Source organism: Xiphophorus maculatus, chromosome 5 (assembly GCF_002775205.1).
Source record: "Xiphophorus maculatus strain JP 163 A chromosome 5, X_maculatus-5.0-male, whole genome shotgun sequence".
In the NCBI taxonomy this organism is placed as follows: domain Eukaryota; kingdom Metazoa; phylum Chordata; class Actinopteri; order Cyprinodontiformes; family Poeciliidae; genus Xiphophorus; species Xiphophorus maculatus.
In genome coordinates this window covers 3,293,472-3,437,650 of record NC_036447.1, presented here as the reverse complement: position 1 = coordinate 3,437,650, position 144,179 = coordinate 3,293,472, and the positions used below count along the sequence as shown (strand labels likewise).

Genomic DNA, 144,179 nt, shown 5'->3' with positions numbered 1-144,179 from the left:
TTCCAGAAACGTCTCAAAGTTTGAAAGGCAATTATCAGGTCAATTTCAGCCTGTAAAGGGTTAATATAGAAAAAGGAGACGTGCAAAAACAGAGTTGCAAATTATTGAACTGACGGGAACTAATCCAACACAACTGGATTTACTTGAATCAGAGGGAACAGCAGCAGTGTGTCATTTTTCAAGCTTCGGCTCGTGTAGCGAAATCTTTCACCACTCAGAGCACGCCGCAAGCAAGAACACAATCCAGAGGTTTCAGTTTACAACCACAGTCATGTGTCACATGCCTGCAGCTGCAGATCATCACCTGAGTGAAGGTAGGTCACAGACGGCCTGACCCAGTTGTTAGTGAGTAAACACATCCTCAGTGCAGAAGGCAGAGTTCACTGTTCAGTTTTAATCACATTGATCTTCCCTGAACTCTGAAACATGCAGCTGTTGCGTCATTTTACACCACATGGTATGAAAACCAGCTTGGCAAGAAGCATAATTATACCAAACCAAACATGGAGAAGCAACATTCAGTCTACACGCACCACAAATCTGGAACGCAATTCCAAAAAACTGCAAAGATGCTGAAACACTGAGTTCGTTTAAGTCAGGGCTAGAAACCCACCAGCTCAGCGTGACCTTTGATTCATAACAACTGGAACATTAATCAACATATTTCGTTTGTATTTGCTTGATGATTTTAGTAATCATATTTGACAATGTAATGTTTATTGCATGTTTCATAAATGGTTGATGCTTTATGTTTTTATGGTGTAAAGAACTTTGTACTGCCTTGTTGCAGATATGTGTCATATGAATAAAAACCGTCCTTGAAGGTGGAGCACGATCAGCTGCAGGTTTAAATTAACAGGTTAAATGAAGCCATTTTGTTCATATAAACTACATTTATAGACTATATCTGGCGTTAAATGTGTAGCTTCTGGTCTTTAATTTAAACTGAGAAAAGATGAAAAGGAGAACAAAACTGATTTTGTGCAGCAAACTTAAATTAACTTCCAATTTGGGTGGAAATTTCTAAAACACAAATTATATTGATTTACATAGGATATATTTAGTTATTGAGATTTCTACACATTATTTAACTTTTATCAGAATCATTTAAATCTGACAATGCAGCAAAAACAGAATAGTAGTTTTATTTACTTTTTATCTGCACTATAACATATTATATCTTATATGTAAAATATATAAGTTAATATATATATATAATATTTAGTTTACTGAAAAATAATTTCAGATGTCATGCATGCTGCTGCGTTCAGTTTTTAAATTCTGTGTTTTTCTGGACAGGGGCGATCAACGAGATGACGACTCACCCCGGTTACTACGAAGACCTGGTGGAGAAATCGATGGGGAAGTACAACCTGGCCACCGAGGAGATCGAGAGGGACCTGCACCGCTCACTGCCGGAGCACCCGGCCTTCCAGAACGAGATGGGCATCGCCGCACTGCGCAGGGTCCTGACCGCCTACGCTTTCAGGAACCCTAACATCGGATACTGTCAGGTGAAGACGTGATTCTGATTATCCCAACATGACCCGGCAACAGCAGCGAGGGGTGTCGCTATCCGATCACAAGATTGGAAATCGGGCCCGATCAAGTGGTATCAAACTGGATCAGAATCAAATATTGATAAATAAGGCGAATAAGAAAATAAGGGACATTCCGGATTGGGCTGTATGATGAGACAAAAATGATATTATCATTTTGTATCAGTCAATATCGATAATTATTGATTAGTTTTCTGTTTTAAATATCTGAACTACTGCCAAACTGGTAAATGGGACCTTTCCAGTTTCATCCGCAGTTTTCACTCCACAAAGTTATTTTTTATTTTTAAGCAGTTATGAGGAACATTGGTGAAACTCTAAACTGCTGCTGCGCAAGTTATTCGACAGGTTGTTGCTAGGTAACCAAAGAGTGAGTGAGTTGCTAGGTAACCAAAGAGTGAGTAAGTTAGTTGATTCCACCAACCTAGCTAAGGTAGATGAGAGAGGTTGAGCAGCTAAAGCTTTTCCTCTGCCTACATCTCCCAGAATGCTGTGCAGTTCAGTGATCCAGAACTGAACACTGGATCAGAATATTCTATCAGACGTATTATCTTTTGATACTGATCATGTGTCTATCGCAACATATTAAATTGATTTATCGTCCAGTTCTATCCTGGATCTGTTTCTTCACTCTTAATTTTTTAAATGTATTTTTGGAAGCATCAGGTCGGGACTCAAAACGTCTGACTTGGACGTCCCCAGCTGCTGCTGCCTTCCTGTTCTGTTTCTGAATCTTTCTTGTCTCAACAGGCCATGAACATCGTCACGTCCGTGTTGCTGCTTTACGCTAAAGAAGAAGAAGCTTTCTGGCTCCTCGTGGCTCTCTGCGAGAGGATGCTGCCTGACTACTACAACACAAGAGTAGTGGGTCAGTCTGAACACATGCAGCTAGATGTTTGATTTAGTGATTTGTGTGTGTGAAGATGTAACGGCATCGTACCCTCACGTTTAGGAGCCCTGGTTGATCAGGGAGTGTTCGAGGAGCTCGCCCGCGAGTACGTGCCACAGCTTTACGACTGCATGCAGGACCTGGGCGTCATATCCACCATCTCTCTCTCCTGGTTCCTCACCCTCTTCCTGTCTGTCATGCCGTTCGAGAGCGCCGTGGTGGTGGTCGACTGTTTCTTCTACGACGGCATCAAGGTCATCTTTCAGCTGGCGCTCTCCGTTCTGCACGCCAGCATCCACCAGCTACTGGGCTGCAAGGACGACGGAGAGGCCATGACAGTCCTGGGCAGGTATGGAGGAGGAGATTCTAGAGATGCAACTAGGGGTGCATTGATTACAGTTTTCTGGCTGAAAGCCGATTAGTGATCTTTAAAGAGCCACGGGACAGCAGAAGAGGACAGTGGTTGATTTTTAGACCTTTGCTGAGGTAGATAAGATCAGTAAATAGGATTGGCTTCCCATGCAAGTATCTGCTGATCACCAATCTCCCAAAATTAAGGAAATCGGCACCAATAAATCGGCAAGCTGATAAATCGGTGCACATATTTTTGCAAGAACAGCAGTAAAGTTAACACTTTAGCTTTCAAATTTCAGTCAGTTCATCCTTGGAGCACAAAACTTCTTTCAACAACTTACAGATTCTGGCATTTTAGCATTAAAATCTGTTTTTAATTTAATAGAAAATAACCTTTTATGTTTTCCAAATAACATTTACTGGTCTAATGAAAACAGTCTCATTCCTTCAGCCTTTGATAAAATAAAAAGGTGTAATTAGGCAGAAACATCTCACTTTGGTAGCTGCTGTACAGAAACAGCAGATGTGGTTATTGTAAATTATATTTTGGGACTGTGTTTTGGTTATTGTGGATATCTGGACACATTTCTGTACATGCAGCTTTAATTAGAAGCTGAACAGCAACATCTTAAAACTAATTTGTTTCTGTTATGTTTTGTGTTGTTATGCTGCTGACCCAATCATTGTCTGTTTTAATGCGGTCTCATTTTGTCTGTGTGCAGGTACCTGGACAGTGTGACCAATAAGGACAGCACCCTCCCTCCCATCCCTCACCTTCACTCTCTGCTCACTGATAACGGAGAACCACATCCAGAGGTGGACATCTTCAAACTGGTCCGCAGCTCCTATGAGGTAAAACATCTTGTATCTGTCTGACTGATTAGCAAGGCCGGTTTTTAACACAATAACTTGAAGATGTTGTGTTATTTTTTTCAGTGTACTGAGAGAGATCCAGCCTTCATGTCTGTGTTTTTTCCTTTTCGGTAGAAATTCGGCTCGATCCGCGCAGACGTGATTGAACAGATGCGCTTCAAACAGAGACTGAGGGTCATTCAGACCATTGAGGACACAACCAAACGCAACGTGGTGAGAAACTTTTGCAATCATTAAGAGTTTCATTTTCACGCATGGTTTATTCCATGCTGCTCGTTAAATCTAACTGCAGAAAAGTAACTGGATGAGAATGAAAGAAGCTTTGATGTCGTTTTAGAGATGAGATTCTCACTGTTTGTCCTCTTTTATTCCAGGTTCGAACTATTGTGACAGAGACGGCTTTCAGTATTGATGAGTTGGAGGAGCTTTATGTGCTCTTCAAGGTGAGTCGCAACGTTTTAATTGTAAGAAAACACAAGATATAATCTTGATCATTATAGAAAGAAGGTTGCCACAATTTGAGCTTGATTGACGCTGAACAGATTAATCAAAAAAGGTTTAATTTTTAGTCAACATCACCATACTGAACGCTATTAGGTTGTGCAGCAACACTCTTCAGTGTGAATGTTGTTATTGAGGAAAGAGAATCCTCTTTCAGAGAGTCAGAGAGAAAAGCTTTCAGCAGATAATGGGAAAGTTGACCATATCGCTGCAGAATTGCACTTGTTTTTCACACACACACACACACACACACACAGCCCCCCCCCCCCAAACACACACACACAGTAACAACTGTGGTTACAGCAGCACTAAATATGCTAATCACTCACAAAAGACGCTAAAATTTCAACTTTGCAATGATTGTAGTCTTCGTAAAATTACAAAACCATTTTAAAACAAGTGACCGGTACAGCACTAAATAAAATAACTGAAAGTTCACAGTAATAAAAACAATAAATGCTGATCTTTTATCTTATATCATAGTTGTTGAACAGAAACCAAAGACTACTAAAATCATTATTGGCAGTTTGAAGCTTTGCTATTATTTCTCACTGTCTGAAGTTAAATCAGATCAAACTTCTCTTGTTTTAGGTCAGTCAGCCAAAATTCTGTCCATTTGCCAAAACAAACAGCACTTTAGTTCCAGCTGCATTTCTTAAAGTTTGTACCCGTCTCTTCTGTTGTCTTCTTCAGGCAGAGCACCTGAGCAGCTGTTACTGGGGCAGCAGCAGTAACCCCACCGAGCACCACGACCCCAGCCTGCCGTACCTGGAGCAGTACCGCATCGACGTGGAGCTGTTCAAGGGCCTGTTCGCCCTGCTGTTCCCCTGGGCCAACGGAGCCCACTCCGACCCGCTGGCGGTGCGTTTCTTCCGTCTGCTGGACGAAAACGGAGACGCCCTCCTCAACTTCCGAGACTTCATCAACGGCCTGGGTTAGCAGGGATGGGTTACGAACACATCCGTTCTGGATGTAGCTGGTTCTGTCTCAGCTCTCAACTCGCTGTTGTGTGCTGCAGGTGTTTTGTGTCATGGGGATCTAACGGAGAAGCTGAAGCTCCTCTACAAGATGCACATCTTACCTGGTGAGTGACAGACAGGCAGCAACAAATATTTGATACTACTGAACAGTAGCTGCACTCCATTACAAATGTCAAAGTACAAAGTGTTTCTATTAAATAAGAAATGCAATTAAAATCACATAAACAAATTTAAAAAACATGCTGTGCCATCATCCTCCAACTACTTCCTGTCTTCTAATTCGTCTTTCCGCCATTAGTGACATCTGGTTGTTGTTCATGTGACTTCTGTGATTGCGGTTTTGCTAAATAAAACTATTTTGATACGGCCAAAAGAAACACCTCATCTTAAGACCAAAATTTTTTATCAAAAAACAAGAGTTTTTTTTAAATTAGTGTGTTTCTATGAAGTAAATTTATTTTCAAAATATTACATTGTGGTATTATATGGCCAGTGGAATAGAGCTACGTATCTTATTTTAATGTACTAAAATATTTGCACTAGCATCTAGACAGAAAACACAAAGTAAAGTTTAGTTGTTTGCACTGCTGTAGTGATTATGCTGTTTTTCAACAGGATAAAAAAATTTTGAGCCTCCTTGGACTTTGCATTTTAGCCTAATTCTGTAAAGAAACTGTTTTTCCCCAGAGATCACTCATGAGCAAGAAGAGCCCGACTCGGCCTTCGAAGCCACTCAGTACTTCTTCGAAGACATCACCCCAGAAACATCCATCAGTAAGTTTAAAACTCCTAACAGATCACTTCATTGTGGCGCACATATTTTATTTTTCAGGTTTAGTCAGAAAGCAGACTGGAGATTTTTATCATGCAGTTTGCGAGTACAATCAGATTTTGTGGCGATGTGATTTGCATGTGAAGGATGCAATCGAGTAAACCATGCAACCACAAATCCCACTGTCTGATTGAAGCAATGCCGATTGAACTAGATGGCATTGCAGAAGCTTTTCAGTGGATACATTTAAGTTTGTTTGTAAAGCACATTTCAGCAACAAGTGTTATAAACTATAAAAACATCAGTTACATCAGTTAATTGTTACATCTTAACAATTTTCCATAATCAAAATCATCAGTACACATAAAATATGTTGATAAATGTCTCATTTACTACTAGTCAAAGGCAACAATAACCAGATTTTTTGCCTTTATTTAAAGAAAGTCCATGCTTCTACCTTTCAAACAGACTTTCCATTTTTTTTATCCATAAGATCTTTCAAAAGTTTGAATAGTTTAGCTGCTTTTTCAACCACTTTTCTGTTTCTTCATTCAAACCCATCAAACATTTCCACAATTTTGCAAATTAATATGACAAAATTCAGTGTTAATTGTTGAAATCATGTATGAAAAACAAACACAATGCCAATATTGTGTGAACGCACTTTGTCTGTAGATTTAGATATATATAAATATGTTTCCATCAAATAAGATGCACAATTAAAATCAAGTGAATAAATTAAAAAAAAACATGTTGTGTCTTGCCACAGATTTTCTTTGGGTATTAAATCTGGACTTTGACTAGACCATTTTTAAACACGAGTATGCTTTGATTGTAGCTCAGGTTCCTTATTTACTACTGATCTTCTCAGGTCGGGACCCAAAGGGTCGAGGCGAGAAGGATGATGGCTTCGTCAGAGTTACGTTCAAGACTGAAAAAGGTGAGAGAAATCATACTACACAAGCAAAGATGCTTAATAAAAAAACTCATCAGGGAAGAAGAAGGTTCTGTGTCTGAGATGAATGTGTCCCATGTGGAATGGGCGAATGCAGGCTGAAGCTAATTATGTGTCATTATCTACAGTGAAGTTAGTCCTCTATTAACCCTGCCTGAAAGGCCGCTCGCAGAGGAAGAAGCCATGACTCAAAAAGCAACATAGAAAGCTAAAGCTTTAGAGTTTGCTAAAGCACTCAAGTAATTTCCTTCATTTGAATAAGGTTCTGTCAGGAGCAATGGACTAAAATTCTAGTAAATTATTGTGAGACGTTTGTGGAAGCCTAAATGCTTGACCCGAGTTATAAGTTCAAAAGGCAATTTTACTAAATGCTACTGCTATGTTTCTGGCACTTGGCAAGAAAATGTGTGGCTGTTTATAGAATGTCTTAACTGTAATATGGAACCCAAGCGTCTAATTTAAATGTGAAAACCTTGAAGAGATTCTTCATATTTATTTGACAGTGAAGAAACTGAACACTCCTGATTACCGTCATTACCTGAAACTGTGGAACGAGGAGACGAAGCCCAAACGAGAAAGCACAAAGGACCTTCCAAAGCTGAACCAGGTAGGATTTGATCTAGAAATGGCTTTGTGCTTAGAGATCATAATTAAGTACATTTATGTCTGTGTGTTTAGACAAATACGTTTTTTAAGTTAATTCAGCAATGTTTTTTGTATCGGACTGGTACTGACCGATACTAAACCTCACATATCGGAAGTGAAAAAGTGGATCCATGGATCTTACATGGATCTCTACACTCAGATTTACTCAGTGTAGAGTAAATCTCTAGGCACCAGCAACCCTTGTTTAGATGTGGGCATTTATCATAATGTTTATCATTTATTGTGGTAATTTCTTATAATGATATAAATTGTGATCTGTTGTTTCTGTCTTTCAGAGTCAGTTCATTGAGCTTTGTAAGACGCTCTACAGCATGTTCAGTGAGGATGTAGCTGAGCAGGAGCTTTATCACGCCACTGCAACCGTCACCAGTCTGCTGCTGGAAATGGGAGAAGTGGGGAAGCTCTTCACTTCCAGCGGCCGGAAGGACCCCAGCCAGGAGACGGATTCAGAGTCGAGTTTGTGCAGGAGAGACTTGGTGGATCTCAAATTCACCCAAGACCCTCCGGATCTGGGAGATGTTTTCATCCCGGCGGAGCTGGAGGACAAGCCGAGCCCCAGCGAGGACGACAAGCGGCAGGATGTGAGCGAGGAGCTGGCGCCCATGCAGGACATCAAGCTGGAAGACTCGTCCCCTAAGGAGACGGGGACGTCGTCCGCCATGCTCATCTCCGACGACGAAACAAAAGACGACACGTCCATGTCGTCGTACTCGGTGCTGAGCGCCGGCTCCCACGAGCTGGACGAGAAGCTGCAGTGCGAAGATATCGCCGACGACACGGTGCTGGTGCGCAGCGACGAGCGGCCCTCGGAGCGCGAACGGAGGGGGATTCCCAACGGCGGCGGCCTGCCGCACAGCACCAGCATCGACAAAGACTGGGCCATCACCTTCGAGCAGTTCCTGGCCTCCGTCCTCACCGAGCAGGCTCTGGTGCGGTACTTCGAGAAGCCGGTGGACGTGGCGGCACGCATCACCAACGCCAAGAACGTGCGGAAAGTCGGGCGCCCCCTGCTGTCCACAAGTGACTATGAGATCTCTCTCTCTGGCTGAAGGACTAAAGTGGTTCTGAAGAGTTTCTGTAACATTTTCTAGGATTATGGAGGAAATTGTACAAGTGTATATGTGAAAGAATGTGACCAAAACTGCTTCTAATGACGTATTTTACCAGAAATTTAAAACCTACTATGTAAATCAATAGATCTTGTCGTCTGAAGAGAAGACTGCACTGCAAAAATACAAACTCTTACCAAGTATTTTAGGTCCAATTCCTAGTGCAAATATATCAGTTTTGTTTTATTTCAGGTATACTAACTTACAAGTAACTTTTCAGGAAAATGCATGAGCTTGGTTTAAGTAAATAATCACTTAATATTGATGAGAAAGTTCTAGTTCTTCTGGAGGATTATTCACTTAAATCAAGATATTTTCCCCATGTTGTAAATACGGATGCACTGATAAATCAGTCTTGATTTCCTTAATCAGATCATCGATCAGCTGACACATACATGTGAAGCTGATCTTATCCACCGATCTTACTTGGCGGTTTAAAAATCAACCTCTGTCCTCTTCTGCTCTGCAGTGAGAGAGGCTTGACTTTCTGCTCGTTGGCAGTTAACAATAGTCAACCCACTGTTGCCGACTCAGCGAATGTCTTGCTATATTTAGCAACATTTCAGACAAAAAAAAATCAGCATCGGCCAAAATCAGAACCTGCAGGTCAGGCTTTTTAAAGCTTATAATTGGCTGGAAAAATGCAATCGGTGCACCCATAGTTATAAATGAAATAATCTGCCAGTGGAACTAGAACGTTTTTATCAATATTAAGGAATTATTGGCTTTAAAAAAGCTCTCGTATCTTTCTGAAAAGTTACTTGTAAGTTAGTTTCAAGAGTTCTAAGAAAATGGACCAAACGTACTTAGCAAGATTTTGACTTTTTGCAGTGTAGAGACTCGCTCACGGTTTGCTCAGATAAAATCAAGTGTGTGTAAGTAGTGGCTGTACCTTTATAAGACAATATGCATATGTGGTATTAATCTGATATCTCTGTACAACTAGGCTGTGTAGATGTTCACACATATAGTGTTTGAAACCACTTCTATACTTTGCTTCAGAGCTGTTAGATCTTCTCGTAACCTTTGAACCCGTTACTGAAAATTTAGCAGCAGGAAATATAAAAGTTTAAAGAACTTTTGCACAGTTCTGTACAGTATGGTTCCAACTAGGATATGAATATTCTACAGTGTGTATCGTCACTTATCACATCTGGTCAAACTGTTGCTTCCTTTAGTTGCAATTCTGATTGCTGCTATGTCCTTATAAGGAGCCAGAAGACAGAGCGATAGAGATCCATTGTTGTGAAAACACTCCAGTTCACTTTAATGCTGTTCGTCACTTTAGCAGATTATTTATTTTCTTCAGTTGACAAAAAATGAAACCAACCTGTACAACAAATGCATAGACAGATTCTATTCAACTCCTAAAACATTCTATTTAAGCTACAGAGAAAATATTTTCATTTCTTTCAGTATTATCACACTAAAATGAAGAGCTTCTTTGTTTACAATGTGTCAAAGCTCACTACTGCATCTGCTTGCCTTTTATTTTTTTATTACATTTTTGTCCTTCCAGACATGCGTTTTTTAATTTTTTTTTATTTTGTGCATTTTTACATATTTTTTTTTTTCTACTGTAAATATGTTGAATTTATTTGACCACATGTTGCTGCTCTGGGTTCTGGTGCGTTGTGTATCACTCGTCTAATTAAAATCAGTGTCAATAATTCAGATTGCTGCCTCCAGAGCTTTATTCACCTTCACGTAATGGTGCGTGACTGCCATCTAGTGGCAGAACTCGCATATTTCCTTTATTTGAGCCAAACATATCGGTGGTGTCCAAAGTGCGGCCTGGGGGCCATTTACGGCCCTCGGAACAATTTTGAATGGCCCTTGATCACAGCACATGCAGTTGACACACAAAGTGTTCATTCAGGTTTTTACTTTGAATATAATTTCTTTTTAGAGTAAGAGGAGACAAAAGGCAGTTTAGATTAACAAGCTTGTCAAAATGAAGCTAGACTCGCAGAGCCATATTCTGTTATTACTAAAAAGACACAAAAAATCCAGAATAAGATGAAAAATATACTATATGGTTTGCTGTATTTTTGTTTCTTTTAATCTGGCAAACCTTTTTTTTTTTTGTTTAAAATCTACAATTTACATATTTCTCATACAGAAATCCGATTGCTTTTCTCATTACATTAAAATATTGTTTATTTGTGACCCTCTGGGTTCTTTCAACTTGATATTTTTGGTCCCCAAGCCAAAAAGTTTGGACACCCCTGATGTGGATTATTTTTCATCCATCTATTTTCTTCCACTTATTAGAAATTGGGGTTGTGGATGTAACAGTCATTTTTGTTGCAACTCTTCAACTGGATGCATGAATTTATATTGCTTGCCACTCCACCTCTGACCTAATGACCCTTGAAGATACCAAACACGTCCAGCTAGAGGCCGGCTTTGTGTTCCTTCACTTTGTGGAGAGAACCCGTGGATACACACTAGTTTAATCTGGCACACACTGAGTTAACACAGCAAAGTCCACAGATTTTTTTAAGCAAAATCAATACATTTAAAAAAGAAACTAACATTTCTAAGAACAGTACTCAGTTTACAGAATAAGTTTAATGAATACTAAAGTATTCCGTTTCAAAAGTTCAAAATCATCTTTAAGCAAATAGAAGTTGTGATTCTGATGGAAACATCTGACCAAAAGAGTTATTACAGTTAAAATCTGTTAAGTTTCAGTCTTAATTCTCTCACAGCATGTGTGTATGTCAGACAGCGAGAAAAACAAGCCTCGGTTCTTTCCGCTCATCCGTCTCTAATGTCCGAGCTTATGGGGGTTGTGGTCGCAGTCGTCCAATCACAGCTCAGAATGCCACTGGTTGGTGGGAACAAGCCTTTTTTGGACTCCTGAGGGAGCAATAAATTATTAATCCATTGAACATTATGTTTGTCTGAAGGGAACAGTTGAAAGAGTCCAAGTTCGTATGACATTTCATTAAAAGGGAAATTTTATTAAGTGAAATTATTCAAAATGTTTCAGGTCCCAAACAGTTAAAAAGGCTGAAAGTTATTATAGCTTTGAATCTCCTATAAATGTTCCTTCTACAATTTTACCATTATAGTTGGGTAGGCTCAACTAAAGACCTTAGATCATAGAATATTTTAATTTACAGTACATTGCATATCATTTTTAAATGGTTCGATGTCTGCAAATAAATTAGTTTTTTCATAGCTGCTTTTAAAGGATGTTGTCTCCCATTTTACGAGTTGATTTTGGTAATAAAACACGTCGGTCAGAAATTGGCAACATAAACAACATAATAAAAATGATCAGTCTGACAAACCATTTCCTGAATAGCTGATTAAAGATGAAAAAAATCAACAGTTCTATTAAACCTGTAGATGAAGAAAGGAGTTACTGTAAATCAGAACTAAACTGCATTTGTTCTAATTTACTTTCTGATGTAGTTTGCTACTTTTCACTATTACAACCGAATTAATGGATGGATGGATGGATGGATGGATGGATGGATGGATGGATGGATGGATGGATGGATGGATGGATGGATGGATGGATGGATGGATGGATGGATGGATGGATGGACGGACGGACGGACGGACGGAACCATTTTCCTTCCACTTCACAATTAAAATCTCATTCAAAAATAAATTAAAGTTTGCGGATGAAAACATGAACACCTAAAAATGTCTAAGGAGTGTGAATACTTTTGCCAGTCACTGCATATGTACATTTATTCTTATATAACAGACTCAGCTTCTGCCATAACGCGATGTGATTTCAAGGCTCTTATCTTCTGTGGATTGAACTTCAGTCATGTATGAACGTCACTGCTCAGATCTATGACTCCTCACATTTGATTTGACAAAAACAACTGAAAAAACAGCCAGAAAGCATGAAAAAACGGACAGACATATCTTCAGACTAAGACAGTAAACAAAACCCAGCATGAATTTGTGAATACTGTAAAGTCTGCAGAAGTGACTGAGGATTGGGTTTGTGATTCTGCTGTTTGCATGTTTGTGCTGTTATTGGCTGAAAGCCCGGACAAGCCCCCAAAAACCTCATCAGATATCAGCGATGTTCCTGCTGTGTAAATAATTACCTAATATTATTGAATGTTTATGTGGGAAATCTGCTGACACATATTTGTACTCAATGCACCAGATGTGGGCATCCCAATAAACCAATAAAATAAAGATGTTAAATTATGTCTAAGGACTTTGAGATATAAATTTTTTCACTCTCAACAGAATGTGTTGTTCTTGTTTTTAGTGAAAGGTCCCGTGAGGTGAATTGAACATTGATTATCTCGCAGGGAGTGGACTTTGATTGAACCCGGGCATACAAAAGTGCACAGTGACGCCTCTCTGCGGATGCCATAAAAAACCGGACAGTAAGTATATAATTGCAGAGCGAAAGTCGCCTCTTCCCTTTCTGTGCTAGAAGGGCCCTTCAAGGATTACCATCTGGTCCTTCAAACCCTGCCTGGTAACATCTCAGGATCAAAACAAGAACCTTTAATTAGACCTAAACAATGTAAGTGTCTTTGCAGCTCTAACTGAGACGTCAGTGTTCCCTGATTTAATGTGAAATCAAAGATGTTTATGTTTATTGTTGGCAGAGGCAGGGAACATGGTGGGACTCAAGCCCTCAGACGTGCCTCCTCCTCTTGGGGTGAAGATGGCGAGTGCCGGAGCAGCAGCCTGCATAGCGGACATGGTCACATTTCCTCTGGACACAGCCAAAGTCCGACTGCAGGTACCAGCAAGTTATGATAATAATCATCAGTTATTATGGCTGAAATGATTAATCAAATTAATCATGATTAATTGATTGTTGAAATAATAATCGATTAATTGTTAAGTGGAGAATACAGGCTCTACAAACAACTACTTGTTTTTAAAAAAGAAACGATTCACTTAATAAAACTAGTATTTAAAAAATATATGAAGATATTCCTGAAAGACCATTTCGATGCGTAAATAATTTATAGTTACTTCTTCACCCAAATTTAGGTATGCACTGATTTGAAAAGTTGGATCAATATTGATAACCAATATTAGTAATGTAATTTCAGCCAATCAACAATATTCACTAATATAATCCTCTCCCCCTTTCTCCAGAAACACAAACGGCAACAAGATGGAAATTAGGGCTGAAACGATTAATCGATTCAATCATGATTAATTAATTGATTTATTAATCTACTGATGATTAGTAATCTATTAATCCTCAGCTGGAGTTTGCAGACATTAAAAATGGCCATTTGCTGAAAGAAAGAGAAAAAAATTACTCACTTAAAAAATTATATTTTAAAAATATACAATGGTATTTCTATAAAGCCTATGCTTGGATGAATTTAGCAGAAATATACAAAAAAGATAAACTGACTAATTCATAGTGACTTCATACAAATTTAGGGATGCATAAATAGTCTTAGAAGAAGCCACTATGAATGGAAATATTCATATTGACCAATGTAGACAACCAATATTATTATCACAATATCGGCCGATTGACAATATTCACTAATATTAGATTGATTAACCCTCTCTCCCTTTCAACAGGAACAGAAATGGCAACAAAAAACTAGGGCTGTAACGGTTAATCGAATCAATCATGATTAATTGATTACTGGAATAATCATCAGCTAATTTAGTAATCAATAAATGGAAAACATAGACTCTAAAAGTCTATGTACACAAAATATAAACATTTTGCAATTAATATTAAATAAAACTTCTTTGTCTGTAAAAAATATTATTTTACCAAATGAGTACACATTAGGATGTTTGCACCAGAATGGATTTATCTTCTGATTTTCTGGAAAAATCTAAATGGCACCTCTTCCTTAGATTCAAGGGGAGAAGCAAGCGGTGGGTGGCATCCGCTACAGAGGGGTGTTTGGTACCATCAGCACCATGGTCCGGACCGAGGGGCCCAGGTCCTTGTATAACGGGCTGGTGGCCGGACTGCAGAGGCAGCTGTGTTTCGCTTCCATCAGAATCGGTCTCTATGACAACGTGAAAAACTTCTACACTGGAGGCAAAGAAAGTAGGATTTCACTTGCACACTGCAAAAACACAAAATCTTTTTATATAGTTTCTAGTGGAAATCTCTAAGTACACTTAAAATAAAACAAAACTAACTTACAAGTAACTTTTTTGGCACAATTCATGGACTTGTCCTAGGTCAATAAATCCTTAATATTGATGAAGAAGTACTAGGTATGCTGGGAGATGATTTTACTAAAAACTAGACATTTTCCCATGTTATAAGTGAAATAATTTCCTATCTTCATCAAAAGTAAGAAAATATTTATGTAATACAAGTTCCTATATTGCTAAAAGGTTATTTGTAAGTGAGTTTTGTCTTAACTCAAATAAACTATGTTTAGAAACTACTCCCAAAATATTTGGTAGGATGTTTTAGGACAGGTTAGCATGTAGCATGGTTCTTCATGCTTGGTGGATGAGCAAAATCATACAGTCCGTCTATTGCGACATTCTTACTGCACCATTTACAATGAGATTCTACATGTAAAATTATAAAAAAAAAACAAAAAAACCCAACAAGCTAAGAACATCCTCCTCTTCCACGTCTCTCCAGATCCAGGCGTGCTGATGCGGATACTGGCCGGCTGCACAACAGGTGCCATGGCCGTGTCGTTTGCACAACCCACCGACGTGGTCAAGGTTCGATTCCAGGCCCAGATGAACCTGAACGGCGTGGCGCGGCGCTACAACGGCACAATGCAAGCCTACAGACAAATCTACCTCAATGAGGGCTTACGAGGCCTGTGGAAAGGTGAGAGGAGAGGTTCCCACATCAGGGGACAAAATCCACAAACAATGTTGCTGAGTAATGCTTTAAGTGTGTGTGTGTGTGTGTGTGTGTGTGTGTGTGTGTGTGTGTGTGTGTGTGTGTGTGTGTGTGTGTGTGTGTGTGTGTGTGTGTGTGTGTGTGTGTGTGTGTGTGTGTGTGTGTGTGTTCTTCAGGAACATTACCCAACATCACAAGAAATGCACTGGTGAACTGCACAGAACTGGTTACCTATGACCTGATCAAAGAGGCCATTCTCAAACACAAACTGTTGTCAGGTAAGAGTTCGTCAGTCTGGGACTCTATGGCAAGCCAACTTATTATATAATAATGAAACAGGATTATGTAAAATCGACTTTTTTTTAGCTTTACATCAAGTTCTAAAGTTACTTAAAAATACATAGTCATGAGATAGGAGTGTGTTTTCAACAACCTTCCATAATATGCTCTAACACTCCTCTGTTTGAGAGGAGTTTACCAATTGGACCAGACTCCCACACCCACTCACCTCCCCTGCAGCTGATAACCAGCCCAGTACAGAACATGTTGTAATGTCCCGTCACAGAAAGCTGTAAATACTGTAGTTAATGTGAGATTTATCACAACCATCCTCTCCGCTCCATTCAGATTATTCAGACTGCTGACACAGACCCAGAACAATCACCTCACAGTTGATGGGATCCTTTTTTATCTCCCTACAGATAATCTTCCGTGCCACTTCGTGTCTGCGTTCGGAGCAGGCTTTGTCACTACGGTGATTGCCTCCCCAGTGGATGTAGTGAAAACAAGATACATGAACTCTCCGCCAGGCCAGTACCGCAGCGCCATCAACTGCGCCTGGACCATGATGACTAAAGAGGGACCAACTGCGTTTTACAAAGGGTAAATAAAAACCGAGGGTCTTCACAATCAGCCACCTGATTACTGAATTAGAGGACTGTTGGTGAAAACACAACTAATCTGGTAAAGCCATATCCACATCATAAAACGTGGTGGTGGTTGCATCATGCTGTGGGAATACTGTTCAATACTAGAGAAAGGGAAGCTGAAAGATGGAACAATGGATGGCAGTGGTGACCGTAGAAAATGTTCATAGAGGTTGTGAGGTGGGACATGGAAAGAAAGTAGTAAAGAAACAAATAAGGAGAGAAAGTAGTAAAGAGGAAAGTAAAGAAAAAAGAAGTTAAGGAAAAAGCAAAGAAAGAAATAAAGTTGTAAAGAAGAAAAAAGTAAAGCAAGGAAAGAGAAGTAAAGAAAGAAAGTAGAAAGAAAGTTGTAGAGAAATTAAACAAAAGTAAAGATTAAGAAAGAAGTAAAAAAAAGAAAGAAGTAAGGAATGAACTAAAGAAAGCAAAGGCATTAAAGAAAAAGAATTACAAAAAAGTGAAGAAAGAAGTAAAGAAAAAATAATTTCAAAGAAAGAAGCAAAAATGGAAGTAAATATAGGCACACAGACTTTCATGTATTCATTTATTGTGTTTTACATTTGTGTCTTGTTTGAAGATGTCTGTATGTGTTTGTATGAACTGAACATGAATTATTACAATTGTGGTCATCTTCTCTGGGTGGCCACAGCACCCCCTGGCCACCACTTGGGGGCGCCACCGATGGGTGGAAATAATTACAAGCAATCCTAGAAGAAAACCTGTTAGACTCTGTGTAACACAGTCATCTGGGGCAAAGGTCACTGAACAGAAACAAAAACACACAACCAGAGCTACAGTGGGATGGTTTACATCAAGACATTCATATTAGAATGGCCTAGTCAAAGTCCAGAATAAAATGCAATTGATATTCACTGGCAACTGAAATCTGATCTTATACTCTTTCTATCCTCCTTAGTTTTGACACCAGTGGGACTGAATACAATTTTTTTAACTGATTTTTATTGTAAAAGATTGAAAACCACAAACAGTTTCCTTCCTTTTCTCAACGATGCACAATTTGTTTTGGTTTGCTACACAAAATCCCAACAAAATAGTTTAGGAGGTATGAATACTTTTACGATAGCTCTACATTGGTATCGATCATTTCCTTGTTTTCCAGGTTTATGCCTTCGTTTCTGAGACTGGGATCCTGGAACGTCGTCATGTTCGTCTCGTTCGAGCAAATCAAGAGAGCCATGATGATGTCCAGAAGAATCGAAGCACCAAACTGAGATTCCAGACTCAAAAGCCTGAACGTAAACTTTAAAACAACCTGGACGTTTTACCTCTAATACAGGGAAAACCAGCTTCTGTTGAAGCTTTATTTTCCCTGAAGACAGAGTGTTGTATTTACCGTAACTTTTTTTATACTCTGGAACCGATGCAGTCACTGCGGGAGCGAAAGCCGTTGACACAAGTTTGCACTTTATGTAACGCATGTCAGAACTTGCTCAGGTAGCCTAAACCAGCACTTATTTACATCTTAATAAAATGGTTTGTTATTAAAACGTGTAGAACATGTTTTTGTTCATCTTAAATACATTTTTATGTGTCCTACAGATTTTATGCTGCGTATATTTCACTTTAACACCAACAATTTTTAACTCAAATGTGAAATTTATTGACTTCAAGCAGAAAGTTTCTCGAAACTGCAAACTGTAGCATAAAATGTAATGAGCAATAAAAACCTCAGTCTTGGGAAATAAAAAGACTGAAAACAGGGTGCAAGCGTGACACGAGTGGGGAGATATTAAACCACGCACAATAATGGAGCACAATGATGGAGCGCCATGTTTTATGTTTAAGTCATGAGCTCAGGACACAAACATGAATAACCTGAGGGTAAATCTGTCACAACACAGAGACCTTAAACACAAGGAAACATGGTAATTACATTTTTTATGTGAAAATTTGATCACCAAGGTGCTTAAAGCCTCATGAGTCATGATCTCCACCTTAGTCTTCTGCAGCAGTTCTCATTTCTCTTTACAGTCTCTGGAATGGTCACTTTTCGGAGGTACAGGGATTCGGGTTTGTGCTGCATGTGGAAAATAGTCGTTGTTCTGGACGAAGGTTGACTGGGCACCACTAAAGAAACTGAAAAAGTTAGATTTGTAGTTTGCTTGCTGTTGGTTGTGGGTCTTCTTTGATAATCCCGCCTCCTTCAATCAGATCCAACTGGGACGTAAACAGGCAGAAATGCGTCGAATCACATTAATTGCAAGCGGCATTCAGTGTGAGAGACACGTCAGGGTCCTGCAGATGAGTCTTCACTATGTTGTGAAATTTTTCTCTGTACTGATTGAAGTGCATGATGCTCTCTGGCTCCTCGGCAACCCAGAATTTATTAAACTCATACGCAAGATAACCTGGAAAGTAAAACAGAGGCTGAAGAAAAACGTCCACACTGAGAAGGAGAAATGTGGAACAGACACAGTGGCTTGAAAAAGTCTTTCACATTTTGTAACACAACCACAAACCTCAGTATAGACATAGTGCAGCATGACGTCATGGGGCGGGCGTCAAGTGTTTGACTAGGCCCATTAGTGAGTGAATGGGCACATTCACCCATTCACACACCAAGTGGCAGGTAGCTTGAGGTTAAGGAGGAAGCTGGAATCAAACCCACAACCCTCCGTTTGCAAGACGACTTCTCCACCCACTGAGCCACAATCGCCATCCGGAAAGTATTGACAACATTAGTGCATTCTCCAATTTTTATGCCATGTATCATTTTTCTTCCTCTCAAATTTATGCTCTACTTTGTGTTGGTCAATCACATAAAATCAAAAGAAAAAACACATTGAGGTTTGTGGCTGCATTGTGACCAAATATGGAACTTAAATATGTCTGAATGGATTTATGAAGCATTATAGTTACAGTAAAACTGGTGGAAGTCCTTGAGCTCTGGAGGACCTGGGACTGAATTGTAGAAATGTGGTTTCAGAGCGCCGCTCTTCAGCAGGCTGTAGGCCATTTCTGTCAGGTTGATCCCAACTATAGCATATGAATACCTGAAACACATTTCACGTCTATTACACAAGCAGGTTTCCACAAACAAACAGAAATGATGCTGAAATAACTGCCTCTTACCCCAGTTTGGGGTGGTTTGCACGAGACAGCACCTGGCGAGACTCTGCTGTGTAGTTTTCACTGAAAAAGCTGCAAAACAAAAAACATCAGGATTAATTTCAGCTCAACTCAGGGGTTAATTCTCTGAATAAACAATTTCATCCAGTAAAACATGGAGTCCCTGTAAGAAGTGAAGAAAGAGGAAGAACAACCCTACAATTTTTATGAACTAATCTGGAACAAACGTCCAGAAAACCCTTTAAATCAAGCCTTAAACCCACATGCTTAGGGTTGCCTTTAATTAATAATAACTGGAACACTGATCAATATATTTGATTATTTTGATTATAGCATTTGACAATATGTATCGATGTTTCATAATTGGTTATTTTATTATGTTTTCATGTTGTAAAGCAATCTAAGCTGCCCTGTTGCTGAAATGTTCTATAGAAATTAGCTTGGCTATATAAAGAAGGCATGCCACACTTTTCAGATTTTTATTAGTAAAACGTTTCTTAAACCCATGCATAAAGTTCCTTTCACTTCATATTTGTTTACGTTGTGTTGCTCTACAGCAGAGTTCTGCAACCCAAACAGACATTTTTGCCCTAAATCCACCAAATTAAAGCTTTTTTAGAAAAAGAAATGTCTCAAAAGAAAGATAACTTTAATCATAATATCTAAGAAATTTGCCAGTATTTTTAAAGAAATACAATTTACATCTATAATCCCCCGATCTAGAAACCAGAAAAAAGATTTCAAGAAACTTCTAGTACTTTTATGCAAATTCGTTGCAGTTATTCTATGAGAAAACTGCTAAAAAATATGCATTTGTTATGATATCTATGTTTAAAAACATTTGTTTGATCTTTATCATTTTTAAGTTAAAAGAGCTATTGTAGAAGGTCACAGGTTGCATACTCCTGGTTTATAGGATAAAATCCCATTAAACTACAGCAAAGGCTTTGGGTATAATGGGCCAAAATGTGAGACAGGAGTGTAAATACTTTTGGGAGGCACTGCATAGAGCTACAATATGTTATATTTTTCTAAATCCTCTATTACTGAGTTAGAGAATTGTATTTGTACTTAATCTGTGTTAAAACGTGTAAGTTTCTATGAAGGGATGTGATAATTACTCACAGCAGGTTGAGGAGACCCAGCAGGCCCATTCCTCTGAAATCCGTCTTTGGATCTTCTCCTTGGAAGCCGATGTCTCCCCACTGCTTCGTTACCCTGGACTCCAGTTTCACTGTTGGCATCAACAAGTCCCAAAGCTAAAAACACAAAGTTCTACAGTCAAACATCCAAACGGCATCTGGAATGGACCACAGGAACAAAGATGTCCGCTATCATCTACAGCAGCAGCGGCTTGATTGAAAAGAAACAAAAGAAGTGATTCACTTAATAAAACTAGTATTTCAAAACTACAAAGGATTGGATAAACGTAGCAGAAACATACACAGAAGATAAATTAATTCATAGTGACTTCTTTACACAAATTAAGGGATGCACCGATTTGAAAAGTTGGACCAATACCGATATTAATATTGCTATTTCAGCAAATTAAAAAATATTCACTAATATTACATTGACTAAGCCCCTCCCACTTACCCAGCAGTACAATCGGCAACAAGATGGAAATTAGGGCTGAAACGATTAATCAAATCAATGATGATTAATCACTTATTGAAATAATCACCAAGTAATTTAGCAACTGATTAATCGCAAACTGGAGTATACAGACTTTAAAAGTGGCCCTTTGCTGAAAGAACAACATTCTCAGAGCAGTAATTGAGTCAAAACTGTACAAAGAATATAAACATGGCAATTTTAGCTTCACTTGGTTCCAATTCTGTAAAATAAATCTCATGTTATGCACCTTTTGCTTCATATTTTAGCTGCAGATGCAGCCTTTGCTACAAATGGTCAAGCGTACAGAAAAGGAATACTGTTACTGTATTTTAGGCAATACCATTTTTACTTTCTTATTTAAAGAAAGTAATTGAATCATTTCCTTTCCTGCATATTCTAATGTATTTTTAATATTGTGTAAAAAAAAAAGCTTAAGTGGTTAAGCAAAGAAAATCTGCAGAATGCGCCAATTTTTTCATCCGATTCATTATCAGAATAAATGATTATTGAAAAGCTTTTAGTTGCAGCCGTGATGGAAATAAACATTAATTATTAATACCAGCCCAGTTTTACTTATCGGACCGATACTGATGTGTTAAAAATTGACTAACATCACCTGACATGTCGTGCATCCCTGCACAAAACTATAAAACCCACACCTTTAACAGCATGGCCTCGTGTTTTGGATTATCCGAGTTGAAGACTTCCTTCCTCAAGTCTTCCACACAAACATACAATTGGTTGTATCCTGTTATCTGCAGCAGGCAGATGTGCAGGTTTGCCTTAAATCTGCAAGACGAACAGAGAAAGGAGCAATGAGTCACTCAAAACTACAACAAAACAACTAAGTCGAAGATCAGCACATGGATAAAAATGTAAAAGTAAACGTACAGCTGATCTGAATGGGGCTTGATTTCCTTCTCTTTCAGAATCTGATCCACATGTTTCTCTACATTTTCCTTGCTTGTTTCCAAAGCTTCTCTCAAAACCTGAGAAAGGAAAAGCAATCAAAAAAACAACAGAGAAGTGCATCAGACACACACAAAAAAAAGTTCAATAAACAACAATCAGCCTGAGAGATTTTTAAATTCACTTGAGAAAGAAAAAGTACCAGTATTCTCAGACTGTTGGCTTGGAAAATGGCTTTAGAAATACATTACATTTAGATCTGTTCTTTCTACACTTGGCAAGGTTTGCCAAAGATAAGGACAGATTAAAATAAGAAGATCTGCTGATTTTAAAGTTCACAAAATCCACCAGTCTGAAGATAAAAAGGTCAGACAGTCGATGCAGTCAGCTTTTATCCTCTTTTATGATGCAGCTGCATATTTTAAAAGACAATGAAATAAATTTCTGACATATTCTTTCTCTCATTGTTGTAGCTTTTAGCTAATAGAAGTAGTTTAGATAATTCTAACTAAAACAAGTGAAGTTTGTTCTGACTTAACTTCAGACAGTGAGAAAAAAAATTTAATGCGTCTTTTTATTAAGTATATCAACTTCTGGTTTTTAACTGTATTAAAAGTTGTTTTTTCACCAGTTAGATAAAATCATTTTTATTTGTAAATATCGTGAATAAATGATGACAACAAAAAAGAAGCGGTTCAACTGAATCTGAAATGTACAATATTTTAGCTTGCATATCTTACTTTATTTTTAGATGACTGAAGAGAGTATTCTGGAAGACAAGGAAACAGGGAGCAGATTAGTGAAAGGGGGATACTGCCCGGCAACAAGAGGAGTACTGGAGGAGGAGTATTTTACCTGCTTTTTTTGTCATTGTGGCTCCTGGTTTGCTTCCAGAGCAAATCCTCTGCAGCTCACAAGTCCCTGTAGACTTCCTGAGGAGCCACTTTAACCAACTTCTCAGCAACGATGTGTAAATATACTGCCAGATACGCCGAATCATTTCTGCAATATATGCAAAGAAACATGCAGGAGTTACTTGAACAAAGTTTTGCATTTTTCTAAATCCATTTTCATTTGTATCTTTAGAGAGAACAAAGAGTTAATGGGGTTTTGTTCATTTTTTGGTCAATTTCAGACATTTTAGGTTAGGAAAGGAAGCTGTCTGCCACTTATATTGCTTTTTTGCTTGGATGCAAATTTGAAGCAAATTTCTTCAAATCTAATTAGACTTTCCAGAAATGTGGGTTATGCGATTCAGATAAATATTGTCAAACAACACGAGGTCATTCAGAGTCATTTTTGTTTTATCCGAGCGCAACAAAACATTCTGTAAAGAGCTGACAGGCCCAAATACAGTTCATCATCAATGAAAACAAAGTGTAGACTAAAACCACAAAATAATAAGACAACTAAAATAAATACTGAACCACTTTGAGCATTTTTGATTATGTATCTCCATAATTTAACAAAGAACCCAGCTACAAAGGAAAATAAATTAATCCACAATTATGAAGTACAAATAACATGTTTAACAAAAGTGAAGTAAAGAGCCAGTGTCAACGTGGGAAGACATGGGTCATGAGATTCTTTGAACTTTTGAGTAAAAGATATCAGTTTCACAAAATTAATGGAAAAATTCAAATAAAAGTGAATATGAAAATAACATATTCTTTCTGCTCTAAAAATTATATAATACACTGACCATAAACATAAGGAAAGATTTAGATTTAGAATAAACACCTGATACTTTAGTAATAAAAATTCTGACTGCACACAATGTTATTCCTTTGTGCTTTCCAGCTTTTTTAAATAAAACTTTACTGGAAGTACAATGATCTATATAACAGACAAGTCATAATATTCTGACTTGTCATTTATTTAGCAAATATGATATTTTCCTGATTGATTTAATCTGATTAAATCAAAAGCTACAGATAAAAGTTTTCCCTATTTTTATATTTTCAGATAAAAATACAAACTTATAGAATTGATTGATTGATTTCTTTATTTCAACAGACTCGTGGTCCACGAATTAATAGTAAATATACTTTCTTTTGCACACCGACCACTCCGTCGATGTTAGTAGGACACAAGTTAAACTCATCTGTTTGTTTCACAGCAACAAAGTCCCTACGACATTAAAATCGTCCCCAGTCAGTGTCTGAGAAGGTCGGGTGATTCTAAGTCAGTGTAGGCATAAATATTCAGCCTAAAATCTCAGAATGACATCATCCCTGAGGCTGAAACAGACAAAACAATAGCAGAATTGTGTTAGCCTCGATGCTAACTTCAAATGACCATGATTATTCCGTTAATTTACAAATGTTCCGCGAGTTTAGTCGCCATTTCGTAACCAAAGCATGTTGGCATTACCCAGTTGTTAGCTTATAATCCATAGTTTCGTTCACAAACTAACCTAGCTAGCATTACAATTCACAAGTGACAGCTCAGAACAACAGGTTGTCCACTGATTTGTCTGTTAGCTTCCTGCATCACCAGGACTTGGTTACGTCGCAAACACACCGGGTGGCAGCACAGAGGATTACAAACCAGTTGTGCTGTTGCTTACCTTATTATTTTTGTTGGAAAATGTTACAGAACTCAAGTATTTCCTTCTACTTCGAAGCTAACCCGTGTGTTCGAGGTAAAAGGTTAGCAACGTATCTCTTGACAACGGCGCTATGATTCTGGTGCGTTCATGTTCAAATCCGACACACAGCTACTCAACTACATGTACTAACAAAACAAAACGCTTATGACATATAAGAGCAAATAGTCGTTGCACTGAGTCTCTTTAGAACTTTTCTAAAAGAATAACTAGAAAAAACGATGTAAGATATTTAAAAATCAAGTTGGAATTACATTACGGAACTGAATGAATAATGTCTTTGAACTCACCAACTCAAATCTGGCACCAGTGCTGTTGCGGCGCCATCTGGTGAACAAAAATACACACGACCTGGAGCATCGATTTCCAGTTTTCTGGGCTTTTCCCAGAAAACAAACTCAAGCAGAAAAACATTCATATATTCAGTTTGCGTTTTAGTGCGAAACAGAAAAACCGACAATGTATAAGAACATGCTGACTGCTGCTTCCTGACAGATTTTTATATGGTGAAACCCTGTAACCTTTTTAAAGGAAACGAAAGAGAACATAAAAATAAATTTGCTGTAAAAGTTCAGCCTATGGCTTTGTCAAGGATGGTTAAGCACTGAAAGACAGGGCAACGGTATCATCTATGAACTTAGAACATTAAGTTGTTAGCTGCAGTATCTCAGCTAAAAAGAACTACAGGCCAGATGCAGCATCTACAAGAATGTACAAAAAACAGAGATAAAGTTCAAAGCTGAAGTAACAGCAAATAATGCAAAACATTCTCCATTGTCCTTAAAATATGTTTAAAACCAGTCATTCCAGGTAAGCTGCACAATTTACAAATAAAAATGGTGCAAGATTCACTGAGGGAATAGTTTTATTAATGTATATGAGGTGTTTATAATGAGTATTTATTTGCAGATGAGTAATTCTGCTGCTATTAGACTAGAGGTTACACTGTTAAAAACAACAGCAAGATCCAGCACAAAACCACAGACCGTTTTCCCCTCATGCTTGAGCAGCAATCTGGTTTATCAACAATGCTGCCGATCTTCAGATTGTCACCGTTGGTGCACTTGACTTTAATTAAGTCACAGTCTCTCACCTAATCAGTCCCTCTGGGTTTTCACAGGCTGGAGCTGTATCCCATACAATTACTGCATTAGAAGAAGAGCTCCTGTCTGAGGCAGGCTATATTTGAAAGGCAAATCCCCAAAGTAAGCACTTAGTTTCTAGCAATAGTCTGAAGATTAGAGGAGGATGAGTTAGAATACAGACTATAATGCTGAAATTAAGACTGGGCTATTTTAAAACATCATGAATTTAAAAATGACAGAAATTTGATCTTTTATTTACTTAATGGCACACTCAGTAGCAGTACTGTGCAAAAGCCTCTAATTAGCCCTCATTTCTTAATGTTTTGCTTCCAAGGAGACCGTGGTAAGTTTGAGGAGGATGCAGTAATAAAAAATAAAAAATGAAATAAACATCAGTGTAGCATACTCCCCTCCCCCAAATGAAGGATTGTGGCTTTACTGATGAACAGTGAGGTTTATTGAAAGTAAACCCTGCAAAGGGTAAACCCACACACAAAAAGACAGTGTAAGCTACAAAAACAAGCTCTTACAACCGTAACGTATCAACTACAAATAATGTTCACTACTAAAAATATCAACTCTAATTCAAAACTATGCCCTAGTGTTTGTATACAACAAAACAAATTTACAATTCCAACAAATCAATATTTGAAATATTCATACATACAAATATAGACATACATTTTCTAAAAAATAATTAGCAGGGGTTGATTGTTTTGCTGTAAGTTTGTGCTCTTATAATCCTTAAAAAAAAACTGCAATAGAAGCAAAAACCTGGACAAAGAATACACAAAACGTATGTTGTACCAAGCATATATTGTAATTTTAAGACTTTATTTGTAAAATTTGTGAATTTAAAAGAATTTTAAAAAATGTTACCTGTCCTTATAAGTCATATTTTCCTCCATCTAGAACTGTGGTGGGGTTTTTATGTTTTGGCTAGATAAGACAAAGACTGAGCTTTTTGCAAACACATGTGAGAGTGTACTTTGTTTCTAATGTTAAGTATGGGGATGGATCTGTGATGCTGTGGGCTTGTTTCTCATTTAAAAGCCCAGGGAACCTTGTCACAGTGTATGACTTCATGAATTCTTTGAACTACCAGAGAATTTGAAGTCAAAATCTGATGGATCTGTTAGTAACCTGGAAATCTTTGGTAATTAAATCTTTGAGTGGGATAATGAACCAAAACGTATAACCTAAATTTCAACTTTCTTCATAGTCTCTAGATCTAAATCTTACAGGAAACCCAGAAATCTGGAGAATCTACAGAATTAGTGATCAAAGATTTCCCTCTTTTATGTTCCAAAGTTGTGAAATATTGCAGAAGAATAAGTCCTACTATCCAAAGACATAATAAGAAACTTTAGCTAGAGAGGGATCAGAGAGAGATATTTAAATGATCCAAACATCTACACTGCAATTTGCATGTGTATTTTCTCCATATCAGAGGGTCTGAAATTAATGTCTGAACTCAACCAACTGCAGCCCTGCGGAGAATGAATCAAGTAGTGAGAGGCGGAGAAGAGCAGGTCAACTGCAGCGCATTAGCAAATGTCACAGAGGATTCATAAACGGTCCCATTTTACTACTGCATAATAAGTGGGCAGTGTACAGCTCCGTTCACTGCAGGTGTGAAAGCAGCAAGTGTTTGAAAACATAAACAGATGGTTTGCATGTCTTTAAACACCTTTCATTGCTTTGCACTAAAACAATTTTCTGTATAAATGTCAGATTTCTTTTGTTGAAATTTGACAGTTGAAATTAAATTAATTAGATTGTGCAAGAAAAACACATTAATTAGTTATTTCAGCAACAAAGTAAAAAAAAAATGTTTTTTTCCTTGGGAGTGTCAAGGAGAAGGTTTTAGACCTAAGAAAAGTGCAATAGATAAAGTAAACATTAAACTAATAGATTTTACATCTTTATTTATGGAGAAAAAGCTTCAGTGACAGTAAAATGTGTCACGGATCTCTACCCATTCTGTTAGCAGAGGTCAAATATCCAAGTTTTGCCAGAAGCTACTTGATGGCTCCAAAAATCTGACAGCGGAAGATGCAACTTGCAAAGAAAGAGATCCACATATGATTGTGGGTGAATGTAACCGTTTGATCCTGTTTGAATCCAAGAAAAGCCCAAACAACTGCTAACTTCTGCACCAGTAATTGTTTACTGTAATTAAAATTTACAGTACTTATATGCTGTATAATCAAGCACCACTACCCCCATTAACAAAGTTCAAATAAATTTATAGAAGTACACAAAATTACGATTGTCATGTGTTGGACTTTGCTTAATCTGTTGAGTAGATATGCTTCTGAGTTTCTTTTTTCTTTTGGGTGGTCTGCCAGTTTCTATTTTGTGTTCTCTTTACTTCCTGTTAGCTTCATGTTTCTGAGTTTTTCCTGTCTTCTTCGGTTTTGAACTGTGTTCTGCAGGTTTGTCTGCTCAATTATGTGCAGCTCAGTCAGCTTCCCTCCATGTTCCTGCTTTGTTTTTGGGTTGTTGTTTTTTTAAGTTTCATGTACTTCATTTCATCCATTTGCAAGTTTCTGTTTGACATGAAATATTTTGTCTCCACCTCTGCCTCTCTCTTGCCTGCATTTGTGTTTATTTTGTTAATTTCTGGCAGGCAATGTGGGGCATACCACATTGGTTTGCATTGTCCAGCCAATTAGGTATTGCTAACACAAACCTGCTAAGTTCTAGAAGGGTTCATGATGTCTTTTGGCAATTAGGTGCAGAACACAAAAAAAAAATAATGATGAAGCATTTCTTTAGTGCTTTACTTATTAAATACTTTTCTTTTTACTTACTTTTGTAAATTTTAAAGACCAACTCTATATCTAATAACACAAAAGCTTTATTCTCCATCAGTACCAGTTACCTTGCTTCCAGCAACTAGCCAGTCAGTCTTTTACTTTTTTATTAATAAAAGTAGGATGAATTAGAAGTTTTAATGATTTACATTTCTGTTTAATTTAACAGATTGTTTTTCCACAACTCTTTTTTATACGTCAACCCTTTCTCAGATTATTCCAGGACTCATGCTCAGTTCACTTAACAGAGATAAAGTGAACTAGAATAAAAATGTTATATAAGAAAGCATTTTCTAACATATTAAAGCAGATTTGTTAGCGTTTTTTTGTTATATGTGAAAACCTGAACTTACAAAATATTTGTTTGTTCAAAAATTCCTAAAGAAAATCGGGATTTATTTTAAATAAGACCTAAATATCACTTTTGGACACACCAGCATGCATAAATAAAACTCCAGACTCTTTGGTTTTGGTTTACCGCTGCTGAATTATTTGCCCTCATCTCCAGAACTTTCTGGGAGCGGCCCTGCCCCCTTATAAAGTCGTTTATTTCAACGTCCACACCGGCCGCAGAAAATGAAAAACCAGCAAACAATCTAATTTTAAAAACATTTCAACTGAGTCAAAAGCACCGCTTCAGATTGAATGTTCATTCACGAACCCATCTGTGCAGGACAGAAACGGCCCTGATGAAATAACCTTCCTCTGCTCCTGGAAAATGATCGCCTTCCTCAGGAGGCAGCAGCAGCGGCAGGACCTTAAAGTAATAAATTTGCAGCGCAATAAGTGACCCTCCTCCTGTGATCGTCTGCGGCGGCCACAGATAGGACGCTGCATCCCATCTCCCATTCATCCCGTCATCATGCTGCCTGGCACGGCTCAGTCTGGCTGGGATGCTGCTGCAAAGCGGGCAGCTTCATGAACGCTCCTCAGTTTGTAACAAAGAGCTGGGAAGCGGCGTCCGTCGGTCAGCCGGCGGTGACTCATTCCGCACGGTCAGTTGGTCGACTTCGGGCTCCGATTTGGCGCTGCTCGGCCGCGGAAGATCAATACCTCTGAGATTGGAGGAAGGCGTGGCTTGGTGTCACCGACACTGGGGTGAATTTTCCATATTCATTCCCGGGATTTTGCTTCATCTCACGAACAGCGGCGCGCAAACGGCAGCCGATCGCACGGGACATCAAGGTAAAGCGACCTCGTCTTTTCTTTATGATCAGAATGTTAATTATTCGCAGATGTCTGCAAGGTCAGATCAGAGCTGCAAATCTCACAGAGACAAGGAGCTCCGGTGCATGACACAGATCTTAATTGGCCTGAATAGGTCGAGTGCATCACTTGAATGCAGACTGCTTTGAATCAATTCTCGCTGTTCATGCACTCCAGTTTTTGTTTCGTGTCATTTGCAAACTGCTCCATATTAGATTTTTTTTTAAAACCTCGAAACCAGCAAGGATCCCAGCCAGGATATGGTCTCTATAAACATTTGCGCTTTGAGGACTGACAGACGGATTCATTGTGGCAGAGCAAACACACACAGATGGGCCAAACCTGTCCATGACCCAAACCACCAACCAACTGTTTGTTTTAATTGTGCTGATAGCAGAGTGCTCATAGACAGGCTGTATGGCATATAATCATTACAACACACATATAAAACGATGGATATAGTCAAAAGCTGAGGTTAACATTATAATTAAAAAAAACTTACTGTAATACCTACTAAAGCATGCATCTTCACTCAATGCAAAGACAACACATATGATTTTCTCTGTTTCTGATGGCACTCTGTTTGCAGAATGGTGCTTTCACATGTTGAGCAGAACGATGAAAGTCCTTCATCACCACTTGGAGAATTATGAGGTACCACAGGTCAAGGCAGTCAATTTACATGAATCCCTTTACTGAACAAAAGAGGATGTAAACACAGCTTACTGCTGACTAGATGTCCTTGCAAAGCACTGTGAAAGCAAATGGGTCAGAATGAACAAATGCCCTCTAAAAAAATACATTTATTGTCATTTTGTTGTACAACCAGTAGCATGCAACAGGTCACAGATCATCTGGGATCTTTAACAGATTCACGTTGGAAAAAGAAATATTAAAACCTTAGAAACAGAACCTGGAACAGAGAGGAACTTAAAGGATCTTTGCATGATTTTCCCAGCTCCCTTCACTATCCTCTGCAGGTCGCTCTTTTATGACACATAACAGCTTCCAGGGTATCGTAAACCTTCCTCAGAGATTTCCATATTAGCATGATACATCACATTATTACTGCAGATTAGGTCTACAGCTGATTATTTTAGGAATCGATTATTCTACTAATCATTCTGATCATTAATTGATTAACTGGATAAAAATGTCACTTTCTGCAGATTTTTCAATTGACCACTTAAACTTATATTATTAATATTAGAAATACACAAAAAGGTAAAAAATAAACAAACAGTTCAATTTCTTTTTTTAAATAATAAAATGAACATTTAATTGCCTACAATGCAATAAAATGTTGTTCTTAGTGAACTCTTCATCATTTGCAGCTAATAAAGTATTTCAACATGTGAAAACCTCAGCTCTTTTTGCTCAACTTATTAATACTGCGCTGGATATTTTTTATCTTAAGTACAAAATGTATATATATATTTATACATTTTTGGTTTAATTACTGCTCTGACTGCATTATTTCAGCAAATTATTTAACCTTCACCATGGCATGGTGGTTTATCCTGCTGGAAATCATCAGAAGATAAGTACACTGTGGGCCTAAAGAGATGTAATTTGTTGTTTATACAAAGGCGCCAAAATTTACCAAGAAATTGTACATGTGTTTTTTCAGTTTAGGAACATACAAACTGAAGGCCAAAAGAAACCAAAGAAATAGAAAACCAGAGAGATTTGGGCTGAACCTAAAGCTTATATAACATTAAGAGTTAACATAAAATACACAAAGCTGTGACAAATACTATTTCAAATAAACTCCAAATTTACATTAACAAAGTATGATTTTGTCATTTTTATACATAATTTTTTGTAAAATATATATAAAATATTTGAACTGTAGCACAGTTTTACATAATCAGAATAATAGATCCAGTGTTATTCTGGAATACCTCTGAGGTATTTATCTCCCTCAGAGATAAATACTTTATCTCTGAGGGAAATTAAATATTGTCAGATCTCATTTTGTAAAAATATTTTCAGAGTTGTGTGAACAGTGATCCTGTGGGCAGTAAAGATCTCCAGTAGCAGTCAGTCTTACAGTAAATCTGAAGAGGCCTCTGCCTGAAGACTGTATCTGATGATCTACACCAGAGTAATATATCTTGTATGGTAGTATCAGTTACTAACAAGAACTGCTAATCCACTTCATTTGTTTTTGCTGCTCCTCTTTAAATCTTTAAAACCCATAAATCAAAATTTAACAAAAAGAACAAATCAGAACTAACCTAACACTACTTCTACATCTATGCTGTTAAACATATATGGTGACAACGGGTGGAACCTCACTTTCACTGTCTGAGGGGAATTTGCTAGCTAGTCTTATCCAGGAGAAGGCTAATAACCAGTATATCTGGAATGATGATGTTGAAGGCAGAACTGCTGTCAAAGAGGAGTATCCTCAATAGATCTGCCTGCATACTGGTGTGGATAACTGTATGTTTACGTAACTCACAAAAAAATGCACCCAAATGGAGAGCCTAAAGCTCCTTTGATTGTTCGTGCCACCATCTGCAGTATCAGAGCCACAGCTCTGTCGTATGCTACGAGGATGCTACTAGGAGAGAGCAGTGTTTGCCGGGCCTGTTTCCTGATCCTAGTGCTGTTCTTCCACAAGGTCAGGTCCGCAGAGATCTACACACCATCCATTAGGAGTGCAAAGACATGTCGAGGCACATATCCCACAGTGTGGGTTGGCAAGTTCAAGTCTGTCTCATTCATTTCTATGTAGTTGTTTCAGAATGTAACTTTGTTTGTTGACGTGGGTTGACATACTGTAGGAAGGTGTGTGCTTTACAGGGGTAGTATGTATTGTTTTTAGCTTTGCATCATGTTATGATGTTGTTCCCTCATCAAAAATATACATGGAGTGTTGCCTTGACTCTTCCATGCATGTTTGATAAATCCTTTCATCTCCATGGCAACCGTTCAGCTGTGCAAAACGCCTGGGTGAACCTAGCCCCGCCTTCAAGACGCAACTCCTCCTCTGAGCTGAAGTTTCCAAGCTTCTGAACTTCCACCTCAGACAGCATCCCTCTCTCTTTACTCCCCAGCTCAGATCCTACAGACTAGCCTGCAGCAACTAGCAAACACCTGGTGGAACTGTGCAACTTTTGAGCTCATTATACGAGATATACTTCTCAGTGCAACGCTGGTAAAAAATATTGTTAAAGGGTTAATAGAGAAGTGATGTTGTGATAACTTTGTGGTGGTGGCTTTAATTTGAAGGAAAAAAAAGAAAATAGCTCTTGAGTTGCCTGGAGTCTCCTCGTAAACTGCTATCTGACAACACTTGGTAACAAAAGCATCAACGAAGCTGACAGCGCTTTTAAATCAGGCAGCATTTTGAGTATTCAGCTGACAGAAAGAGAAGTTGACAGAATAACAGACAGTTCATTTGTAAACACTGAGAATTCAGATGCTAAAGTTAGCTTCTTTTCTCTTTTGTCTGGAATTTCTTTGATCGTTTGTTGTTCAAAAATCTAACTGGACAAATTACCTGGGCTGGAAAATTATACTCTGGTCAGAGATTGTTGAGATTGATGAAACATTTTTTTTTACTTGTGAAAACACAGATAGCATTTTCTGTATGCTTTTATTTCATTTGTTTTTTATTGTCTGTTTTTCTAAGATGCATGAGGAGCACCTTAGAATCAAAGTATCCTAAAATAGGTAAACATTTTAATACAGTTTTTGATTTGTGAATTATTTGCTGTATATATAAATAAAAAACACAGCTTCTTTCTTTTCCTCATAATATTGCTGAGATCTAACCTTGTGTTGTGAGCGCTGTACCTTGCATTGTCTCATTTTGTGAGCTGATTGAATCATCACACCCCTGTTATCTCTCGGAGAGAGTTCTTCAGGAATATCATACCTAATAAATACTACTTCGCATTACATAATTTGTAAATATAAAGATTTATGATTTTTGTAATTGTTAAATAATCAAAAAAGTCTAAAACCTCAGTAATAAACATTAAATCAAACTGAACTTATATATAGCAGCCTCTTTTCAACATTTATATGTCTTAGTATCTCTTGATCGAGACTAAGTTGAGATTTGGGAAAGAATTGTTGTTGAAGTGAGAATCATTTCTTGCAGGGAAATACCAACATATTTATAACATTCACTTTGAAAGTGTTGTCAGAAAGTGTTATATTGTGTCTTTGAGGATCCAGAGAATAGATAGGAAGCCAAGAGAAGAGCAGAGGCAAAGAAGTATGTGAAGATGAAGTATGACCCATACAAAGACAGTAAGACAGGGGAAAGGTGTTATTAAATCGAAGGAGGGAAATAGTGAAGTCCCAAAGGATACCACGTTTGCAGACAATGTTGCGATCTGCATTGAAAGTAAAGAGCCTGGTGAGAACAATGTACTGTATGTAGGGTGGAGGAATGTAAGTTAGCAGAAGCAAGACAGAAGGCATGCGAGAATGAGAAGCAGACAGGTGGAACAGTGAAGCAACAACGAGAGAGGTACTTTAGTAAGTACCTGAGGTCAACCGATCAAAGCAACAGGTATTGCACAAGGGAGGTGAAGAAGGGAGTGCAGGCAAGATGGAGTGGAAGGAGACGAGTGTCAGGAGTGATTTGTGACTGGATAGCTGCAAGAGAGAAGTGAAGGTTTACAAGATGCTAGTAAGACCTGCTGTGATGCATGGTGTGGAGACAGTAGCAAAAACAAATACAAAAGACAGAGCAGCTGAAGCTTAACGTAGAGTGGCGGTTTGTAACTGCAGTCTATAAATCAAAATGTATTTGATCTGAATAATCAGATTTGTTTCTAGTGATGCACCAATTATTTGTGTTCAAATAAGTAAGTCTTTTTAACACATTTGTTAAAACTGTCACTATATTGTGACAATATAATCTGTGAAAAGATAAAGTTTCTCCTCCTCCCATGAGTTACTATTGTTGTCTGAAGAAATGAGCAACTCCCAGTCAAACACAACCAATCAGAACCAGGAGGAGGGTCTAAATCAAGTATGAGCTGTTAAATGTGCTAATGGCCAGTGGCTATTATTATTATTATTATTATTATTATTATTATTATTATTATTATTATTATTATTATTATTATTATTATTATTATTATTATTCATAGCAGGCTCCATTGTGGTGAACCAGTTATAGCATAGCAGAGAGAAAGGGGGAGTGTCTGTGCAGCACATACACAAGAATGATTGACAGCTCTCCTCCTGGCTCTGATTGGTTGTTTCTGATTGGTTGTGTACTTTCTCAGATGACAGCAGGTCAATAGGGAGAAGTCAGAGTAGCTTGACTTTTTTCACAGATTAGCTATCTCTTATTATATTATCACAACAAGGTGATAGTTTTAACAAATATGTACAAAAGATATTTAAAATAAAAGTTTCCCACTGCTATTTATCTAAATCTAAATGAAGGTCTAAGAAAACCGTGGCTTTACAGTTTGAAAAGTCTAATGCATTGTACATTTCATTTATAAAGTAAAAGTCTAATTATGCATCTTTTTTGTTCGTTTGAGTTCAAAACAGGTGTAAAAACGTTTTATAGATTTCTCACATGCTTTCACTTTAACAAGCTATTTTTGCAATTTACAAAAAGTGAAAAATCAATTTCACAAAGTGTGTTATGCAGGTCTAATCCGAAAAAATCTTGGTGATGCATTGATCAGTGTACATTTTAAGTAAACTACTTTTATTCTTCTACCCTCTTCTCTTAGGGAGCTGCGTAAAGGTTCTGTCTGCTCACATTTTTGGAGTATAACAATATCTGAAGATCCAAACTGTGAATTCGGGATGGGAACTAATCCTAAAAGGACAGTAACAGTCCAGATGGTACCTCAGCTGGCTGTGGCGGACCCACTGGCCAACAAGGAGTCTAACGCCAACTGGGGTGACGAGTCGCACCTCAAACTCTCTCAGGTTTGTCCAAACACCGCCCTCACATCTTCCAACCAGCAGGATAACCCACCTATGTCAGGTGCCGCTGCCAACCCTGTCCCACACATCCATAAATCCTCATGTAAGGGCGGTGAAGCAGTTAGCAGTGTGGTGGCAGACATGCCTGCAGGCAGCAATGGGAAGCAGACACAATCTGAACCTGGGACAGCTGGTGAGCAGCACTCCGCTAACCTGTCGCTAACAGGTCAAGCTGGTAGCGAGACAAAAACTGACCACAGAGACTCGAATGCTAACATAAAAACGTCTCATGGAAAGGATACGTGCGCCGCTGGTTTACTGACTGCAACTGCAGCATCAAAGATCGACGCACGCATTGCAAAAGAGACGAGTCCTTCAGAGGCAGCGCCTGTCCAGATGGCATCTTCAACCAAACCCACAGCACAAGAGACCAGCGATAAAAATACAAATAAAAATATCTGCAGCACCAGTCAGTCACAAAAAGCAGCGCCTTCATCTCAACAGGATGTCAAGGCTCCACAAAACAAATCTACCGCATCATTACAGAAAATCCAAGAACCAGATAACTCACGAAAACCTGAACACAGGATGGAAACTGTTACCTCTACTAAACCTCCACCAGCAGGTAAAGGAGCAGAAATCCACACTACAGTTACAAATATATGTTCATCACATTCAGAGAGGGATTTCCCAGTAGTAAAGGCAACACAGGTCTCCTCCAATAAACATCACCCTGAATCTTCACAGAAGGATTCATCTGGTGTGCCCCAGGCTGCAAAAAGCAAGCCAACATGTGGGCAGGTGTCTGAGGAAATGAGCCAAACTGACACAGCTGTCTGCACAGGAGAGCAGCTCAGCATGCAGTACAAGGAGGCCTCCACTATGACCTCATTCGCTTCGCCCGCCAAGCAGTGTCATGATATGGAGGTCCAGGCTGTAGCAGAAACTACCAGTAAAGCTGTGGGTACAAGTCCAAGTCTGCTGCCCTTCGCTGGCAGTGGAGTCCCCAGGGAAGAGGCGCAGAGTCTAGCTGTTGTTTTTCCAGTTAATGAAGCTGTGGGTTCCTATCAGATCTACACAACTTCCCTCTCCACCTCAGAGAAACTCACCGTAGAGGCAGAGATGTGCCCCAATCAAGCTGCAGATTTGTGCTCAACAACCATGGCCCAGCAGCTTGACTCCAGATTAGGAGCCAAGCCCAAGGAACCTGGATCAGCTCTGAGCAGCATTCAGCCAGTTTATCAAATCAACATTGAGCACAGCAACAAGAAGGACACAGTGGCAAGTGGAGTTGAACTATCCTCCACCGCTAAAGCTCCCTCCCCAGAGACGGCCGGCGCTTCTGCTGACAGAAACAATTCTGCGTTTTCTCAAGGTCCACCAGCAACCATAACAACAGCTAACACAGCATCAAAGTTGAGAACAAATTCAGCTGAGCAGGGGATAAAGCCAGAGAAGAATGAGGAGGAGGACGATCAGTCAGAGATGCAGAAGGATAAGAGCGTCCACGACGTCGTCTGGGACGAACAGGGGATGACGTGGGAGGTCTATGGGGCGTCTGTGGACCCGGAGTCGCTTGGTTTTGCCATTCAGAGCCACCTGCAGTGCAAAATCAGGGAGCAGGAGAGGAAGCTGATTGCTCAGACTTCCTTCCGAAAATCCATCTCTGGCGTTGATTCGCCGCAGCGTGGGAAAAAGAACAAAAGGAGGCAGCAGAACATTTTCAGGTCAATGCTGCAAAATGTCAGGCGGCCCAACTGCTGCGTGCGTCCCCCTCCCTCCGCTGTCCTCGACTAGCCCTGCACCCCCCATGGTGGCCGGTGTGAGACTCCTTTCTTTTTCTGGAGGTCACGGTGTTTGACCTCCATTTGTCAGAACTGCGATGCCAAGTGAAACAGTAACGGGTCGCCGATCCTTATATGTGAGTATACTGGAATGTTGTAGCATAAAGAGTCCGAATATTTGTGACGTTTGTGAACAAACAACGTAGGATATAGAAGAATAAAATAAACACCTATTTTCTAGAAATAGAATGTAAGAAAAAGAAAGAAAACACTTTTTAAAAGGTATAGTTAAAAGCATGTATCTTAGCTTCAAATGCTTTATGTCTTAAAGTTCACTCCAATCATAAAGTATCATCAGAAAACATTTGTGCAAATATATTGAGCTGATATCTCCTTTGTTGGATTTGGTAAATGTTTTCAAGGTGTGTGGGAGATTTTGTGACATGCATTCATGTATTTTTCACCTCTGGTGGCAAAAAAGGAAAGCAATGTATACACACATAAACGTTATGTTTAATCTCTGTTGTTCCTTGGATTTCTATTAAAATAATCTAAAACTAAGATGACTTTAACAAATTTTTCTTTCTGATATAAACTTTGGTCTCCTATAGAACCAATGCTGTTGTGATTAAAATGTCTATTCTTATGGGGAAAGGATTTATTAAACTAGGAAAAACTTGGCTTAACAAAAACCTTTAAATTCAATTTGGTTTACTTTTCTTATCAAAGACATTTCTGGTTCTTATCTTTAAATGACCCAAGCATGCAAGAGTAGCAACATTTTTATTAGTTCAATCAATGGGCAGCAAACAAATTAATCCTACAATTTTTAAGAAATTGATGTAATCAGCTTTCACTAAAACTGTATAGTTGATATTTTATTTATTCTTGTATAACGTTTTTGTTATTTTGAAAAAATGTGTCTTGTAGTCAAACTTAGTTCTTAAAAAGAAAAGTCCAAACAAATTATACAATCGTGTGGAAAAAGTCAAATAAACCATCTCAATTCTCTAATTATACATATCAAAGCTTGGTTTTTAGCTGGTTATGGGTGTCTAACTACTTAAAGCACTAAACTAAAAATTAGCTGGAAATCTGTGGAAATATTCTCAACACTGCTAGGACAAAAAGTAGTTCAATGTGTTGGAAAGCTCAGTCGTTCTTCTATAAGAACATAAAAAATAAAAGCATTCAAATCTCTGCTTCTGCTTGTCATTTACATGACAGATAGTACATGTATGCCATTTCTTTCTGGAGGTATCCTCTTCCAACCTCTACTCTGTCTGGCATTCAATAAGGTGTAAGTGGCAAAGGCAGGCGTGGATGTTGGAGTATCAGTAGAACATGAAATTTGGCCAGTATTTCAGAAACCTCTGGTGCTTCTGAGTCTGATCCAAGTAAAGTTCCCTGAGAATTAAGGAGCAGCAGGAATGATAAAAGCCGTCCATAGAAGACATGAGAGAGAAGTTTCAGATTTGATGGAGCTGCAGAAATAAATGTCAACACTGATAAAAGAAAAGTATTTGTTAAGATACTGCATGCTTGCATGGACCTGTGTTATTTCCAAACAGCCTAATTTTCTTGTAGCCATTTAAAAATGCCTTGAGCAATGTGCTTTTATGAAGGTTTCATTGCTGTTGTTAACTGAATTTTATCTGTTTCGGTCCAGTAAAGACTGTAGTGGCATTGTTTTTTTCCCCAAACTTTCTAAAATTTAGCAGCTAACGTTGCTGCTAAAGGTGATCAGGGAGTCAGATGTTTAATTTTTTTTTTGAAAATGCCTTCATCAGTGCAGCTTTAAGACCAAACATGAACAGTTTAATGAAATTTCCTGATGGCTCTTATGGTAGTTTTTGCTATTTTTGTGACAAACTTTGTTTGGGTTCACATAGATAACGGCTTTCATTGTAAATGTACTATCCTGGTTGGTGTTTAACACTGATTCTGGGCGACTTCTGCTGCTGTCTTAACAAGCATGTCACTTCATGTTAACGTCTGGACGTGAAAACAGGTCCAAAAAAAGTCCTCTGTATCTGCAGTGGTGCTGTGAAATGTCACAATGTGTAAGTCTGAAGTGTCTAATCCCAGGTCCTGTTTGTCTTTGATTCTTCGGGATCAGAGGACACAGTCAAGCTCTAAAGACGCTCTTATACCTGTCTCCTCAAGTTGTAAGCATTGAACTCTTTCTCTTTTCATAATGCTCAGTGAAGACTGCGAGAAGGACAGCGAACTGTTGAGTCCTTAAATATGAATACCAGCCTCATATTTAAATCAATTCCTCCTCCTGCAGAGGTCACTTTCTACTTCACACATCAGCTTCACCCTTTCCTGTCGTGGCAGGCACCAGCCTTGAGCCTGTGTCTTTCACTCTTGCCTTAATTAGCCGTCTGTCAGTTTTTCACAACTCCATCTTATTTGGTATGAGGACAGCAGAGAGGAAAAACTGCTTCAGTGACAAGAGGACTGAAACTTTAGCTGTGTGCCTTTGAGTAGAAAAAGCAATGTTTGAGTACTGTCACACTCGATGAAGCCGACACACATAAAGAATCATCTGGAGCGTGAAAGGCCTTTGCAGCTTTTGCTATAGTCTTCTGAGGTGTATTAAAGGAAACCTATTATGCAAAATTCACATTTTGTACATTTTTGTACAAAATGAGCAAAATGTGAATTTGTGTGTCTAAAAAAATGCCCAGCTGTTTTATGGCAATAGGTTAATGTTTTTTGGTGCCTGGACAGTGAGCCGTTTCAAAAATCTCCCAATTGTTAAGTCACACTGTGCTGTTACCTAGCAACCCAGGCTGAGCTCCAGCATGTTTGGTCAGCTGGTTTCACCGCTGTACAGTGACTGCTGGAAAAGACAAGTGTTTTGTTGTTGACTTACCATCCAGAAACCACTTGCTGCATTCTTGTTGGTTGTGCAGGAGGCTCCAATTCTGCTTTTCAATTCTGCACTAAAGAGAATTGCTGCCATGTGAATGCCTCATTAAATGTTTGTTTTAAAAAGTTATTGAAGGCAAACAATAACTGCAGGAAACAGGAAGATCTGACAATGGCTGGAAAAAAATTGTGGAGAATATGAACAGAGGAGGATGGTTAGTGGAGCAATGAACAGGTGTGTCTTATTAACTAAACACGAAAAAGCTGTAAGGAATCATGAACTAAGGGAGAATGGAGACATAGGAGAGTCGTGTGTGATTCTGATCATAAGAAAACATTCAAAAATGGAGAACATAAGAAAAACAGATGATTAAATACATGCAACTGGCATTAGCTGCTCTAACAACCAGCAAGAGCAATAAATAACAATCTCTGGAGAGTTTCCTCTTTACAAGGAAACTCTCTGGCGCTGTCCAGTTAAAGACTGATGGACCATGAGAAGGAGCCACTTGTTTCAGCCCGAGGGCCTCTCCTGACTCACGCTGAGACGCAGAAACCGATGACAGCTGCGCTCTCACTGTCTGCTGTAGGAGAAGCTGGGCTGCATATTTATTGGAGTTTATTAGACGTAAATGAGAAATCACTCCCATTCTTCTTCTGCATGCTGCTTGTCTAAATTACCTGCATAGAAAATATGAACCCAATTTCTGAGCTGTTCTGTTTTGCTTTGACTCAATCCTCAATATTCATCCATGGGTTTAGGACGAAATTGACAGCAGCAGCATTACTTTAAAGCTGGAACTGAAGTCCAACAGATAAGTTGGAGTTGTTCTGGGATTTGAAATGTGCTTGCAGTGACCCAGTTAGCTTCATAAACACACAGGTTTCATCTGCGCATGTAGGAACCCTCATACAGTGCTGTCGAAAAGTATTTGCCTCCTGCTTTTTTGTCACCCTTAAAAGTGTCAGATCATCCAATATTTTAATATTCGACAAAAATAACCTTAGTTAATGTTATTGATTTCACTTATTAATGGAAATTGTCTCCTTTGTTAAACCATGACTTAGCCCTGATTTCCCAGTTTTTTTGGAAAGTTGACTTCATCCAGCGACAGGCAGGTCAGGTCACTGCCAGACCTGTACAATAGGGATGCAAATAAATAATTACAATTAAATTTCAATTAATGCCTGATAAAATTAAAATTATTTCTAATCAATAAACTAATAATTTCCACTTAGATTTCCTTTTAGTGTTGTAGTTTGGGTGCCATCCAGCAGATGGCACCACTAGTTATTCTTAAGCAGCGCCAGTTGTTACAGAAATAAAGATGGCAGGGTCATACAAGAAGATAAATTGTCTAAAATGAGTCCTGTGTGGAATGTAAAATGTACATTATGCAGTTCTCTCTTTAAATATAAACACAAGTTCCTCAGGATGGTTTATTTTGAGGGCTGTTGTGAATTAATGAACTTTAAAGAACAAAGTTTTGACATTCCTTCAAGAGCAACCACAGACTTTTGTATGAACATCTTTCTGTTCATGGGGGATTAAGTGTTTCACTTAACCACAATTTTCAGTCAGCGTCTAATACAGCTGACACATTTTTTTATATTTAATGTTTGTTTTGTTTTTTTAGTTTTTTTATCATATTATGAAAAATTTAACCCTTCATGTTATGTAAAGGTGGTTGGCCATCTTGATACAAGAGAAAACTCATCAGATGTCTCAGCCATCAAAACAAAATATTTAATTTTTTGCTTGTTTGGTCCTTACAGAAGTGGATTGGCTTTATTTTTTGGGTCATTGGCCTGCTACATAACTCACACCAAAACGTGTGACTGAGCATGAGGTGGATTTATAACCCTTTCCCAATGGCTTTGTTTTCCATCTGCTCTTAAATATCTTTAGATCAATGTATAATGTGTAATTCTTGAGATTTTTTGCCTACTTCATGTTGTCAGACAAGATCTGTTAAAAGTGATTTGTTGATTGTACAGCAGGGATGCAAGCTTTCGATTAACGAGTTAATCTAAAGTTCATTGATCTTATAGAAATCTATTGTTAAAGGTGGAGTAAGCAGAAAACGTTGGACGGATATTTTTATGAATACTTTGAAATGATCTAGTTAAAGTCCAGATTTAAACCCAACTGAAATGGGTTGACTGAATGGAATGACCTTACAAGATGCTGTTCAAGCTCAAAACCATTTAATGTGACTAAATAGAAAATAATTTGTGTCTACTCAGGTTATCTCTGCATCATATTACATCATATCTCTGCATTTATTTGAAACATCTAAGTGACACAAGAAAGCAAAAGTAGATGAAAAACTGCAGGGAATAGCACAAATACTTCTTCACGGCAGTGGAAGCTTTTGTGGTGCTGGGATTTGAAGTCTGGCTTCAGTGACCCAGTTAGCTTCTCAAACCCACAGGCTTCCTCAGTGCATGCAGAACCTCACAGGAATCCCTGCAGACTCTACAGCTCTCACAGGGAAGCCATTACGATTATCAAGATCATCACCTGAATAAAACACATCCACTCACACATAGAACATTTATGGCATTACATGGACATTTGTCATTGGGATGATTCATAATAATTACAGATCACATATAATATAGAAGCTAGTTAGGGGAAGCTGGTGAGGAAAGTGATGTCATTTCTGTTCACAATCCAGAGCTGCTCTGAGGATTTCTGGTGGAAGGAATTTATGTTAAATTGTCTTTGAATATCTTCATTTGACTCCATTGTGTTTCCCACCATCTGCATTCATTTTGCTTTCATCCCTAAGCCTTTCTTTCTCCCACCACCTCCTCTACGAACTTGAAATCCCCATTTCTCTTTGTCTCAGACACCTAATTTTCTCTCTTCAACAATTAAAGCACAACAAAGCACCCTGAGTCTGTAATTAAAGCTTCTCTCCTGCAGAATGTGTTTTTTCTTCTGAAATGATCCTCGTCCTTTCTCATCCCCATATTGTATCAACCCGATAGCTGGTATTGCGGTACGTCCTTCTGATGGCCGCACTGTTCCCACAGGATTATGTGGCCTACATTTGTTTGCGGTGCAGTCTTGGCCTGTGCGACTGTGTACACGTATCAAACACTTCCAGTTTGCTGCTGCAAACCCCTTTGTCTCCCCTCCAACGTGCTAACATAGTTTTAGTTGGCTTGCTCTGCCTCCATCCTCAGATGTAAATCCATATTGCAAATCAATATTGACTTTTAACTAAGATCCGAATATTTAACCTTTCTAACACGCCATGTGTGTGCAGTTGTGAAAAAAAGCATCCAGAACAGTTTGTGCACAGAAAAGGGTCACCTTCACAGTTTGATGACTTCATAGCTTCATTATGCTGAACAGATGAACCTGTACCATGTACCGTCCTAGGTGAAGCAAGAAGATCCAAAACAAACACGATAGAGGAGAAACAGAAAGGAAAGGGAACCAAGACAGACAGAAGCACACGAATGTAGCCTATCAACATTTAATCCCTGTAATAATGAGTTCTGGAGATATCTTTCTGTTCAAAGAATCATCTTTTTCACTGACTTCAGCTGCTTGATAAGCAGCTTTTGTCACATCAGTGCTCTTTTCAGAACTTCAACAATGTAGTCCAAATCACGGAGAAAATGCATTAATTAGAGACAGATTGCTGCTTCAGATCCTTTCTCAGCAGAAGAGAGTCCAATTATTATTATGGGAAAAAAACAGTCAAGTGTTTTTGAATGGACAATCAATTAAGTATGAAGGTCTCTGCTCTCACCCCTGCACTTTTGTCAAACTAAAGCCTGTGCGTCTCTGTGAAATCTCTGAAATGGAGGATACTCAAGGGAGTCCACATTACAATAAAGACATATTCAACTCTATTCATTCTGTGCTGCTAGACTATGCAAATGGTGGTCATGGAAATAGAAATCATGGAAGTGATACTTTTAAAAATCCAAAGGCATGTACAGCTATGCCTTTGGACACCTGTGGCAAGTCCTCTTTTTACCCACTAAAGGGTTGGAACAATGAGACTGCACACATAGTGAAGATACAAAGAAGTGAAGAACAGGGAGCTGAGAGTTATAGATCCTGCTGAGAAATGTCTTATTTTGGTCCCTTCCATTGATAATAATGATGTTACAATAATTTCTGTTTTAACCCTCTATGGCATGGCGTTGCCCTCAGGCAACAAACCACATAGCTGTACCTCACATTGCTCCTTTATTTTATTTTTTGGGGGGCATGATTTTTGACATATTTTTGTCCAAAAAATAGTTCTTTTATGAATATAGTTTTTGTTTGATTTGTATTTCATTTCTCATAATCAGTGTAGACAATCTTGGTGTTCTAGACCAATGTTACCCTGAGGCAACAAACCCAAATCTGGTTCCAGGAGGTGTCAGAGTCCGATTTTATGATTGACATGTAATTAGGGATCACCAAGCTCCCAAAGAATGCAGGAAAATATTTCTTCCCCACAAAAATAAAAAGTCATGCCATAGAGGTTTAAACTACTTGGTTTTATTTCATGCTTGTATTCAGTATTAATCTTTCTTTTGTTTGATTTCTGTCTCAAAATTACTTAGATCTTGTATGAATAGTGCTGTACTAATAAAATCTGCTTGAGAAAATTATTGTAAATATTGCACATATAATTGTAGGGATGTTAGCCCTGTTGATGTGAACGCTGTAAAAGAGAAATTGGTCAGAAAACAGTATAATTGTTTCACATTTTCCTGGTTGATAGTCAAAAGTTTCAAATTTAGCTTCAGAAACGCTTTAAATGACCATTTAATTGGACTCTTTTAGACAAATGTTCTTTGATCAACTACTGTTTTAATTGTTTCCACAACAGTAAAAAATGGATGTGCAATTTATTGTATTTTCTTCAAATAACTGAGAATTTGATGCATCGGCTGTAAACAGTAGCTCAATGTTATGTAGGTGAAAGTGTTGACTCTAATCTGTTCCGTCAGCCAGCTCTCTTGAAGGTGTTGAAATAATCCACTGATTGGACCACTTAGGCCATCAACACTTATTACACTTCACTTCTGATACTGTTTGATTTATGGCTTGATCCCAATCTGTACACTCCCCAGCTGAGAGGCTCTAATACCCCATCTGAGCAGGCTCAAGGTTCACGGCTGTGGTCAAAGTTCAGGTATGTTTCTCCTTGGATTGTTGTTAAGCCGGTGAATTTGTGAAGAAGGCTCAGTCTGGTGCATCTCCGTCACTGTGAGGAAAATGGATGTGGAGACGGGGAAACGTCAGTCCAGGGCACTGAGCAACCTGGAGAAAATGTTGATGTTTCTCTTCATAACAATGACGTGTGTTTGCATCGGCCTCATTACCCTCTACTTTACAGAAAAGTCTGATCCCCCTGCTCAATCACAAGGTGAGTATTTTATCATCTGAAAATATGCTCATTTAGATGCAAGACAGTAGAGAAGGAACAAAAAGTTGTGGTGAAGCATTCAGAACTGAAAAAGCCAAGAACATGATGATTTGACTTTGGGACAATTAGACAAATTCTGCTGATTGCAAGAAAAGCAATATTATCACAACCAGGGAGCTCAGTGTTACATTAGCAGCTGCAGTAAAACGGCTAATATACTTTACTGCTTGGGAGGCAAAAGCCAAGTAAAACATGCATTTCTATGCAAAAGTTTAAAACTAATTTGTAGGTAATACTGCAACAAAGCAATGAAAATGATAGCTTAAAACAAAAGCAGAATGCATTAATCTACACTTGAATCAAATGCAGAAAAAGGAACAAAGAGAAAACATTATATGAACATATTTGTCCAAATAAGTTCTAAAAGATTGATTCATTTCTGAATAAAAACATTATGACTCATTAATATTTAAATGTGATGTAAAGGTTTAAATGCTAGCCAAATTTTCCTGCTCTTGTGAGTTTAAGAAAGGCCTTCATGCTTTAATTTAGAGTTCTTATACTTAACTGTAATTTGAAGGGAAAAGTTAGATAAGACAAAACCAAAGTAAAGAATTGAAAGAATCAACCCACTTGAACACGTCTGCTTCTCATAGCAGAACATCACAACAGGACTAGAAAGTGCATAAGTTTTGGGTCAGAACAATAGTGGTTCTGTTTGCCCAGTTGCTCAATTCTGATTTTTTTTTTTTTTTTTTTTTTTTGTGAAATCAGATTTTTCATTTATTTTTTTTTTTTTATTCACACTTCCAAATATATGCGACTTGTATGCGATTTCCTGTGTGAACTGCAAACAAACTAAAAATGTACCGCATGCGCAATAGATGGCGCAATAAACAACGTCACATATTATAGAGCACGCTCAGTGTTTTCCCAACCGTCATAAAAAAGTAGTGCGCAGTGTTTGCAGAAGTAAACGTGGATGCAAATGGTGGAGCATATCTTACGATTTTGAAGTTGTTGTCCGACCGGAGCATCATATTAACACCTTAATCCTCGTTATCGTCCGCCATGGTGCTTGCGCATATCAGGGCGCAGAATAGTGACGTTTGTCGCGTATCAATGACGTTCAGTTCGGATGAACGCGACCAGGCCATACAGACCGGAGTCCCGTTTGAAAAGATCAGATTCGTATCGGATTTAGGACCATATATCCAAGTAGCCTGGGTCGCATTAAAACATTTGTGTTGTTCAGACTGTCATAAAAAGATCAGATAAAGGTCGTATTAAGGCAAAAAAAAAAAAAAAAAAAAAAAAAGTATTTGGGCCATTTCTGGCTGCAGTGTGAACATAGCCAAAGTGTCATTTGTTTCACCACATCAGGGGTGAAGAACATGAGAGGAAACGGAACTGTTGCGTAGACATTCTTAATCTACTTCAAAATAAGAGCATGAATATAAGCGTCTAACTTCTTAAGAGCCGATAACCAAAACTTCAATACAAATGTTGATATTTCCTCAACTGAAAGTTTAAGAAACAGCCAGGTAAGTGAATGCTTTAGCATTTATTTGGACAATGTTTTCAGGGTAAGGTAAATGTGCTAAATGAAAAATTAGCACATTAGCATATTATCACCACTGGTCACAGGTTTACCTGGTACTAGGCACTGTAATTTGTTGAATCAGTTTGTTACAAACTTTTTGGATGTAGACTAATGTCCAAATAAAACAGACAAATTAATTAGGTACTTATTTTTATGTGACAAAAGCCATGGGCAATCTTACAGCAACAAGCCACCTCCCAGTGTAGTTATTGCTAAACACAGATGTCATCCAGACTCCATGACAGAAGTAGATCACAGTTTATTATCACCTGGGGAATCTCACTTTTTCTTTAGTTAATCTTAGTACAATGGAATACATTTTATCCATTTGTAACATAATTTTTCCTCAGCTGCAAAGTTATTTGTGCAGAAAATCTGCATTCTATTTTTAACATGGCTGCTAATATTTCAACTACGGAAATCAATAAACATGTTTGTAGTTTAGAGTAAAAATAATCCTCTTAATGTAACATAATGAATATTCTAAAGCTTACAAATCAATGAAGCTGGAGCCATATTACTTCCTAAAGCTGCTCTCTGCACTGCCAAAATTCAACATCTGTCTTTGATGTCCATGGCCACATTCAGGGTGTGGAGGTCCGCAGGAGATGACTGGTGAGTCGGGCACCTTCACCAGCTGGAACTACCCCAGCAGCTACGACAACGGCGTAAGCTGCACATGGAGCATCACTGTGGACCCTGATAAGGTCAGAGCCACTCGTCCAAGAAAATCCAAAAGAAAAACTGTTACAGCCAAAGAAAATATGACATGGAGTTACAGTAAAAGCCTTCAGTCATCCATCCTTTCTTCTCATTATGAGTGGCTGTATGTATAATTTTGACCCTCTGTTAAATACAAAAAATCTGCACTTTGTATACTAATTTCTAGACCTAACGCAGTAAGCAATAAGTCAATTAATGATAAATGAAAACAAGCTCAATAATTTCTATGATTTATCGCTTTTTTCTTTTCTCTTTCTCTTTCTACCAAAACTGGATGACAAAAGTCTTCAGGCTTTGGTCTCAATGAAGCCTTTTCTTGAAGGATAATTGTCTTTACAGAGACTTCATAATACAATTTATTTAATGTTTCTGTTGTTTTGGATATTTGAAATGTCTTCCAGTTCCACTGTTAAATGTTCATTAGAATTTAAATTTGATTGATATTTCAGAATGTGTCCTCGCATTGCGGTACCATTATTTTACTTGAAAATGGTCTCAAAACAATAACATTATTGTTATTATTATTATCGCAACAACTTCTGGGACAGTTTGTCATCCAACAAAATTTGTTAACGTTTCTTGATTTTAGCAATCATTGCAGTTCTGTGCTGTAAAATCCCTGCATGGCTTAAACAAATCGTTCAAACTCGAAATGATAAAAACTTGTTCAAACTTCAGACTGGCTGTAATCTCTGTTTAACCAGACTTCCATGTGTCTGGTTTCTGATCAACAATGTTTTCATAACTTGGTGTTATGAAAACTGTGTAGTGTGGAGCCAAGCAGCAGAGGACAGCTGGTCCAAATGCAATGACAGCATCATCAACAGATGGCTGCCTGGTCCGGTTCATATTCCGCAGCAATCCTCTGCAGACCCGCTGGACAAAATAAAATCCTTCATTCCCCGCTCTTCACCATCACTGCTTCCCGTTCACTGTGGTGGCTCGTCCCTGTGTCTCTGTATTTCTCTATATTTTCACTGTTAAACATAAATGTTACTCTCAGAGGCATATTTTCTTCCTCACATTTCCCACTGCCTGCTCATTCTGGCGCGTTCTGTCAGTAAACAGGTTTATCAGATGCAGAGAAATAAGGGGGAGGAAACACTTTGCTTGTTTATGCTGCAGGTGATTCATCTGTGGTTTGAGGAGTTTGCTTTGGAGGAGACTCAGCTCTGCACAGGAGATTTGGTCACACTGCAAGACACACTGGGAAGCATCGGTAAATATATATCATAGGGTTACAAGGAAATTCTTTTTTAAATAAATTGGAGCTTACATTCTTATTGTTAATCCAGTCTATTAAAAGCAAGGATAAAGGCTCTACATAGCTAAATATACAGTTCACAAATTGCATATCTAGCTTCAAACTAAATGATTACATTGGAATTAAATATTTAGTTTGTAAACTGAACATTTAGCTCAGAAATGTAACTTCAATCTAAATATTAGCTTTCAAACTGAATATTTATTTTGAGACTAAATGTTTAGTTAGCAAGCTAAATATTTAGCCTCAAATGGGTTGATTACTAACTCTGTAGTTTGGAGTTAAATATTTAGCTAGCAAGCTAAATAGATAGCCTCAACTAAATATTTAGCTTTAAACTAATTGTTAGCTTCCTAGCTGAACATTTAGTTTGAAATATGGCAAAGAAGCTTTTAGCTAAATATTTATTTTCTAATTTAGCTCACAAACTAAAACTGTAACTTAAAATATTAGCTCCCTTGCTAAGTATTTATTTAAAACAAAAATATTTTTAGCAAACTAAGTAGCCTCAGCTAATTGTTTAGGTTCAAACAAAATATTAGCTTACAAACTAAATAGTAAGTTTGAAGCTAATTGTTTAGCTTGCGATCTAAATGTTTAGTTTGTCACCTAAATATTTAGCTTGCTAATTAAATATTTAGCTTGAAACAGTGACATTTATAAATTAATGAATTACGTGGTAAACACATAACTTTGAAAAACCTAAATAACACAAAATATTGCTGTTAATTTAATTTAAAAACGGCATCACATAGCAATCACATAATATTGAAGAACAATTTCTAATGACTGAAATCATAAGGTCACCAAACATCTCAAATATTATTAATCATTTCTGTGATAAATGATAAGTTGAACCGTATCTGTTATAAATCAATGTAAAAACTATATTGAGAAGTTCAAATAAAAAGACACACACTTTCTCCATCTGCTGAATGTGTTGTGTCTTTTCTGCAGGTAAATACTGTGGCTACACCAAACCCAAGCCTTTGGTGACTCTTTCAAACCACCTGACTGTCTTCTTTGACACTAATGATAGGAAAACAGACCAAGGATTTAAAGCTCACTACAAAGCTGTGACTCCAGAGTTTGCGTCGGGTAAGTCAAGTTTTATTGCCGCTGTATTTATTTGGTCAATATAAAAAAAAAACTCACACGTGAAGATGGTGGAGTTATATCTGAGTGATGGTCATAGAAAAAGGTTGATTTTGCATTTGGTGAACCATTTCTTTTATTATATCAAATTTCTCATTAAATCCACCAGATATTTATTAAAAATGTTTAAAAAGAGGTCCACAGCATGACATATCCTCCACCATACTTTACAGTGAAATGCTCTTCCATATTTTCACTCTTTGTTTTCACCAGGCACATCTGGAGTGTCTGTTGCCAAACGCTAAATATTTATCTCATCTGACAAAAGCATGTGTTTCTAGTTTAGGTCAGTGGCATTTATTATGACGGTAGGACAGAAAAGATATTTTCTCATTATGCTTCCAAACCAACTAGGTTACATATAATTATCATGTAATTTTTGTGGCAAGTCCAAATGCCACGCCTTACTGCAATTTTCTAATAAGCTTTAGATGTACGTATTTTTCTTTCCCTGTTTCTGACATGGACGCTAAATAAACCTTGTTTCATCTACCCTTGTTTGACGCAGCTCTCATTGTTTGAAACATTTTGTTGCTATAACTGTAGATGGGTGAGTTTAGGTGAGTAGGGACCTTCTTTTCTGACTTATTATGATCAAAAAACATCTGCCTAATGTAGCATCTGATAACACATTAGATCTCAAGGCCTCAATTTATGCTTGTAGCACGTTTCCATAACAGCTTTTCACTGAAAGAGACCAAAATGTAAAAGTATGGCTATCTAACCGTGCTTATACACCCTCAAAGCTAGAGACTGCATATTATAGAAAGAGTGTGCCTGCAGAGAAGACTGTGCTATACATAGCTGGAGCTGTAGAGGAAACAAACCATTAGATGGGAAGCTGTGCATTACAGTACTAATCTATAACCCAGTGAAGATCTTTATGGATTGCTAAAATACGCTAGTACTTAAAACCTCTACTAAAAATGCTTGTAACTGCATATTTTATTCAGTTTAAACACCAAAAATACTTTAATACGTGTTAATGAACACAGTGGAAAGCACCTTGGGATACTCCAGAAGCTAACATCTGCAGTCTTCCTTATTTCTGCTCTTGGGGATTCAGGCAATCAGCGGCAAGGAAAACTAATGGCATTGCTAGCCATTAGCTTGTCAAGTAGCATTGCAGCTAAGTATTTCAGTCGCCTATCCACATTTTCTTTTGAATATTTTAGATATGGTCAGTAAATATCTGACCATTCCAAAATTTTGGAATTACATTCCACAAAAAAAATAAAAAATAGGTATGGGTCCATTGCATAAAAAAACACTGTGTGGTCAAAGTTCCTGGAATAATATTCTCTACATTTTGACTCTTTCTGAATTGTGTGCAATGATTGATATTTATTTAGATTAGTCTTTGTCTTTTGCTGGAATATTCCACATAGGCAATTTTAAAGGTGACAAATCTCCATTTTAATCAATTTCAGTAACTTGACTGCATGCTCTATTGTCTTTCCAATTTAGATGAGTGGCTTACAGAAAATGGCCTCTGTCATGTCATTTTCCCCAGGAAAACAAGAAGTCTTAATAAAAAGTTACTTGGCTCACAAAAATACTTTTATACCGTTACCTAATAGGAATGGTCTCACTGCTAATTTAGTAGAGTGCTATCATTTCCTAATATAAAATCTTTTCCCTAACCAATTAATGTACTGGCATTATACATTTTTTTCTTGTGGGATTATATTGCTGCAATAAAAGATTAATCTATTTTAAGGTCTTTAGCGCACCTTCACCAGAGGCTCTAACGGTCTGGAGGCTGCTGTGTGACAAAGTGTGGGGTGAAAACTGGGGTCATTACGGCCAAATGAGTAAAAGGGTGGGGAACTGCATTAGGAGTTCGTACTGAGGGTGTCCTTGAGTTGTCAGCGCAGCTCAAGCGTCCTTCATTCCTGTTGCCAGAAATAGCCGGAGCCGGCGGTTTCCTCCAAGGTGATCAGGGGAATCTGATGACTCCGGGCTTCCCGGGACAAAACTATCCAAACGGAGCGCTGTACCAGGTACAAACACACTAAGCGCACAGCCACGGCTCTCTCTGGACACAAACATGCTTTTTTATGAAGCTCTCCAGGACGTCATTTGATGATGTACATTTATAGTATGTATGTAATGTGACACTGAAAAACAACAAATATTTAAAGTTGACCTATTAGGTTTTCTTGAACAGGGAAGGGTTGGTCTATGGGGTTTACAAAACATGTACATTGCATTTTTTTTCTGCACACAATCCTTCTTAGATCATGATATTTTAAACCCGTCAGACTGAGCTGCTGTAGGATGTCTTCTCACTTTAAAACCAAATAAGTTGCTGTTGGTCACGCCCCCCAACTCAACGTTTACACTTGCACATTAAAATGGCTACAAACAGAGGTGCAATTATACAACCGTGCATCTTTGTAAAGCAGAAGCAGAGCCTCCAGCAGAACCAACAAGAACGCAGCAAGTGGTTTCTGAATAGTAAGCCAACAACAAAACACTTGTCCTTTCCAGCAGCCATTGCACAGTGCATACAGAGGTAGAACCAGCTGACCAGACTACTGGAGCTCTGCTTGGGTTGCTAGGTGTAGCGAATAATGGGCAGTGTCTGCTAATTTATGATGTTACATTCCTGAGGTTTTGTAACGGCTCATTTTCCAGACACCACAAAAACATTAACTTGTTACCAAAAATCAGCTGGATTGATTTTTTTTCAAGCTCTCTTTTTAGAAGCAGTTGAGACTCAAATGGAAGTTCATAGACGTGCAAAATGCTTAATAGGTCCCCTTTAAATCCAGAGTTTTTCAATCAGTAGGTCAGCTAAACGATATAAAGGTCCTGCAAATTAAATAAATACACCCTTATCATGAGAGCATGCTCCACATCCTCAAACGTCCGTATGTCTAGTTCTTTTAGAATGAATGTGTGAATCTAATTAAAGTAAATCAGAGCCAGTCGGGATCCAAGTCGTGCGGCGTTGCAGCAGCTTGACGGATCACCGTCTGTCCGAGCAGACGTGGAATCTCTAAAGGAATTATGTATGAGCTACAGTATGTCGAAAACGCTGCTCATGTTGTTGCCATGCCATCAAAAAAGAACATGATGCCCATATCCATTTTCTAAATTAATCATCTAGCAGAATTTTTAAACCCATTTTTAACTCTGCAGTTTCAGCTCACACTTTTATTTCCCAGCTTATTATTATCGATGAATATGTGTGTTTGCTTGTTTTTTTGTTTGGATCAGTGGAGAATTACAGTGCCTGAGGGCGAGAGGGTCCTACTGACGTTTACCACCTTTGACCTCGTCCCAGATGTCTGTGGAGACTTTGTTCAGATTTATGATGGCCACAAGGCCGGATCTGCTTTGGTTGGTAAGTCAGTGAGCAAATAGAGAGGCACTGATCTGATATTAATATCCGTATCGGTTCGGATATTGAAAAAAATTCTAGATCAGTGACGATGAGCCCTATCTATAAGGGCAGATCTATTCAGTCTAATTCTATGCTTTGTGGTCTGAGTGACATCATGCGTTATTATTTATTTTACATTGTATTTAAAATTCCTAATTGGACTTTCTGAACCATTTGAAAGGTTTGTTGCGGTTTGTTTTACATGTTTGACCAAGATAGTCAACCTACGTATTTATCAGTTTCTTTAATATTTATTTTACATTGGCTGTTACACTCCAAACTGCACTGCATGAACAAATTAAGGTTGTTTTTACATGTTTGACCAAGCTTGTGAAGCTAGTGGTGTATTTTAGTGTGTTGCTTTGGTGCAGTTATCAAATTCAGAACATTTATGTCTGTTTAAAAAAATAAATGTTTTGAGTCAATTCAGTGCCGTTTTTCTGTATCCAGTGGTTATTAGCTGATACTAAAAATTCAATTAAAATTAAAAAATACTTTATTGATCTCAAAGGGAAAGTAAATTAAACCTTAGATATTGTTATTGGTATCGAAAGCGAAAAAAGTGGATCAGTTCATCCCTTGGAAGAAACAGGAACAGCGATGATAAAATACCTGTAGAATACACCAATCTTATTCATTCAAAACTGTTTTTAAAGTTTAATGTGGTAGAACTGAGAGTCAACTTTAAACCCAATGAAATTATACATTTCTGTGAATTTAACACAAAGTTTTACCCTCAGGTAAATTTTGTGGTGGGTCTGTGCCGAAGCTAGTGGAGTCCAGTCACAACACAATGGTTGTCCGCTTTAAATCTGACAACAGCTTGACTTCTAAGGGATTCCAGGCAACGTACACAAAGTCCAGTCGTCCGCCAGTTATCACTCCCACCACAACCAAGGCTCCGTCCACCACAAAAACTGCTCCACCTCCCACAACGTCCGGTGAGTTTTCTCTTCAAATCTGGGTCACACCTTTCATTCCCGTTCCTCCTGTTTTTGATAAAAACGTTGTCTCATTGGAGTCCTGTCGACTCACGGCTGAATATAGATGTAAACTCATTACAGGAAAGTTCAAATGAAATTTAAAATCAAGAATTAGGTTCGAGCTTTAAAGTCAATGTGGATTTTCTTACAAACTGGATCAAAATTATACCTACAGTTATATAGTTATATTAATATTTAACGTCTTTATGCTGTGAGTGTGTGAAACTAAAGTCAAATTTCTTGTTTGTGGGAACAAACTTGGCCAGTAAAAGCTGATTCCTCCGATAATATTTAACCACTCAAACCATCAAGATGTCAGTTTTAGGTGAGGTTAAAATATTTTGATTTACTGCTAATTTTTTTGTTATTTAATCCATGATCTGCAATGCGTTAGCATCACTGGCAGTGGCACAGTCCCACAGGTTAATGCTGCTACCATCAAGCTTCTGGGAGTCTCTTGAACTTTTGGTGGTTTCTGGTTCGCTTCTCCAGCAGGTTCATTTCATCTGAGAGGGAGAATCCTGATTTTCTACCATAACTTTGTGAATTATTCAAAGTGGTTTGAATAATTTGTGATTATGTGGTGAAAAGATTTTCCCAACTGGTATAAATCTACAATCCTCATTAGATTTTCACTGAGATCTCTGGTCTAATTATTGCTTAAATTGTGCTGTTATAAGAATATAAGGTAAAACATTTTTGACCCGGCAAAGAGAGATAACCAGCTGTAGTCGATTATGATCATCAAATATGAGCTAAAGGGGTTTAATTTTCTCCAGCACTGCTTATTATCAAATGATGAATTTATCTGCAGATCTGTGTGTGAATTAGAGAAAATCTCCATCGGTAGTCAGTGTCATGGGTTTCTGGTAGTTTTCTGGTCTGGAATCTCTAAAGTTTGGCAACTAGCTAATGAGCAGGAAGAGGAGCTTTTTTCATCCCTGCAGGTCTAGTATGAAGTAAAAACTTTAGTTTTCATCTTTTTGGTGAAGGAAATTTGAAGACTTATTACATTTTAAATGACAGGAGAAGCAGGGGAAACCTGCACAGAGCTGGGATGGCTGGGATCTGCATAACTCTGAGTTGCATTGACAAGGTTTCTCTTTGCAGATGTCACTGTCAGTCTAACTTTTATATTTCCATTTTCTCTTTTTGACATTCTCTCTTCTGATACGTTTCTGATGTGCCGTTTCTCAGTGGTGCATTTTTTTTTGTTGTTGCTAGAAATAGTTTTACTCTTAACAGATGCTGCGGCACGCTTCATAAAAGATGATGAGGTTTCGAAGTTAAACCGGCTGAGACTATCTTAGAATAACAGCTGAGAATCATGCATCGCTTTTTATGCTTGAAGCAGGAATAATTACAGAAGGCAGAATATGAATCCAGTGATCTAAAAGCTTTAATAGCTCGAGATAGTTTGACGTTTGGTTTCTTAATGTGAATTTTACATGCACTTTATAGACAAATAACTGTTTCTATTCCCATGGAAAGTACTCCTACGTACGTGCTTATGTTTTGTTTGTGCTTTTTTTTATTTTTAGTTGTATCACAATATTTGCGTTAACTTTGTAGGCACCTTGTTTTTTTTTTTCAGCAACTTTTTTGGCTTTTCCAGTAGAAGGTAGTCCTGCTTCAATGTTTGGAGGTGTTTCTTTTGGGGAAGAAAAAAATAAGTACTTTTCTGAATGAGCTGAGTTGAATAAACATAAAGTAAAAAAGTTAAACTCAATTCATTTTAATATCCTATTTGCAAAATTTCATAAAAATGTAAGCATTTGAGAAATCACATAGAACCTCTAAGCTATGAGTAAAACAATGTGTACAACACATAACAAAATAGCTCAAAATAGAAACACTGCCAAACATAAAAAAGAAATATTTTCAACAGCAAGATACAAAAAACCCCATAAAAAAGTTGATAGCAGCAATAGTTCAGGGATTGTACCCAGAATGGAGACACAGCTAAACAGAAAAAACACTGCGCCAAGAGTACTTTCTATAGGAAAGAAAACAAAGAGCATGTATGAATTAGGACAAAAATAACTCCATCAAAGACTTTCTTCCACAAAAGAAACACTGCTGCACTGCTGAACATAGAGGAACTGAAAAAAGAAATACTTTCTATGGCAAAAGACAAAAAATTGCCGAAAGTTGATAACAGGAATAGTTCAGGGATTTTACCCAGAATGGAGACACAGCTAAACAGAAAAAACACTGCACCAAGAGTACTTTCAATAGGAAAGAAAACAGTGTGTTTACATGGATAATGGCAAAAATAGCTCAAAGATTTTCTTCCATTAAAAAAACACTGCCAAACATAGAGGACCTGAAAAGGGAATACTTTCTATGGGAAAAGACTGAAAAAGTTGCCAAAATCTGCTCAAAGCAATAGTTGCTGAGAGTAGACACACAGTTAAGCAGGAAAAAACAAAGTGCATGTATGAATAATGGCAAAAATAGCTAAATCAATGGTTTCTTCCATTAAAGAAACACTGCCAAACACAAAGGCATTGAAGAAGGAATACCTTACATAGGAAGCTAAAGCAATAGTTCCAGAGGTGCTTTTTCCCAGAATAGAAACTCAGTGAAACAGGAAAAACACTGAACCAGGAGTAATTTTTCTGAGAAACAGAGGATCAACCTACCAATGCAGGTAATGGCAACAATATGATTTCAGAAAGTAAAAAAACACAAATATACACTGAGCCAAGAGGACTTACCATGAGAAAAAAACTAACAAGTATATTTAAGGTTAAAGGAAGCAATTGCTTCATCAATAACTTAATTCAGAAAAATAGTAAAGCTGATCAAAGAGGCATTAAAACTGGATTCTTATTTATGGGGGAAAGAAGCAAGAACTAATTCTGACCACACCAAGTGGTAATGGCTTCTACTGCTACTATTATTATCATGATTAATATGATTAATCATAATCTGCTCTGTTTCCCAACTAGATAATGTGTTGCTGCACCATACGTGACTGCGTTGCTTCCTTTCCAAGTAAAACCCAGCTTGAATCATGTCGTAGCGACCACATAATGATGGTGGAACGGAGATCACTCCTGAGCTCTATCTGTTCGTTTCCACATCTTACTGTTGGCAGACAGATCGGTTTTCTCCAGGGGCCAATTAAAGTACAGTACAGGGAGTCACTTCATGCTGCAGCTGTATCGAAGCAAGCCAGTCCTCCTCAGCTGTGAACCAAAGAAAAGAAAAAATCCTAATTAATAGAAATTAAAGTGAAAAAAACAACATCGTACTTAACGAGGTTCATGTGTTGTGTGTGTGCACTGCAGGCAGTGGAGGGCCAGTAATCATTGAAGGACGGAAAGGAGTTATCCAGTCTGCAGGTTTCCCAAATTCATACCCGGCTCATTCCAATAACTCCTGGAAGATATCAGTGTCCAAAGGGTTCCTGGTTAAACTGCAGATCACCGACTTCGCGATCACTGGGGAGACCGGACAGTGCAAAGACGACAAGCTGATCATCTCAGACAACTACAGCATCCTGGGTGAGTGTTAGGATTGTTGGGTTGTTTGGTCTTTTTATTATTCTGTGCTCCTTAGTCTCTTTCTTTGAATAGTTCAGACTGGTTTATTTTTTAGTTCAGTCCTACTAAGTGTTTCTAGTTATGCTTATTTCTTGTTTCTAGCTATTCCTTGATACTCTAGTTTAATTATGTTTCTTAGGTCTAGTTATTCTATAGTGTTGGATTAATTCCCTAGTCTCTTGTGTACTTTCCCTCGCCCACTGTACCATTTTCTCTCCCCTTGGTATGCTTGGTAAGATTTTGTGTTTTTGCAGAACAAGACAAGAAAATCCAGTGGAACGAGACATTTTACCCATGTTATTATTTATTAATTTTGGCAATAGGTCACATTGTTTCACACTGTGAAACAATGTCACCTATACATATTCGTGTACATATTCGTGAATACTAAGGAATTATTGACTTAAAATACGCTCCTATATATATTTTGCTGAAAAAGTTACTTGTAAGTTAGTTTTGTTGTGCTTCAAGTGTACTAAGATATTTGCATTAGAAACTAGAAGAAAAATACTTGGCAACATTTTGTGTTTTTGCAGGGTGAACTTTTAAAGAACATTTTGCACCTACCTATTAGTTTGCTGGCAGACGTTAGACTCCTGTCACATGAAAGACGCTGATGTGCATCTGTTAATATACACCCTAAGTGTGTGTCTGGCACATCTTCTTCCAACCTTTCTGTTACCACTATATTGCTAAATTGCTGCTTTTCCTGCTGTAAAACTGTTGATTAAGATCTTCCTTGCAAAGAGCCGCACCGTTATAAATTACCTCTCATTATTCACTTCATTGGCTGCAGTGAGGCTGATACAGCTTTATCTCTTGCTGAGTACTGGAGGACTGAAGCACCGAGGCCCAGGCACACTCTCACTGTGCATTTCTCTGAGTTAGGCGATGAGTGTTTTTTTAGCCGAGGGAGCATGTGCTTATGTGTCGAAGCGAAAATAAAACAAAACAACACCTGTTTCTGCAAAACTCCAAATGAAAGAAATAAAAACACATGTTGTTTTACATTGAGGTAGTGATTTATCTCATTCTTCTTTTGTCTTCACAGTTTGGAAATTGTTATATTTTATGTTTAAATTAGGGGTGTCAATGTTAATCTGAAAATTTAAATTCAGATTTGTCAAACTACCTATTTTGACCTACGGTAGAAGCCTCTCTCACAGCGGTGCGTGATGAACTCGACACACGGGGAGCAACAAACAACAACAAAAAGTGAAAGTTTTCTGCCACAGCAGAGAGCAACTATAGTTTGAAAATTTTCAACTTTGTTGTGTTGCGTCGCTAGTCAGCTTGTACAAACTCAAAATTTTACATGCACAAATTGTACCAGTCACTTGGCTGGCCGTCACCTCATTTTACAAGTCTCAAAGGAAATTAATGGAGAGCAATATTTCTATAAAATGGCTTGCTTTTAACCTTCTTGAGTATAAAAGCCTGGAAAACTAACAATTTTCAGACATGTTTGGTTTGAGACAATAAAACATTTTCTGAAAATGCGCATAGAGAGGCGGTTTTTGACGTAGGGTGTATAGGCAGTTGCCCAGGGCGGCATCACAAAGGAGTGGGGAACCCAAGAAATAAAACATATCTTATCTGTCAATTTCCCTTAGTTGCTGTTGCGAAAGGGAGACTACATTACCTGCTTCCTGCTGCAAAAAACAAAAACAAAAAAAAACCATTTTAATTGGTTGGTGTTTGTCAAAAGGAGGGGCTCGCTCAAGGCACCATTCTTGCAAAAACCACAATTACGTGCATATTTTTATTTCAGGCTGTCAATGTTAGGCATACAACAACAAAAAACCTATCACACACTAATATTTTGTTGGACTGCCTATTTGATCATTACACACTGTAACATTGTTTCGATAAGCTTCTGCAATGTTATCAGATTTATTACCATCCAGTGTTGCAATTAATGCAGAGCTACTTATTGTATAAATTGCAGTTAAATAACTTGTTGCCAGCTGGAAGACAGTTGTCCATGCAGTAACGATCCAATAGGAAGCTCATATATCTTTGCTCAGTTAAATTCAAATGCCAACTCTTTTTTGACCAGGCAGTATGTTTGATCTTTAGCTTGATAATGGTGTTGTTAAAGGCTTCTGTAGCTTCAGAAAAGCTATGTTTACTAGCTATGTTTCTTGTTGCAGACCTGTTTCCTGATCTGCACACACAAAAAAAACCTACCTCAAGTTTTCTTGCAAGTCTTCCTCTTTTGGATATCCGGATTTTTTAGAGCTGAGAGTACAGATAGAAATAAGAGATTCCTGTGTTTTTGTAATGACGGGCTCAAAGGGTTTGAATGCTGTTGGGTGAGCCAGCTGGATGGTAGTTAACATTTTTCTGTCCAGACGGCAAAGCCGTGCATGTGCTGTGGAGAAGCCCATGCCACCTTACAGATTTTTTCTGTTTTTGCTCTATTGTCATTTTTGGATCATCATCTGATGAGTAAATACAAAATAAAGTTTTCAAATGACAAAAAAATAAATACTTTTACTTCAAAGATTATTTATATAGCATATTTACAACAATCTCATCTGACCAACAAGCTTGCACAATTATATGGTCAGTGGAAATGCAGCTGCTGCCTTTTTCTTGCTTATTCTTTAACCTCCTTTGGTTTATGCATGATATGATGTTTTTTGATATATTTTTTTTCTACTTCATGTTGTCAGACAGGTTCTCTTTAAATTATTTTTTAATTCTACATAATATAGAATCAAGTCTATTGTTTCATTGTTCAATATAAAAAGTTTGAATAGGTTAGAATTTCAGTCATGCACAAAATATAGTGCATACTCCATCAACAACATGCACACGCAGCACAATACGTGCAATAAAGTGCATTATCTTAATCAGCGGAGATTCTGCACCCAGATCATCTGTTATCTACACACTGTTCACTTATCCTGTTTACAGTTCCAAATCTTATCTGCTCAAAGGACCTTCGATCCACCACATGAACCTGTTTTATCCCTGCTCCTTTGCTTCATTCTCAGGTACACACTGCGGCTACATCCTGCCCCCACTGGTGGTCAGCGCCAGTAACTCAATCTCTGTCAACTTCCAGTCGGACAGTCGCCTCACGGATCGAGGATTCTCTGCAGAGTTTGAGGCAGTGTATCCTGAAGATATCGCAGGTAGCATGGCAGAAACACCTTCACAGCTCAGGGAGGAAGTTGTTGAAGCACCTCAATGTCTCGTTAACCAGTCATAAACACATCACTGTGCCAGATACTCGGCTGCTGCAGCTGTCTGAGCTCTGTGGAAACATGGGTCAAAATACAGAAAAGGAATCAAGAGCCAGATAAAACCTTTTAATCTTTTATCATAATGATTATCATCCTAAAAGGATAGAAAGCCCCACTTATTGCAGAGAGGTAGAACTGTATGTTGCTCTGGAACACCTCATCCACACAGACACAGGAGAGCTACCTTGACTTTAATACTCAAGCACAGTCCACATTCTTTACACTACTGAGCATTAATTTCTGTTTTCTGACTGATTCTGCCTGGTAGCTTAAATAAACAAACAAATGAATTAGAAGGTCCACCAAGTTGGGGTTTATCGCACTTTTTGATCAATTATAAAAATTCATATGATAAAAATCTGTGATTTATTGTTGTCTTCATAAATTTGAATTTATATTAAAAAACAAAACTGACATTATTGGAAATGTTATTTTTACTTTTTTCTCCACTGTTCCACAAATATCATTAAATTTAAAAATATGATTAAAGTTACTGCGTGCAATTTAGTGGCATCCTGAAGAAGCCAGATTAAAATAAAAATGTTTTTCAAGAACAGTATTTGTGTTTGTGGCCCTATGACTACTAAAAATCCTAAAAAGATCGAATATTTTTTATCATCATTTTTATTGTTGTCACAATAGTACCACAAGATATCCTGACAAAGTTCTAAGTCCATTCCGCCACCGGCCGTAGCACTGGGTTTATAAACTAATGTTAGCTCCACTGAAAAATAACAGTTAGAAGGCTAACACTAACGCTGTTACCAAGGTAACCCTTGCTCATATGAGCAGAAATCAAAAACATTAAATAAGTTAAAGTAACGTCAGCTAAAGATAAATGCTACGACAATGTTATATTAAAAACATTAGCTTAAAATAGCAACATACATATCATTTGCATATAAATGCAATAATTAGCGATTGTTAAAGGATCATTATATTCCACCTTTATCAGAAATAATTGCCATCAACGGCTCTGTTTTGCTAAAGACCCCCTTAGCTGCCCAACAAGATGCCTGATGTAAAACAATAAGTTCAGCATTGAACAATACAAACAGCAATACCAGGGAATTTATATCACCACTTCTGAAAGAAATGGTGTTGGTGAAAAAAAAGCAACAGAACTGTGAAAAAGTAGGAAAACAAGTCATGAAATCATTATCTAAACAAAATGGAACTAAATAACATTGTATGTTTTTTTATGTTGTTTTTATTTAAGGAATGTGTTTTGAAATTGGTTTACTGTAGGATTTTTCAGTTCCCAGATTATATTTGCTTAGTTATGCTGTCTAAGAAATCAGGAGACAACAGTGCATCTGTTGTCTCCTGATTTTGATCAAGTGATAACTGATTGTAGCAGTCTTTATCTTGAGAAAAGCAGTTTTGTTAAATACCTTACCCTCAATTACAGATAAAGATCTATTTCTGTGCATGACTCCTCTCAGCTTCTGTAGCATTGCAGCTGTTTTTGCAGAGTGAGACATTTTGTTCTCATTCGGTTTGCTTGAAAGATGTATTTCCTGCAGTAGACTTGTAGATAAGTGTATGTACTCAATTCCTTGTTTAAATACTTAATCTTTCCTTTATGTATCATACCATCCATCTCCATGTTATTTGTTTCTGCTTTTTAGACATCCAAGGATGTGGCTTTTCCTCTGAAGAGGAAACTGGTGTTATCAAGTCCCAGAACTGGCCGATGAACTACAAGGCCAACATGGAGTGCATGTGGAACATTGCTGTGCCTTTAGGGAAGAAAATCACTTTGACATTCACTCATTTTGACCTGGAAGCCAAAGACTTTATCATATCTAAGTGCTACGACAATGTGATGCTGTTTGACATCAATGGCTTGACTAGCGCACTAAATCAAAAACATGGTAAGTTAGGGTCATTTTTCCCCCTATCGTAATCACTAATAATTCAATTGCACAGCCTCTATGTTTTTACTTACTGCAGACTAACTATTTTCGGTTTCATTTAGGACCTTTATGTGGAACAAACCTGCCCAACAGCATCCAAAGCAAAGGCAACAGGCTGCTGATCCGTTTTCACGCAGACATGTTTACTGAGGCTAAAGGTTTCAGAGCCTACTGGACTACAGATCCCAGTGTCCCTGCTCCCACTGAGCCACCTGCTGAACAAAACCCCTGGGACGGCATCCCCATAGGTAGACTATCTGTGTCAGCATAAAGCCATTAACTACATTAAAGAGGAAAACTTAAAGCTACACTGATCAGTACTGGGCTTCACAGTGGCGCAGTTGGTAGCACTGTTGCCTTGCAGCAAGAACCCAGAAGGTCCTGGGTTAGATTCCCGGCCCGGGGTCTTTCTGCACGGAGTTTCATATTCATGCGTGGGTTCTCTCCGGGTACTCTGGCTTCCTCCCACAGTCCAAAAACATGACTGTTAGGTTAATTGGTCTCTCTAAATTCATCCTAGGTGTGTGTGTGTATGGTTGTTTGTCCTGTCTGTCTCTGTGACAGAGTCTGTCTGCCCTGCGACAGACTGGCGACCTGTCCAGGGTGACCCTGCCTCTCGCCCGAACCGTTCGCTGGAGATAGGCACCAGCACCCCTCCCAAACCCCAGTAGGGACCAGGGTGTTAGAAAATGGATGGATGATCAGGACTGTAACTTGTGGCTTGGGGGAAAGTAACCTATAAGTGAAAGTGAAAAATAACTTCTTAGTCTGGAAAAGTACCCAGTATGTCGTGAAGCATAACCTTTACGTTTTCTGTAACAGTAGTTTATAAGTTATATAAAGTGACATATAATTTAGGTCCAGTTTAGGAAAGAATTACTTCAGACTGTAAGAATGAACAGGCTTTTTTTCTAACCAAAAAAACCTCCAAAAGAGGAATCAATTTATAGGATTTAATATTAGCGTTAATCATTCCTTCTACTAATGTTTGCTTAGTATTGGTATCTCAGATGTCCAGTTACAAGTTTCTATACTCAACATGAGGTCCAGTTTAGTACAACAGAAATGTGTTTGGGCATACGCCGAGTGCCTCACCTCCTAGATGAACGAACAAACACGGTTATTTTGGATGCTGAGAACACAGTGTGAGGTGACCTGCTGCTTTACTTCCCTTCCTTTGCTGGTTGTCACCTTATTTCCATTCTTCATCCAGGGATGAGCCCCAGGTGGCTGCAGCCACTGACAAAGCAATTTCTTAAACAGAGTTTGATAGATGGACAGCGCTGTTTTTATAGGATTTCATTTTCCTGCCAAGCTCAGACAGAGTTTCCATATTAGCAAGGTTACAGAAGGGAGCAGAAAAAATAATTTGCTGTCTGGGCGAACAAAACGAATGTACAATTTTAATTTGCATTTTGACAGAAATTATCTTTCCCCAGCAAGTTGTAGTGGAGGCGTGTTTTTTGAAGCGGCAATGTCAGCCGTGTCTGTCTGCAAAAATAATTTTGGAAAACATGTATCAGTGCAAAACAGAGGTTTATCTGTCAGCAGCAGATTTCTGCTCGTTATTCTGCCTGTACTCAAACACAAACATTTCTTGTAGATTGGCCCGAAACGTGCGGGAAACCGGCCGTTCCTCCTTCTGTCGTGTCACGCATAGTGAATGGAGAGGAAGCTGTAGCGCACTCCTGGCCCTGGCAGGTGTCCATGCAGGTGGGAATGTTCACAAAAAATGCATCAGAGTTTACAGGAGCAGCTACGGTTTCTGGACTGATGCAGTATTTATCTCTCTGCTTGTTTTTTTGGTGCGTTTCTTTCAGGTCTGGCCTTCCAGTCAGCCTGAGCCCAAGTTTTTTCACACCTGTGGTGGGACTTTGATTCATAAAAACTGGGTGCTAACAGCAGCCCACTGCTTCATAAGGTAAATGCAAGAAAAAATAATCTCCTAAATGCAAAGTGAACTTGTCTTATTATACAGTGAAAGCCATTTTATCACCCTGAAAATTTCTTCTTCATGAAATAATTGCATTAATTTTCCACAACCATCAAGAACTGTACCAGAAAGTCCAACCCAACTCTGTAGTCGCTTCATTAATATGTCATAATCAACACTGTCACATGCTGCACTGTGCACAAACTGTACAAACGCTGTGGTTGTGCTCCAGTTCATACACTTCAAAAACACAAAATCCAACCAAGTATTTGTGGTTTAGTTTTTAGTACACTTGAAATAAGACAAAAACTAACTGAGAAGTAACTTTTCATACTTCAGAAGATATAGGAGCTTGTTTTAAGTCAATAAATCCTTAATATTGATGAAAAATGACTTGGCAAATTATTTCACTTATAACAAAACATTTTTCCTGTGTTATCAGTGAAATAATGTGCCAGTGGAACTAATACTTTTCATCAATATTTATGAATTATTGCCTTAAAACAAGCTCCTATATCTTGCTGAAAAGTTACTTATGAGCTATTATTGTCTTATTTCAAGTGCATTAAGATATTTGCAGTAGAAACTAGACCAAAAGAACTTGGTAAGATTTTGTGTTTTTGCAGTGTACACATTGAACACTTTGACTAGAGCTACTGTAGTGAGCACAGAAACCACACTGACTGGTCATTGTTAAGAAGTTATTTAATTCTTGAAATACAGCTTTTTCAATAACCTGTAAAAAAGTTCAAGAGCTGTGAAAACTTTTGCAAGGCTCTGTAGCTTAATAAAATAAAGTCTAACCCTCAATTAATTTATCCCCCAGATATGCAGATGAGCTGCAGCGCTGGCGTATGTGCCTCGGCAAACACAACCTGACCACCGCAGAGCCAAGTGAACGCTGCATCAGCATCTCTGGCATCTATCGCCACGAGGGCTTCCAGTATCCCACAGTTCCCACTGTGGAGTTTGACATTGCGCTGGTGAGGCTGGTTGAGGACGCCGCTCCCACAGATCAGATTTCCTTCGCTTGCCTTCCCTCTGAGGAGGAAATCCTTCCTGAAGGAAAGAAGTGCTACGCCACAGGCTGGGGGGACGAGACAGGTGCTGTTTCTTCATGTTCAGCAAAGCTAGTCGGTCACTTTTTCATTTTCAAACCAGTTTACAGTATTAAACTGCCGCTTGATCCTCTGGGTTGCCAGATCAAAAAACACAAAACACACAAAAAAACTCAGCCCAAATCTCAGCCTCTAAACTAAATTCACGTTGTTTTGGTTGGCTGACCAGAACCAGATGCCTTGAGACTTTTAGTTGTTTTATCACTGGGATTTCTATGATACCCTGCTACTACGACATTTAATTAACCAATGACAATTAATCATTGTTGGTGTCACATTTGACAGGTTCTATACTGCAAAAACACAAAATCTTTAGTATTTTTGGTCTAGTTTCCTGTGCAAATATCTCAGTACATTTGAAATAAAACATAAGTAACAAGTAACTTTTCAGAAAAAAGAGGATCTTGTGTAAGTCAATAATTACTTAATTTTGATTTTTAAAAAGTCCCAGGAAGAAAAACAATCTGGCAGTGGAACTAATGCTTTTTCATCAATATTTAGGAATTATTGACTTAAAACAAACTCCTTTTTCTTGCTGATTTTTTGTTTTCAAGTTAGATTTATCTTATTTCAAGTGTATTAAGATATTTGCAGTAGAATCTACACCAAAAATACTTCATATGATATTTCAGAATAAAGAAACTAATAAAATGAGCGCAAGAATAGTCTTTTTTTTTAAATTGTACAAGTTTTTTTGCTTTCCTGTCACACAATAAGAAATATTTTCCCTAAAAAAACAGCCAAATGTTTTGAAAAGCAGCCCAAATATTAATACCCCAGTTTAGTTGTTTATTTCAACCCAACAAGCCCAATCAAGTGGAAACCAACCCAATCTGGCAACACTGATCCTCCAAAACAGTCTGCGTCTCAAAGTTTTCATGCCACCTGCTGGACAGAAAAGGAAATACTCCTCCTGATGATCAAAATGCTGAATAAATTGCTTTTATGTGTTTAAGCAGGTGATTCGATGAATCCTAAAGCTTCAGAGACGCTCAACCAGGTGGCCCTTCCTGTTGTCCCGTATGACACCTGTAAACGAATGGATTACTGGTGGTTCCAGGTGAAGACCTCCATGATCTGCTGCGGATACACACTGCCTGACGAGCTAAAGTCTGTCTGTCAGGTAAAACAAGCCACAGAAGCTGAAATAAAATGACATTCTGTGAAGAATGTGCTTCATTTTGGGTTTGTAACTTTGACAGGAAGACTCTGGGGGTCCACTGGTTTGCCAGGACACACCTGGTGGTCCCTGGGAGGTTCATGGTATCACCAGCTTTGGTCCTATTGGATGCATAATGAACAAAAAGCCCTCCGTGTTCACCCGCTCCTCAGCCTACCTTCCTTGGATCTCAAATGTCATCCGCAGGGAGCTCTACAATGAGCACAGTATGAATCTATTTGCCTGAAATTACCCACTTTGTCTAGAAAATCAGAGCATGTGTGCGCCCATTATTCTCCTTCTGGTTTTTCTGTGCAGCATCGGGTTGTGGAGGGCCGAAGGAGTTGTCCGGCGAAGGCGGCACAGTGTCGTCGATGAGTTACCCCGCCGCCTACAGCAACAACGCCCGCTGCCAGTGGAACATCGAGGCGCCTGCAGGGAAACTGGTGCACCTCCACTTCGCCGGTTTCTCCCTGGAGGAGAGTCAGCTGTGCATGAACGACAAAGTCAGCCTCACAGACAATGTGGGAAGTTTGGGTGTGTGAAAGTCTGCTGCAGCCTGTTATTTTCAGCAAAAACATGTCAGTCAGGTGACAAAGTGTTGCTCCGGCGAAAGATTGACATTTTTGACGTCCTTCTTCTTGCTCGAATGTTTCCTGACTTGCAAAACAAAACCCGTCCATAAAGAACAAAGCAAGAGCAAAATATTTAAATCTGCAAAGGAATGAATCCACAAGATAAACAACAAATACTTATGATTTCTTATAAAGACGTCTAGAATTGTAAAACTAGAGTTACAAATAAGGATCTAAACAAATGAAATACATTATTTTATCTATTAAGGGACCATACGAAGCTTCTTGCACATGATAAAAATAACGTGGAAAAAAAAAAGCGTCTTGACCTGAAATGTCGAAGGTCTTAGATCTGACTTACACCTGCAGATCCAGACATTAAATCAATACTTCACAGCACAAAATCATCTTTTAAAGCCATTCTTACCAACTTCCATGTTTAAAATAAAAACTACCATTTATTTAACTAAATAACATGGAAGAACTTCAGACTTCAAAAGTCTGAAGTTTTCAGACTTTTGTGTTGTTGGTTCATCCAGTAAAGTCTGTGTTTTAACCATTTAGCTGTTTATATGAAGATTTGAAAAGTAATCCTGAATCTTTCTAGTTTGTTTTCCTGTTTTATGTCTTAAAATGGTGTCAAACTCACTTTCATTTTAGGCCATATCAGGATCATGAATGGTTGTGCTAGAATATTTTCAGAAAACCCATTAACAAACTGTTAAAATATTAATAAATAGCTGTATCTGCGTTTGATACGTACTTTTTAAATTAAATAATGTTGTCCCTCCAAGATTATGTGATTGTTTTTCAGATTTTTTGCAATCACTGATTTTGTGGAGCTACTTTAGAAATATTTGCTAAATAATAGCAATATTTGCAATATTTGTGCTTATGCATGACAGTAAATGTCACATTTTGAATCCCCATCGTTTTTGCCATTTGTGAGGAAAATTTGCAGTAAACCCACAATTATGCATTAGCACAAAGAAGTGTGAGGATCTGTTGATTTTGAGTGAATATCAATGATCGAGTTTTTGCGAAAAAGTGAAGGGACTGATTGGTGTAATTTGATAGCATACAGATAAAAACTGCTTTGATTTGATTGATAAAATAATATTTAAGCACATAACTGCTATCTGAAGAATTTCTTCTTCTTTCCAACAGGGACCTACTGCAGTCATGTTCCCCCTGCAGATTTGGTGAGTGATGGAAATAAACTTCAAATCAGCTTCTCCACTAACGACAAGGTGGTGGACTCTGGCTTCACTGTGACCTGGAAGGCAGTGGACCCTACAGAGGGTGAGACGGGGTCTAAACCTGGTGGAATGAGACACAACATATGCAGCTGTTACATGACGTGTTGTTTCATTCTGCTGCAGCTCCATGCGGAGGACGTTTCAGCAGCAACCAGGGGGAAATCACCTCTCCAAACTGGCCCAGTGACTACAACGCGCAGAGCGTCTGCACATGGCTCATCAATGTTCCCTCGGCAGAAAGCATTCACGTGGCGTTCACTGACTTCGAGCTGCAAGCCGTTAACCTGTTTGGAAACTGTGTTGACTACGTGGAGATCTTTAATGGAGAAACCATGGCATCACTTGGTTTGTTGCCATCACACAGACTCAATCTTTGTTCAGTTAATTCTTTAGTAACCTTGTTTTCTTTTTCTGTCATCCAGGTCGGTTCTGCGGCTTCGCCCCACCTCCCACCTTCACCATCCCCAGCAACACGGCGGTCATCCGCTTTTTGAGTAATGGCGCAGATCAGCAGAAAGGTTTTCGAGGTTACTGGACCACTGACGCTAGTGTTGTTCCGACTTTACCTCCTCCTCCTCCAAACCCCTGGGACAACGTCATTATCAGTGAGTGGAACCAGCTAAACTAGCTGCTGCTAACTCTCCTCTGAGGTTTCTTAATGCTGGGACAAATAGATGACATGTTCTATAATCCTGATCTTCAGAGGTGGGAAGAGTACCCAAAAATTTACTCATGTAAGAGTAGCACTATGTCAGCATTTTTTTTAACTTTTTTTCCTGTTATCTTATTTTAAATGTACAGTTCAAATTCAAAAATACTTTATTGATCTCGGTAGGAAATTATATGTTGTTAATTCAAATTTTCGAGGAGTTATTGTAGACAGTGATGGCTGTTGGCTGTAGCAGTCTGTATTACAGCACATTTGAAGAAGCCTCTGACTGAAGACACTCTGTTTTCCGAAGACCTTCTAAGTAAGATAGTGCAGAGATATAATTTAGATTCAAATTCTTGGTAAGATTTTGTGTTTTTGCAGTGTAAACTCTTAGACTGAGTTTGTTGGTGACATATAAACACATCTTAGTCTTGGATTACAGCATAAAGTTTACGTTTCAAACTTTCTGCTCTCAGATTGGCCAGAAGATTGTGGAAATCCAGCAGTGAAACCTAAAACGACGACTCAGCACGTCGTCAATGGGGAGGAGGCCATCCCGCACTCCTGGCCTTGGCAGGTCTCAATGCAGGTGCAACAACCTTCTGCTTATGACTTATTATAATTAAAAAGAATCTTTTAGCCTTCCCCTAATACTTTGACGTAGGCGTGTCCTCTTATTATTAAATTAATACATTTTCTCATTTAAAAATAATGTTTTGTTTTGTTTTCTTGTTTCTGAAGGCGACACTCTTGCCTCCCATACCTTACCTGCACAACTGCGGAGGCTCTTTGATTCATGAGGAATGGGTCCTTACTGCTGCTCACTGTTTTATGTTGTCAGTATCTTACACAATAAATAAACTTTTTTTATTGTATTCTCAACACATTTTAGCTTAAGTTGGTTGTTTAGTTGTCTCAGCTCCATCTTTGACATTCAAGCAGTTGTTTTTGACACTAAGCACTCTGAAAATCTATTTCCCCGCTCCACTCTCTATTAAATCGTGTTTCATCGATTACTGTTGGAGTACTGAAGCATATTTATGTTCCATGTGCTCTTCAGCCCTCTGAACAAACCTTCCTTGCACCGCATGTGTTTGGGAAAACACCACATGAACTCCTCCATGGACATTCCCTCGGCGGAGAAGTGCTTCCAGGTGGACGAGATAATCCGACACGAGGGCTTCGTGTATGAGCAGGATCCCTCTGACATCACGGACGACATCGCCCTGGTGCACCTGAGCGAGCCCGTCAACATGACGAGGGAAATCAGCCCCGTTTGTCTGCCGAAGCCCGGAGCCGTGATGCCGGCGGGGACGCCGTGCTTCGTCACAGGATGGGGAGACGAGAAAGGTAGACATATTTTGGTGTTGAGTATTTTTAATAGAAAGATTTCCTTTTATATTAAAACAAGATTCTTGGTTTTGCACATTAAAATATTCTGTTGAACCGCAACAATTTCATTTGTGTTTTAAGTATTTTTATTTATATTTGATGGCTTATTTCAGACTTTTTTGTTAGCCAAATTATATTTATGTATTTTGTAGTTTCTTTGATGCACTAAAGGTATTGTGTAATTGATATATAAATAGTTTTTACTCTAGCGACTGTTTATAAAAAAAAAGTAAAATGAATAAATTAAAGAATCCACTCACCCCACAAAAACGAAACAGCAGAAATGTGGAATATCATCTGTGATATTGTTGTCGAGATATTTAAGAAAATATATTCTAATAAAAATGTTTGCCAATATCGCCCGCCGCTACTAGTTATAAGTGAAATAATCGGCCAGTGGAACTAGCACATTCAATATTAAGGACTTGACTTAAAACAAGCTCCTATGTCTTGTTGAAAAATTACTTGTATGCTAGTTTTGTTTTGTTTCAAGTGTACTAAGACATTTGCACTAGAAACTGGACCAAAAATACTTGGTAAGACTTTATTATTTTCCAGTGTGAAGGTTTTAAGAGTCTTGTAGTTTTATCCATGCAGGGGGAGCAGCAGCAGCCTATAACGTTGTTTTTCCGAGTTCAGTACAAAATATTGGAACAGACATTAGTAACAAGCCTTGGTGATAGATTTTGCAACTTGTAACATCTGAAACATTTTGCTTTTCTCAGGTAATTTGTTCCCTGTTGTGGCTAAGTCGTTGAACCAAGCAGCTCTTCCAGTTGTTGACTTCCAGACCTGCAGCAAACCTTCGTACTGGTGGGACACGGTTCGGCCCTCCATGATCTGCGCCGGCTACAAATCCCCCGACGAGCTGAAATCTGCCTGCCAGGTTCGCACACAGCCACACACTCTGAAAATAAACCCAGTACAGTTTAGACCAGGGGTTCACAAACTTTTCCATGCCTTGGTTCCCAAAGCAGCATCAGTTTCTTGCTGGTAAATCCCTTTGCAAACCCACAAACAATGTAGCATGCTTTACATGCTACAAAGCATGTAAAGAAACTTTTAGTTGTGTTTTTTTTTCCTTTTATCCGCTATTTAATAATTATTCAATGCTGCCTCATAACTTCTGACTTAGTCAGTCATGAGTTTTTAGGTCTTTTATGCAGCAGAGCTGCTGGACAGTTTCTTTTAAGATTAAGTTTTTACCAAGAAACTTGTTAGAAAAAAACAAGGAAATTTGTGACTTTGAAAAGTAAAAAAATTGTTAGAAAATCTAAAAAAATTTTAGATTAATCTCAGGAATTTTATGCACAAAAACCACTTTGAAATTTCTTAGTTTCAGAAGTTAAATTCTTTTTTACTTTCAGAAATTTCCAATGTCAAAAGTTTAATTCTTCAGATTTTTGATCCTACAGAAATTTCATGTATTTTTCTAGAAAATTCTTGAAATAATTTTCACAATATCTGAGCTTTTTAGCAAATTTTTGACAAAGTTTAAAATTTCCAAATTATTTATAAAATAACAGATTATTATCACAAATTCAGAGGTTTTTTTATAACTAATTTTCAACTTTTCAAACTCTGAAATTTCCACGTTTTTTTTCTTAAAAAAATTACTAAGCCTAATCTCAAAACTAAGAGATTTTTTGGCGGAAATTTACTCCTCTGTCTTTTTTCTATCTGCAATGACCCTAATGCGCTATTGAATAAAATGGCATTATATAACATTCTTTATTTTTACTTTTTTCAAATCATTTTCCATACAACTTTCTGAGGCCTTAGTAGCGCCCCCTTGTGGCCACCCAGGAAGCCCTCTTTGAAAAACTAAATGATTTCCTTTTTAACAGCCTTCGAATGTTACATAAGTGTGTTGTTGTCACGTAGCTGGGTCGTCTCTTTATTCCACAATCAGCCGGCTGTTTTGTTTGCGGTCGCTCAACCTTGATTAGAAATCGCCGCTGCCGAGATTGCAGCTATAATTGGACAAAAAGCACATTCGGGCATTATTTGTTTGCCGTAATGACCAGCCATGCGAGCAGGAGCATGGTTTAGAGGGGTGGGCAACTCCAGGCCTCGGGGGCCGGTCTCCTGCAACTTTTAGATGTATCTCTACTTCAACACACCTGAGTAAAATAATGAGGTCATTAGCAGGACTCTGGAGAACTTGACGGCACTTAGGAGGTGATTCAGCTGTTGGAGTCAAGTGTGTTGGACCAGGGAGACATCTAAGAGTTGCAGGACACTGACCCTCGAGGCCTGGAGTTGCCCACCCCTGGTTTAGAGTCTCAGAGCTACAGAAAGCACCGAACAGGTCAATAAAACCTCAGTCAGGTTTCGCTCCCCCAGGTTATTAATAAACCGTTCGCCCCAAATTCAAGGACACAGAAATGAGTCGTCGTCTCGTCTGAACGTCTTCATGCATCAAAAGTTTATTCTGCTGCCCTGCAGGGCGACTCGGGCGGTCCGTTTGCCTGCTCCACCGCTGGGACCTGGGAGGTGCACGGTGTGGTCAGCTTCGGACCGCAGGGCTGCATCAAAGACAAGAAACCATCGGTGTTCACCCGAGTGTCGGCCTTCAGCCACTGGATCGAGAACAGCATCCGGAAGTTCATTTATGAAAATAACAAAACGATATGAGATCTGCACAGATCAGGATGAAATGCTTTCAGAGTTCAGAGTTGTGTTTTATTGTCTTAACTACATAAAAGTGAGAGTAGAGAGTATTTAATCATGTAAGTATTTGTTTACAATCACATTTATGTTCAAATAAAATTTCATACATTTGCAAATTTGAGTTTATATTTCAATTTCCTGTTTAGTTGTTGCACAGTGGCGCAGTTGGTAGAGCTGTTGCCTTGCAGCAAGAAGGTCCTGGGTTCGATTCCCGGCCCGGGGTCTTTCTGAATGGTGTTTGCATGTTCTCCCTGTGCATGTGTGGGTTCTTTCTGGGTACTCCGGCTTCCTCCCACAGTCCAAAAACATGGCTGTCAGGTTAATTTGTCTCTCTAAATTCTCCCTAGGTGTGAGTGTGTGTGTGTATGGTTGTGTGTCCTGTCTGTCTCTGTGTTGACCTGCGACAGACTGGCGACTTGTCCAGGGTGACCCGCCTCTCGCCCGGAACGTTAGCTGGAGATAAGCACCAGCACCTCCCGACCCCACCAGGACAGGTGTGAGAAAATGGATGGATGGATGTTTAGTTGTGCCACTCAAGTTTTAAAATGTTGCAATATTTTTGTTATCCTTTGAGGGCAAAGTCAAATTTTTGTCATCTGGGTGCAATTATTGCTTTTAAAAAGATGGAAACTTATCTGATGATGGATTAATCAGAAAATGATTAATCAATTAACCTAAATATGATGAGCCACTAGTTACTATGGTGATTCAATTCAAATCATTTTGTTTGTATCCCAGAGCCTTTTTTTTTTTTCAAAACTGTCACTTCTTTTAACTTTTGTATTATTTTGCCTGCTGTTATCTTCTCTATAATACAATTCTTGGTTGACTTAAATTATTTTAACTCTGTCAGGTAAATTATTTATCTGTCAAGTGTGAGAATACACACATTTTTCTAACCAATACACAGATTTTGCTTCTTCATCGCTGTCTAAAATTATGACATAAACTAAAGAAAAAGGTTGTGCTGAACAGTAACAAATGGTCACCATTTTAAAAAATGTGAAAAGTTGGGATTTTTACTCGATTTCCAAATTATAAATCTACACACCTTGTTTAAAAACTTTTGAAAAATCATAAACATCAATATTTACAGCTGCCAGTTACTAAAAAAACTGAATTTAGTTTCTTCTTTTACCTAAAATAGATTTTATCCCAGCACTCAGTCTTCCTCTCCTCCGTGTTATCATCCTCTATCTTCCCAGCCTCATTTCCTTGCAGAGAGTCTGCAGGACTTGTTCATGTTTGGGATTTTATCCCGAGTCACATGAGCGTCTCGGTGAGCCAATGGGAGAGCTCGGCTCGGGTTTCAGCATGGGAGAGCAGAGGGGAATAAAGAGGGAGGAAGAGGGACTAATCTGTGCCTCATGGGGCTGAACGCCGCTGGATCTACCGGCACTGACTGAACAACAAACTCTTCATAACTGGATCTTCTTTCTGCTTTTGGAGGATTCAAATGTTGAGGAATAAAGGCGGACCTCTGGGCAGAGCTCTGGGGTTTTTCCTCTGACAGAGGAGGAGGAAGAGGAGGACAGCTGCAGTTTTGCCCCTCATCTTTAAGCCTCTGCTGGAGTTTTTTTGGTGGAAGAATGGGGGCAGGAGCTATGACCATCTGTGTGAGTAAAGCAACTTGTGAACGAGAGTTTAAGGATAAAAATAACGAGTCGGTATTCCTCTGAGTGGCTGTGTTGGGGAGGAAAAAATGCCAAAAATGTTTGCTTCCTGCTCTGAATCCTGCTTTTCTTCATGAAGTAAAAGCAACTTTATCTTTTAAAGGGGAACCAGGTGATCAGATGCACTTATTTTCTTAAATATCAGTGCATGTAAAACACAAAGAAATACACTTTTCACAAACTCCTGACTTTTCATCTCTGTTATTTCATCACTTGATTACGTCACTTGCTTAAAATGTCCCGTTTCCTCCTTGTTTTTCTTCCCAACTGTAAGTTTTTTTCCGAGCTGTTTTTGACGTCTGTGGAGCTTTTGCTGCCAGTTGGCCCAGTGGCCACCCACATACTGGAGGGAGCCTGGAAAAAAGGAGCTGCAGGGGGAGGAGGAGGGCAAAGAGCGCGGCGCATGCCGGGGCCTGTCGTCCGCTTCATGAATCAGAGAGCAGAAAACAGGACGAGATGATCCGGCCGAGGCGTTCGGTCCACGAACTCATTCCTGAAATCTGTGGTTTAAAGGGAATGAAGGATTCCCAACAAGATGTTTCAATTCTTTACTGCAAGAATACTAAATCTTACCAAGTAGCTTTGGTCCAGAAACCTTTCAGCAAGATAGTAGAGCTTGTTTAAAGTAAATAATTCCTTAGTGTGGATGAAAAAGTTCTAGTTCCATAAGCAGATAATTTCACTCCGAAGACATTCTCCCAAGATATAAGTGAAAAAATCTAGTGGAATTAGTAGTTTTCATAAAAACTTTCTCAAAGCAATCAATAAAAACTGTAATAGGCATCAATATATTTAACCGGCTCTTTTAGGACATTCATAATCATTACATGGCCCAAAATGAAAATTAGTTGGGAACTCCCGTTCTACATATTTAAACTAATGGTCAATTTGATAAAAATAATAATAATAATAATCAATTAAAATAATAATAATTGAAATAATTCAGTTAAAATCTGATAATTTAAACTGGATTACCCTCCACTCAACAGAGATTATTTAAAGCACATTAGCGATTTAAGAAACCTTCCTTAAAAGAGTATTTTCAAAGTGTTCCTGACATTAGAGCTCTTTAGATTTGAGAAAAATGTGAAATGTATGTAGCTGTGCTAACTAACATTAGCATTCATGATAGGCTGTGCTATCTGCAGTGTAGCAGAGAGCAAGAGGTGGAGGAAGAGAAAGAATGAGCATCGCCACATGGAGTAGTGATCAACAGCAATAAGAACCGCCTCCTGGCTCTGATTGGTTGTTTCTAGACAGCGCTGGAAGAAGGCAAATAATCTGTTTCAACAAATATACAAAAAAAATATTTTTCTACAAGTTGCATACTGCAGCTTTAAGGGAGACGGCGGCCCATACCATGACACTGCCTCCACCAAAACCTGTTCAGCTTTGGCAGAGAGAATTTGTCAAGTTATTTACGGCTGCAATAAACATACTTAAATCTGCTTTCTTTTTACCATTTAAAGGCAAATAAACTGAATTTTCAACAGTATAAGATTTATCTCCAAGAGGCGTTGGTACAATACAGGAAAACAATCAACTAAACACATACTGTATTTCTCAACGTTTTCTGCTATATGTAAGCCAATTGGAGATGCGGTTTAAAACATTTTTTCACAGAACTGCGTGTCTTTGTGTGCATGAAGTGTGAAAGCATTGTCAAAACGCGGGGAGGATTACGGAGGATGCGTCGCAGCTGACTGTCTCTGTAAACAATAGAGGAAAATGGCTTCCTGAAGTCTTTTGTTCTTAGCCAGCTTCTTCCCAAAGGCCTGGCAGAAAGTTGAATTGCTAAGTGACAGCACAATCTTTTTGAGCGGAGAGTTTTTTTCTGTCCACAGAATGATCCTGTGACAAGATCTTGGGATCAGGAGAGCTTTATGATTCTCTGTTCACTTTCACTTTCAGTCCCACAGAGTGACAGAGTGATCTGGATTCTGGTTCTAGATCACCTTAGACTGCCTGTAGACTGAACATGGAACGATTAATCGGATTGGTCGTGATTAATCGAATGGTGACATGATCGCCAAAGTAATTTAATAACAAACAATTTAATTATTAACTGGAGCACTACAAAGAAGGCCAATTACTGAAAGAATAACACACAATAAGCTCTACCCAGACCCCCTGGAGTGCCAAAGTTTTAGCTTCACCTGGTTTAAATTCCAGAAAAGAAAAATCTCCTGTCCAGCACCTTTTGCTATGCAATTATTAATCGGTTGGTCAAAAGAATATTCAAAACATCAACTCTAGACTGTATTAATGTATTTTTTAGCTGCAGATTAATCCTTTGCTACAAATAATGAGACGAACACGAAGAGAATGCTGTATTATTGCATTTTAGGCAATAAAATGTTTATTTTAAAAAGGAACTGAATTATTTGTTTATTTGCATTTTTATATAATTTATTGTTGTATAAAATAAGCTTTAGCGGTTAATGAAAAATCTGCAGAATGTGACCATTTTTTCATCTGACAAATCAATTAATCATCAGATTAATCAATAGAATAATTGAATACTTAATGATACATACTTATGCATCTGGCTGCTTTTGACTTCCTCTGTTTGCACATGTGCAGGCAGTGATTGCATTTACCTCTGGTATTTTATCAACACTGTATGAGGTCACCACATGTAGTCATGGCAGTAAAGATGGACTTAGAGCATCTGGTCATTATGTCCTCGTCTCAGATCAGCTTAACTGGAAATCCGTGGGGGGATGAACTTTATTTTACTCCACACAGGAAATAAAAAGAATAGAAAGCAATAAAAAAGTTCCATAAAACCCTAATGTTTCAGAAAAAACTTAAACCTGAAATTATCTTTATAATTAGATAGGATTTTGGGAATAATTTGTATTTAATCAGCTTGATGTATTTGAATCTCTTGATGTCTTTATGTTTTTTTTTCTGTCCATATCTTTAGATTTATACCAGCAACTGTGCACTTTTCATTATCTCATATTTCACAAAAATATCGGACAGTGCTCACCTGACATGTATTGCAATAATACAAAACACTGAAAAAAATGAATAGTTGATCCAACTTAAATGAATTACTTCAATTTGTTAATTTATTAAGTTAGAGTAGCTACTTTTTCTGCATATTGAATAATTTTGTGTGGCTCTCGACTGCAGTTTAAAGACGGTGAAAATCTGCTTCAGATGCAAACCTTTTGAAATTCTTCACCTGAAAATGTTTAGAACAACACAAAGAATTTAACCTTTACTTGTTGTTTTTATTTTATTTCACAGGAAGTCATGCCACAAACCAAAACAAATCCAGCAACATTTACTCAGAAACACAACTGGTCACACCCATCCACTGTAATTGGTTAAACACAGCAAATATTTTAGAAGAGAAATATTATTTTTGTTCCTGAAAGTGAAATAAAAACATTTTATCGATCAACAAAATAGAAAATAATTGGCTCAAAAAGTTAAACATTAAAGTAAAAGTTGCATTAATGTCTGTTTTAATTAAAATATTACTTATTAATTTATTGCTGTGCAGGTAAAGGACAAAGAATTTACAATAATTGTATTTGTTTGCATTTTAATTGGGAAGAAAAAAAACACATTGTGGTAGACGATGCAAGATTTTTCTTTCTTTAAACTACATTTAAGCTTTTCTTTATGTCAACATGTGATAGGTTTGTTTTAACTGTAAGTTAATGAAATAAACAAATAAAATGTTCCGTCTGATGAAATATGTTTTCATCAGCCACTAAGAACTCAAACGTATCTCAGTTCAGACATTTCTCAGTGTGTCAGTCCACCTGTTTGCACTGCAAAAACAAAATCTTACCAAGTATTTTTAGTCCAGTTTCTAATGAAAATATCTTAGTTCACTTGAAATAAGAGAAATTTACTTACAAGTAAGTTCTCAGCAAGAATTAGTAGTTTGTCTAAAGTAAATCATTCCCTAATATTGATGAAAAAGTACTAGCTCCATTGTCAGATTATTTCACAAAAAGCATAGGAAAATATCTTGTAAGTTAAGTAATATGCCAATTTAACTAGTTATTTTTCATCAACATCAATGAATTATTGACTTAAAACAAGCTATTTCTTGCTGTAAAGTTATTTGTAAGTTAATTTAGTCTTATTTCAGGTGTGCTAAGATATTTTCAGTAGAAAGTGGAGCAGTACTAGTTGGTAGGATTTTGTGTTTTTGCAGTGTGAATGGCTGAACCATGGACCTACAATATGGTGGAGTTGTAGCCATGACAACCGCACTGAGACTTCCTTCCACTCTGCAGGATCCAGAACGGCAGGAAGTCTTAGCTGAAAGCAGAACTGAATAAACAAAGACGGATAAAACGATGCAGCAGTAAAAGTGACGCAGGTGGCAGAGATTTAATGGAAGCAGGTGACAGTTTAACTCAGAGTTTTACCATGCGAGTGTAACAATGTGTGCCTCCACAGGTAACCAGGTAAGACTTTTGTTATGTTATGAATCTATGACCTTAAATGCTAATTTCTGCAACCTTGTGTTTGAGTGTCTCTCTCTCTTTAACAAAGGTGTAACCTGGTAACCTGCAACGCTTCCCCTCACCTCCCATAGCATGACGCTCTAAATACAGGAGCTGCATTTCCTGCAATGATCCTGCAGCTCTGAGCTGACGCCTGCCTCATGATGGCTGATTTCTGCTCTTCTCTCTCCCTGCAGCACAACCAGACTGCTGTTCTGGTCAGAGAAGACATGAAGAGGATGGTCCAGATACCCATGCTGAGATCCAGAGCTGTGGCAGCCCAAAGCACCAGGGTGTTTGGCGCGTCCCTGCTGGAGCTGAGGGAGCGCGGCCTGGTGGAGGACGGAGTGCCTCTGCTGGTGCGGAGGATGGTGGAGCATCTCAGCAAGCATGGTAACAGGAACATATTCAACAATATTAATGTTTTGGTTTGAAATTCATTACAACAATCATTAACAATTCATTACAAAAAAAAACATTAGTGTGTGTACAGGCCTGTTGCAAGAAACAATAATTGCACGATAAAATTAGATCAATAATTTCCATTTGCCTGATTTATCGTTTCCTCTTTTCTCGTTTTCATCCAAAAACTGGATGACTAAAGTCTTCAGTCTGGGGTTTTGATCTCAACTAGCCCTTTTTTTGAAGGATAATTGTGTTTACAGAGACTTCATAATTCATTTTATTTATTGTTTTTGTTTATTTATTTTGGATATTTATAATGTCTTCCAGGTTCCGAGTTCATTAGAAGTTTATTGATCTTTTAGGATGCATCCTTGCATTATTATGATGGAAAATCTTCTGAAAGCAACAATATTATCATTTATTGCAATAACTTGTTAAATTTGTTATTGCGACAGACTTGGTGCTGTGGTTTCCATGGCTTTTTAAAAAATATTTCTGTGCTTTATTTACTTTAAAGAAAGCTCAGATTTATAAATGAATGTACAGTATTTTTTTCTTCTCAATGTTTCTACAATGAGACATACATGAAAAGACATTTTCTTTCTAAAAAGGTCAAACTAAAGAGTAACAAATTATGGAAGAAAGAAAACCTGTAATAGAAAATATGTTTCCTTCCAGCAGAATACTTTAATAAGATAAAGTAAGATAATCCTTTGTTATTTCCCACAAGTGGGAAATTTAAGCTACTACATCAGAAAAAGGACAGAAAAAATAAGAGTAACAGAAATGGAAAAACAACTGAATAGAAAACAGTAGAGTGTAGAAAAACAGCACATAAATACAAAAACATCTATATGTTTTCAACATATTGCTGAAATATGTCTGTATTTCAAAAAATACAAATGAATAAATATATACACACACATATGAATATATATATACATAATATGTATATATATATAGAAGTACACCCCAACAGACATTATTGACATAAATAATGCGCATCAACAGAAAACTACCAGCTCTATTGGATAAATGTATATTAGATGCATTCCAGCTACATTTGAGTGGCTAACATTTGATCATTGTAATGTAAATTTACCATATCTATATACCGTGTTTCAAATTATTATGCAAATTGGATTAAAGTGTCATAAAGATTAAATTTTTTGTTGTGCTATTAAATTTATAGATGGTATTGTGTGTCAGGGCTCTTTGAATCACTATAATTAATTTCAGAGATCTGGTTGATTAGTTTGTCTGGTGAGCTCAATTAAAGAAAATCTACTTCAGAAGGATGTTCCACATTATTAAGCAGGCCACAGGTTTCAATCAATATGGGAAAGAGAAAGGATCTCTGCTGATGGAAATCATCAGATAGTGTAGTGCCGTATGAGAAGGTATAAAACATTAGATATTTAACAAAAACTGAAGCGTTATCATCGTACTGTGAAGAGATTTGTGGCTGATTCAGAACAAAGATGGTTTGTACAGATAAAGGCAGAATGAGGAAAGTTTCTGTTAGACAAATTCATCGGATTAAGAGAGCAGCTGTTAAAATGTCCTCACAAAGCAGCAAACAGTTATTTGAAGCTGCTGGAGCCTCTGGAGCCTCAAGGTGGAGGATCCTCCAGAGGCTTGTGGTGCATGAACCTACTATTGGGCCCCTAACCAGAACTCACAAGCAGAACCGGTCTCAGTGGGCCCAGCCATACATGAAGATTAATTTTCAAACAGACTTGTTCACTGATGACTGATGTGCAACCCTGGATGGTCCAGATGGACGCAGTAGTGGATTGGTGGTGGACGGCCACCATGTCCCAACACGGCTATGATATCAGCAAGGAGGTGGTGGAGTCATGCTGTGGGCTGAAATCATGGAGAGAGAATCATTGGTCGGCCCCTTCAGAGTCCCTGAAGGTGTGAAAATGACCTCAGCAAAGTATATGGACTTTCTGACGGATCACTTTCTGTCATGGTTCAAAAAGAAGAGCCGAACCTTCAGTAGCAAAATTATCTTCATGTATGACAATGAATGCTGCACTGTGTCATTGGCTGCTATGGGCATAAAAGGAGAGAAACTCATGGTGTGGTCACCATCCTCCTCTGACCTCTGACCTCAACCCTACTGAGAACCTTTGGAGTTTCCTCAAACAGAAGATCTGAATCCAGTTCATATCAACCAGCAGCTCTGGGAAGGTTTTCTGACATCCTGCAAAGAAATTCAAGCAGAAACTCCACAAACTCACAAGTTCAATGGATGCAAGAATTGTGCTGTGATATTAAAGAAGGTCCAATGTTAACATGCAACTGGGTCTGTTAAGATGTTTTTAACTGAAATAGCTTTTGATTTTAGTACATGTGACCACTTAATGCTGCACATTCAAAGAATGACCTTTTGCAGTTCTTTATAATCCATAAAATGTTTAGAAAATCTGCTGTGCATAATAATTTGGAACATTTTGCATTTTGAGTTTTTTATTTTTGAAAGAAATACTGTTATCACGTGGAGCTTTGTTCAGTAAAATTTGATTTATACTGTAATAGTTCATGACTTGAAAATTATACTGACCATCATTTGCATTGACCATTTTTAAAAGATGTGAGAAAATATCACTTGCATAATAATTTGGAACACGTTGTAAACCTCGACTCTTTTAATTCTCACATACTGCAGTGCATCAATTTAACCACTAGATGTCACTACAGGAGTACAGAACTTTTTACAAGCTACTTCTGGAAGACATAATATTTATTCATTTTAAATTATAAACAGTAGCGTTTATCAAAGAGATATGGACGACTGTCCTCCACAATGCAATATTTTGTCTCCAGCTGCAGCAATTAAATTTTAACTTATTTAGTAAATTGTTACCAACCAAGTTAAGACTATAGCAAAGAAATATTTACTCACAGCAGTTTCTGAATGAAATATACTTTTGAATCCAGCTCCATTTTGCTGCAAAGCAATGGTTAAATGTTATTTTGAAGGCTAAAGCTGCTGAGAGTAAAGATTATGTGAGATTCTTTGAGAGAGAAAAACCTCTAGGATCTTTGTTGATGTGGTAAAATCTCACACATACTCGTTTATTTTATCACAAGTTTAATTTTAGCTGACGTTAAAACAATTTAAGTTAAACATTGACTAAAATCAAAATATGATATCGGCAGAGGCATGAATGAGTCATAAAAAAACATTCAGGTCATCACCTTGCTGTGATCATCATCATCTGGGTAATGATAAAGATTCAAATAAACCCACAAAATTAGATCTAAAAAAACATGACAAGCATAAAATAGTGTTGTAAAGATAACATTGTTTTACGGCGGAAAAACCTGCTGGTTTGTGTGTCATGGTTATTAAATTATATTAAGGTTCATAAAGTTTGTATCAAAATGAATCACTTAAATCTCAAAAACAACTGGAAGAAAGTAATTTATGATCTGCGATCATCTTGGGAAAGGTTATGAAAAACAAATAAATTTTTTAAAAGTCCAGATGATTTACAAAAAGATTTTTTAGACATACTTTTTTTTGTTAGTTTTATTTTATATTTCAAAGTTTATGCAAACACAATGTCTGCTAGATCTTAAATACTTTGGAAAGCCCAGATGATGATGTCATGGCTTTGGAGGCTTCTGATTGGTTAATTCACAACAGCTGAGTCATCTGGACACAAATCTGTGGATGAATCCAAAAACCAAATCAACAAAGTCTGAAGTGAGAGATTTTGTTTTCCACAGTGAATCAGTTTTTACATTGATGTGAACTGAAAGGCCAATTAAAGAGGAAGAATCCATTACTCCAAAAGTATCATAAAATGCCGCATTACGTTTTTAAAAAAGGTTTGTTTAAAAAAAATCTTGAAGAAGACCTTTTTCTGATTTTTCTGGCATTTAGCAGGTGTTTCTGGAAAAAATTGGATCAAATTTTATGTCGTATGAGGAAAAAAAAATTTCTTTTCTACAGTATGTAAATATCTGGTTTAAACCATATGGAGGTTTCCCATTTGGACACACTGACCCTTTAAAGGTTATCAGTAAGGGTGTGAATATTTCCAGTGTCTCTGTAACTGATGTCTCATTGTCGGATCACTTCCTGTTATCTTTGAAAGTTCTTTATCTTTTAACCCACTTGGACAAACAGCAACCATCACAAAACGTTCTCTCACTGAAAACACACCAGAAACATTTAATCAGATCTACTCTTCTTCCTCACCCTTAAGCTGTAATGATGTAGATAAGTTGGTAAATGATTTTCAGTCTAAAGTTTCAGGTATCATCGATTCCATTGCCCCAATTAAAATGAAGGTTGTGTCTGGTAGGAAGAAATCTCCATGGAGAAATACACAAACAGACAAGACAACTCTGCTGTAGGGCAGAACGAAAATGGCGTAAAACTCAACTCCACGTTCATTGTGACATCTATAAGGAAAGACTACGTAACTATCATTTAACACTAAAACATGCAAGAGAGGCTTTCTTTGCAGATGTCATAAACAAAAACATTAACAATGCTCCAGCTTTATTTGCAACAGTTGACAGAATCACAAACCCTCCTGTGACGTTACCGCCTGAATTCCAATGTATTGCCGCCTGCAACCAGTTTTCCAGCTTCTTTTCAGAGAAAATTCAAAAAATCAGAGGATTAATCTGTACATCCACTATAAAGTCAGTACCAATGCTGTGCCCAAACAAAACAAATACAGGAAAAATGACCCAATTTCAACTACTTAATTATAAAACCCTACAGGAAATTATAAGTCAACTAAGCTCCAGTTCCTGCTGTCTGGATGTCCTAGATCTATAACTCTAGAACATTTCTTTAAGAAAGTCCTGCCTGTTATTGCTGCTGATCTGATCCAAATAGTAACTCATTGCTCTCATCAGGCGTTTTCCCCCAGGCTCTGAAAACAGCAGTAATCAAACCACTTATAAAAAAGAACAATCTGGACAAATCACTAATGCAGAATTACAGGCCGATCTCCAACCTCTGACCTCTGACCTCCCATTCATCAGCAAAGTTATTGAAAAAGCTGTGTGTAAACAATTAACTAGCTTCCTAACTATAACCAACCGCTTTGACTCCTTCCAGTCTGGTTTTCGTGCTCACCACAGCACAGAGACTGGCCTAGTCAAAGTGTTCAATGACATCCATATAAATACGGACTGTGGCAGAACCACAGTGCTGGTTCTGTTGGACCTCAGTGCAGCTTTTGACACTGTTGACCATGACATATTACTGAGTCGACTGGAGAGTTGGGTCGGACTCTCCGGTCCAGTGCTTAACTGGTTTGAATCCTACATAAAGAACAGGAATTTCTTTGCTTTAGTTGGAAACTTCTCATCAAAGAGGTCAAAGGTCACATGTGGGGTACCCCAAGGTTCAATCCTAGGACCCCTTTTATTCAATATTTATATGCTCCCACTAGCTCAGGTTATAACAGGAAATAATATTAGCTACCATAACTATGCAGATGACACACAGCTCTACATTACGAGGTCACCAGGTGACCTTTGACCCCATCCAATCACTGAACAGATGCTTAGAACATAAATGTGTGGATGTGCCAAAACTTTCTCCAGCTGAACAGAAAACATAACGATCTAGAGTCAATGCACAGCTTCAGTTATTACAACTGAAAACCAGCGATCAGCCCGAAACCTGGGAGTAGTGATGGACTCTGACCTGAACCTCCAGAGCCACATAAAGACAGTTACAAAGTCGGCCTTCTATCACCTGAAGAACATTTCCAGGATTAAAGGACTAATGTCTCAGCCAGATCTAGAGAAACTCATCCATGCCTTCATCTTCAGTCGTATTGATTATTGCAACAGCGTCTTCACAGGTCTGTCCAACAAATCAATCAAACAGCTGCAGCTGATCCAGAATGCTGCTGCTGGCGTTCTCACTAAAACCAGGAAGATAGAGCACATAACACCAGTTTTAAAGTCCCTCCACTGGATCCCTGTAGCTCAAAGAATAGACTTTAAAATACTGTTGTTAGTTTATAAATCACTGAACGGCTTAGCACCACAATACATTAAAGATCTGCTGCTGTTGTATCAACCTTCCAGACCTCTCAGGTCTTCTGGTTCTGGTTCTGCTCTGCATCCCCAGAACCAGAACCAAATGAGGAGAAGCAGCTTTCAGGATCTATTCACCACAAATTTGGAACAAACTTCCAGAAAACTGTAAAACAGCTGAAACACTGACTTCCTTTAAATCTCGACTAAAAATCCACCTGTTTAGAATTGTATTTGAAACATAATCAATTACAAATTTATTGATGGAACTTGACTTAATGTCGTTGTCTGATTGTTGATTCTATGTTGAAATTGCACAAAAATCCGTGAGGGACGGCGGAGTCCCAGAGCGAAATTCCGTGAAAGAGGTGTAGGGAGCCTGGTGCCGGAAGCCCATTAAAATGCTGACTAAATCGTTTTAAACTGTGTGATTGTGAGCGTGAGTGGGAATAAAAAGAGCAACAGGTATTTTGTTCCATATAACACAGTAGGACTGTAACAGGTAAACCTTCAATGGATGCAAACTCGACTAAAAACCCACCTGTTTAGGATTGTATTTGAAAAGTAATCAATTACAAATTTATTGATGGAACTTGACTTAATGTCGTGTTTTGATTGTTGGTTCTATGTTGCATTGTGTTTCTGTGTTTGATATGATGTAAAGCACTTTGAAATGCCTTGCCGCTGAAATGTGCTATACAAATAAAATTTGATTTTACTTGATTGATTTGTTAAAGTCTTACATCCGCTGTACTGATCTCACAAATGATTTTTAAAAATCCTCTCGAGGATTCTGTTTTCTACCAGTAACTGGTTTTACTGAATAATTGATTGCACAGCTCCGATTCCATGATTAGGTGTCTAACTGTAACTAAATAGTGTTTTCCTTCGCCTTTCTGCAGCGCTGCATCAGGAAGGTTTGTTCAGAGTAAACGGGAACGTTCGGGCTGTGGAGACCCTGAAGCTGCGACTGGAGAGCGGCGGCGACGAGGCGGAGCTGCTCTCAGAGTCGGATCTGTGCACCGTGTCCAGCCTGCTCAAACGCTACCTCAGAGATCTGCCTGAAGGCCTGGTCGGCTCCGCGGTGCAGCAGAAACTCATACAGCACTATGAGGGTAAAACATTAACTCCCACTCCCACCTTTATCTTATCCGCTCAGGGTGATCCAACTAGCAGAAGTAGATGGAGCTTTAGGATTTTACAGCCAGTATTTGCAGATTTATTACACTTTGCAGAAGTGTAATAAATAAATATTATGAATATCTGGGTCATAGATGGATGAAAGCAGCTTCTCCATCAAACAGAGCCAACCAGGTCATCGCTGAGTTAAATCTGAGTTATTGATCCCAGCAGTCATGGATCTCAGGGCGATAATCTTGGCAGTCCTAAACATTTAAAGTGAGTTTTTTTTGGCAGAGAAAGTGTTTGCTCCCGTCCAGCTCCAGATCCAGGAGGTTATATTTTATGCGAATGATGGCAGAGGAGAGAACAGTTTGGCTGAAGTGTTTGTTTTGCTTTTATGGCCGCCATAAATATCTGCTTTGTTTATCAGAGAACCGTATTGGTACTCTGTTGGACTTTGTGAAACTGTTTTGGCCTCTTTGTTGCTATTTCTTGCTTCTATTATAGTTCCCTTTTTTAAACTCTGGCTGCTTTTTTGTTGTTGATTTTGATAAATTCTCTTTGTTTTTGTTTTTTTCTGCTATTGACAGACAGAAAATTATATTCTAGTGCTTTGAAATGAACAAGACATCATCTCCAGTCTGCCACACATATTGCAGACATGTTTTTAAAAATCTGGTGGCATGAGAGCCAGCCCAAGGTTAGTGGGTCAAAAGGAAGAATTCGATTAGAGGTCCCCACTTCCCAAACAAATTCAATTCAATTCAAAACTACTTCATTTACTTATTAAATTTAATTAAATCCTTTTATATCCACTTTTCCATGCAGGGTGAGAATCAGGACTGTCAAGTTTTTTCTATAATTAACCAAAATATATCAAGGAGCTAACTGTGCTAATGCTAAATTAAAGCCTGGGTAGAACAAGTGGAGACTTAGTTGCACTTCTATTATTTCTACTATTTATCATATTAATGCTGACATATTTTTCTTTAAACTTAAAAGTGATATTTTTCAAGTTTAAGCGAGTGGCTTTAGCCTTTATTAGTGCTGATTTTTGCTAATAGTACCCATGTTCAATTTACTTCAGAAATCAGAACTTAGATCTTGGAATGACTGAAAACACTCACCATTAATTATTTCTCTAATGAATTACCAAAAGGCAAAAATACATAACCTATTTTGAACTCTGGGACTTTTCTAAGCTAGTGCTCCAACTTCAGCGGTCGCTTCACTTCCTTTTTAAAATGTTTTTACTTAGAACTCAGAAATCCTGACTTTTGAGGAAACAGCTAAAACATAAATTAAATTTTATAAATCACTGCTTCGCACTGGTACCATGGAAGTACAACCTGGCAACAGTTAAAACAGATGTTGATGAAATAGCTAAAGGCTAGCTGCTCTGCTGCTAGTAGCTTAAAGCTAGCTCGGACTTTAATAGGAACAACAAGGTTAGATTTTTATATTTGTAAAAATTGCACTTCAAAGAAAGTGTAATGATGAATATCACCCAAAAGTTTGTAAATATTTCCATGAATTTTAACTGACTGACTGAGATTTACTCGACTTAGCATGTTGAGTGCTTGTAGTGGTCAACTTGGCCACTAGAGAGCAGTATGCTTTGATGAACTAAACACTGCAGCATCATAAGTTACCCACATATTTAATGTATCTAAATTATTTTAATTTCTTAATTAAACTTAGACTCATGTAAAAGATGTTTTTAGATACAATCTGTGCATTTTTCTCCTCAGCATCTTAATTTGAAACGCAAAATAAACAGTATTCACTCAAACCTGCACTGAATCTGAACTTCACTCATCTGTAGAGTTACAACTGTAGGCCATTGTTCCCCTCTGGCCCTCTGCACACTGACACAGATGTACCCATATTGGTACGCATGCATGAACACAAGCAGAGAGCCATTCACAACATTTGCGTCAGTCATATCCGTTTATCCAACTCTGACCTAATTAATTATCCTGAGTAAGAGTCTCAACATATTTTCAGGCTCTTTGCTGTAAGGCTTGTCCAAGTCACCATAACTGGAGATTAAACGTCAGTTTTTATGGGTGTTTGGGATCAAACTGAAATATGCTGGCTGGCAAGAACTGGTTGGATCTGGACCTGAACCTTTGACTGAAATCTGCATCTGCCGAAGAAGAAAAAGGCTGATATATTTGGTCACAAAGACAAGAAATATGTTTAATCTAAAGTCACGTTTCCAGACTCAACAACAGTTCACAAGTTATCAAGCATGGTGGTGGTAGTATGATGTTGTGGGGTACTCTCCAATTGCACAAACTGAATAGAAAAACATATCCCACTTCATGTCAAATCAACATCTAGATGGTTAAAATTTTCAGAAGCTGATCAGCGGTGACTACATGTGGAAATTAGCACTTAGAGCTCATACAGTGCATCTCTCCACTTGTGGTTAATGTATACTGTATATTGTCCCTGTTTTAAATTAAATAAATCATAAATAAATAGTAAATCAGCAAACATCAATTTATGTGTTTGGTTGAGGAACAGCTAGTCTTTCTGATGATGTTTTTTTGTTTTCCAGACAGAGGAGGTGATGTTTCCTGGTTGGTGATTAGAGACTTCCTGCAGCAGCTGCCAGATGTTCACCACAACCTCCTGCGCTACCTCTGCAACTTCCTGACTCTGGTGGACAAAAACCACGAAGAAAACCGCATGACGGCCCAGAACCTCGCCACCGTGTTTGGACCCAGCGTCTTTCAGTGAGTAGAAAAATTTACTTCAGTAAACAATACTCGTCTTTCTGAAGGTTGGAGCTTTTTAAGTTCTATCCTTGTTCACTTTTATGCGTAAAGACACATAAATCTTTCCAATGAATCATTGGAAATTCAAAATTTCCTCATTTCAAATTCAGCAGATTTTTAAATTACTTTTTTTGACACTTACTTATTAGCAGCCTGTCAAAAAGACAGCATTTGTTCCCATTTCTTAAGCTGAATCAGTCAAAACTACTAGAGATATCATTTAGCAGACCAAAATCTAGTGCAAGTATCTTGAAACACTTGAAATAAGACAAAACTAACTTACAAGTAGCTCTTCATCAAGGCAGGAGTTTGTTGTAGCTCACTAATTCCTTATTGACTTGCAACAAGCCATATCTTGCTGAAAAGTTATTTGTAAATGAGCTTATTCTTACTTCAAGAGTACTAAGAGATTTGCACTAGAAACTAGAATAAAATTCTTGGTAAAATGATCTTTGTCATGCATCCTTTGCTATAAAATTTAAATGAATCCAAGTGGGCCATTTATAATTTTGATCAAAAAAGATTAAAATACTCCGATGCTCAGGTTCCTCTTTTAATAAATTTCTGATTGTATTTAAGCAGATTTGCTGACAAGATCTTCAATTGTGTAAATTAAAGCTAACATCTGTGCTTTTATTTTGACTATATTTACATCTTTGATGGCCTTAGAGAACATTTGAAAATGTCTTGCAGCTGTATTCTCTCAGTTTCTCTCTGCTGTAAGCAATAAAACTGGGGTGGGGGCAAAAAAAAGTTTAATCTCTTAATTTGGAAGTTAACAGTCTTACATTTGAAGCAAAGTCAAAGGCATTAAACTGAAAAATTAAGAGAGGATAGGTAGATATAGATACAGTGACTATTTACTATATTCTATATATACTACATATTGTGCAAAACAGCTAAACTCCATATAAAAATGAGTTGCCTCAGATGGCTAAAACTCCTGGAGTTTTCCCAACAACTCCCTACTGAAAAGAGATTTTGGGCCGATTTCAGAACTTTATGTAGGGATTTTATCTCCTATCTGGCCTCAGAATGAATTAAAAATATGAGCTGGAAAGAGTTGCAGGGAGGAGCAATATGGACTGCAAGTGAAGTGCAAAGAAAACCTGGGGAACTGCTCACTAACTCCAAATTAAATGATTAAATCAGGCTCCTTGGAAGCGATGATAAACCAATCAAAGATTTCTTTTCTAGGAAACAAACTGATGAAACCGTCAGAGCAAAGGTGAAAATACAGTGTCTCATTAAATAAAATAAAAAAACACACCCTGCAGGAACATCAAACACACCACACAGCATTACAACCTCCATAAACAGCCGTGCCAAAACACGTGCTGCAAACTAATTAGAGGACTGCCGCCAACACGGCCATCAGTCATCAGATCCGCAGAGAGCCATCAGCCAAACACGGATGCGACTTCGAACGCTTCGTTTTTACGACGTGTTACAGGAAAAAAATGTGATTGTATTTTCCCTGAGGGAATTTGCTGTGCTTCATGATCAAACTCGATTCTGTTGAAAATAATCCAAACTGAGTTCATTGGCACAAACTGGCAGAAGATCAAGGTTGGAAGAAACACACTTAACATTTGATTGACAGTAAAACTGAAACATATCGCAGACCAGATATATGCTTTTTGTTCATTACTTTAAATATTTATTCACATTAAAGTTGTTAGAAGGGTTAACACAGTCCTCCATCTGGGACTCTACTTGGCCAGCAGATGGCGCTGTTTGCACAGAAAGGTGAATTAAACTGCCAGTATTGTGAAAACGAAATAAAATCTTAAAATTCAGACTTAAATAATGCAAAAATATTATATAAATGAATCAACTTGTGTTTACATTTCCTGCTGAAGGCAGCACAAAATCAGTCTCATCAGTCTGGTGTTGGATGAAGACATTTATCGACATCCTGCTGCATATTTGGCATCTTTCCTGCAGGATGCATTAAAGGCCTGTTACCTGGCAGCGCCGCAAGGGGAATAACAGCCAAAATATTCACACTGCAGGAATCTTTAGAGGAGTTTAAGCTTTTATACCCTAAACAAGTATAAAATCAACACAAAATAACTCATAACTGCAAAATTAATAATTACAAAATGAATCAAAAAACATTTAGATGTAATAGCTGCATAAAAATTCACAACATTTACACTCAGAATGGAGATTCATTGCATCTGAACAAGAAGACCAACCGTAATTAAAACAAACTAACATGCAGTCAACTTTACAGAGTGTGAAATTATGGGAATCTAAATTCTCTGATCTAATCAAACCAAATTTGGCATGTCTGGAGAGAAACGGCATAGATAATCAGCTGGACATCAACTTTCTTACTGTGAAGTACGGTAGTGGCAGCATCAGGCAGCGTCAGATGGACAGGAAGACGGCTGCAACCAAATATGAATATTCAAGAAAACCTGAGTGATCTGGAAGTCAATAAGCCTCAGCGACCCGATTAAGAGGAAGAAGATAGTTGATGGATAAACATTTTGGTCCAACTTGATGTGTTTTTATAAACAAATAAACAAATTTTCTAATAACATGACCTTCAGGAATTGTTTTACATGATTAAAACCATTTTTAGTCCTCTTAACTGTTCAAGTATCTAATTTTCTAACCAAACACTCAATAAAACGCTGTCATTGTTTGAAAAAATGTATGAAAAAGCATCCAAAGACCAAAAATAACCTTCGATGGGCTTCCTGATAAGTTCTTGATAAAACCTCGTCAGAAGATTAGAAAACGTTCTTTTGAAAGCAAGAAGAAACAAGGCAGAGCAAAATGCTTTCAGGTCGTCATCACTGGTTATGAATCGGTTTGTTCAGACTGTGAATCGAGAAATGAAACACAATCAGCTCTCAGTGTGCCAAGCGCTTCACACTGTACAACCTGTTCTCCTCTCCACTGACTCTCTGCAGGCCCAGGTTTTATAATTAGACTTACAGTTCGGCCTGCAGCCAAGCCGCCATCCAGCACAGCTGTTAGCTCACCAGGAAGGCAGCTCAGATGAAACACGAACCAATTTCATCTAAACACCAAGACGCCGACCGAGCAGCATTTATTCAGGAACAGATTCTCAAACTTATTTCCACACATGATCTGTTTAAACCAGGGATGAAAGTTATCGATTAAAGAGTTAAGCTAAAGTTGATCTTATCAATCGACTAACAATTAGCTGATTTCTTAAAAACCTCAATTTTCTCTTGTATAGAGAGGGACAACAGTATTTCCATAACATAAAGAAACTCTGATAGAAAAATGCAATAAATTTCTGGAAAAACATGGAAATTACGTATGAAAAGTCAGAAACTTGCTAGAAAAAAATTCAGATTTTATTTTTTTAGATTAATCTCAGAAAGTTTTGGACTTTTAAACATTTTTTACTTTTGAGACAAATAAGTTTTTTCAAAAAAATTTTTTTAGATTAACCTCAAGATTTCTTTTTTTTTTTTTTTTTTAGCAATTTTTTTAACTTTTCAAACTCAGAAATGCCCATATTTCTTTTCCTAGAAAATTTCTGACATTAATCTGAAAGTTTCTAAGATTTTTTCAAGGAATTTTTTTTTACTTTTCAAACTCAAAAATGTCCACTTTTTAATATAAAATTTCTCAGATTAATCTAAAGTTTGCTGAGTTTTTTTTTAGGAAAAATGTACTCCTCTTTTGGCTTTTCTATCTTCAATGGCCCTAATTTGCGATTGTTCACACTGGATAGACTGTGTGGAACCTCTGTCCTCCATCTTTATTCATGTGCCAATTGGCTCTACTTAAAAGATGGCCAGTGGCGCCCCCTTGTGGATGGAGGTTAAACTACAACACAGAGGAAGGTCTAACGGACATTATTAGTCCGTTAGACCGACTGGAACTGATTTTAATCTAACAAACCATGCGTCCCTAGTTTAAACTCTCTGAACTGAAACTTGTTTCATTTGTTTGTTTTTTCAGAGTTGCTCCCAGTCCTGAAGCCGTGAAGGATCAAAATATTTGCAATAAGATCATGGTCCAGTTCATCCAGAACTACAGCTGCATCTTTGAGGACGAGAGTCCGGACAAAGAGGACGAGACGGAGGAGCGCTCGACTCTCAGACCCGTCCAGGTGTTGTTAGCAGCAGCAGCTGTTGGTGTTTATATGGATCAGATCGGCGGCTGGGCGCCTCATGTGGTTTAATCAGGATCTTTTTCTCGGTTCCTCTCCATGAATCATGAGTTAAATACCGCCAGGCTGAATTAATCAGAGTATTGATTATCCATTAGAGCTTTGCAGGAGCAGCTCTAATGGACAGCAGTTTTCTGTCTCCTCCTATTGATTTACATTTGCTGCTCCGACGGCTTCATTCCAGTTTCCAGTCTGAAGTTTTTCTGATTGGTGATTCCAGAGGAGATTTAATCAAAAACAGCTGGAGGCGATTCGCAGGAACCAGAACAAACAGGCCTCAGGATCCAACACCATGATCCATCCATCCATCCATCCATCCATCCATCCATCCATCCATCCATCCATCCATCCATCCATCCATCCATCCATCCATCCATCCATCCATCCATCCATCCATCCATCCATCCATCCATCCATCCATCCATCCATCCATCTATCCATCCATCCATCCATCCATCGGAAATAAATTGTATCTAAAGTCAATATCATCATCACATCGTATCATTTCTGTAAGCCTCACATTTCCTTCTCTGTTAGTGAGACGGTGGTGAGGTGTGTTGGATGTGTTGAAGGTAGATTTGCGAATTCCTCAGGGTTCAGTTCTGAGTCTCCTTCCTGTTTCTGTTATTATGAAACAAAATAACAGACATTCAATCATCTGCTGCGTTTTTATTTTTAAAGATTATGTCAGAACCAAACATTCCTACTTTGGTTGGAACGTTTTCAGCTCAGTGACTGGGAGTGAACAATGCGTCGGTTGTAGAAGCATCCGTCACATGACCATCAGGCTCTAACCTCGAGGTCTGAGTTAACCTTTGACCTGACCCTCTGTGCTCTAAGTATGCCTCAGCATCACCTGCAAATCCTTTTTGTCTTTAGCTGTTTATCTTCATTAAACCTCAAAATGTTTGGGATTTTTTACCTTCCTAGTAGTAAGAAAAAACCCATCAGTATTAAAGTTACAGCATCACCAGCGTCTGATACGGCAGCAATGCTGTGAATACCAGTAAGCGACCCCGCTGACCCTGGGAATCCCCTCCGCCGACAAAGATCATCTTACACCCACACACTGCCACCTGAACACGCAGATGACTGACAGCCTTGCGGTGTCTTTGAACGCAGCACGCTCTCACCAGTTCACCTTTTAGCCTTAGCAATAACTTAAACGCTGGAGAATCCATGCTGTGCCTGACAGTTTTCATGTTTACGTCTGTGTTTAAGGCTGCGGACCGTCACATCTATTTTTAACTGTTGCTAGGGCTTTCTGGGAGGAAATACAATACATGTGTTTTTGTATTAGACTCCTGCATCATTAATAAATCTGCAAAGCAAAACTTTGAAGTCTTTCGTCACATTTGAGCTACTTTTCACAAATTTTCTATCAGGTGCCAAGGAGAAGTGATTAAAAAATTACATAAAGTCCAAAGAAAAGAGGGTAGATTTTACACTTTTCTATGATTGCATCTCAAATTACTCTATAAATGCTATTTTTGCTCTTTCTAGGCTAAGTCAGAAGAGGAAGACACGAAGAAATCATCCAGTCATCTCAGTCCAGTTCCACACATAGAAGTAAGTTCTCTGACTCTGTTAATGAGCAGATAACGCATCTCAAATCTGTTTTAGCTTTTATGTGACATATTCCATGTACAGTTCAACTGAAACCAAAAATAAAAGAAATAAACAAGCTGCAGTAATCTAGATGCAAAAGTGTGCAAATTTACAACTAGGTTTTATTTGCTTTTAACCACAATTAAAGAAGATCATCTAATTTTGTAATTTCTGCTAAGTGTCTTTGCTTTTTGCTTTGGTGTAAGTAAATTACAGTGGCCAGAGTACAGAGTAAGCCAACATTACAAAATCTGAAACACTTCTACAACTTTCAAAACTTTAAATTTACATTCCAGAAAACAGATTTATGTCTTAGAAAACAAATTAGCAACACGTGAAACACTTTTACATGTCCCGAATGAATGAATACTTCACCAAACAAATTAACATCTTAGAAAAAACGCTTAAAATTATAGTTTTAATTAAAGCACTTCTAAGGAAAATCCCACCAGAATGTCTGAATTTGGCTTCAACTCAACTCAGTTTGTTTATATAGCATCAATTCACAACAAATGCACTGAAAAAACACAAAATCTTATCAAGCAATTTTAGTTTAGTTTTCACTTGGGGAAAATATTTTTGTTATAAGTGAAATAATCTGCCAGTGGAACTTGTACTTTCTTTTAATCAATATTAATATTATCAATATTATTGACTTAAAACATGCCGGTATGTCTAGCTGAAACGTTTCTTGTAATTTAGTTTTGTTTTATTTCAAGTGTACTAAAATATTTGCACTAGAAACTATATCAAAAATACTTGGTAAGATTTTGTGTTTTACATTCCAGTTGATTCTTATTGTCAGTTATTTGATTCAGATTCATTATAATTAATGTCCATATTTGCTAAACGTAACTAAATAATGAAAGCTGATTAATAAAACTTGACTTTTTTTCTGTGTCTATGATGGAATATGACTTTAAATGTGTATCATGGTCTTACTTTTTCGAATAACAAACTTCCCATTTTTACAGTAATGTGTAGATTTTTTTCCTATCCACTATGTTTGTTTCTGATTATTTTATCGCGTTGTGTATGACGTGTAACACAGTGTTGATGTTTTTACTTTAAGAAACTTCAAAAACATCCTACGTGGCTGGGTTGTAGTCCATAACAACCCAGCCATGTGATCTGTGTGACGTGATTAATGTGTCCTGAACATGTTTTGGAAAATTTCCTCTGTAAGGAGTCAAGTTCAGTTTCTATAAGCCTATAGATGTTATAACAGTCGGCGGATTTAAATCTACTTCATGCCATTCCTTTACCCTGGAGAACATGTTGACCTTATTCATAGTCCCAACATGCACAATTATCCTTTTTTGCACCCTAAAATGCAATAAATTTTTGATACTTTTATGATGAATATTAAAAATACATATTTTTTAAGCACTACAAATGACACATTTGTTTTCTTTCTTAATTTCTAAAGACTGAGCTTCTAAATTCACTTGAAGACATGAAACATCTCAACAAAAGCTGCATCAAAACCTCAAAGACAAAGAAGACAAAGGTGTGTAAAATAAATCTGTCAGTTTTGATTAGCTTTATGTTTATCAGGCGGTTTTCCTCTGAATGCTTTCTTCTTTCTTATCTGCTGGGGCTCCTCGCTGCTGATTAGCCTTGAGGTCGTCTGTCAGACGGCTTGCGATGCTCGTGGCCTCGGTCACATGACGTGATTCAATAAAGGAAACAAGAGCTCAATTATCTGCAGAAAGAGAAAAACACAGACTTCAGTTTGCCTTACAAAAGCTTCCAGCTGCTGTAGACGAAAACTCACTGAAAACTTCCTGTTGATGCTTTAGAAACTGAGCTCTGGGCTCCAGGAGGTCAGTAGTGCAATTTTTTAAGGTGTGTAAAATCCTGTTGACTTCTTAAGCACGTCTTCCCTTTTTTAGACTGAAATTATCTTTCTATGGTAGCTTTTACTGCAGATTTGTGTGTCAAAACAAGTCATGGAAGGTGTCACTAGATGAAAACTGTCACTATAGAGATGAAAACTGTCACTATAGAGATGAAAACAATGCTGTCTCATGTATGACGACATGCTTAAAATATCTGCTGAGGGGAGATGATCAGCTCCTTCAGCTGGCAATCCCTAAAAATACAAAAGTTTGCAATCAGGCGATTCAACAGTGCAGTGTAACAACTAAATAATAATATTTTAATATAATATTTACAACCCCCTTGAAAAATGCTTATAACTGCCTATTTTAATAGTTTAAACACCAAATACACCTTAATATCTATGAAAGGAGCAGTGTTATGTGTTTTCCAGTCACATAGTGCAAACATGTTTGGTAAAATCAGTTCTTAAAGGGGATCTGTTATGCAAAATTCACATTTTGTTTCTACTGCTTCTAAAAACAGCCCAAACTCCATAAAAAAGACCCTGTAGTTTTTTGGCAATAAGTTATTTTTTGGTGTCTGGAAAAAGCCTCCTGTTTGTTATGTCACACTGCCCCGTTACCTAGCAACCCAAACAGAGGCCCAACATGTTTGGTCAGCTGGTTTTACTGCTGTATTTGCTGTATAATGGCTGCTGGAAAAGACAAGAGTTTTGTTGTTGACTTACAATTCAGAAACCACTTGCTGCATTCTTGTGCAGGAGGCTCCACTTATGCTTTTCAAAGATGTTCAGTTGTATAATTGCGCATCTACTTGCAGCCATTTTCATGTGCGAGTGGAAAATAGGCAGAACTGAGCAGGTTAAAATCTCATTTAAGGATGATTTTGTGCGCAAAACGTAATGACCATGTTCATCATCCTGCTGACCTCCTGGGTGACACCAGAGGTCACAGGGTCATTGGTCAGGTCAAGTCAAGTCAAAATGTATTGATAGAGCACTTTAAAAACAACGAAAGCTGACCAAAGTCACACAGTTTCTTTATCAATCTGTCGCTCTGTTACCTTGTTGAATTATCTTAAGTCTTTGTGTTTTGAACTACAGATTTTTAATTCTTTCTTCAAAATACGCCTTAAAGTGACATGACTTAGAAACCAGGTCACATTTTTCATCCTGGTGTGTCAGATTTCTTCTCCATCTGGCCTTTGACCTCCTGTTTGTTGTTTCTTTGACTGAGCCAATCACAGTGAGGAGCCAGAAACTGGAAATGAGAAGAAAAGACGAGTCATTGCTATTCAGACAAAACGTAGTTTGCTTTTCAGCTGAATATCCACACCTACTGTATATCCAATACCTGGAAAACAAGCCATTAAATCATTTAATAATATGATGCATTGTGCATTTTTACATGATCTAAAATAAAAATCTGCTATAACAGCAGTTCCTTATATTTGTTATCTTTTCCATCGCCTGTTTTTCCTCCATGACGCCTCTTTCCCGTGATGACACAGACTCCTATCCCTCCCAAAAACAAGCTGATGTCCAAAATCTTTTCTGCTTTTTTTCCTGTTTGGTTTTCTCTTAATGGAGCCAAATCAATCAAAAGCTCCAGGGGCCAAAATCCATACCAGGTCCAGCTAAAGAAGTTTGTGCTACTAATTATGCTGGAAAAAGCCCCCCATTAGGTGCCTGGATGTCTGAATGAACGCTACGTTGATGGATTTTCTTTTCTTTTTTCAGGCAAGCCATTAAATTACAACCCAAATGGAAACGCTTTTCTGATAATTGGTGCGAGGAAAACAAAAACGTAAGCCTTTTAATTCAGCAACGAGCTGTTTATCTGTAGACGAGCCTTTTAGCATTGGATGTCGGAGAGCATTATCGATGGTTAAGCCGCTGGTGTCGAACCCATTTCGTCCTCTGTAGCCGCTGGTTGGGCTTAATGTGCAACAATATCAGAGCTCTGCAGACACGATAACGGGGGAGAAAGCTCTTTATCATCCTAAGAGGGTGTATTTTAAGTCTCTTTTGGTTGTGATCCCAAAAAATGCAGAAAGGAAACTTTCAAAATGTTGCTGTGATCAGATTACGGTTCTTTTCCTACACGAGAGTTGGAAATTCACGCAATATGTACCCACTCAGGGTCAGAACGGTAAGACAGAAACCTGACTAACCTTTGACATTTACTTCTCTTCTCTCCTCTTTTTCTAACTCTCTTTCTCTGGAGCTTCTCATGTGCAAACTTTATATGCAAATACCAAGAAATTATGTGGGGTTTTTTTGTGAGATATACCTTGCAATGCATTAAAAATGTTACTTTTCGGTGTCAATCAGGTTCGGAAGGAGAGGAACGACGGCATGCCTCAAGTCGCTCGTCAGCAAAGACAGCCTCAAGGGTCGCCCAGCACAAGGTCCTTCTCCATACCAATAGTTTTACCGCTGACCTCAGAGCTGACGAGTCCAAGCCCAGAGGTTACGGACACGTCGCCTCTGCCAGAACCGGACTCTTCCAGAACCGCTTCCCCACATGTCGATTTCAGCCTCTCTAGCAGCACGGAGGGCCTCAGCAGGTCAGTGCGTGGGATTTACAGGTCTGTGCTCAAGATATTCAGGGACTGTTTTACATTTTTAGACCTTCATGCATGTTAAAACAATGATAAAACATTGAAAACAATGATTTAAAAAAAAGTGGAAGAAATGGCAGCTTTTTTGCACACATGCATTGTAAATTTTGGAAAAGAAATAGATGCAAATATCTGCAGATCTTTTCATTCAGAAACCAATTTTTCTGTTCAAACAATCTAGAGATTCTGTTTAAAATATGTGACTAACAACAGAAAAATACAGTGTAAAGAAATAAAACGTTTATTTTAAACAATTCTGTAAGATTCCATCAAACTCCAACAGTTTAGATTTAAACAAAAATAAGTGTTGGTAGTTTGTAATATTTGTTTTATATGCACTAATTGGATGAAATGAAAATATTATATAAAGCTAACCAAATTAAGAAAATAAATAAATACCGGTATTTGCTAGGAGGCTAATGTTAGCTTAGCTACCAGTAGTGTTGTTCTTAAATAAAAGAATATCAAAGAAGTATTTAAAACAAGTTGATGTGCAATGTGATATGCAGTATACTCACAAGAAGGAAAAACAAAGATGTACAACTTAATTTTATTTTAAAATAAAACATTTTTTAGCCTTTTGATCTGATTCACAATTTCCAGGAATTGTGAATTACTAGAATGTTTTTTTTTCTGCATGCCTTTTAACATGTAGGAGAAAGTCTGAATATTTACTCAGGTGAGCATCTTCACATCCTGTAGAAATCTGCGTTTTAGTTTCCATAGAAACAAATGTCTCGTCCTCCGTTCTCGACTCGTCGGAACAAAAATGTTTATCCTCTTACTCCAGCAGAAAGTCGCCTGCTGCTGGGAAACTTACCAGACAAAAAAAAAAAAAACTTCCACACTTTCTCATGAACATCAGAGCTTCTGTGAAATTCGGTCAGCAAGCTGCATCATTTCTGTGTTTGCTTCAGCAGAGCATCTCTCTTAAATCGGATCCATCTCTGGTAAAATGGGTTGTGACCGTCTCGTCAGCCGAGGGTAAAGGTGAAGAATCTCAGATGTCTGACAGCAATTATGGACCCGTATCCTGAATCCGGTGTCGGCGTGCATTCGGCATGCAAAAGGGCCTTTTATAGAAAGCTGAAACCAGAGCCGAGTGGTTTCCAGTTTCCCCAGTCCTGGAATAGCAGCGCTGCAGCTGCGCCTGTTGTTGGGCTCCTCACTGCTGGCAGTGGGCATCAAGGTGGCTCAGCCAATACACCTGCACTGCTGCTATCAATCAATCAAGTTTATTTGTATTGCACATTTCAGCAGCCAGGCAGTTCAAAGTGCTTTACATCATAAAAACACAAAAAATACAAAGTAAATGATTGTCAAGTTCCGTCGTTGCAAATCAAAATGTTGATTGTTCATAGAAGCTGAATGCTGTTTCTCCATGTTTGGTTCTGGTTCTGGTTCTGCTCTGCATCCCCAGAACCAGAAGACCTCAGAGGGCTGTAAGGTTGCTATGACAACAGCACATTGTTAAGCCGTTCAGTGATTTATGAACTAACATCAGTATTTTAAAGTCTATTATCTGTGTAGGGACTGTGGTTCTGGGCTGATGTTCTCCATCTTCCTGGTTTTACTGAAAACACCAACACCAGCAGTTTGGATCTAATTGTTTAGGCCGACCTGTGAAGATAATGTTGCAGTAAACAATGCAACTAAAAATAAACACATGGATGAGTTTCTCCGGATCTTGCTGGGACATTAGTCCTTTAATCGTGGAAATGTTCCTCAGGTGATAGGAGGCCGACTTTGTAACTGTCTTTATGTGACTGAAGGTTCAGGTCAGAGTTCATCACTACATCCAGATTTCAGGCCTGATCTCTAGTTTCTATCTGTAATAACTGAAGCTGACTCCAGAATGTTCCTCTTTAGGTCCAAGGATAGTCACTGCAGTTTTCTACAGGCAAACTGATTTTATTCTGATGTAAATCTAAACCTAAAAATCCCAGAGAAAATGTGATTTAAATGTCACCTATTCTGCTTCCTTGAATAGGTTAGGATAGGACAGGTCTATGGCCTATACAAAACATATTCATTTCATCTTTTTCTGAAAATCATTCTTAGATAATGACTTTTTAGTCTAGTAAATTCAAATAAGCTGCTGCTTTTCCCCAACTCGCCCCAAAATGGCTGCAAACAGATGCATAATATTTAATTTTGCATAATAATAATTATTTCTTCGAGAACTTCCGAGGTTTCTTTACAGGTCTGGAAAAACTTATAAGTTTTCAAAAATGACTTTCAGCGTTCAGGTATTGAATATGATTATAAAAGATGGAGTTCACTTCAAGTTTAAGGATTTTATACCATTTTACAGGAAACATGTCCAATTAAAATTCGTCAAAATCAGAATTTATTGGCCAAACTTGTGGGCACAAATGAATTTTGCCGAATGCTCATTAAAATATAAAATCTAAACCTTAGAGGAGATATAAACAAGACTAATTATGTGCATAAATGTTTTTAAAGAAAGGTTAAAATAGTTCAAATATGCTTATTTTGTTTCACAGAAATTCTAGGAACTTAAAAACAATTTAAAAAATTCTGCAACACAGTTTAAAAATGGTAATTTGATGAGGGAAAATTATGACACTGGTAAAACGTATGGCAAGACTGGTTGCATTTTAAGTCAATAATTCCTTAATAATGATGAAAAAGTAGTAGTTGGCAGATTTTTTCACTAATAAAACAAGCTTCTAGTTCTTGCTGAAAAGTTGCCTATAATTTAGTTTTGTCTTATTTCAAGTGTACTAAGATATTTGCACAAGAGACCAAAATTATTTGATAAGATTTTGTGTTTTTGCAGTGCACAACCCGACTCAGGGAGGACTGACCTCTGCATCTGTTAATAAAGAAAATTGGGTCAACACCTGAAGACAAAATAAAAGCAAAAACAGAGAGAAAAACTCAAAGCGAGAGAGACACAAAGACGTTTTACCATGTCTCTTGCTGAAACATTTAAATTATGATCAGTTGCAGTTTTGGTCTCTGCAGGAAACATGAGCGACCTTTAGAAGAAAGTAAATCAAAGATTAGAGCCGCATCAACACCGGATCCATTAACGCTCTGCAGAAAGGTTACGTGTGTGTAAAGTTGTAAAAAGCAATCTATAAACATATTTTTAATTGCATTGCAAATTCCTGGAGTGCAATTTCATTAACACTGTACAATGATTTTTAGTTCCTACTAATTTTCCTTCTGTGTCATCAGACAAGTTGAGTTGGAGAACATATCAGGTTTTAATCTCTGCCGGAGATTTGGTACAATGGCTGCCTTTCACGCCGCACATGGATGGAGCGAATCTGATACTTCCAAGTTATCTTCTCCGTGTCAGTAGGCCAGTAAATCTTCAGGCGGCTTCCCTCACAGGCTAAAACTTTACCTGCCAAGTCGGATTGGGTCGCCGATCCCAACCTGGGATGACGGGAGCATCTCAGAGATGTGCGTCAGCAACCCCAACCAATATGTTACAGCAGAGTAAAACAATATAAAGAGAGGAAGAAAAACATGTTTTTATACAGAAAAAGCTTTTGATTCTAATCCTTAGTGGCTGTTTTTGCTCAGAGATTTTTGTTTGATTTCGTTAACAAGTAAGGCTTCCATAAATCTGCATTAAAATCAGCTTTATGCAGCTGCGGTTTTGAAATATACCTGGTGATTTTCCACCAGTGGAAATCCTTTCATACCTGTAGCTGCTCTCATCGCTATATAACAGCTTGCTCTGACTTTTCATAGCTAAGTGTCAGACACAGCGCAAAAAGCAGGTATGCAAGGTTTTTTTTGTCACTTTTATTTTACTGTTAGAAGTTTTATGAATTTTACATGATATTCAAAGCATAATTCAATGTTGCTTATTTCATTCTTATTTTATCAGCTTTGTTATTGAGTTAGATTTGACACAGGCTCCTTACATTCCAGGAACTCCCCCATCCCGATCCGCTGCGGCCTCTTGGATCAGGTTTAACTCACTCTGTGGAAATCAAATTGACGGTGGGATTTTCCTTGATTTGTAAAGCATCTTTTTTGACAGAAAGTGAACACAATGGCCACCAATAACCAGTTCTTCTCAGAGGTTTCCAGTCCAGTATGCAATATGCATTGCGGTTATGTTAATTTTGGGCTCTTATTTTAGTTGTTCTTTTTCCAGGGTTGCATAGTTATGCAAAATAAAACTTCAACAATTTTTAAAAATAAGAATCAGATGCACAAGTTGGAATTTATTTGGGATTTTCTCTAATATCCAGATTCAAAATAATGTCTACACTCTAGTTTGTGTTTTTTGGTGTCTGGAAAATAAGCAGGTACTGTCCCTCACCTAGCAACCCCAGCGAACCCAAGCCGGTTACCTAGCAACCCCGGTACAGTTCCAACTGCTTCCTAGCAACCCAAACAGAGCTCAAGCACATTTAAGCTCTGTACAATGGTTGCTGGAAAAGGCAAGGGTTTTATTTTTGACTTACTATTCAGAAATGGTCTTTTGCATTATTGTTGGTTGTATAGGAGGCTCCGCTTCTGCTTTTCAAAGATGTACGATGGTATAATTGTGCACCTGATTGCAGCCATTTTCATGCGTGAGTGTACAATTGAATTGGGGGACAAGATCACTCTTAACACACCACGCACGGTGGACTATGTCTTAAGATTGTCGGAAGTGGAAATTTTGGACAAAGGTCAGTATAAAAGTTTTGCTGTGTGAACTAGGCTTTAGAATAACTTGAATTGATGATTTCTGAATCTGCAGCTGTTTTAGAAAGACTTCTTCTCAGAACGTCACACATTTCCTTGGAATGTCTGATTGTTCTCACTATTAGATTAACCCAGAAAACAAGATCTACCTGCTTAAGTCAGTCATAATCACCAAGTAGACGTCACCAGGCCTTAATTAAAGATTTCATCCAAGATATAGCTGAATGTATGCAGACATTTGGTCCCGTAGGTGTAAATTTAAACTCATTGAAGAGTTTGAACAAAATGGTTGGCGTATGTAAACTTTTCTCCAGAATTGTACCAAAAAAGTTCCATTCATTCCTTATCCAGCAAACAGCCTGCAGAAACCTGACTATGTAAAGAGATCTTGTTTCGCCCGCAGAGCTGCAGAGTTTCTCATAAGGAGATGCATAGTGGCGTTTGTGTGGAGTCGCTGTGCTTCGCTGAATTTTGTGATGTAACCAGTGGATTTCTCAGAATCCCTTTAGAGATTGCTGGGAGCGAGGAACGCAGCGCTGCGGTGCGAATGCAGGTACCCTGTTGATATTACTGCCTTGTTGGCCATTAGTCAGGAAGCCTCGGCGTCCGACGACAAAAGCAGTGTTTACAGCAACAGCCTGCCGACTGGATAAAAGCGGCTTTCCTGCAAGTATCAAAGCCATGTATTGCGATGGTTTCCAGTGGCTTTGGATTTAAAAGTCGCTTATTATCAGAGATAATGAGACCGCTAGGTATTTTGTGAATCTCTTTATTTTTCCACCTTTAATCTTGTGTTTTCACCAGAATAAAAGTTTCTGGTGATTTCTAAATGCTTTGAATCCAAGTAACTGCAGGTCATTCAGTTAATGGGATCCACTGCACTATGCTAAAGTCTTGAACAACATTGTTGCAAATATCAGCCACTTTAATTGACCTTAATATCCATAAACCAATCAGTCTGATTACTTATAAACAAGTTTAACTCGTCTGAAACTCTTTTGTGTCCAATAGGCGCCCTCCTTCACTGCTTCATGTTTTAAAGTCAAGGTCGACATGAGAAAAGTCAATTTGACGTTGACTAAAAATGTAGGAGATTTCACAGAGGCTTTATTAGCTATATTTATTGGAAACATTGATAAAAGATAGCTTGGATAGAAGTGTGTTACACAGAATAAAAAGGAGCAAAAACTATAACATTATTTCAGTTTTCTAAGTGACTAAATTATGTTTTTGTGGTGTGATTCTGATGGCAAAATGTGATGTTTATCGCCTGACAATTGGTGACTCTGGGATGTTTTTATGATATAAAGCACTGTGAACTGCCTTGTTGCTGAGATGTGCTGTACAAATAAACTTGACTTGACTTAAGGCAGCAGCAGAGCGAAGAAAAAGTTAAGTTGTACTTTCTTCCGGTACTGATGATCAGAAATATGCTCACGTTTCACAGCAGCATTCACAGGAGTCAAATTATTGCATTGACCACAATTGTGCTATTTAAAAAATTATAAACTAAACTAATTTTGAACGGATCACCTTCGATTTCCATTGAGCTGCAGTGTCTAAGCTTTCAGGCTTCCCCCACTCAGCTCCTTCAGACTAGCCACCAGCAGTTAGCAAACACCTGGTGGCACTGAGCTTCAGCTGAGCTCATTATGCCAGCTACTGTACTTCTCAGTGTTACACTGGTAAAAATATTTTTAAGGGGTTAATAGAGGAGCCATGTGACGATGACTTTCTGAAGGAGGAGTTTCAGAAAGACCAGGAGCTCCTTAAAGAGACAGAAGCCCAATTTCAAGGCGCTAAATTACAAATAATTTTTTTTTTATTCATGTTTGATATATTTGATATATACAGCATTTTTTAAATAAAAACTGAAGGTAACATAGATTGTGCTATGAAACGGTACTATGTGGCTGGAAAGCAGATGATACCACCCCTTTAAGTTCTTCTCAATGTGCTGGTCCAGTACAAGAACTGGGCTCAAAAAATCATCCAAAGTCCAACAAAAACCTTTAGAAAAAAAAACCTACAGAACTTTAATGACCACAAGAAAGTCAAGCAGAGGAATTTGGGAGTGGTTTAGGTTTACGATAACTTCCAACACTTTTGAGAATGTTGAAAAACTGGAAGCTTGACCCTGGTGACCGGCTTCTTGGTCTTTTTTTTTTCTCGCCTTCCTGTAGGGATCGGTCCTTTTCCGAGCATGTCTCCCAAAGCTTCTCCTTATCCCTTCACAGAGGTAGTGGGTAAGCAGGATTTCCGCTTTTGCAATTCATGGCAGCACAGTGACAGCCCCATTATTTTAATGAGCTTGCCAGCCTGTGTAACACCGGTTAATAACGTGGGTATGTGTATGGAGGGCAGAGGGCACTGAAGCTCGGAGAAATGTGGAAGGAGCTGAACTGCTGAGATCCAAAGCAGCAGCGGAGGAAAACATGCACATGTTCTGGACGTTGTGTCATTTCAAGGGGAAACCTTCGGAGGCTGACTGAACTCTGGCCCATTTCAATCTGCACCTGACTTGAAACCTAATTCCTCTGTTGTGAGCTTGTTGAGGTGCTGGTGGTTCCCTCGGCGTACCTGCCTCTTCCCGTAAGCCTCCTGGAGGTACAGCATGTAGAAAAACACACTGCAGGACCAAAACATCCAGTTATGGCTCTCAATAACAAGCTATTTTTCTGTTCTCTCTGTTTCTCACTGTCTGACATCAAATCAGAGCAAAGTTTGCCCGTTTTAGGTCAGGCAGGTTTAACAACATTATTTCCACCTGTTAAAAGTCACAATCATGACAGATATAATTTACATGCTGTCAAATTTTCATGCCTAAGAAACAATTTGGCCAAACCCAGACGATGATGTCAGTTTTTAAACTCGTGATAGGGTGAATCACAGACTACTCCTGAAACACACTACCTGAGTTTCCATTAATCATTGAATTGATCAAATAAAAATTACAAAAATAAAGTTGCTTAATGGGGATTTCGAAAAAATTCTAAAAAAAAGTCTAATAAAATTTGAGCAAGAATGAAGTGGTATTTGGCCGTATGGTAATCGATGTATTTCGCAAAACTGCAATGGAAATTTTTTTTTTTGCATCATGAGTCACATGACCAACAGCCGGATGTTACTACTGGTTTTAACTGGTTGTTACAACGTAGTACGGCTAACTCGTACTATGTTGTTGCCGTAGCGGAAATATGAATATAATCTCACAAAACTGTTTACTGACATGATTTGTTATGACTTATCATGTGAACAAATTTATTGACATGTGATTTTAATTTAATTTCTTATTCACGGTAATTGAAACACTTCAATTGAGAATGTGTTTTTTGTGCACATTTGTAGTGAAATCAGCCAGAAAAGGTGGAAGTCGTTTACCCGAGTCGGAACAAAGTTTGTTGTTCCAATTTTTTACACATGTAGCCACCATGAAGGAGTCTTCGGTCTCGCTCTTCAAGTCCACGACTTGGACTTCACAGGTGTTTGAAATGATTCTTCTGACTTGAAACTAAGAAATTCTGACTTCCAAATATAAATAGGACCCATCCTTATGACCAGATCTCTCTTAAACGCAACCACAAAAGACAAAATTACAGTTAGTTGTACATTTAATGCAAAGATTGCTGTTTACTAACAAAAATATGAGAGTCAAGATTTATCCAGATCTGTGTCAAACGTATTTATATGCCACCTTTTGAAATGAGCTAAAACATTTTACAGTTTACTGAAACAAGGTAAATAGGAAAAAGGATAACTGATCATTGTTTTTCTTTAATTCTGAGTAATTATTTATTCAAACAGGCCTCAATCAGTCTGACTGCGGTCCTTCTATTTTTCAGTTTGTTAAATCTTTAATATATAACATTTCACTTTAAAGATTCTCCCCCTGACCTAACAGGAGCCGGGCTGTTATGAAATTTTCAGTATGAGTGCCAGGATTTTTCAGAATGTTAAGCAACTTCAACATTTAGTGCCAACATCAAGTTCCTCTCACTGTTGCATAATGTCATCATGTGTTGCTGACACAAGTCTTTATCAATCTCATTTCTAAACAACTGGTGTGTCAAACTAAGGAAATAGGAACAAAATAAATATACTATAAAGGCAATGTCTTTACAATAAACACAGATGAGTTTAGCAAAACTAACTCATCTGTGTTTATTGATGAGTTAAACACATCAATGTTTAACTCATCAAACGTTGATGAGTTAAACATTGACTAGAAAGTTAACTAGAAAGTTAGCTTTGCTACCCATTAGTTCCACTAGATCAATGCTTCTCAATTCCAGTCCTCAGGCCCCCCTGCTCTGCATGTTTTAGCTGTACCCCTATTTCAGAATAGCTGATCCAAATGATCACATTACCTGTTCTGCAGCCATCAAGTACTGCAGAAGCCCGTTAATCACTCATAGATTCAATCCAGGTGTGTGGCAGCAGGGAAACACCTAAAACATGCAGGGCAGGGGGGCCTGAGGACCGGAATTGAGAAGCACTGCACTAGATGAAGTTAATGCTAAAGCACTAATTTCAGCCACCACCATGTGTCAATAAAATAACAAGTGTTAGGAAATAGCATATAACCTTCAACAGAATCAAATTAGTCATTACACATGTTGCGCTTTAGGAAGTGATTCATGGTTTCACTTTTATAGTTGCTGAGTTTTGCTAATTGTGCTGCTGAATTTGCCTAACTAACCACAGGAAAGCAGCAGATTTTAAATAGTTTATTCAGGGTACAACTTGGGTGGAGAACATGAGGAGAGGAAATAGAACTGCTCTGTAAACATTTTTCACCCATTTCAAAATAAGAGCATGAAAATAAAAGTCTAACTACTTGAAGAATTCAAGGCGCAGACGTTCAATTGAAAGTTTACAAAACAGGCAGGTAAATAATCGCTTTCCGATTCTTCTGGAACCATTAATTAGAGGAAGCTACGTGTGCTGAACATTTTCAAAGTTAGCGGAAATGCTAAAGCCCCGCTAGCATCTTACCTGATTAGCTGAAGTGTGTCCACCACCGACAACATTAAAGCATAACCATGAATTTTCTAAGCTTCAGTAAGAAGAAAACAGAGGAGGGGTTCATTTAGTCAAGCAGAAATTCACACACTCCTCCTCCAAACGTTGGTGATCTGGAAACACACGTTTAGCAACAGGTTACAAATGCTGGTGTAAACCTGGGATCAGGTTTCAAGTTCAACAAACAGGGCAGCAGAGTTTTGCAGAAAAGTTTATTCCAGTTCCACCAGGTTGCTAAACCAAAACAAGTCTTGTTAAAACATGACCTGAATTGATCATCCATGGTTTCGTCACAACTCGACTAGATTAATGCAACACATTTCATGCTGGGATCTGTCGGTTCTCTTTTCATCGCCTTCAGTTTTTTCAAAAGGCTTTTGACTGATGATCAGGCCTTTCCACTGACTTTTGACACGGTATAAGTTTATTTATTTTTATTTCTGTTTTTATGTGACTACAGACTTTGCAGTATGTTTAATTCTGCTTTAACTGTTTCATTACATTTTCATATTTTGTGTTTTGGTTTGATTTGTTTGCAGGCTGTACAGCACGTCAGTTAAATGTGTTTTTTAAATGCTTTGTAAATAAAACGTATTTGGATTTTGCACAGCTTGATGTAAGTTCTGGAGTAATGCAGCCTGTATTTTGGAGAAGCAACACTTTCTCTGCTGGTTTATTATAGAAACCAGACAGGTTTCCACGAAGGCAGAAATCTGTAGCTCTGCACCGCTATTATTCTGCAGACAAAAGGCAGCTCCATCTGCCTATTTTAAGCCTCAGTGTACTCTGAGGTTTACGCCATTTCTCTGTATAAAATCATTCTGCTGCCAGGTAAATTAAATGTGTCTCTTTTTTATTATATTTCAGCTCACAGGATGAAGAGAGGCCAGCATCTCCATTCTACATGAGGTAAGGGAGGCCTTACCGTGTTTAATAAACTGAGCAGTGTGTTGGTTTGGAGTTTCATCATCAGAAACCATGGAAGCACGAGGAAATGAGAAACCAGGGCAGTTCTGGTTGGTTCTGGTTCTGGTTCTGGCAGCACAACTACCACATGTTTAGACACATCACCTCATAAAATATCATTGACACTTTATTTTTCACTTTACTCGTTGAATTAAAATCAATAAAACAAACAAACAAAAAATACAACAAAAAAACATAAAAATAACATTTTCAATTTAGTCATTAATTTAAAATGTCGAGAATAAGACCACATCTAAAACCGTTTTTTAAATGAATTAATTGATTTCCACAAGTACAATAGTTACAGTAAAAAATATACAATAATATCATAACATAATTTAAAAATTAAAAAATAATAATATTTATTATTATTATTATTATTATTATTAAATTATTATGTCATAATATTTCACCAAAAATATCGAAGAATCCAACTAGAGGAGATTTGATCAGTGGGAGTAAAAGAACAAAACAAAAGTAATTTCTAATCTTAGCATTGGTAATTACCGAGCAGAGGTTTGGTATTTGGTACAGTTTATATTGTTATAGTTTCATTAGTCTGTACTGTGATTTTATATGACTTTCATATAAAACTTTCAATGTATGTTTTATATTAGTGTTTTTATTTACAGATGGAAATAGCTTATTTCCATCTTTCATTTGCAGTAGATCTTTGCACTAAATCTAGTGCAAAGCATTTTTATTAACGATGTTTGCATATTGTCCTTGTCTTAAATAAACCAATAATAACAAACTAAGCAGCTTATACACTTAATTTATTTATTGATTGATTTCCCTAAGCAAAATAAAATCATAATAAAAAAAATACAATGTGTATATCTTTTTACAATTTAATACAAAACAGACGAAAGGTAAACGCTTATTTTAAGGTTCCGGTAGAAAACATTCCAGTTAAGGTTTAACCTCTGACCCCGACAGCGTGAATCATAGAGCAACTTTTTTTTTTTTTGTGATGTTGTTTATCTAACTCGTACCTGGCTGTGGCGTAACACCAGATTACCTGAACGGATGTGTTCTGGTAAACGCTGCTGGGGGATTTAACTGGTTTCGGCTGGAAGCTGTGGAGTCTTAATGACATTAAGGCGAGTAACTTTTAAAAACAACAACAGAGCAGCTAATATGTTGTTTCGCTCGTACTTTTGTTTTCAAATTAATCCAGTTAGTTAGAGGGTCTGAAGTTGAGCAAATAAATGAGGCGATCTCTAAGCTTTCTTTTAACAAAGAGCTGCATTGTCAACGTTTTTTTTTAACTCTGCAGGAATAGCACAACCTGATAATTAAAGTCCCAGACATGGACGAATTACAGCCTAATCTCTCAGACACAATTAAACTGAGACGACCATTCAGAACGATTTTAGTTTATAATTAGGCTGGAAATTTGTGTTTTCAGTTTAAAAAGCCAAACGTCATTTTAGCTCCAGGTTAATTTCACTGTATTACGATCAAACTATTGTTACATTTACTGTTTCATATCAATTTATTTATCTTGCTAGTTAAGTGTTTTTGATAAATTAACTTAATAAAAAAAGTACTTCATGTCGGGATTTTTTACTTTTTATTGAGTTTAACTGGTTTTAACTTCTCAACAACAAATAAGATCTATATCTATATTTTCTATATTTTCTTTTGCTTTATATCAGAAAAGATAAAATTCAAACGGTCATTTGGTGATGATGCAATGATCAGGTCAAATTGTTACATATTTAGCTTAACATTCATTGTTATGATGCTGAAATTACTAGTTTTACTTTATTTATACTGATTTAATCACCAGTATTTTTATTATGTTCTTGTCATTAATTTAAAATTATTTAATCAATTCCAATATTAATTTGATCTATATTAATACCTAACTTATTATACAATAATTCGTTTTTATTTTAACACATTTTATTATCACTATATGAAAGTTATATTATTATTTTTCTTTATATAAATTTTATAATTCTGTTTAATTTTCTTGAATATTTTTGTAGGGGACTTTAAGAAAATCATGGCTGATTAATTTATCATTGTTTTACTAATCTATTTTTTATTATTAAGATTTTATATTATTTAAGTTTTAATATTTATATTTATTACTAATACTAATAAAAATTTATTTAATCAGCGTTTAGTAATTTGTCATTTTTCTATTAATATTCTATTATTTTATTTTAAGAAAACAAGGAAAGAGATTTAAAGCTTTGCATACTCACATTTTTATTTATATCTTAAGGAAAAAGGAGAATTTTTTTCTCTAATATTTTGTCATAGTTACGTAATTAGGTAGTAAACTGACCTTTTTGTAAAGAGAGTCCGTGACTCGGGTCACATCTTTCCTCTTGGTGACGTTTCTGCTGCACTGACTCACCCTCTCCTGCCTGCAGGTTCTGACTCAGCTGTTTCTAACTCACCAGGAAACTTTCCCCCTCTGTTAGCTCAAAGCTAAGTCAGCTGGAAACGTTTGTCCGTGCTGTCGGCACGGCCGCTTTGCCAAAACTCCAGCAGGTGTCCTGCATAAATCTGAGGGCTGTTTAAGAATATCTGCAACATGATATTTAATTACTGGACAGACATTTACTGGCAGTCTCTCTCAGCTTTTAATGTCATTAACAGATTGGCTGCCATACAAGCAGACACATAAAAAAAGCATAGATTTACTGGCTGCTATCATGTTAAGCACGAACAGTTGTTCAAATTCAATTCCAGTATGAGATTCTCACCATGACTATTTATATACCACAGTTTCTGGCATCAGGATATTTACAAATTAAGAATATAAGTCAGGTTTATTTAGCACATTTCAGGAACAAAGCAGCTCAAACTCTGCAAAAAACATAAAACCTTACCAAGTAATTTTGGTCTAGTTTCTGGTGCAAATATCTTATTACACTTGGTATTGAATCAATAACAAAACTAACTTAGAAGAAACTTTTCAGCAAGAAATAGCTGCTTGTTTTGAGTCAATTATTTCTTAATATTGATGAAAAAGTTCTAGTTCTATTGGCAGATTATTTCACTTATAACATGGGGAAAATGTCTTGTTATAAGTGAAATAATCTGCCAATATGGGATATACTTTTCATCAATATCAAGGAATTATTGACTCAAAACAAGCTAAGTTAGTTTTGTGTTATTTCAAACGCACTAAAATATTTTCACTAGAAACTGGACCAAAATTACTTGATAAGATTTTGTGTTTTTGCAGGATAGTTCTTTCTTTACATCATAAAAATAATAAAACGTCATATACACACCATAAAGTCAACAATTGTGAAAACGGATGACAAGCATTGGATTCTGTCAAATGCTACCATTAAAATCATAAATACACATCAAAATGTTGTTCAATGTTCCAGTTATTATGGTTCCGAAGCAACTAACCAGGTGGGTGTTTCGTCTTGATTTAAAGGAACTCTGTGTTTCGGCTGTTTTGCAGTTTTCTGGAAGTTTGTTCCAGATTTGTGGAGCATAGAAGCTGAATTATTTTTAGTTAAAACATGAAAATTGTCTTGTTATAAGTGAAATAATCCAATATAACTTGTACATTTTCATCAATATTAAGGAATTATTTCCTAAATCTTCTTGAAAAGTTACTGGTAAGCTGGTTTAGACTATAAATACTTAAGATTTTGTGTTTTTACAGTGCTTCCATTGCATACAGTGTGAATATATTACTATGTTTCCATTTGAGAGTACAGTACATTACAGGTATAAGCAGGTTGATGAGTCAAAAATACTCATGTGTTTATTGTAAATGTTCAGAAGCCAAAAAAGATCATAATGTCAGAGTTAAATCTTGGCACCAAGCTCAGTCTGGGTGCTACAAATGTCCTCTAAGGTTTAACACTTGTCGCCTGTTGCCTCCTGTTTTAAGTAGATCTTATTATTAATCATCTCATCACTTTTAAAACGTGAGGAGGTCAGATTTACAGATGATTGACCACATTACTGAAACGTTTCTGCCTGGCAGATCTCTTGGCGTTAACATCAAGGCTTCAGTCAACACTGGTGATCCATTAAACCACTTTCTGTTGTTTTAACCTGCTACAGTTTGAGTCGCGGCTATTTTAAGGTTGTTGCCCTGGAAAGGTTCTGGCTCTGACATAATCAGTAAAATCCGCTAACTCTGGAGGAACTTTTTTAACTTTTACGTCTGAATCCGACCTTTATTGACTGTATTTCATCATTTGAATTTGCACATAGATAACAGCCTCAGAAGCTCCTTATCTGGTTATGAGACCACCGGGTTTCTTTAGATCTTCTTCACTGTCTTTGTTTGCAGATTTCAATATGCCAGAAGTCATTTTGCAGAGCTTCACCTGACTAACCTTCAATTGTTCGCTGTCTCCATTATTATCTGTTCTGTTATCGGCGCTGCAGACATGGCCGCCTGCCAAGCCGTGCTATCACTGTCAACACCGCTGTTTATGGAGGCTTTTTGTCCATATCTCTGTATGTTGAGGGACATGTACTCCAGGACAGGCAGACATTAAGGCAGTGAGGAAGTTAAGGACCATTTCTAATAATTTTATATAATTAATATTTGACATTTTCATATATGAGCTAAAAAAAATCTAACAATAAACTCAAAAAATAAACATAATTCTAATGTTTGAGTTTAGTGGAGATCAGATAAAATCAAAAAGTAGTTTTCTGTCTACTTTGGAAAGTTGGAAAGAAACTCTTCAGAGTTTGCAATTCTTATATTTTTGTTATTGATCCAATACCAAGTAAATACAATACTTGGTATCACCAATATCAATACCAAAACCAATAGTTACTATGTAAGTATGACATGTAATCAAACTTCCTACCTTAAGGTTTTTTGGTGGTTTTTCCTTTAAATTATTTTTGTTAAAACTTAAGACAGAATTTATATAAAGTTTACAGGAATCTACAAAATATTTTAATAATATCTTTAGATAATAAACTGAAACAATTGAAAAACAAAACAAATTTTCGTGTATTGATTCTAAATTTAAAAAGTGCAAAAAATTATACTTTCAGAGCAAATCAAAGCAAGATTGTTTTACTGAGTTGAAAATAAAATAAAATTTAGAGAGGGAATCTGAAACGGAAGTATTGATATTTTTACACTCGTGTCGTTGCGATAATCAGTATTGATATTTTTAAATAATTTTCTCACTTCTAGCAGTTAGCTTGACTAATAATGTAGAATAGCGGAGTCACTGTTTGATAGAGATACCAAAATGAAATAACAAGCAGAAATTGAGAAAATATTTTTGTTAGCTGAAATAAATAAAAACTGCTTTTAATGGGGAAAAACTATTACTATCATGTGTTGTGAAACTAACTAAAACATACTGAAATTATAGATGTAATAATCTTTGTTTTTATGTTTTTGAATCTATTTTTTAGCCTTCTGAACTGATGTAAAATAATTTTACACAAACAGTTTACGTCAAATTACGTCGCTCCATACTCCTGCTGGCAGCAAAATGGCAACCGCAAAAGTTGGGAGAAAACGCTAGAGTCAGTTGGTTATTCAACAATAATTTAATAAATTTCTTGAAAATTATATCTTGTGCTGAGTATTCATGACCCAATCGGTGCATAGATAATCACAATGCAATCGTTTTACTTTTGTGAATTTTAATTCTGCACCTAAAAATTAAGTACGAAGAAACAAAAACTACCACTATAACTAATAACAACTAAACAATATTTAAGTAATAATAACTAATAAAATTTAGCAAGCACATTTTAAAACCTAATTAAAACCAAATGAACTAGACGAGCAAAAAATCATAACGAAATAAAACTAAACTTTAAAGAAAAGCCTAAAACTAATGTAACGCTGCCTCAACGCCAGGATGCATCAAGCGGTTTTGGATGGATGTGAACGTAGTTAAATGTATTATTTATTTTCCTCTGAGCAGAACAAATCCTGTTAATTAATGTTTGTGTTGTGTAACTATTTTCTGAAGCTGGTGCCAGGGTTGTTTTTGTTTTCCTGAGTATAGAAACTTGCTCTCACAGGACCTCCTTAAGCTGAGCTGAAGTTAACACTGGATCACGCAGGGCTCGAACTCGGGCCTCCGGGAGGGTTCAGTGTTGCTCACTGACCTGTTGTGACCATTTGTTTTTGCAGCATTAACTCTCCCCACTTGCTTTCTTTGCAGTAACCACCTCTCTCCTGTCCACTGCAGACCAGATGTGGTGAAGTAAGTTGTCTTTTGCACATAAATTCAATGAAAACATCCAACATATTGCTGTAAATGTAATCATTTTTAACCGTCTCTTTTTTCTTCCCAGGAGTTTTCTGGATCAGACCATCCGCTCAGCAGTGGAGCAGCATCTTTTTGACGGGACAAATCAGCTTTCGGTGACTTGTGACTTGACCTCGCGACCTTCGAGCCTGACGAGAACGCCAACCGCGCGACAGAGACGTCGACAGCAGAGGGAGCAGCAGGCGGAAGGCCTCAGGCAAAGAAACCGGTACAATCTGCCTCTCTGATCCTTCCAGCATGAAATTAGTTTTCATTTCAGTAACATAATTACTTCTGTGCTTTATGTACAGTTCTGTGGAAAAGTATTTTCATTCTTACAGGTCAAACTAAATTTATTTTCAACAGCTATGAGTAAACTCAAATAAGTAGTTTTGACTTTTTTATTTTTTTTTTAAGAAAAATTATATCCAATCTGTGTTTTTGTTGCCTGTACACCACTGGTGTCAAACTCAAGGCTCGTGGGCCAAATCTGGACAGCCATAACAGTTTATGTGGCCTTCTAGATACTAAGATGGCAAATAAAGTAAACTTTAATCTAACATTTGTATACTTAAATATTATTGTATCAGTCAAATAAAATTTTCATTTGTATAGGATCAAACTACATTGGTGTGAAAAAATGCTTTTTTAAGAAGTACTAATTGAAATTTTAGCAGATTGATAATTAATTGGTAGTTTTATTAATACATTGTACCACAACTGGCCCCTTCCGGACATTCATGATCTTAATGTGGCCCACAACAAAGTTTGACTCGTCACTTTTAGCATTAAAAATCCAACATTAGCTCCCTAAAAAACAGTTTCATTATTTCATTCACCCCCTATTACAGCATAGTAAGATTATATTAGGGACATGAATTCGTCATGTAAAAAAACACCAAACGTTCTCTAAAACTGATCTCCACTCATAAATACTCTGTCAATGTGATAACCAAACAATTTGGTATTTCATCTATATAATATGTAACCACATGACAGCGAAACCTTGAAGGCATATTAAATATTTTTCTCTCTCTTTGGCACAATCTGGAGAACCTGCAAGCTCCATGCAGAGAGACTCCAGGCCAGGATTTGAATCCAATGCCTTCATGCTGCCTCCTTTAATTTTAACTGTTTTTATGTATTTGCTTGGAAATCTAAGATTCCTGCCCTTACTCGAATTACAACATTCAAAAAAATCTAAAACTAGTACGACACAAAAGTGAACTCAAGTAAAGAGTAAATGCATCACAAGATAAAATCCCAAACTTTAATCCCAAGCGATTAAGAAATTTTTCCCAATAAGGTTAACTTAATACTTAATGATTACTTATTACTTCCTTGTACGGGTTAGGATATGTATATGGAATATTTCATTACATTCTTTGCACAAAATCATTCTTAGATAATGAGATTTTAGTCTGACCAGTTTGAGTTCATTTCAGAATAAGATGTTTTAGGTTCTCTGTCACTTTAAAACCAAATAAGTTGTTTACACAAAAGGCTGAAAACTAATGCACAATTATATAACTGTACATCTCTGAAAAGCAAAAGTAGAGCCTCCTGCACAATCAACAGGAGGGCAGGAAGTGGTTTTTGGATGGTAAGTCAACAACAAAACACTTGTCTTTTCCAGCAGCCATTGTACAATGCAGACAGCGATAAAACTAGTTGATGAGACATGCCAGAGCTCAACTTGGGTTGCTAGGTGACAGGGTAGAGTTGCTAGGTAACGGTGCAGCGTGACTTAACAAACAAAAGGTTTTTGAAAAGGCTCTTTTTCCAGACACCAAAAAAACTTTAACTTATTGCCAAAATACGACTGGCTATTTTTTATCATTATTATTAGAAGCAGTTGAGATCAAAATGAAAGTAAAAAAAAAAAATAAATAAAAAAACGTGCAAAACGTGAATTTTGCATAGTAGGTCCCCTAAAACTCTTTAGCTTTATTTTTTATTAACAAAAACTGACCTCGGAGCTTCTGTTGTCTGTTTTCACCAGCAGAAGGACAGTATAAAATGTTCCTCTGTGTGGCAAGAGACTTTATCCAGTCAAAACAACTGGAATCACACCAGTAAGAAGCTAATCCTTGTTGATGTCTGAGTGATCGCTGACATGTGGATTAGAGGAGTGAAGCAGAAAGTGTCATTAAGATTAAATATACTGTAAATAGAATTAGCACAAAGCTACACAGCAAATTATCTGCTTGAGAGAGTATAAGTAAGCCACCAGGATGACCTTGGTGTTTGTTTTTCATCCGACATCGAGCTGAAAAAAAAAAAAACAGGAAGGAGTCAGATGGAAGGCAGATGTCTAACGTCGTAATTCTTTTCGGGTTGATTTTTTTCCATCCGGGAGCAGAGCTGCATCCACCAGAGCCGACACCAACAAGGAGAACATCCCGTCGAGCAGCGGCAGCAGTTCAGGGAGCGCCGGGGAGGAGCCGACCAGCGGCGTGGAGTCGCAGGGCGGCCAGAGCGGCCGGGCCGCCCGGACCTCCAGGAAGTCCAAACACTGCCCGACTCTGGTGCAACTCACTGACAACCAGCCTGACCACGCGGTGAGTCACGCCTCGTCTCTGTTTGGAGCTTATAGGAAGGTACCGCGCAGTGATGTTAATGTCAGTATAATGAGGCTCAAATTATTTCGTTCTATTTTAACAAGAGCAAGTCATGTTCTCCACTAATGCACCAGTAATGAAGAAGCATTTTACTTTCACCCTGTCATCCTTTTTTCCGCAGAGCAAATAATTGTCAGGTCTTGTTAGTGAGAATCATTACTGGAGGCAAGCTGGTAAATGACAGGAAGTTGTTTAATGGTTTTTCAACCACTGCACAGCATCATGTAATATCCAGCAGACAGTACTAATTGTTCATTTTTCCCCTAGGTAAAGTAGTTCACATTTAGGGAGCGATAAGTGCTCAATTAGCCATTATCCACTTCAAGAGTATTACAAAAGGAAATTATTCAAGTTTTATTCTATGTCGTGTTTCTAACATGTAAGTGGAAAATGTATTATCTTTGAATTAATTATGTTTTCTCCCAAAAAAAACAAAAAAAGAAAATTTAAATAAAATGGCTGCATTAGTGTGCAGATCCTTCAACTTACATAAGTTTTTGTTTAACATAAGCCTGGGACTTGAACACGTTGATTTCAATTAATTAATTACATAGATTAATCAATAAATTGCTTAGTTTTGTTTCCTTCTACAAAAAAAACAAAACAAGCAGAACTTTTGCATTTTCATGTTTCTGGTAAGACTTTAAATCTGCCGCACAAGCAACATCCACAAACAACAAAGCCGCTTCTCTTGGCCCACTAAGGGTTAATTTCTGCTTCAGAAAACGATCTGATTGGACGCTGGAAAAGGTTATTGTTGCGTTCAGTTTGTGCTAAAAAGAGTTAGCTTAGCAGTGAAGCAAATCAAGCTCAGAAAGCATCTTTAAGGTTTTATTGGCCTTTATTTGATAGTGAATTGAGGTGAAAGACATTAATGAGAGAAGGGAGAAGACATGCGGCAAAGGTCACCAGGCAGAGTCGAACCAGCAACCGCCATGTAAAGGACTAAGGCCTCCAAATGTGGGTGGTGGCGCATCATGTCCTGCGCCACCACAGCACCCACAGTCCACATTTCTAAAGAGTTAAATCATTGGAATCTTGAAACACTGGAAAGCTGAATGGATAGAATAGCACTTAGCACCAACCTGATAACAGATTAAAAATAATAAATATCTTTGTTGTTGAACTCATATGTCAATTTTTTAATTGAGCCGTAAAAAAGAACTTTTGAATGGAAAATGTTGCTTGTTTTGTCAGTTTGTCGTTTTCAATTCAGATGCAATTAATTTGTTACAAACCTGCAGTTAACTTATTAAAAATTGAATCATGTTCCACCACTTGGTCAACTATCTTCTAATTCTGAGCATCATGCCAGTTGCTATAAAAAGACTGAACCGTATGTTAGCAGTAACACGATGGCCATTTTACGGTCGAACATATTTACATGCATATTTCAAAGATAAAATTATTCATGATTGAACTACATGATATGCTGTTTGACTGACTCACTGATTTATTTAGCTTCATACGCAAGGAACAGGAGTAAAGAGACGATCAGATCACAGTTATTTTTTTCTCCCTGCATGCCAATAAGTTACATAACAGCACAGATGACACATGATAGCACCACAGGTTCTAGGTTAGACATGATCTGTGTTAGCTGGTGTGAACAGCTTTCTTTGAGAATGACAGCGTTTTAAGTAAAAAGTTGCAAAAGCTCAACATCAGCTTTAAAAATTTTTAACTTTGTTTTGATTCTGCAGCAAAAAAACATCGGGAAATCTAGCTAGCTAAAGAGCTAGCTAGATGCCATTTAGTGAATTGATTTACTAAAATAAATGATCAGAATCTGGCTGAGTGTATGAATAGCATTGGCTTAACTTTACCTACAGGCAAGCTAGCTTGCAACCTAGATTAGCTAAATAAAACAAAAAACATAACAGGAAAGATAGCAGAGATGGTGTACAACTAAAATAGCCATGATAGTATAAAGTAACCTAGATAGCCAACAGAGCTTATAGACTATATAGCTGAGATAGCACATAGTATAGGTAGCCAAAATAACCCAACATGATTGCTTATATAGCCAAGATAGCTTTAACCTAGATAGCCAAAATAGACATAATAGACATGCAGCAGAGATAAGTGAGCTAGCTTGTGGCCTAGATAAGCAGGATAGTTTGAAATCTAGACAGTTGGGAAAGTTCAAAAAGCTGGAATTGGCAAGTTAGCTTATAGCCTAAGTGAGTATGGACAGCTTATAACTAAGACACCCTACAGGCAAGATCTCCAACAAAGCCTGCTGAGTTTACAGTCAAGATAACTCATAAAACTAGATAGTGAGTTAGCCTAGATAGCCTCGCTAGCAACATTCCCTACATAGCCTTCCTAACCGAGATGCTTACAGCAAGAACCTATAGCATGGTTAGCCAAGACATTCCAGAGCAGAGATAAGAAAAGTGTTACTATGCTTAGCTAATATATCAAAGTGTAATAATCTATCAGCATTTTTTATTTGACAGCATCTGAGTTTTCCAACACCAATTCACACAAGCATAAACTTCAATACTTAACTATTAATGCATATTAGCTAATTTATATTGTTATTCCTTCTTTAGCTTAGCATATACAACAATCATACTTTTATATCTGTTAGGTTTGTTTTGATTTAAAACTACCGTAACATATTGGCTGTTGTGAGACGTATCAGCTTTACTGAACCTAAAAGTGTAAGAAATGGTTAACATTAGTTTTATTTTTTTCTTATTCGTCTTCTTCACATTGCTTCTTCTTAGTAACTAGGGACTATTTTAGGTCACATCCATACTGAGAGAATTTTAGGTGTGTCCACAAAGGTTTTTGGTCATTTAGGTTGACCAGAAACAATCTTTTTGAACCCGGGTAAAAGAGCCTATAAATTTCGAATCGGCAGTTTCATGTTTCCATGTTGTCATGCGAGCCGCATCTATTTTTAAACAATGAGGTTTAAAAATAGCTCCATTTGTCTCTCTATAACAAACGTGGTGCATTTTGGTGGTTTTTTTGTATTGTTCTGTGGCGGTGTTACAGCGCCACCAATTGGCCTGGCATACTTACAACAGAATTTGTGAACCGAAGAGAATAATTCAGCGGACCGTGTTTATTTTTTCTTTTTTTTATCATGTCTTAGTATCAATGACTAACAATCATTGAGACAATCATAAGTCAGGTTTTATCAAAATCAACATGGTGGGTCAGAAGAAAGGACTTAGAAACTGTTCTAGCTTGATTTTTACCATTTGCTCCATGTTAGCATCAAAATTATGAATAAGATTTGTTGATTAAATAATTTTCGTTCTAAATGGGTTTAATTTTTTGCAGATTAAAGAATGTTTTGGTGAAAGACCTGGAGAAACCCACATGGACCCACTTCATAAAGGGTAAACCCAAATCTCAACTCTTTTGTACTCAGCTTGTCAAACCTGTTAACCAGGTGATGGTTTCTCACTGATAAGTTACCTGCTGAGAATGACAACCGTGTTTTTATCTAATGAGATGCTTTGACACTTGACCTGATAAGAACAGAGATACATGTGAATGTATTTACTGCCTGGGGTTTCCTGAGGTTTTTAGGCTAAAGTGCACAGGAGTTTATTGTTCACATCCAGAGATTTAACCTTTGCTGAAATGGTTTTCCTATCGCCCTCTCCAGGAATGAGATTTTAAGGAAAGACGAGCCTGGATCTGCTTCACAGGTTGGTTCTTTTGCTCTTAACTTATTGTTTTCTTTCAACAAGAAAACAAAAAGTTTTCTTGTTGAAAACGTAAAAACTAGTGTCTTAAAATGCACAGCGAGTAATACAGACAAGAACATTTACTGTGGAATAAAAGAAGGTCTCAAAAAATTAGAAATGTGTGCAGCCGAATAACAAAAAGTCCCCAAAAAGGCAGAATAATGTTGTGTGGTACAGTTCGTTCTCAGGATCCAACCAGCAAAGAATCAACATGTGACAATTTAAGGAATAAAAGGTCATGGAGGTTCAGGTGAGAATGACTGGAGATGAGGGTGGAGAAACACTAGTCAAGCAGAAACAGTGAATGAATGAAATCCAAGACACGGTTGAAAGTGTCATTCTGAAGTTTCAAGAGTTTTTTCCAAGAAGTTGATATTAAAAACAAAATGTGTTTGATAATCGGCGGATTAATTTAGAGCATTTAGAAAGACAGAAGGCGCATAAGGAAGAGTTTACAACTCTTTTGCTGTACATAAACATACACTGATCTGAAGATTACCGTATTTTATTCTCTATAAGTCACACTTTTTTCATAGTTTGGCTGGAACTTCATCTTGTATTCAGAAGCAACTTATACGTGTTTATTTTTCCTAGGATAAAGTGCACGGGATTATCGTGCATTTTCATTATACGTACGTGAACTAGTTGAGCGAGTTGTTGACATGAGTATAACCTGTTTCATTTTTTGCACTTTGTTTATTTAGAAACAATTCACAAACATTGTTCTGTTTCTAAATATGTTATATGTTAGTATTTTGAAGACACAAATGAACTAAATTTTGTCCTCAGTGTTCACAAATAATTCAAAGAAAAAACAAAACACAAAAATACCTAAAGGTCAGAAATTTTATGATACACTTAAAATAATACGTATCGGTATCTGCAGTACCGATACATATTACCAAAATATAGCCACTACCAAAATATGCAGGCACTGTTTCCTAGCAACCCCAGAGGAGTTCCGCCTATCACCTAGCAACCAGCACATGCAGCTGGTTTTATTGTTACATTTGCTGTACAGTGGCTACAGGAAAAGTGTTTTATTGTTGATTTACTACTCCAAAGGAACTTGTTGCTTTCCTGTTGCTTGTGCAGAAGGCTCTACTACTGCTTTTCAAAGATGCACAGTTGTATAATTGCGCATCTGTTTGCAGCCATTCAAAATTGGAAGAACTGATTAGACTAAAATCTCATTATCTAAGAATAATTTTGTGCACAAAATATAATGAACATGATTTATCCTAAGTCATGCTATGCTGTTTGAGGAAGCATAGTAGGTCACCTTTAAGTGGCTGTTTGTTGTTGCCAAAGGCGTGTGGGTCTGAGGAGCTAAGCGGCCACCTTCTCCATCTGCCTGTGTCCAGTTTTAATCCAGACTGACACCATTGAATGGAGCCAAGCGCTGCTCGGCTCGTTCAGTGAGTCGTTTTTCCAGGCAGATGGATCTTAGCGGCAGGTCAGGCAGCAGCTCGACCACCACGCCCACACGCTGCCTCCGAGCCGCCATCTGGATCTCTGACAGAGGGCCGGGCCTCCTCTCTCCCAGCTCCTCATAAACGACCCATTTTCAACACAAGCCGTGACATTTATCTACTCCCATCAGGGTGGCTTTTTCTGCTTACTGATGCTGCAGTTGTATATTTTCTTTAATTCAAAGTATTTTGTATGACCTCGTAGAAATCATAAGTAAACTAATTCATTACTTGCATCATTATTTCTAGCTGGTCACGAAAACACTATCAAATTTTAATTAACAATAAAATATACAGAGTAACATCCTACAACACCAGTAAGATTAAACTGTTTGTAGGATTATGTAAAAATTATGGATTTGATCTGCATGAAGCCTTAAATTATTGTGTGGACTGACGTTATTTGGATGCCTAAGCTTCCTTTTTTCCACCGTTTGCACAAACAGTTCTTAATCTTTAAACACACAAACAGCTGTTGTGTAGCTTTTGTTTCACTACATCGATGTCAGTAAACGGATCCTGAACAACAGCAAACATGTTGTACTTGCAATGCCAGAAAACCGATAGTGGGAAGTGATAGCAGCGCTGCTCACGTGCGCGTCAAAACAAAAAGTCATGAGGATATTATTTCAGCAACGTACACTGACTGGCAAATTCATTCATGCTTTTTTTTATTTTGCAGATTTCTTTACAGATTAATTCTCATTTTTTTCTAACCTGGTGCGGCTATCTCCGATTCTCTTTGTATTAAACTGTAAAAAGTAAATCTGCCAAGTCATACTGATAAACCGTTTATCGTCAGATTTTAGGGAGCCTTTTTAGGTTTCTGGTAACAATTTCTGGTTTTTGACTAATCTAGTGTGAATGCACTTGAAAGTCTTCTACAATTTTATATTTTGTCAAGTTATACCCAAAATTTCAGTGTGATATATAAGGATTTTATGCAATATGTCTTCAAAAGCTTTGCATAACTTTATTTAGTTTTATTTCATCAGCCCTAACTAGTCTTCCTATCCCTATTAAAGTTACATTATGTAATTTTTATTTTTTAAAAATCATTTTTTACATATTTGTTAAAATTATCTTTATATTGTGACAGTATAAAACGGATAATATGTGAAAAAAATCTAGCTCGTTTGCCTTCTCCCGGTGTTCCCAGTCCTCACTGCAGAAATACACCAGTCAGAAACAACCAATCAGAGCCAGGAGGAGGGTCTTACCGCTGTCAATCACTCTCCTGCTAGGAGAACCTGTTACCTGAACTCAATTTGATTATTTGTAATAAATGAACTCAGTTTTTTAAGTTTGATCACCTGTTTTCTTTTTTCAGTGTACAAAAACAAGCCTCTTCTTTCATTTCCAATAATAAGCAACCAGATGGCAATGTTATTGATTATTCAGCATTATTTCAGTGGCTGGGCGAGGCACAATGAACGTCATGAATTTAATGATCAAAAAGCTAAAAACAAGTTATTTAAGTCTTAGTCTCAGAGTAACGAGTCCCTGGAATGTTTTGTGGAAGAGTTTCACTAAATAATATTCACCCAGTATCAATATTTCAAGATTTGATTTCAGTTCTGCTTTAAACGTTGGTCTCATCTAACCCAGACATTTTCTTCCTTGTTGTTTCCTGTGCCTGCATGTCTTGTTGCAAAATGAAAACGGGACGCTTAAAAACTTCCATGCAAATGCAAACCACAATTTTCAGGTTTTTCATTGGTAAGCAATTTAAAATCCATGTTTTCCTTCCACTACAAGTATGCACATTAACCCCCAGTGAAATACAATCAAATTTGTGGTTGTAACATGACAAAATGTGGAAAAGTTTAAGGTGCAAGGATACTTCTGAGAGGCATTGCATGTGTGCTATGTTTCTGTAGGAAAATGAAAGATGAAAATGTGAGAATATGAGATAAGCGTCTGCAGGCGCAGTCATGTGGCGGTTTGGGTGCATCAGGTCAACGGCTGGTCCCCTCAAAGATACCAAGACAAGAATGAGCGCTTCTTATTTTTGCCACGTCAGCAAAATTCCTGTTAAATTTCACCACGTTTCTGTTTGTAGAGTCTGCACATGTAAACTTGCAGCTTAATCATTTACTAATACGTCCCCTCAACATACACACACACACACACACACACACACACATGCACAAACTCTCTTTCTCTCTCTCTCTCTTCTGTCAGTTTAAGCTGTATTTTCTTCATCAGCTTTATCTCTGCTGATGATGTAACGCTGGCTCTGGAGGGCGAACACATGGTGGAGTTTGGTGGGTGTGTGTAGGCGTGTCCGGGTGTAAGTGTGTGTGTGTGTATCTAAATTATATCAGGATGATGTGAGGTGTAACATCTGCGCTGGAGTTAATCCACGGCGGCTCTCTCCAGAGCGCACATCGGGCCGGTTTGTGTTTACGTCGCTGATCCCTCACAGCAGCTCTTCTTCTACTATTTATTATCAGTGGAATGATTCGTCAGTCTACGGGATTTACAGGATAACGTAATCAAGTAAAAGTGAGCCGTCAGTCCACAGCTTTTATCTGCTTAATGAGTCATTTGTTTCTGTAAGGACAGAAAAACGGCTCACTGGTGAGATTTTCTGGCCATAAAAGGCGTTAATGCTTGTGTGTAAGGACATTATGCGATAATCTGATTTAAAATGCATCTAACCGTTGAATTCGTCCAATAGAAAACCCAATAAGTGTGAAGAAGATGGAGGCAATGAATAAAATGCAACGTTAGTGATGAGAGAAAAAAAACACAAAGTGTCTGAAAGAGGAGAAATGAGAGAAGCAACATTCAGGAAGCATGTAAGCAGTAAAATAACAGCAAAATGAGAAAAAACAATTACTTCTTTTATAAAGAGTGCAACTATTGCAAATATTATTTTAAAAAACAGGTTGCTTTTGCAAAATGTTGACTGTTGTTTCTGCCGTTTAGTTTGAGACTGAAACTTTCAAACACTAAAGTAAAAACCGGTTTTTTACTTCATCAAGACATTTACACAAATATTAAATATAAAAATGTAGATTATGATCTAATATCTTACATTTGAAACAAAAAATTATACTTTTTTTCTATGCATCTAAAAATAATGTAACACATTGATTATTACACTTATAATATTAATTATGATATTTTAAAATATTGTATAGTTATTTCTCCTTGGAAACCTGGAATAGATGAATTATTTTATTTTCCATTGTTTTCAATGGAGAAACATGTTTCTAAAGGATAATTTTCAAGATACAAACTCCCTGTTTGAATTTATCAATGTGAACTCAGAGGCTTCATTGAAAATTTTGTTTATGCTCCCTGCTTAATTTACATAAACTGAATTTAATTGAATTTCATTCTTACTTTCATATCTGTGAAATAAGAAGAAGAATAAGGAAACCTTTTATGGACTTTGAAACTCAACAGACAAACCGCAACTCAGCAAGTTGTAGATTCAGCATATGAAGGAATAATTATCCATCTTTGCTAAAACCCAAGAAACTCGCAGATTAACTTTTAAACATTAATCTCACTTCATACTACATCCTGTTTGGACATAAACAAATAAAATAAAGAAATGACTAATGTCAGGTGTCTGCTGGGAAGAAACTCTTTAAAGAACATCTGACATTAAAAGATAAAACAAAAAAGTAACAACATATTGTAAACAGAATCAATCAATCAAATTTTATTTGTATGGCTTTCAGCAACAAAGCATTTCAAAGTGCTTTACATCATAAAAACACAAAAATACAAAGTCATAGAACACACAGCCAACAACATTGCATTTTGCACATCAGATTATTGATTAATGTTTCCTGATTAGGTTTCAAAGGCAACTCTAAACAGCAGAGTTTTTAATCTAGATTTAAAGGAACTCAGAGTTTCATCTGTTTTCTGGAGGTTTGTTCCAGATTTGTGGTGCATAGAAGTTGGATGCTTTAAAAACTGAAGAAATGATCATTTTTAAAACAACAGTATGACCTGAACATGTAAAGTCCAACCAACCCAACAGCTAAGTGATTAAATTATAGATGAATAGTCGTTAAACAGATCACTGCTCCGTTAATCAACAGGTGAAACATGATCAGGTTTAAGGAATGTGTGAATGGTTTTGATAAGGTTTCCTTTTTGACCGGACATGCATCTTAGACTCAATCAAAAAGTGATGGGATCTATTTAATTGCATCAAAAGATGCTAACAGATAATACAAATTTACTCAACTGACTGCTGTAGTCTCTTTTTAACATTAAAATGGAAAAAAACCTGCTGTTGTCTAAGGAACATCTCTAATAGTTAACCAGGCTGATGGTTGTTATGGTCCAATTTGATCAGGCAGAGGAAAAGAAAAACTTTACCAGATGTTCTTTGATTTAAGTGAGAAGTGGTGTTAGATTGTGTTTTAACAAAACAGGTTTCATCGAAGCAAAACGTCCAAGATTTAACGGCTCTGAAAGTGACAAAATATTAGAAATAACATTTTTTATGAAAGTTTTCATGTAGCTAAAATACGAATTGTATATTTAATGCATCTTACCAGGGAGAAGATGAGGAATTCACAGTAATATTATTTTTGTGCTTTAAACTGGGGAGAAAAAGCTAATTTTGGCCCCTCAGGACTTTTGACTCAGGGATTTTGGCGTAATTTGGTGTAATTTGGGGTTTAATAGTTGTTAACATAACCACCTGTACAAAAGCCACAGTGCTGTTTTTCCCACCAGGTGAGCTGGAACAAGATGAACAGTGTTTATTCAAATTACCTGAGTGTGTCTTTTGATGAGGCGATACTGATTGTTGACAGAGCGAGTTCAGTTTGTGCTTGTACAGGAGGAAGGAGGGGATCCTGACCGTAACACCACGTGGGGGAAATGTGTACAGTTAATCTGCCCCAGTCTGCACGTTCACACAAGGCCTGCAGTTCCACTTTGTATGCTGTATGATTCACATCACAGTTATTTCCCATGCAACAGCTGAGGAGACGTGATAAGTGCCTGGTTCTGGCCCTGTGCCCCATACCGCAGCAACTACTGATGCTAATCATTCTGCGCTGCCATTATGGGTCAGAACATTTGGGTAACATTACCAAAACATGTCCTGTAAACCAATCGGTTTGGTTTGTTTTGACCTGCTTTTCTGTAACCACAAGGGATTTTATACTAAAACTATATGGTTTCCTCGCCACATTATTACTGTTTTTAATAAGCAAATTGAGATTTGAAGACAATCTAAAATAATATTCCAGATTCAAAAGCATTCTGCAGCAAACGTGGAAAAAAATAAGAGAGGCGTGCAGATGCAGGGAGGAGGTTTTCATGCTTTGAGGAGAGCGTTTCCACGGTAGCTGCGTTATGGAGGGAAAGCAGAAATCATCCAGTCAGCCTACGTGGAACAGATCACATTCTCTGTGCCTTTTCGTGTCCTCTTCTCTCGCCCCTCCTCCATCTTTCTCCCCAGCGTCCCTCCGCCCCTCCCTGCAGAAACAAACAAGCCCACGACGTCTACCGGTATGGCAAACTGTTGTGTCATACTATTAAAGCGCGCCCTTTTCAGATGTAAACAAAAACTGCATCCCTCGTTGTCTATTAGAAACTTCCAGAACCCATTCAATAAATTAGAATAATTTTGAAACGTTCATTTATTTCAGTAAATCATTAAATAAATAAAAAGCATTAGATAGTGTGAAGAAGAAAAACAGAATTATTTATTCTCAACAATAAATAGATAGATAGATAGATAGATAGATAGATAGATAGATAGATAGATAGATAGATAGATAGATAGATAGATAGATAGATAGATAGATAAACTACTGTTTTATAATGGCTTTTCACTTTAAAAACTGTTTTCAAGCCTTAATTTCTGCCTATGATGATTTTCAGCTTACAGCCAATTTGAGTAGAATACAACATTAGAATAATAAAATAAAATAAAGTGTGTCTAATACCTCCTGAAATGTTATTTTCAAAAGGTACATTTAATCTAACATGAGCTTTCTATGTTGACGTGTGTTATATTTCATCTCGGCTTGCCATGCCTATGGGAGCAAAGGAAAACTATTACGGCGAAGGAGGGGATAACGGGTCGAAAAAAAGGCGGGGCTAAGTCAGTGCTGTCCAATCAGAGCTAGAGACGCTCCAGCGGGCGTACGTTTTCATGTTTCCCCCAGCAGCCAATCAGATTCGAGGACCAGCCCCTCTGTGAAGGGCGGGGCCTCACCGAGTCTAGGCTCAACTTAAAGAGTCCCCCCCCCTCCGCCAGGCTGCAAGTTGTTGTTGTTGTTGGATTGACGACGCTTTGCTTTTACTCTCATGGTTGTTCAGACGTTAAGGATGAAGATCCAGGAGTCGCCCGCCGCCTGTGACGCGGGGAGGATCGGAGGCGGGGAGATGCGCGCCTCGGAACCGGACCGAGAGGACGTTCCGCGGCTGGACCTGACAGCTCTGACCGAGGACAGCAGCTGGGGAGGTGAGCGCTGCACGCTTCATTCTTCACTCACACGCTGCTTCCGAATGTAAACACGCTTTAAGTAATGACGTCCATTTGGATTTGCACAGACATTCTGCTGCAACTGCGCCTCCACTGCTGAATTAATCATAAGAAAAATCCTCTTAAAGTCTCCAGTCACCTTGTTCGCGTCGGACCAGTCTCCTTTCCTGCAGGATTTTGCAGCTGAATTTGGTTTAAACACTTTAATATTGCATTTCTTGTTTGTTTGTTTCTGGGGTTTTTAGCTAGTTGTGATGCAAACCGCCTGCAGCTGTAATTTCCAACCAGAATCGATTGATAGTGGTGACCTTATTGAAATAGTCAGAATTGGGTTGCATTTAGAAGAATAGTCGATTATTTTATTTTTTACTCATGTGTTGGTAAATAATATAAGTTAAGGCATCAGAGAGGAGCAGTGACCCGTAGTCATTTCACGATAATATTTTTGCTGGAGGATAATTATTGCAATATAAATGATAATATTGTTGTTTTGAGACAATTTTCTAGTAGTTTAGTAGTAACAGCATGTAATAACAAGATGCATTCTCAAAGATGAATAAAGTTGAAATTCTAATGACTATTTAACTCTGGAACCGGGAGATATTTTAAGTATCCAAAATAAATCAACAAAAACAACAAATAAATGTTTTGTTGTTTTTTTAAGTCTCTAAAAAGGCCTACTTTCATTATCCAGTTTTTGGTAGAAAGAAAGAGAAAAATATTAAAACGATAAATAATGCAAACGGAAATGATCGATTTTGTTTTAATTTACGATGAAATGAGTTATTGCCTATTGTGACAGGCCCGGTAAAGCGTTGCGTCACTCACACACCTCCTCATTATTTCCTCCGAGTGATCTTGAATTTCTTGTTTCTCTGTTCTCCTCTGTGCAAAAAAAAGGAAACAACTCACACTTTGTCTTGTGCTACTGATTAAGATAGGAGGAACCTGCAACACACCCAAACTTTCCAGTTTTGTTTTTTGATCATAGTGCCACGCATTTGCACAGATGAATGAGGAAAGTAAACAAACATGCAGAGTACATATCAGAGAACACGCTGTCCTGAAACCGTCCTTTTGTTCCGGTTTTGCTCCAAACCGGCGCAGTTTCCTGTTTGATGTGATGAAAACTGTGCAGCAGAATAAAACGTGTCAGCTGCAGCATGCGTGCCTCATGCCCGTGGAGCCCCCTAGTGGTCAAAGATTGCATTTGGAAAAATACTGGCGCTCTGAGAAGGAGAGGAAGAGAGAGAGAGGTTGTTGTTGCCATGCAGCCAGCCCTCCTCCTTCCCTGCACACATGGAGGACGGATGTGGTTTCTCTCCAGAGCTGCAGAACATGATAGGAAAACATTCAGTTGTGATGTTAGTATAAGATGACCGCCATTTTTATTCACCGTTATATCGTCCCAAAAGATTCAGGTGAGGTCAGAATATTTGCAGAAAGCTAAATTTGTCTTTGCTGTAAGTGAGAGAAACACTCATCTGAGCGGTGGGCAGCAACATGTGGGGGCAGGGCGCATCACTTAAAGAACAGATTTTCATGCTGTGGAGTTTAACAGCCTGGAAATCAGAATGGAAGAAGAAAGTGTAGAAAAATTATCTTCTTCCTTGCCTCCAACCATCTTTCCTTTTGTCCTTCATCCTTCATTTGTCTTTCCTTCCTTCCCTTTTAGTTATCCTCTTTCCTTTCTTTTTTGTATCCTTCCTTCTGTGTCTTCCAAGCTTTTTTTGTCTTTCCTTCATTCAGTTTCTCATCTTTTTTCTTCCATCCTACTTTACGTCCTTCCTTCATCCTTTTCCTCTTTACCTGGTCTTTCTTTCCCTCCTTTTCCTGCCCTGTGTTCATTATACTTTATTGCTTCCCTCCTGTCTTGCTGTTTTCCATCCATCCATCCATCCATCCATCCATCCATCCATCCATCCATCCAGTCAGTACCCATGGAGGAACCGGTCCATGTATTTTTCAGGTCCGGCTCGGTTCTGTTGGTACATTTTGTGCTGAACACAGAATATTCCGTTTCCACAGACACACTGATTGACTCCAGTTATTCTCCAGCACTGACGCCCTAAAGAGGATTTATGTTGCGTATATTCAGATAATAAAGCCATTCTGCAGAAACGGGCCTGTGGACGTGGATCTGTGACCTTTGCCCCCGCCCGCTGCGGTCCGCTGTGACCTGATATTCTCTGCTGGCAGGAAGTGACGCAGTTGCGTTCACTTTCACTCCTTCACCTTCTGCTTTCTGTCTCTGTTCCTGTAGATTCCCCCTTTCCTAACTCCTGTTTCCTCGATTTCAAAAGCGTTTTCCACGCTGCTCGTTGCGACGGTAAGTCCTGTCCGCATCGGAGCGGCTAATATGTCAAAGTAATTAAAAAGGAGAGAATGAAGCAGCTGTCTGTCTTGACCTTTTCCTTCTGCATGGCGACATGCTTGAGCGCTCCGGAACATAACCGCCGAGTATCTGGGCGCAGAGGCGCACAGGCCGGTGTTTTGTTTCATTAATCTATTTAATCCACAGCCATCAGTGTTCAGTTGATTTAAAGGATTAATTTAAAATGCCATGGAGCCTTAGCGGCGGGCTGACCGGAGCCTGGAAAGAAAAACATGGATGTGGTGGAGTTTAAAAACCCTCTGACGCGCCGCAGGGTCGCCGCTGGATGAGCTGAGCGACCCGAGCCGCCATAGGGCCGCTGTGGAGATAAAAATTTTAAAAAGGAGTACTTTTCTGCCAAAAAAAAAACCCCACAAAATTTGAGATTTATCTCAGAAATTTCAAAAAGTTTAGCATTTTTGACTTTTGGAGCTCAGAATTTTATTTATTTTTTTCTAGAAGATTTCTGAGATTAATCTCAAAAAAGTTGAAAATTTGTGAGAAAATACTTTCAGAATTTTTGTGATTATTCTGTCCTTGAATATTTTTACTTTCATTAATATAACATCTTGTGATTTGGCATCCATAAGGTTTTTGAAACGACCCGTTTTCCAGATTCCTAAAAATATTAACTTTTTACCAAACAACAGCTGGATGGGTTTTTTAAGCGTTTGGGTTTCTTTTAGAAGCAGTAGAAACCAAAATGTAAATTACTCAAACTATTTGATGCAGAGAACTGGTTGAAAATTGCTCTTTTAACTGCATGTTCATGTGTTTGTGCCTGCACATGGAAACGGCCGTTTATTAACCATTAATTACTCAAAAGTAGTCCTTATAGTTTTTCTTTCCTCCTTACATAAAGTTTCTGTCATGTTTGTATTTTAGAAAAGGAATGAAAAATCATGTTTGACCTGTTTGGCACATAAGTTTGTGATACTTTTTCACAAACAAAATTTCATGGAAACGCCATAAAATTAACTTTGTATTGTAGCAGAAACACTTTTAATGCTAAAGATGGAGCATGAACTGCCTACTGAAATTGCAGTGGAACGCCAAACTCAGTGCGTGGGAATGCCAAACCTTGGCAAGCTAAAGCCAAAGACAAAATCCCCGTAAATCCCCTACGGGGCTCCATAAAGGACAAAAACCTGCAGGGTTCTGGAGCTGGAATCTGAGCTAACTCTCCTCCAGTTTGGCCCAAATGTTCCCCCAGCGTAGAAAAACATGCAAACCGGCCGCGCACCGTCGGCTTGTTTTCGTTCCCCGCGTCGCTCGGTTTGTTCGGTACGTTTCCACGGTATCCGCCGAGTCTCTGCAGCTTCAGCACTAACATTTCCCAAACAGCCTGATATTTTCCCCAGCTTGTGTGTCTTGTCTTTTTCTCATGCACACACGCCTGAACAGATGCAAGTTTTTGTCTGTGGAAACTGGATAAACACAAGCTCATCACAAAGGCTCCCAGCGGGGATCGCGGCCTGACATTATCCCGCAGAGATCTGCTGTCTTATTAATAGCTCGGGCATCGTCAGGGGTGTTCCTCTGCAGACATAATTATTACCAGAGCGGCGGCAGCAGCCGGGGGGACTGCGCAGAGTCAGGGTGGGTGTGGTTTACCCACACTTTCACAACAACTTCAAACCCCAGAGGAAAATTTTCTTTACTGCTGTGGTCGGAGGAATTTTACTCCCTCAGAAAAGATCCAAATTTTGCTTCAAATTAGCTTTTTTTTTTTTTTTACATTTAAATTTGGAGTTTAGTTCAAAATACTACTATTATTTTGAAAAGTCTAACTAATTCTCTTATTTTAGAGGAAAATTGCTTTGCAGCAACAAATGCAACTCTGTGAAATTTGGTGTTTTCCTCTCCTAAAGTCATGTAAACAATTTAATAATTCATAAAAAATGCATGATGTGTGTTTAGCATAGCTGGTCACCAAGGGGAGGCTGACCGTTTTTCACCATTTTGTGATTGAAATAGTTGGTTTTAAAAGTCAAATTAACATATTAGGTGTCATTTTTTAATTTTTTATGTAAAGTTGCATAGAGAATTAAAAGTTCTTGTTTTTGCATTTGTATAGAAAGTACCAAATTATTCATTTTCTACCTTTTTAAAATCACCACTATGACTTTGAAACAAATTAAACGGTATAAATTCAGCCTTTATTGACCCGTGGATCCCTCTGTGTGCAGATTAAATCGGATCCTGCGTGTTTTAACTGGACCTCCAGCTCGTTGTCTTCGCGCTGCACGTTTTGACCCAACAGTCTGTTGTCGTTTCTCCTCAGAGCCGATCCTGGCGTGCCCGCTGCAAAGGGAGAGCATGGACCGCGAGGAAGCCCGGCTGTCCCCCCACGCCGGCGGCCGCCTGATCCGCCAGCTGCTGGAGGAGGACAGCGACCCCATGGTGTCGCCCCGATTCTACGCCTACGGTCACAGCCAGCAGTACCTGGACGACACCGAAGTGCCGCCTTCGCCGCCAAACGCTCACTCCTTCATCAGGTGCGCCCACGTTCTCTCCGTTTTTTTCTTCCTGTCTGCATGTGGGGCAAAAAGGAGAAAAAGTTTGAGTTAAACGTTTTGTTTTGTCTCTTCAGTCGCAGGCGGAGCTCATCCCTCGGCTCCTGCGACGACGAGAGAGAGGAGCTGACCTCCGCCCAGCTCACTAAGAGGATTCATGTTCTCAAGAAGAAGATCCAGAGATTCGAGGAGAAGTTTGAAGACGACAGGAAATACAGGGTATTTACAGCAGCTGTTATGAAATAAGCCCTGATTCACTCTGATTATTACTAGAAAAGCTCATTATTTTCTGTATTCCAGCCTTCACACAGTGATAAAGCTGCAAACCCAGAAGTGCTGAGATGGCTCAACGAACTGGCCAGACTACGGAAAGAGCTAAAAGGTAAAAAAAAAAAAAAAAGAAGAAACTCAAGCACTATTTTCTCAGACTTTTCTTTCATACCAGATCCGATTTTCACATTTTGTCGTCCTTTCTTTTCTAAAAAAACAATTACAAACGACAGAAAATATTTTCAAAAGTGTATAATGGAGTATTGGGGCAAGGCAACGAGAATCTTTATTAAATTACATGAATATAATCAGAATATTAGCAAAATAAAGACTAAATTTTTCAAGAAGAATATATTAAAGTCATCAATTAATTTTGTGTTGGAGTTATTATAAAATTGCTACTTCTAATATTACGACTTTATTCTTGTTTTTATTCTCATATTACTTGTAACATTATGACTTCAGCTTTGTAAAAGGTAAAACAATATTTGTCCGACTCTTATATTTTCTTGTGGAGTTGACCTGAATTCAAAGTAAAAATAAATTGTAAAATATGTTTATCAAACAAGATGGCACGAAGTGATAATCTTTTCAGGTATTCAGGTTTCCTTCTACTTTCACGGTAAATAAAGTAACTTCAGTTACTCTAAAGTGAAACTTTGTTGCTCCCAAATCTGCTTTTAATTGCTGTATTAGAATTTGGCTAAAAACAGGAAGAGTTTTCAAACTAAAGCTGACCAAGTTCCTGTTTTTATTTCTGAGAATAGACCAAATATTGTTTTAACTTTCTTCAATTGAGACCAAAAATCATAAGCAAACTGGAAGCATTTCATTTAAAAGGGAAAAACAATTCAGTACATTTATGTCCGTGTTTAAAAAAAAACAAAAACATTTAAGTCGTATCAGATGTTTTTCTATATCGGAAGTGAAAGAAGTGGATCGGTGCATTGCTGTAAATCACAGATTTACCCCGACGTGTTTCTGCAGAGCGGAAGCTGATGAAGTCGGAGGAAGACCTCCCGCCGGTGACCCGCCAGCGCAGCAACACGCTGCCCAAAAGCTTCGGCTCCCAGCTGGACAAGAAGCCGCAGCAGGAGAAGGCGCCCAAGCCGCCGGTGGAGAGCACTCTGGAGTCCGTCCTGAAGAAGCTGCAAGAGAAGAGACAGGAGGTGAACCGGCCCGAGGACATCAAGGTAAAAACAAAAACCTGCTGAACAAAAAGATCCAGAGGTCCAAATTAAAGCAAACGTTGACGTTCCTCCTGTTCTCCTGCTGCAGGATATGACACGGGATCAGATCGGAGTGGAGAAAGTCGCCCTGCAGAAAGCGCTGCTGCATTATGAGAGCATCCACGGCCGACCGGTGAGTCTGCGGCAGCTTCGCCTCCGCAAATATCAACCAGATTCACCAGGTTTTTGAGTTATAAACAATTGAAAAGCAGAAAAAGTTATACAGTGGAGAAGAAAATGATGCATTCAGCAGACAGGTCAGAGTTCAGTTACATTCGTCTCCTCCTTCTGGGAGATAGGGAAAAGAAAAAAGTTAAAAGTGAGAAAAAAGTCGTAATAATACGAGAAATATGTAAAGATATGCGACAAAAAAGTAACAAAAGGAGAAAACAGTCTCTACCATAATTCAAGAGTAAATGAAATCAATTAAAACTAAAGTGGCACTTTTAAATTAAAATCTACTCTAAATGTTAGATTAAACACAAAGTGATCATCATTTCAAAGCTGTCAGGTTTTCTTCAATTTTCAAGGTGAACAGTATCATTGACTTGATTTGAGTTTTTTAAAATGATATTTTTTGAGACTTTTTGAGCTATAATAGTGCAAATAGCCTCCATGTTGTTTTTTGTGCTCTTCCTGCTGCGATTTACTGAACAATAAATGCTTTTCTTGCTTCAGGTGACCAAGAGCGAGAGGCAAATCATGAAGCCGCTGTACGACAGATACCGCCTGGTGAAGCAGATCCTCTGCAGAGCCTCCACCATCCCCGTCATCGTAAGTACCGCATCCTAATTCCCTCGCGCCACACGTTCGGCACGTCCGCAGGCGCTTAATCCCGGACGGCGCCTTGCTGCAAGAACACGCGGCGGTCACGCCACAGACCTGTTGTTGCCCTCTCAAGACTTTAAGTCCAGACTTAGCAGATCAAAGGATCACAGACGGGATCCTTCACAGAAACGTCACAGCAACGAGGGGCTGGATTATTCTGAACGAAACAAAGCAGACAAAATTATTAGGAGTAAATTTCAGCCAAAAAAGCCTGAAAAAAAAATTTTATTAATTAAATTTCAGAGTTTGAAAAGTCTGAAATTTGCCAAAAAATCTGGAATTTTTGAAAAAAGAAAGAGAAAATTTCTGAGTTTCAAAAGTTTAACGTTTTCAGTCAATATAAAATGTTTTGACGTATAAACTGATAAGATTTATTTCAACAAAGTGGATAACCAAAACTACACTGGTGTACTAGAAGAGAAGGAGTAAATTGCCACTAAAGAATCTCAGACGTTTTCTAGAAAAAAACTTGGAAATGAAAAGTCCAAAATTTGCCAGAAGATTTTTTTCAAGAATTTGAGGGGAAAAAAAACTTGGCAATTTGAGGGAAAAATTCAAACATTTTTGACTTTGGAAATTCTGAAATTTCAGAAATTTTTTTTCCAAGTTTTTTTTCTAGAAAATGTCTGATTTTTTTTGGCAGACATTTACCATTTACATTTACCACTCCTTTTTCATTTTTGTTTCTATCTACAGTGACCTTAATACTCCATCGTATAAAATTAGAGCTTTTATTGCATATGCTCATTGTTTACATGCATGTGTTAATTCCACACCATGACGTTTAATTTAAAAAGACATGCAGGCGCCGGGGTGCGCCTCCTCCTCCGTGTGGCCGTGCTGTAGATGCATCCTGGTGTGGTTAATTCCTCCCTTCTTGACCGTCACCACAGGGCTCCCCCTCCAGCAAGCGCAGAGGGCCCCTCCTTCAGCCCATAATCGAGGGTGAAACCGCTCTCTTCTTCGACGACATCAAGGTGAAGAGCTGCTGCTGTTGTTGCTGTTTCCCTCAGACCCCTCATCCTTCTTATTTGCAACCATTTCCCCCTCTGATGGAGCTAGTTGGTGCCTGTTGATTGGGCAGCTGCCTGCTTCCTGCCTCAGCATCAGTACAGCTGTTAAATTAAATCAGCAGCTGTTGATGTTTGAAACACCGTGTCGCGTGGATGCTCCTTTATGTTGGGTGATGAGAAACTTAAACAATGTTCTCCTCTTCCATTTGTCAACACTAATGGGTGTAAGCAGTGATTTAAGTACTAACCCTGCACGACCCTCTGTGACTAAACCCCCCAATCCGGTTTGGTTTTAACCCTTTGTGCTGCTCGTCTTCTGCTGCTCTTTTTTATTAATCATGTCCTGTTCTTTACTTTCTTTCAGGAGGAGGAGGACGGCTCGGAGGACGACGGAGATACAAAGACTCAGTTCACAGAAAACATTCAGCCTGAGCTCAGCGTTTTCAGCTTCATGGACGAGGAAGTGGACGGTTTCATTTCTCCCGTGGACGAACTTTCACCCTCCAAAACCACGGCAGACATGGGGCTGTCCAACCTGCACTCTGCCACCATGTAAGTACATGAAGAAGAAAAACACGCCCTCTTGTGTTCTGTGGTGTTCAGAGCTTATCAGACTTTTTGAAACTGAATAAACAACAGTTACTGAAGCAAGGTTAAGATTTATTGCAGTTAATGGCTACGTATTTTAAGCAGTATTTATGTTACAACTGGTCATTCTAACATGGGTTAGTTAGCCTCAGCGCTAAACAAGCTAATTAATTGCTATTCAGTGTAACAGTTACTCAAGCTTTTCAAAACTCACAGCTAGCTAATCATGCTGGTAGCTATTTGGACTAACAGCTGCTAAAGTTAATAGCTACTCATACAAATAGCTACTTAGGCTAACAGCTGCCCAACCTGCCAGTAGCTCAGGCTAATGGCACGCAAGCTAACAGCTACACAAGCAAACAGCTACTGAAGGCAAGAGTTAGTTAAGCTAGCATCTACTCAAATTACTGATGCTAACAACAGCTAGTCATAGTGTTTAGCTTCAGATCTGAACAAGCTAACAGTAACATAAATTAACTGCTATTCAGAGTAATAGTTACTCAAGCTTTTCAAAACTAATTAGGCTGATTGCTATTTGGATTTACAATCACTAAGGACAACACATACTTAAACAAATGGCTGCTTAAGCTAACAGCTACACAAAGAAACGGTTAGTTAAGCTAACATCTCAAATTACTCATGCTAACATGAATTAGTTATTGAGCTTAGCCTCTCAGCTAATCAATAGATTAGTTAGTCATTCTAAAACTACTTAAGCTAATGGCTATTTTAGCTCGCAGCTATTCTGATTAACAGGTAATGGCTACTGAAGCCATTACCTGGCTTCAGTAATGGCTTCATTACTGAAGCCATTAGTAATGATGGCTTCCTGTAAACCAGGAAGCCATCATTACCTGTTAATCAGCCATTACCTGTGTGTAATAACACAAGGAGCTAGAGTCTATAGAAGTTAACTTCTATAGGCTAACAGCAATAGAAATGAATTGCTACTTAGGCTAATACCTACTCCTCAGCCAAACATCCAAACTTTTATTGTTCTGCTTTCTGTTTACTATAAAGAAAAACAAAAAAATAAACTATTTGTGGGATTAGGTCAGATGTTTAATTTAAATGTTTTGTTTTTCCTCTCGATCGCAGGCAGGAACTTGTGGAGCAACTTCAAGAGACAAGAGAGGAAAAGAAAAGGATCCGCAAGAACCTGAAAGAGTTTGAGGACCAATTCTTCAGACAAAATGGAAGGTATGAAGGAGCCATGTTTAAGCGTCTACTCCTTCATGTTGGAGCTTCTCTCCAGATTCATTTGCTGATTTTTACTGTCTTGTTTTTTCACAGAACTGTCCAGAAGGAGGACCGCTCCCCGCTTGCAGACGAATATCACGAATACAAACACGTGAAGGCCAAACTGCGACTGCTGGAAGTTCTCATCAGCAAGAGAGACTCGACTAAGCTCATCTGAGTTGATATGGATTTTTTTTAAAAACTGTATTGAGACTGGTGCTCAGTTTCCTGTGATTCAAACATCTCTGTCTCTGTTGGACTAAACTGGGAACAAACTGCTGCTCTGGGAACACAAAGCCACCCGTTTCTTCATCAGAACTCAACTTTGAAGCAAGAACTTTGTTCAGACGAAGCAGCACACGCACAAATAAACCTAAATCACTGATAATTTATTTCTATCAATTTGAAAGTTTTAAGAGAATTTATTTCCTATGTTAAACTGTAGAAATTGTTAAAGTTAAATCCTAATATTATTTAGAAGAAATTAGTCATGAAATTGTTATTTTTGAAGGATTTTGTGATGAAGATGTGTATTTATGCGTATTTTTCTAAGGGAGATGTTACTGTTTGTATCAGTTTTCATCAAAATGAATAGCTTCTGTTATTTCAGTTTTGGCCACCATGTTCTGTCTGAAATAATCTTTTAGTTTTGCTTCTTTAGAAGTTTAATAATCAAGCACTTGCTCACTACAACCCTCACAGGCACCGATCTCATCCAATCAAAATTGCCCATTTTTGTGACCACTTCAAGAGTTTTGTGGGATTTTGTGTTCATGCTTCTTACTTTATGCCACATAAGCTGATCTGTAAGTCACTGTTTGGTGTTTTCTGTTCAAAGCAGACCAGGCCGGGCCAGAACATGGCCGCCCGTTTGTTTCTCTGTAAATACGGATCACGAAGTTTGTTTACGTTTCTGTGAGCGAGTACTTTTCTCCTTTCCTTCTCCAAAATGGATGATTACCTGTGTGAATTTTGTTTTCACTTAGTGTAAACACTGGCCAGGCTTAACAAATCCTGAGTGTGTACATTTTAGTACATAAAATTGTATTTTGTATATAATATGAATTAAATCATATTTTTACGGAGATTGGGTTGCCTTTGTGCTTTGTTTTTTGTTGTTTTGCATAAAATAAGGTTGAGCTTAAGTTTCAGAGATCAAGAGGCAGATGAAGAGAAACATTTTTGGAAATTACATTCTATAAAGTGCTATACAAGGTTCGATTTAAATTACTCGTAATCATTTGAAATAGTGTTTAAAATTATGGAAAATGAAAGAAAAAAATGTTTTCCAACAGAGTTACGACGGCGTATTAGGACCAAGGGGGTGGAGAGAAGAGTCTTACTGCTGTATGCGTTGTTCAACTTCTGAGTTTCAACTTTTGAAACTCCGAACTTTCTGAGTTTTCTCTAAAGAATTTATGACATTAATGTCAATTTTTCTCAAAAGTGTCGTCTCAGATTTTTTACTTTTTCTGAGTTAAATCTCAGAAAATTGACAAAGACCAAGAAAATATCTGGATTTCAAAAATCATCAAATTTAAACTTACGGGAATTTTTTGAAACTCAGAATTGTCCAGTTTTTCTCAAAAAGTTCTCAGAATAAGCTTTTTAAAACGTTTGGAGATGCCAAGTTTTCTCATTTTTCTAGAAAAAAGATCTCAGATTAATTTCCTAGAAAAATATCAAATTCCTAAAAAGTAAGGAAAAGTAAAACTTTCTAGAAAAAAATGCAATTTTTGAATTTCAAAAGTCAAATTTCAACTTTTGAAAATTTTTTACATTTCCAAGTTTTTCTAAAAGATTTCTGAGATTTTAGCAGAAATTTGCTCCTTATTTCTATCCACAATGGCCTCAATACGGCAGTGTACTACAACTTTGTATTTGGGCCTTTGGAGATAGAAAAAAA

General features: G+C 37.8%; 6 protein-coding genes across 10 annotated transcripts in view; 5 read left to right on the top strand and 1 right to left on the bottom strand.

Moving 5' to 3' along the window:
* Positions 1-8,845, top strand: part of tbc1d9 (TBC1 domain family member 9) — a 23,290-nt gene extending 14,445 nt beyond the window's left edge. Inside the window, exons 10-21 of the mRNA XM_023333931.1 lie at positions 1,300-1,514; positions 2,310-2,427; positions 2,512-2,797; positions 3,525-3,654; positions 3,790-3,888; positions 4,050-4,118; positions 4,870-5,110; positions 5,195-5,260; positions 5,844-5,930; positions 6,800-6,868; positions 7,387-7,490; positions 7,825-8,845. Coding sequence (XP_023189699.1) covers positions 1,300-1,514; positions 2,310-2,427; positions 2,512-2,797; positions 3,525-3,654; positions 3,790-3,888; positions 4,050-4,118; positions 4,870-5,110; positions 5,195-5,260; positions 5,844-5,930; positions 6,800-6,868; positions 7,387-7,490; positions 7,825-8,598 — 2,258 coding nt within the window. The 3' untranslated portion in view covers positions 8,599-8,845. The remainder of the gene's footprint in view (positions 1-1,299; positions 1,515-2,309; positions 2,428-2,511; positions 2,798-3,524; positions 3,655-3,789; positions 3,889-4,049; positions 4,119-4,869; positions 5,111-5,194; positions 5,261-5,843; positions 5,931-6,799; positions 6,869-7,386; positions 7,491-7,824) is intronic.
* Positions 8,846-13,027: 4,182 nt separating this feature from the next.
* Positions 13,028-17,894, top strand: ucp1 (uncoupling protein 1). The gene is made up of 7 exons (XM_014476189.2): positions 13,028-13,174; positions 13,260-13,396; positions 14,494-14,692; positions 15,248-15,445; positions 15,637-15,738; positions 16,162-16,342; positions 17,507-17,894. Exons 2-7 carry the CDS (start codon positions 13,271-13,273, stop codon positions 17,616-17,618), a joined length of 918 nt encoding a protein of 305 aa, XP_014331675.1. The 5' UTR covers positions 13,028-13,174; positions 13,260-13,270; the 3' UTR covers positions 17,619-17,894.
* elmod2 (ELMO domain containing 2) lies at positions 17,706-24,697 on the bottom strand. Its single transcript, XM_005797592.2, has 9 exons — positions 24,572-24,697; positions 22,858-23,004; positions 22,743-22,771; positions 21,985-22,082; positions 21,753-21,882; positions 20,602-20,735; positions 19,480-19,548; positions 19,267-19,400; positions 17,706-18,755 (listed from the first exon to the last, which is right to left on the bottom strand). The coding sequence occupies exons 2-9, from the start codon at positions 23,000-23,002 to the stop codon at positions 18,601-18,603; spliced, it is 894 nt and encodes a 297-aa protein (XP_005797649.1). The 5' UTR covers positions 23,003-23,004; positions 24,572-24,697; the 3' UTR covers positions 17,706-18,600.
* A 3,872-nt stretch (positions 24,698-28,569) lies between these two features.
* Positions 28,570-37,984, top strand: LOC102231151 (G protein-regulated inducer of neurite outgrowth 3-like). The gene is made up of 2 exons (XM_005797640.3): positions 28,570-29,699; positions 35,441-37,984. Exon 2 carries the CDS (start codon positions 35,517-35,519, stop codon positions 37,434-37,436), a length of 1,920 nt encoding a protein of 639 aa, XP_005797697.1. The 5' UTR covers positions 28,570-29,699; positions 35,441-35,516; the 3' UTR covers positions 37,437-37,984.
* Positions 37,985-45,476: 7,492 nt separating this feature from the next.
* On the top strand, positions 45,477-74,410 carry LOC102231407 (ovochymase-2-like). The gene is made up of 25 exons (XM_023333247.1): positions 45,477-45,690; positions 47,882-48,000; positions 49,142-49,235; positions 50,238-50,378; positions 52,341-52,438; positions 53,661-53,787; positions 54,567-54,767; positions 58,106-58,321; positions 61,363-61,503; positions 63,246-63,491; positions 63,596-63,781; positions 65,137-65,246; positions 65,354-65,454; positions 66,293-66,570; positions 67,544-67,707; positions 67,787-67,970; positions 68,062-68,280; positions 69,486-69,620; positions 69,701-69,922; positions 70,000-70,182; positions 70,706-70,818; positions 70,971-71,065; positions 71,290-71,579; positions 72,347-72,507; positions 74,070-74,410. The coding sequence occupies exons 1-25, from the start codon at positions 45,540-45,542 to the stop codon at positions 74,256-74,258; spliced, it is 4,164 nt and encodes a 1,387-aa protein (XP_023189015.1). The 5' UTR covers positions 45,477-45,539; the 3' UTR covers positions 74,259-74,410.
* A 1,235-nt stretch (positions 74,411-75,645) lies between these two features.
* Positions 75,646-143,358, top strand: fam13a (family with sequence similarity 13 member A). 5 transcript variants are annotated; one of them, XM_023333795.1, is made up of 26 exons: positions 75,646-75,910; positions 80,643-80,838; positions 87,780-87,992; positions 90,566-90,743; positions 94,740-94,890; positions 96,454-96,519; positions 97,988-98,068; positions 100,736-100,992; positions 111,598-111,639; positions 117,846-117,887; positions 117,979-118,161; positions 120,295-120,493; positions 123,854-123,912; positions 124,185-124,227; positions 132,051-132,195; positions 134,480-134,545; positions 136,875-137,088; positions 137,184-137,325; positions 137,407-137,488; positions 138,364-138,569; positions 138,655-138,738; positions 139,284-139,379; positions 140,327-140,410; positions 140,811-140,998; positions 142,133-142,234; positions 142,328-143,358. In XM_023333795.1, exons 1-26 carry the CDS (start codon positions 75,884-75,886, stop codon positions 142,449-142,451), a joined length of 3,270 nt encoding a protein of 1,089 aa, XP_023189563.1. In that variant the 5' UTR covers positions 75,646-75,883; the 3' UTR covers positions 142,452-143,358. The 5 variants fall into 5 exon arrangements, with proteins under 5 accessions (XP_023189563.1, XP_023189566.1, XP_023189567.1 ...); XM_023333798.1 differs by lacking the exon at positions 140,327-140,410; XM_023333797.1 differs by lacking the exon at positions 134,480-134,545 and having other exon boundaries at positions 75,648-75,910.
* The last annotated feature ends 821 nt before the right edge of the window (positions 143,359-144,179 follow it).

Bases quoted from the DNA above. Each gene is read 5' to 3' on its own strand.
- ucp1 (XM_014476189.2), top strand. From the start codon at position 13,271: ATGGTGGGACTCAAGCCCTCAGACGTGCCTCCTCCTCTTGGGGTGAAG. The intron at 14,693-15,247 runs GTAGGATTTCAC...ACGTCTCTCCAG, and splicing joins CTACACTGGAGGCAAAGAAA to ATCCAGGCGTGCTGATGCGG. The intron at 16,343-17,506 runs GTAAATAAAAAC...CTTGTTTTCCAG, and splicing joins CCAACTGCGTTTTACAAAGG to GTTTATGCCTTCGTTTCTGA.
- elmod2 (XM_005797592.2), bottom strand. From the start codon at position 23,002: ATGATTCGGCGTATCTGGCAGTATATTTACACATCGTTGCTGAGAAGT. The intron at 20,736-21,752 runs GTGTGGGTTTTA...TTGTGTTTTTAG, and splicing joins ACGAGGCCATGCTGTTAAAG to CTTTGGGACTTGTTGATGCC. The intron at 19,549-20,601 runs GTGAGTAATTAT...TTTGTTTTGCAG, and splicing joins CTGGGTCTCCTCAACCTGCT to CTTTTTCAGTGAAAACTACA.
- LOC102231151 (XM_005797640.3), top strand. From the start codon at position 35,517: ATGGGAACTAATCCTAAAAGGACAGTAACAGTCCAGATGGTACCTCAG.
- LOC102231407 (XM_023333247.1), top strand. From the start codon at position 45,540: ATGGATGTGGAGACGGGGAAACGTCAGTCCAGGGCACTGAGCAACCTG. The intron at 68,281-69,485 runs GTGTGTGAAAGT...TCTTTCCAACAG, and splicing joins AGACAATGTGGGAAGTTTGG to GGACCTACTGCAGTCATGTT. The intron at 72,508-74,069 runs GTTCGCACACAG...GCTGCCCTGCAG, and splicing joins AGCTGAAATCTGCCTGCCAG to GGCGACTCGGGCGGTCCGTT.
- fam13a (XM_023333795.1), top strand. From the start codon at position 75,884: ATGGGGGCAGGAGCTATGACCATCTGT. The intron at 90,744-94,739 runs GTGAGTAGAAAA...TTGTTTTTTCAG, and splicing joins TTTGGACCCAGCGTCTTTCA to AGTTGCTCCCAGTCCTGAAG. The intron at 138,570-138,654 runs GTAAAAACAAAA...CTCCTGCTGCAG, and splicing joins ACCGGCCCGAGGACATCAAG to GATATGACACGGGATCAGAT.